Raw genomic sequence first — 144,179 nt, 5'->3', positions numbered from 1 at the left:
TGTGCTGTCTTATACTTACACATTAACAATACTAAAGTGTTAAGACAGTGAATAGACATTCCACGGGATGTATATTCACAATCTCTGCACTTCGTTACTCTGTGGTAGTTACAGCAGAGGAAGCGTAATCTCGCGAGATCTTGCTGTAAATGACAGGTTAGAACGAGCTCCTTATGTAGGAGTTACGGCACTTATAATGTGGTGACAGAGCCTCTTTAAATTTTTATTTACTTTGCCGCTATGGTAATATGTTGCAGCGAATAATAATGGCACCGATATCTCCATACCGGTGGAGGATACACAGCTAAGTGACCATCGGGGAGGTCGCTTGGGTGCACAGGTATTTCCCGTAAATATGAAACCTAATAAGATCTTGCTTCCCTTTCAGGACTCTTTTGAGGGTAAGTCTGCCACCGGCAGCGCCTTCGTGGATTCAGGGTCTTCTGCTAATATTATGTCTGTGGAATTTGCTATGTCTCTATCTATGCCATTGATTGATTTGCCTAAACCTGTCCCGGTAGAGGGTATCGACTCCACTCCACTTGCTAATGGTTATTTTACGCAGCATACCCCTGTTTTTGAACTCATTGTTGGCTCCATTCATTTGGAGCAGTGCTCTGTACTGGTGATGCAGGGATTATCGTCCAATTAGATTTTAGGCCTTCCCTGGTTGCAGATGCATAATCCCATGTTTAACTGGAATACTGGGGATCTTACCAAATGGGGTAATGAATGCATGACGTCCTGTTTTTCTGTTAATTTTATTTCTCTCCCTGAGGAGGTAAACACTCTACCTGAGTTTATTCAGGACTTCGCTGATGTTTTTTCTAAAAACCTCCCTAAGGGTAGGATTTTTAATCTCTCTTGTCCCGAACGTGAGGCCATGAGAGGATATATCCAGGAAAGCCTGGCCAAGGGTTACATTCGCCCCTCTACTTCTCCGGTAAGTGCTGGCTTCTTCTTCGTAGGGAAGAAAGATGGTGGTCTTAGGCCGTGCATCGATTACTGAAACTTGAATAAGGTCACTGTAAGGAACCAGTATCCCCTTCCTTTGATTCCTGATCTCTTCAATCAGGTTCAGGGGGCCCAATGGTTCTCTAAGTTTGATCTTCAGGGGGGGGCTTATAACCTTATCCGAATCAGAGAAGGGGATGAGTGGAAGACTGCATTTAACACGCCCGAAGGTCATTTCGAATACCTCGTCATGCCCTTTGGGTTGTGTAATGCTCCTGCGGTCTTCCAGAATTTCATAAATTAGATTTTAAGAGACTACCTGGGGGTATTTCTTGTAGTGTACCTTGATGACATACTTGTGTTTTCCAAGGACTGGTCCTCCCACATTGAGCATGTCAGGAAGGTGCTCCAGGCCCTTCGGGAAAACAAACTCTTTGCTAAATCCGAAAAATGTGTGTTTGGGGTGCAGGAGATAACATTTCTGGGTCAAATCCTCACTCCTAATGAATTCCGCATGGACCCTGCCAAGGTTCAGGCTGTGGCTGAATGCGTCCAACCTGCCTCCCTGAAGGCGTTACAGTGCTTCCTGGGGTTTGCTAATTATTACAGGAGATTTATTGCTAACTTCTCGGTCATCGCTAAGCCTCTTACGGATCTTACTCGCAAAGGTGCTGATCTCCTCCACTGGCCTCCGGAGGCGGTCCAGGCTTTTGAGATCCTTAAGAAGTGCTTTATCTCTGCCCAGGGGCGTAACTAGCAAAGACTGGGCCCCATAGCAAACTTTTGACTGGGGCCCCCCTCCCCTGGGTGTCACACAACCCCCCCTTGTAGATAGTGCCTTTTTTACAGCCCCCCCTGTAGATAACGCCATACAGCCCCCCTGTAGATAACGCCATACAGCCCCCCCTGTAGATAACGCCATACAGCCCCCCTGTAGATAACGCCATACAGCCCCCCTGTAGATAACGCCATACAGCCCCCCCATGTAGATAACGCCATACAGCCCCCTTTGAAGATATCTACAGAGGGGGACTGTATGGCGTTATCTACAGGGGGGACTGTATGGCGTTATCTACAAGGGGGTCTGTGTGGCGTTATCTACAGGGGGGACTGTGTGGCGTTCTCTACAGAGGGGGCTGTATGGCGCTAACGCCATACAGCCCCCCCTGCAGGGAATGCCATACAGCGCCCCCCTCCCTGCAGGGAATGCCATACAGCGCCCCCCCCTGCAGGGAACGCCATACAGCGCCCCCCCCCTGCAGGGAACGCCATACAGCGCCCCCCCTGCAGGGAACGCCATACAGCGTCCCCAACCCCCAAAAAAAATGCGACCTACAGTGTTGTTGTGTCCTACAAATAACATGCATCCCATATCCACAGGATAGTGGATACATTTGTGATCGCTGGCATTAATAGGGAGAACGGGGGACTGAAAGTCCCCCCAAGTTCTCCATGACTAACCTCTGACTTCCGGCGTCTGCGCAGCTCAATAAAAATGAAAGGAGCGCTGGTCACGCATGCGCACCAGCGCGACCGGCGCTCCATTCATTTCTACGGAGCTGCCGAGGTTTGTGATGGAGAACTTCGGGGGACTTTCAGTCCCCCGTTCTCCCTATCGCTGCCAGCGATCACACATGTATCCCCTATCCTGTGGATAGGGGATACATGTCTTTTGTTTAATGGCAGAGCGGAGAGATACCTCCCTGCTCTGCCGTAGTGTTCAGTGGCGTCCCACTGTAGCAGCCATAGCGGCAGCTAGCGGAGCCTGCGGCCATGGTGGGGGCCCGTGCCGGCGGGCGACACGGGCCCCCTCATGCCGCGGGCCCCGTAGCAGCTGCTACGGCTGCTACGGCAGTAGTTACGCCACTCTCTCTGCCCCAGTGTTGATTCAGCCTAACCAAATGGAGCCATTCATCGTGGAGGTTGACGCCTCCGAGGTGGGAGTGGGTGCTGTCTTGTCCCAGGGTACGAGGTCCCTCACCCATCTCCGTCCCTGTGCCTACTTCTCCAGGAAGTTCTCGCCCACTGAGAGTAACTATGACGTGGGCAACTGCGAACTCTTAGCCATTAAATGGGCATTTGAAGAGTGGCGCCACTTCTTGGAGGGGGCTAGGCACCAGACCACAAGAATTTGGTTTTCCTAGAATTTGCCCGGAGGCTAAACCCGAGACAAGCTCGATGGGCGTTGTTTTTTACTAGATTCAACTTTGTGGTCACCTATAGGGCTGGGTCTAAAAATATTAAAGCTGATGCACTGTCGCGTAGCTTCATGGCCAGCCCTCCTTCGGAGGAAGATCCTGCTTGTGTTTTGTCCCCAGGTATAATCATATCCTCTGTTGATTCTGACTTAGTCTCCGAAATTGCGGCTGATCAAGGTTCAGCTCCCGGGAACCTTCCTGAGGACAAGCTGTTTGTTCCCCTGCAATTCCGGCTAAGGATACTCAGGGAAAATCATGACTCTGCACTATCTGGCCACCCAGGCATCCTGGGTACCAAGCACCTCATTGTTAGAAACTATTGGTGGCCTGGGTTGCCTAAAGACGTTAAGGCCTACGTCGCAGCTTGTAAAATTTGTGCTAGGTCCAAGACTCCCAGGTCCCGAACAGCGGGCTTACTATGTTCTTTGCCCATTCCCCAGAGACCTTGGATCCATATCTCCATGGATTTTATCACCGATCTGCCTCCATCTCAAGGCAAGTCGGTGGTGTGGGTTGTAATAGACCGCTTCAGTAAGATGTGCCACTTTGTGCCCCTCAAGAAACTACCCAATGCCAAGACGTTAGCTACCTTGTTTTTTATCAAGCACATCCTGCGTCTCCATGGGGTTCCTGTCAATATTGTTTCTGACAGAGGGGTACAATTTGTTTCATTGTTTTGGAGAGCTTTCTGTAAAAAGTTGAAGATTGATCTGTTCTTCTCCTCGGCCTTCCATCCTGAAACCAATGGCCAAACTGAGAGGACTAATCAGTCTCTAGAACAATATTTAAGGTGTTTTATCTCTGACTGTTAATATGATTGGGTCTCCTTCATTCCCCTCGCCGTATTTTCCCAAAATAACCGGGTCAGTAACTCATCAGGGGTCTCCCCCTTTTTCTGTAATTTTGGGTTTAATCCACGGTTCTCCTCCGTTTCACCTGGTGGTTCCAACAATCCCGAGGTAGATGTAGTTCATCGGGAACTGTGCACAGTCTGGGCCCAGGTTCAGAAGAACCTAGAGGCGTCCCAGAGCATACAAAAGACTCAGGCAGATAGAAGACGTTCTGCTACCCCTTTGTTTGTGGTCAGGGATCTGGTGTGGCTATCTTCAAAAAATTTGCGTCTTAAAGTTCCGTCCAAAAAATTTGCTCCCTGGTATATAGGGCCGTACAAGGTCATTAAGGTCCTTAACCCTGTCTCCTTCCGGCTGGATTTACCCCCGTCTTTTCAAATACACGACGTGTTTCATGCCTCCCTCCTTAAACGCTGCTCCCTGTCCTTGGCTACCTCGAGGAAACCTCCAGTCCCTGTTCTCACCCCTGAAGGGGTAGAATTCTAGGTGGCCAAGATTGTGGATAGCAGGATGGTCCAAGGCTTCCTCCAGTACCTGGTCCATTGGAGAGGATACGGGCCTGAGGAGAGGACTTGGGTACCCGCCCGGGATGTTCACGCTGGGGTATTGCTCAGAAGGTTCCATTTTCGGTTCCCCAATAAGCCAGGTCCACCTAGGAAGGGTCCAGTGGCCCCTCATAAAAGGGAGGGTACTGTAAAGGATCTGCCAGACACAGCTTCTGTGACGATGCCCGTGGTTAATCAGTCTACATCTGCTGCTAGGTCTGATAGAGTGACTCGATCTGCTACCACTGAGGCTGGTAGGCTGAGGAGTGGGAGAACCTATCACAGCTTGGCCAGACGGAGCTAGCTCCCACCCTCGGTCTATTTATACCTTCATTTCCTGCTCTTCCTTTGCCTGTGATTCTGTCTGGTTTCCTGGCTCTGCTGCTCCTGCTAGTACTATTGACCTCTGCTTCAAATTGACCCTGGCTTTACTGACTACTCTCCTGCTCTGGGTTTGGTACCTTGTACACTCCTGGTTTGACTCGGCTCGTTCACTACTCTTGTTGCTCACGGTGTTGCCGTGGACATCTGCCCCATTTCCCTTTGCTTCTGTGTACCCTTGTCTGTTTGTCTGTCATGCACTTATTGAGCGTAGGGACCGTCGCCCAGTTGTACGCCGTCGCCTAGGATGGGCTGTGCAAGTAGGCAGGGACTGAGTGGCGGGTAGATTAGGGCTCACCTGTCTGTCTCCCTACCCCGACATTACAGACGGCCGCTGGGATGGGGGAGATACCGATGGTCCGTCGGCGCTACATAACACTTCTATTGTGGAGTACAAATTGACTATAGACCATAGTAGAATACCTCAATATAGTGAAATAACTTACAGCATAGATTACAAAACGTAGATTGGAAAGCATAGCTGTAAAGGATCTGCCAGACACAGCTTCTGTGTCGACACCCGTGGTTAATCAGTCTGCATCTGCTCCTAGGAATGTTAGAGTGACTCGATCTGCTACCACTCAGGCTGGTAGGCTGAGGAGTGGGTGAACCTATCACAGCCTGGCCAGACGGTCCTAGCTCCCGTCCTCGGTCTATGTATACCTTCATTTGCTTCTTGTCTTTGCCTGTGATTCTCTCTTGTTTCCTGGCTCTGCTGTTCCAGCTATTACTATTGACCTCAGCTTCATTTTGACCCTGGCTTTACTGACTACGCTCCTGCTCTGCGTTTGGTACCTCGTACACTCCTGGTTTGACTCACCTCGTTCATTACTCTTGTTGCTCACGGTGTTGCCGTGGGCAACTGCCCCATTTCCCTTAGCTTCTGTGTACCCTTGTCTGTTTGTCTCTCGTGCACGTATTGAGCGTAGGGACCGTCGCCCAGTTGTACGCCGTCGCCTAGGACCTCCTGACGAACGTAGCGAAACGCGCGTCGGGGTGTTTCCTTGGATCGGAGACTGTCATCCATCAGTATGTCTACCATAGGTAAAACGTCTTGACATTGCTTTGTCTTTATCATGATATATATTTTCTGCTGATCCTATGGTGCAATTTGTGAGACCATATTCTAGATACTTGGTCTCCTGCAGATACATCTACTTTATTATAGGTCGTTTTTACTGATGAATATATACTTTTTCATGTTTTGGAGGAGTCTCCTGTCCGAGGTTGTCTTTTAAAATATATGTTTTTTAACAATTATATGTATTGTGGGTAAATAGGGGGGTATTCCCGCAATGGGACAATAAAGATTAATATTTTTTGAAATTTGAAATACTTGTTGTTATTTCAGTCTGGACATTTTTTGGTCTTTTCTGATGCTTTTTCATGTCTTGACTAATTATTGAAAGCTTTGAATACAGTTTTTGTGGATATAACGTGCAAGAAGGCGGGTAGATTAAGGCTCACCTGTCTGTCTCCTTACCCTTTCAAATGGTCAAGACGTCAAGGAAGATCAAGATTTGAAACAAGTAAAGAGAATCATACGAAGACGTTCATTGAGGCTGAACTGTAGAAGAAGATCTCTTGGTCTTAGAAGATTTTGTCCTGCTGATAGGGTGCCAATCATCCACCTTTGGTAGAGGTGGTAGATCTGTACCATTGTCTATTGGCATCCAGGATGGAATGTCAATCGGTTCAAGTTGAACACGATCCCAGACTCTCTTCAGATCTGAGGGCGCCCGTATTGTGATCTGCTTATCATCCTTAAATATCATCAACCCGAAGGGGCATAACCAACGATAAGAGAGATTTTTAGCCTTTAACCCCTTCACGGACCAGGACCTGCTGGTACATCCTGGTGCAGGGGTGAAGTATGGAGTAGGCTCACACTCTAACACCCTGTATGACAGCTGACACCCTGGACTAACGGCCAGGAACAGCGGTCGCGTTGCTCCTGGCCATTTAACCACTTAGATGCGGATGTCAATAGCTACCGCAGCATCTAAGCCATTAAAAAGAGGGGACGGCCCCCTCTGACAGCCCTTCGCCACCCCCCCCCCCAATGCAATCATGGAGTGCGATGGTTGTCATGGCATTCGTAAAGTTTCCGTTTTTTTCACTGAAACAATAGCGTAGTCGACTAAAAAAAATGTAACTTTACGGAACGGAAACCAACTGAAACGGAAGCATTACCATTGAAATCAATGGTAATGCAAACGAAAGCTTTAGTTTCCGTTCGGCTTTCAGTTAATTGGTTCCTCTGACGGAATATTTACTATGGCACCAGGGCCACACCGTCCATGAAGCAAGATGAGATTCTCACCTCGGGCTGCTGCCACACCCTCCTGCACTATAATTGTACCTGCGTCTATAGGACGCATATACAATTATATGCTTAGGCGCTGAATGGCTAGGCACGTTCCATGCTCGCCATTCAGCACCTTTCAATGATGCAAGCGGCGTGATGATGTCATCGTGCCGCTTCCATCGTTAAAAAGCACTGATTGGTGGGGCAGAATGACTTGCCCTGCCAATCAGAGTGTTTCAAAAACGAAGCGGTGCGAAAACTTCATCGCGCTGCTTGCGTAGTTGAAAGGCGCAGAATGGCAGGGCAGAATGACTTGACCTGTCATTCAGCACCTTTTAACGATGCAAGCGGCATGATGATGTCATCGTGTCGCTTGCGTCGTTCAGCCCCAACAGACCTGCTCAGGTCTGCATTGCCACAGGACGGCGGTGGAATGGGATGAGGTGAGTATGTAAAGTTTTGTTTTTTCTCTTAAAAGCGTGAGTGGCATTATCTACAGGGGCGCTATATGTGGCGATAAAACTACAGGGGAACTATATGTGGGGCACTATCTACAGGGGGCACTATATGTGGCATACGATCTACAGGGGAGCTATATGTGGGGTACTATTTACAGGGAAGCTATATGTGGGACACTATTTTCAGGGGGGCTATATGTGGAGCACTATCTACAGGGCGGCTATATGTAGGGCACTAGCTATAGGGGGGCTATGTGGGGCAATATCTACATCTACAGGGGGCTATATGTGGGGCACTATGTACAGGGGGTTCTATGGGGGCCACTGTCTACAGAGGGGAATTATGTAGCGCACTATCTACAGGGGGCTCTATTGGGGGGCACTATCTACAGGGGCTCTATGAGAGCACTATCTACAGGGGGCACTATCTTCAGGGAGGACTGTGTGTGTGTCTGTGTGGGGGGGGGGACACAGTGTATGGTGCTATTATAATCAGGGACACAGTGAATAGGGCTTCTATAACCAGGGACACTGTGTATGGTTGTAATGATAGGGGTAGGGAAATGGACAAGTGAGCCCTAATCTACCCGCCACTCTGTCCCTGCCTACTTGCAACGACCCGCCCTAGGCGACGGGGTACAACTGGGCGGCGGTCCCTACGCTCAGTAAGTGCACGAGACAAACAGACAAGGGTACACAAAGCTAAGGGAAATGGGGCAGTTGCCCACGGCAACACCGTGAGCAACAAGAGAGGTGAACGAGCCGAGTCAAACCAGGAGTGTACGCGGTACCAAACGCAGAGCAGGAGAGCAGTCAGTAAGCCGGGGTCAATATGGAGCAGGATCAAATAGTCAGAAGCTGTAGCTGGGCCAGGAAACCACACGAGAAGAATCACAAGCAAAGGAGGAACAGGAAAGGCAGGTATAAATAGACAGAGGGCGGGAGCTAGCTGAGTCTGGCCAGGCTGCGATAGGCTCTCCCACTCCTAAGCCTGCCAGCCTGAGTGGTGGAAGCTGGAGTCAGTCTCAAAGACATAGACTCAGGTGCAGACTGATTACCTATGGGCGTTAACCCCGAAGCTGTGCCTGGCAGATCCTTTACAGTACCCCCCCTTTTATGAGGGGCCACCGGACCCTTTCTAAGTGGACCTGGTTTATTGGGGAAACGAAGGTGGAACCTCCTGACCAATACCCCAGCGTGAACATCCCGGGCGGGTACCCAAGTCCTCTCCTCAGGCCCGTATCCTCTCCAATGGACCAGGTACTGGAGGGAGCCTTGGACCATCTTGCTGTCCACAATCTTGGCCACCTCGAATTCCACCCCCTCAGGGGTGATAACGGGAACAGGAGGTTTCCTCGAGGTAGCCAAGGACGGGGAGCAGCGTTTAAGGAGGGAGGCATGAAACACGTCGTGTATTCGAAAAGATGGGGGCAACTCCAGTCGGAAGGAGACAGGATTGAGGACTTCAATGACCTTATACAGCCCAATAAACCGGGGAGCAAATTTCTTGGACGGGACCTTAAGGCGCAAGTTCCTAGACGATAACCACACCAGATCCCCAACCATAAACAAGGGGTTAGCAGAACGTCTTCTATCAGCCTGAGTTTTTTGTACGCTCTGGGACGCCTCTAGGTTCTTCTGAACCTGGGCCCAGACTGTGCACAGTTCCCGATGAATGACCTCTACCTCAGGATTGTTGGAACTACCAGGTGAAACGGAGGAGAACCGTGGATTAAACCCAAAATTACAGAAAAAGGGGGAGACCCCAGACGAGTTACTGACCCGGTTATTAAGGGAAAATTCGGTGAGGGGAATGAATGAGACCCAATCATATTGACAGTCAGAGATAAAACACCTTAAATATTGTTCTAGAGATTGATTAGTCCTCTCGGTTTGGCCATTAGTTTCAGGATGGAAGGCAGAGGAGAAGGACAGATCAATCTCCAACTTTTTACAGAAGGCTCTCCAAAACAATGAAACAAATTGTACCGCTCTGTCCGAAACAATATTGACAGGGACCCCATGGAGACGCAGGATGTGTTTGACAAACAAGGTAGCTAATGTCTTGGCATTGGGTAGTTTCTTGAGGGGCACAAAGTGGCACATCTTACTGAAGCGGTCTACTACAACCCACACCACCGACTTGCCTTGAGATGGAGGCAAATCGGTGATAAAATCCATGGAGATATGGGTCCAAGGTCCCTGGGGAATGGGCAAAGAACGTAGTAAGCCCGCTGGTCAGGACCTGGGAGTCTTGGACCTAGCACAAACCTCACAAGCTGCGACGTAGGCCTTAACGTCTTTAGGCAACCCAGGCCACCAATAGTTTCTAACAATGAGGTGTTTGGTACCCAGGATGCCTGGATGGCCAGATAGTGCAGAGTCATGATTTTCCCTAAGTACCCTTAGCCGGAATTGCAGGGGAACAAACAGCTTGTCCTCAGGAAGGTTCCCGGGAGCTGAACCTTGATCAGTCGCAATTTCTGAGACTAAATCAGAACCAATAGAAGAAATGATTATACCAGGAGGCAGAATACAAGCAGGATCTTCCTCCGAAGGGGGGCTGGCCATGAAGCTACGCGACATCGGCCTTAATATTTTTAGACCCAGCCCTATAGGTAACCAAAAAGTTGAATCTGGTAAAAAATAGCGCCCATCGAGCTTGTCTCGGGTTAAGCCTCCGGGCAGATTCTAGGAAAACCAGATTCTAGTGGTCGGTAAGGACCGTTACCTGGTGCCTAGCCCCCTCCAGGATGTGGCGCCACTCTTCAAATGCCCATTTAATGGCTAAGAGTTCGCGGTTGCCAATATCATAGTTACTCTCAGTGGGCGAAAACTTCATGGAGAAGTAGGCACAGGGACGGAGATGGGTGAGGGACCTGGTACCCTGGGACAAGACAGCCCCCACTCCCACCTCGGATGCGTCAACTTCTACGATAAATGGCTCCATTTGGTTGGGCTGAACCAGCACCGGGGCCGAGATAAAGCACTTCTTAAGGACCTCAAAAGCCTGGACAGCCTCAGGAGGCCAGTGGAGGAGATCAGCACCTTTTGCGAGTGAGGTCCGTAAGAGGCTTAGCGATGACCGAGAAGTTAGCAATAAATCTCCTGTAATAATTAGCGAACCCCAAGAAACACTGTAACGCCTTAAGGGAGGCAGGTTGGACCCATTCTGCCACAGCCTGGACCTTGGCGGGGTCCATGCGGAATTCATGAGGAGTGAGGATTTGACCCAAAAATGGTATCTCCTGTACCCCAAACACACATTTTTCGGTTTTCGCAAACAGTTTGTTTTCCCGAAGGACCTGGTGCACCTTCCTGACATGCTCAATGTGGGAGGACAAGTCCTTGGAAAACACCAGTATGTCATCAAGGTACACTACAAGAAATACCCCCAGGTAATCCATTAAAATCTCATTTATGAAATTCTGGAAGACCGCAGGAGCATTACACAACCCAAAGGGCATGACGAGGTATTCGAAATGACCTTCGGGCGTGTTAAACGCAGTCTTCCACTCATCCCCCTCTTTGATGCGGATAAGGTTATACGCCCCCCGTAGATCAAACTTAGAGAACCATTGGGCCCCCTGAACCTGATTAAAGAGATCAGGAATCAAAGGAAGGGGATTCTGGTTCCTTACAGTGGCCTTATTCAAGATACGGTAGTCAATGCATGGCCTAAGACCACCATCCTTCTTCCCTACGAAGAAGAAGAAGCCAGCACCTACCGGAGAAGTAGAGGGGCGAATGTAACCCTTGGCCAGGCATTCCTGGATATACTCTCTCATGGCTTCACGTTCGGGACAAGAAAGATTAAATATCCTACCCTTAGGGAGCTTAGCTCCTGGTACCAATTCGATAGCGCAATCGTATTCTCTATGAGGAGGTAACACTTCGGAGGCTTCCTTAGAGAAAACATCAGCGAAGTCCTGCACAAACTCAGGTAGCGTGTTCACCTCCTCAGGGGGAGAAATAGAATTAACAGCAAAACATGACGTCAAGCATTCATTACCCCATTTGGTAAGCTCCCCAGTATTCCAGTCAAACGTGGGATTATGCAACTGCAACCAGGGAAGGCCTAAAACCAAATCGGACGATAATCCCAGCATCAACAGTACAGAGCACTGCTCCAAATGCATGGAGCCAACAAGGAGTTAAAAAACAGGGGTATGCTGTGTAAAATAACCATTAGCAAGAGGAGTGGAGTCGATACCCACTACCGGGACAGGTTTAGGCAAATCAATCAAAGGCATAGCAAGAGACATAGCAAATTCCACAGACATGATATTAGCAGAGGACCCTGAATCCACGAAGGCACTGCCGGTAGCAGACCTACCACCAAAAGAGACCTGAAATCGAAGCAAGATCTTATTACGTTTCATATTTACGGGAAATACCTGTGCGCCCAAGTGACCTCCCCGATGATCACTTAGGCGCGGAAGTTCTCTGGCTGCATTCTTACGCTTAGGACAGTTGTTCACTTGATGCTTGTCATCCCCACAATAGAAGCAGAGACCATTCTTCCTGCGGAACTCTCTACGTTGTCAGGGGGACACGGAGGCCCCGAGTTGCATAGGTACCTCCGAGTCTTCCGTGGAAGAGGGAAGCAACGGGACCTCGGGAGGCATCATGGGGGAGTCAGAGGGGAAAACACAAAAACGTTCAAGTTGTCGTTCCCTGAGACGTCGGTCAAGTCGTACCGCTAAAGCCATAACCTGGTCTAGGGAGTCAGAAGAGGGATAGCTAACTAGCAGGTCTTTCAGGGCGTTCGACAGACCCAACCTAAACTGGCACCTTAAGGCAGGGTCATTCCACCGAGAAGCTACGCACCACTTCCTAAAGTCAGAACAATACTCCTCAACAGGTCTCTTACCCTGACGTAAGGTCACCAGCTGACTCTCGGCAAAGGCAGTCCTGTCAGTCTCGTCATAAATGAGTCAGAGAGCAGAAAAGAAACGATCAACGGAGGAAAGTTCAGGGGCGTCAGGAGCCAAGGAGAAGGCCCACTCTTGGGGCCCTTCCTGGAGCCGGGACATAATTATACCCACCCGCTGGCTCTCAGAACCTGAGGAGTGAGGCTTTAAGCGAAAGTAGAGCCTACAACTCTCCCGAAAGGAGAGAAAAGTCCTCCGGTCCCCTGAGAACCGGTCAGGCAACTTGAGGTGGGGTTCAAGAGGTGAGGTGAGGGACACTACCATTGTAGCGTCAGGCTGGTTAACCCTCTGAGCCAGGGCCTGGACCTGTAGGGAGAGACCCTGCATTTGCTGGGCCAGGGTCTCAAGGGGGTCCATAGTAGAGACAGGGACCAGGGTAGACTAGGTAATGGGCTTGTGATTATGTAATGATAGGGGTAGGGAAACGGACAAGTGAGCCCTAATCTACCCGCCACTCTGTCCCTGCCTACTTGCAACGACCCGCCCTAGGCGACGGGATACAAGTGGGCGGCGGTCCCTACGCTCAGTAAGTGCACGAGACAAACAGACAAGGGTACACAAAGCTAAGGGAAACGGGGCAGTTGCCCACGGCAACACCATGAGCAACAAGAGAGGTGAACGAGCCGAGTTAAACCAGGAGTGTACGAGGTACCAAACGCAGAGCAGGAGAGTAGTCAGTAAGCCGGGGTCAATATGGAGCAGGATCAAATAGTCAAAAGCTGTAGCTGGGCCAGGAAACCACACGAGAAGAATCACAAGCAAAGGAGGAACAGGAAAGGCAGGTATAAATAGACAGAGGGCGGGAGCTAGCTGAGTCTGGCCAGGCTGCGATAGGCTCTCCCACTCCTAAGCCTGCCAGCCTGAGTGGTGGAAGCTGGAGTCAGTCTCAGAGACATAGACTCAGGTGAAGACTGATTACCTATGGGCGTTAACCCCGAAGCTGTGCCTGGCAGATCCTTTACAATGGTGCTATTATAATTAGAGGTGCATTGTATGGCGCTATTATATTTAGGGGCGTAGTGTGTGACACCATAAGAATTTTATATTCGTTTATAGGTGCAGAAATGTTTGAAAAGTGAGAAGCTGAAGACATCTGAGCGGCAAACTGCAGAAATGGGCTGTGGCCAGGGGAAGTCATCCTAGATGTTTGGACCGGATGGATAAGAAAAGAGTAAAAGAACAACTGGAATCTGAGAAGACGTCACCGGTGAGTCACTTAATGTAAAAGTTTATTCTGCCTCTAATTGGGTTTGTAGTCACTGTATGATTAGCGAGATGATGGGTGGTATGATTTTTTTTGTAAAACAGCAACTCCCTTCATATCCTTACTATTGTTCGGGCCATGCTGTGAGCTGTAGTTTTACGCCGTACAAACCTATACGGCAGGAGTTGCACTAAATTGAGCTGTATTTGTGCTGCTGTTGCATTTATGTACTGATTGTCATGGTCACAGGGTATGTGGACCCACTAGGCCGCTCCGCCGTAGCGGAGAGGCAGCTGACCAGGTCTCAGTCTATACGAAAGTCTACAGCAGTTCGTAACACTTGGGTATCGGATATAGTCCAGACAGTGGCTGTGGCTTCAGCACGTATGGAGGTCAGTGCAGCAGGTTGCACCAGATGTGGCGGGCAGTACAAGACGTGGCAGAAGACACTGGACGTGGCAGAAGACACTGGACGTGGCAGAAGACATTGGACATGGCAGAAGACACTGGACGTGGCAAACTACAGCAGGTGCAGTAGTACACGACTCCAACACTAGTAGGCACAGGAACAAGGACACAGTATGGGATACAGGAACAGGCAACAGGGCACGGGTAACAACTGGAACGGGAAACACTAAGGGACCATTTGCAAGATAGACTTGGGATAAACTAACAATTCTCAGGCAAGGATCAGAAGGGTTGGTTCTTATAGACCAGGAAATCATGTGGGTTGATGATGATGACACTACAGGACACAGCGGACCGGAGTGAAAGTGAGCGCTGGCGTCTCCTAGGAAGGAGATGGGGACCAGCGCTCACAGATCCAGGGCTGCGGACATCGGTAGGTGAGTGAACCCGATGGCCCGCGGCCATGGATGCTACAGTATCCCCCCTCTTACGCCCCCTCTTCTTGGGCCAGAGGGAGAGATTAATTTCTTAATGAGAGCAGGAGCACTGAGGTTCTCCTCCAACTCCCAGGACCTATCCTCAGGACCAAACCCTGTCCAGTCCACCAAATAGAAAGTCCTTCCTCCTACCCTTTTGCAGTCCATAATCTCCCTCACCTCGAACACATTAGAAGAACCGCTGGGAGCAACTGTGGAGCTAGAAGTCTTGCTGTAGTGGTTCAGGACCACAGATTTCAGGAGGGACACATGAAAGGAGTTGGGGATTCTGAGGGTAGGAGGCAGCCGCAGCTTATAGGAGGCGGTGTTTATCTGTTGCAGAATTTCAAAAGGACCAAAGAACCTAGGAGCAAACTTGTATGAAGGCACCTTCAAACGAATGTTCCGAGAGGGCAGCCAGACTTTGGTACCCGGAAGATACTGAGGTGGCTCTCTTCTCTTTGTATCCGCTTTTTGCTTCATGCGATCGACTGCCAGCAAAATAGAGGACTGGGTCTGTTGCCAGATTTGCAGAAAGTCCCCAAATGCAGAGTCAACAGCGGGTACCTGAGATGTAGTAGACACTGGAAGAGCGACTCTAGGATGTTGACTGAACACAATGTAAAATGGAGTGGAAGTGGTGGACTCACTTGTGTGGTTGTTGTACGAGAACTCGGCCCATGGAAGAAGCTTTACCCAGTTATCCTGCTTCAGATGAAGTGGCGGAGGTAATTATCCATGATCTGGTTGATACTCTCGACTTGCCCATTGGACTGGGGGTGATAAGCTGAGGAAAAGTTCAATCTCACATCCAGGAGTTTACAGAGGGCTCTCCAGAACTTTGAGGTAAATTTAACCCCCCGATCGGACACAATGTGAAGATGTTGTAATGTCCGTGGCTGCGGACTCTCAGCTCCAATCCCCTCCTGACAGCCGCAGCCACTAGTCGGCAAGCGCTACCCCGAGACTCCTCCTCAGGAGATGCCAGCGCCCGCTTCAACTCACCTCAGCCGGATCTCGTAGGGTGCGCGCACACGTTCAAGCCCGCTCTTATAGGGGCAGCGCGTGTGCCGGACTTTTTATGAACTTTGAGCCGTGAGTACCCTGGACTATAAGAGGGTTCCAGCCCCATGCTTCTATGCCTGAGCGTTGTTGATGTTTCCTAGTTTGTCTTTGTGATGGACTCCTAGTGTGTTCCTGTGCCCAATTCCTGTTCCTTGCATTCCATACCATCCTGGTCGAGCACTGTGCTGTGCAAAAGTCGTGTCGTGCTGTACTCCACGTCTGACCTGCTTCACCTCGCCTGACGTTTACCTGCTGCCTAGTCCTAGCCGAGCCTGCCCTGCTGCAGTCTGAGCTGCTACAAGTACCTATATGAACTATAGACATTCACCTGCGCCCTGTTGGCCAGCTGCCTTACCGCCAAGGTGGTAAGGCCCAGTGGGTCCACAGACCCTTTGGGACAGATGTGCTGAATGAAGAGACCTGCCAGTCGGGGAGCAGAAGGTAGGCCAGTCAGCGGGATAAAATGTGCCATCTTAGAGAACCGGTCCACCACTACCTAGACAGTGTTGCATCCTGCTGAGGGAGGAAGGTCTGTGACAAAGTCCATCGTGTCACGGTTTGTGGGTTTGTGGACCCACTAGGCCGCACCGCCGTAGCAGGGTGGCAGCTGGCCAAACAAGAACCCCAGAAACACAAATTCCCGCACAAGGGTACCTGGATAGTCCAGACAGTAGCCGCAGCTCTGGCACGGATGGAGGTGGGTGCAGCAGGTAAAGCCAGACGTGGTGGATGACAGCAGGTGCCGCAGGTTGCGCCAGACGTGGCGAATCCCTCTGGACGAGGCAGATGACACAGGACGTGGCAAGGCAACAGCAGGTGAGTAGACACGACTCCAACTAGTAGGCACAGAAACAAGAACACAGCACAGGATACAGGAACAGGTAACAGGGCATGGGTAACAACTGGAACAGGAAACACTAAGGGACCATTTGCAAGAGAGACTTGGGAATACTAACAACGCTCAGGCAATGATCAAAAGGGCCGAGGCCTTCTTATAGACCAGGAAATCATGTGGTTGATAATGATGATTGTTTTACAGGTGCGCGCGCTGGCCCTTTAAGAGCGGACACGAGCGTGCGCGCGCACCCTACGGGACACAGCAGACCGGAGCGGAAGTGAGCGCTGGCATCTCCTAGGAAGGTGATGGGGACCAGCGCTCACGTATCCATGGCTGCGGGCGTAGCAAGGTGAGTAAACCCGATGGCCCGTGCCTATGGACGCTACAGTATCCCCCATTTTACGCCCCCTCCTCTTGGGCCCAGAGCGAGGAATTTCTTAATGAGAGCAGGAACACTGAGGTTCTCTTCCGGCTCCCAGGACCTCTCCTCAGGACCAAACCCTCTCCAGTCCACCAAATAGAAAGTCCTTCCTCCTACCCTCTTGCAGTCCAGGATCTCCCTCACCTCGAACACATCAGAAGAACCGCTGGGAGCAACTGTGGAACTAGAAGTCTTGCTGTAGCGGTTCAGGATCACAGGTTTCAGGAGGGACACATGAAAGGAGTTGGGGATTTTGAGGGTAGGAGGTAGCCGCAGCTTATAGGAGACAGGGTTTATTTGTTGCAGAATCTCGAAAGGACCAAGGAACCTGGGAGCAAACTTGTATGAAGGCACCTTCAAATGAATGTTCCGAAGGGATAGCCAGACTTTGGTACCCGGAAGATTCTGAGGCAGCTCTCTTCTCTTTGTATCTGCTTTTCACTTCATGCGATCGACTGCCAGCAAAATAGAGGACTGGGTCTGTTGCCAGATTTGCAGAAAGTCCCCAAATGCAGAGTCAGCAGCAGGTACCTGAGATGTAGTCGACACTGGAAGAGGGACTCTAGGATGTTGACTGTACACAATGTGAAATGGTGTGGAAGTGGTGGACTCACTTGTGTGGTTGTTGTACGAGAACTCGGCCCATGGAAGAAGCTGTTCCCAGTTATCGTGCTGTGAAGAGATGAAGTGGCAAAGATAATTCTCCATGATCTGGTTGATCCTCTCGACTTGCCCATTGGACTGGGGGTGATAAGCTGAAGAAAAGTCCAATCTCACATCCAGGAGTTTACAGAGGGCTCTCCAGAACTTTGAGCTAAACTGAACCCCCGGGTCGGACACAACGTGAAGAGGCAAGCCATGCAAGCGAAAGATGTGTATAATGAAGAGACTCACCAGTCGGGGAGCAGAAGGTAGGCCAGTCAGCGGGATAAAATGTGCCATCTTAGAGAACCGTTCCACCACCACCCAGATAGTGCAGCATCCCGTTGAGGGGGGAAGGTCTCTGACAAAGTCCATCGCAATGTGCTGCCAGGGGGTACAGGCAGAGGTTGAAGCAGGCCGGCAGGTTTGGAGTGAGTAACCTTGTTAGAAGCACACAGCGTGCAAGAGGAGACAAAGTCCAGATTATCTTTAGGTAGCGTGGCCACCAGAAGTGACGAGCAATCAGGTCTCGGGTTTTATGGACACCAGCGTGCCCAGCCAGTTTAGAACTGTGTCCCCAGTGGAGAATTATTCTCCTGTCTGCCAAACGAACAAAAGGCCTCCCCGGATGGATGTCTCTAACCTACAAAGGATTAGCAGTGACAATGCAGGACGGGTCTATGATAGTCTGAAGGGACTCCACCGTAACTTCCATCTCAAACTATCTGGACAGGCCGTCGGCCCTCACATTCTTGTCAGCGGGATGGTAGTGGAGCACAAATTGGAAACGGGTGAGGAACAGCGACCACCTGGCTTTACGGGGATTTATTCGTTGAGCGGACTGAAGGTAGGTAAGGTTCTTGTGGTCGGTGAAGATCAGGATTGGGTGAGCTGCGCCCTCCAGAAGATGTCTCCAATCCTCCAGAACCAATTTGATGGCCAGTAGCTCCCGATCTCCAATAGAGTAATTGCGCTCAGCAGAAGAAAAAAGACTCCAGTAGTAGCCACATACTACTGCCTTTCCTTTGGAGCTCCTCTGGAACAGAAGTGCACCTGCACCAACAGAGGAAGCGTCCACCTCCAATGAGAACTGCCGAGATACATCAGGATAATGGAGGATCGAAGCTGAAGTGAAGGCTTTTTTGAGGCTAATAAATGCGGACTCTGCCTCTGAAGTCCACACCTTGGCGTTCACACCCTTCTAGGTAAGGGTAGAGATGGGAGCTGTCAGAGATGAGAAGTTTGGAATAGACTCCAGGTAGAAATTGGCGAATCCTAGGAACCGCTGTATGGCCCTGAGGACGTGGCCACTCCAGGACAGCTCTCACTTTCTCTGCATCCATCTTGAGACCTTGATCCGAGATGATGTAGCCCAGGAAGGGCAGAGAACTCCTCTCAAAGACGCACTTCTCCAGCTTGGCGTATAAACGATTCTCCCTTAATCATAGTAGAATTTGACGGACATGCCTCCGATGAGTCGTCGGATCAGGGGAGAAAATCAAAATATCGAGATAAACTACAACGCAGACATAGAGAAGATCTCGGAAGATATCATTAACAAATTCCTGAAAAACTATGGGAGTGTTACACAGACCGAAAGGCATCACTAGGTATTCGTACTGCCCATCCCGGGTGTTAAATGCCGTCTTCCATTCGTCACCCCGGCAAATCCGGATTAGGTTATAAGCCCCCCGCAGGTTTAGCTTAGAGAAATTTTTGGCTCCTTGTATGCAATCAAACAGCTCGAATATAAGTGGCAACGGGTATTTGTTCTTGACCCTGATCTGGTTGAGACCACGGTAGTCAATGCAGGGTCGAAGAGATCCATCTCTCTTAACGAAGGGGAGGAAGATTTTCATATAAAACCCCTCTCCAAATTCTCCTTGATATAGGCTGACATGGATAAAGTCTCTGGCAAGGAGAGAGGATATACTCGTCCACGGGGAAGAGAAGCATTTGGAACCAGTTCAACGGGACAGTTATAATTCCAATATGGAGGCAACGTCTCAGCCTCCCGCTTGCAGAAGACATCCACAAAACTGGCATACTGAGATGGTAGATCGGAGAGTGACTGAGACAGAGGGGGCATAACAGGACTGTAATGACGGGGTAGGGAGACAGACAGGTGAGCCCTAATCTACCCGCCACTTATTCCCTGCCTACTTGCACGGCCCGTCCTAGGTGACGGCGTACAACTGGGCGACGGTCCCTACGCTCAATATGTGTACGACAGACAAACAGACAAGGGTACACAGAAGCTAAGGGAAATGGGGCAGTTGCCTACGGCAACACCGTGAGCAACAGGAGTAGTGAACGAGCCGAGTCAAACCAGGAGTGTACGAGGTACCAAACGCAGAGCAGGAGCGTAGTCAGTAAAGCCAGGGTCAAAATGAAGCAAGGTCAATAATAATAGCAGGAGCAGCAGAGCCAGGAAACAGGAAAGAATCACAGGCAAAGACAAGCAGGAAATGAAGGTATAAATAGGCCGAGGGCGGGAGCTAGAACCATCTGGCCAGGCTGTGATAGGTTCTCCCACTCCTGAGCCTACCAGCCTGAGTGGTAGCAGATCGAGTCACTCTATCAGACCTAGGAGCAGGTGCAGACTGATTAACCACAGGTGTCGACACAGAAGCTGTGTCTGGCAGATCCTTTACAAGGACGAACTTGTGACAGGCAATGGCTATGGCATCCGGAACCCCATTGAAGAATCTCTCCGGAACTCCAGTCAAGAACCGGGACGTGTAGGCAGACCCAGCAATATAAGATGAATAGCCTTAGGTAGTACACGGAAGGCGATCTGCTCCGATTGAAGAGCTCCGATCCGTAGTGTCAATGGCTCCGTGATGAACACAATCGGATCGGGCAATGGTAGACCATTCACAGAGGCAACAGCCAGGGGTCTCTCCAGAAGAACTGTGGGTAGATGTAAACAATCAACTAGATCCTGCTGGATGAAATTAGCAGCTGCTCCGAAGTCAAGATAGGCGAAGGAGGGATGTGACGTCTCTCCGGAGACGATGGCCACAGGAATCTATAATTTGGAAGAGGTTTTAACGTTTGGAGACGTCTCATCTAGAGTTGCCTTTCCAACCAACCCTGGGTACTGGAGTTTCCCGGTTTCTGTGGGCATTGGTGCGCAAAATGACCCGATGTGAGAAGACAGTCCTTGCCAGAAGGTCGCCACCAGTGCCTCATTGTTCCATGCCAGCTCGGCTGCTAGGGTACGGAAGGATTTTTCAGCAGTCTCCCGGAACTTTGCACTGCGCATGTGCCAAAATGTACATGTGCAGTGCAAAGGAATAGTAGGCTGCGGCCAGGCATATTTTCAGATTCTGCAGAATCTGAAAATATGCAGGCCGGCCGCTGCCAAGTGAGGTCGGTGCCGGGAGTGGACCAATCCAGTCACCTGACATTAGCTCAGGTGTCTCAGGTCAGGTGACTGGACTGGCCCAGTACTGTGCCGTCACCGACCCCAGCCAAAAGTGATCCTCCGCCGCATGACCACCTCCTCCTCCTGATGGTGAGTCGTGTCAGGCAGAGCGGAGAGTCGTAGCGGTAGGCTACCGCTCTCTGCTCTGTTTTCACTAAGTACAAGGGAAGAGGGGGCTGAGCGGCACTACTTACAAGGGAAGGGGGTGCTATCTACAAGGGGGGCTGTGTGGCGCTATCTACAAGGGGGAGCTGTGTGGCACTGTCTACAAGGGGGAGCTGTATGGAGCTATCTACAAGGGGGCTGTGTGGCGCTATCTAGAAAGAAGAGCTGTGTATGGCGCTATCTACAAGGGGGAGCTATGTGGCGCTATCTACAAAGGGGGCTGTGTGGCTATCTACAAGGGGAGCTGTGTGGCGCAATCTACAAGGGGGGCAGTGTGTGGTGTTATCTGCAGGGGACACGATTACTGATGGGGCACTTTTATTGTATTGAGCATTAAGGGATCATTATTACCTTCGGGATCACTGGATTACGAGTTTGTTTAGATGATGGGGTATACGTGTGGAGGATGCTGGAAAAGCGTGAAACCAACATGTCTGTATGTCAAATTCTGCAGAGACGAGTCGTGGCTGGAATAAGTCGTCACAGTGGTCTGGGCCAGATGGAGAAAAAAGGGAAAGTGAACGATTCTAATCAGAGAAAACATCACCTAAGTTAGCGGGGGAAAGCTACAAGCGGAGCTGTGACTGGTGAGTCACTTCTAGCACACTGCACAATGTATAGGCATTGATCTTGTAATGTGTCCGTAAAAATGTTGTTCTGTCCAGAAATTTCTGTGCAACTGAGCTAAAATTCCCGAAGTGGAGGTTGGCAACCCTGGTTCTGGTGCTGTATTTATGTACCGAGCTTTGCACAGGTACTGTATATATGTACTGAGCTTGGATCTGGTGCTGTATATATGTACTGGGCTTTGTTCTGGTACTGTATATATGTATTGAGCGTGGTTCTGGTGCTGTATATATGTATGAGCTTGGTTATGGAGCTGTAATTTTATAGGATACATTTATAATAACAAAATTGCAGGGCAGATGGAGTTGTTTTCAATTCATTGTGTATTTAATGGGAACCTGTCTGTAAATATTGTCAGGTCATGAATTACCGCATGGTGGCGGTTCAAGGAGTGAGAATTACCTGACAGGTTCCGATTAAATACACAATGAATTGAAAACAACTCCATCTGCCCTGCAATTGCATTCCTTTGTATGTTTTCTTTCAGATGCAGCAAAATCTATAAAATCAACTTTTAAAATGGTGCACTGCACACTATAGGCTAATTAAAGGGTTATGTGACGGTGCCGGTGCCGCTATCCTGAAGTGTCACATAGTCCTGCCTCCAAACCCATGTTTCCTGCTTGATTGACATCCCCCTGGCTGTTATACATCACTACCAGTCTCCTCTAACTTTCTCGGATGCGTCATTGCCTTGTACTCCTTGGGCACGCACCGTGCAGCGAGGTGTACACCGACCGGCTTCATCGTTGCACCGCGCTTGCCAGGGAAGTACAAGGCAACAGCGCATCTCCAAGAGTTGCAGGAAACTGCTAGTGATGTAGAACAGCCAGGGGAATGTCAATCAAGATCCGGGGGCGCTATTTCAATTTTCACCTCAGGCAGCAGAAAAGCTAGGATCGGCCATGTATGGCACAGAATACCCCTAGTTCACTATCACCTGGTGGAGACCCTGAGCATACCAACAGTGCCAGCCCATTCACATATCTGAACTATGTGGAACGGATTCCATGGTCACCCATTGATTTGAAGGAGTGGAGTGTAATTCTACATTACATTCATAAATGTATAGGTGCTGCAGCTTCCAGCAGGTCGGTGGAGGTTTACAGCAGCCAGACCCTGGTGATAATCTGATCACTGAAGGGGGTTGCCCTTGGTAGAAAATACTTTTTATATCACTCTCATATATATATATTTCTAGAACTGGAAATATGTGAGATAAAATAACAGGTAACTTTCTTTCTGTATTCCCATTGAAGACAGTAGTAGTTAGCATCTCCCCAACCTGAAATGGCTGACAACAGGCACAATACATATACATCAGACTGGGTCGCTTGTCCCTTTATCTCTGCTGTGAACTTTCGTGTTATAGCGCCATCTAGTGCCTAGGATAAAAACCGCGTATGAACAGATATCATGTTATCCATAAATACACATAATGAAAAATCTACAATGCTCCTATTAAACCTCGCTGTGAACACAACGAGCATGCGCATTAAGATTTTAAAAAAAAATCACAACCACAAATAAAAAAATTCAAACAGGCAACGGGATAAGGGTCCATCAATGCATCCTTAAAACATCGATTGGGCGGTGTGGAACAACTTGAAATAATGTCTTCCAGAAAAAGAGAAATAACCGTTTCTCGCCACAAAACGTAAGCGAGGCGTGACACGCATGATCCGCCTCATACTCCTCCCTCCGGGAGAGCGGGGTTTCCGGGATGGAGCCGGATGTTAGGGTTTGAATTTTTGAAGCAGTTTGAACACAGAAGGGGAGAGACAGAGAAAGCGGAGGAGATCAGGTCCCTGTGTGGGAGAGCGCTGCTCCGGGTACGTACTTCTGCCGCACCGAGTGCTGTCCATACTCCTCGTTATGTCACTGTAGATGGCTCGTCTTTAACTTGTTGACAATCATTTACAGCACCCTGACTTGTGTTTATATTCTATACAGGTGACCACAGCACCCTGACTTGTGTTTATATATTATACCGGTGACCACAGCACCCTGACTTGTGTTTATATTCTATACAGGTGACCACAGCACCCTGACTTGTGTTTATATACTATACAGGTGACCACAGCACCCTGACTTGTGTTTATATATTATACCGGTGACCACAGCACCCTGACTTGTGTTTATATTCTATACAGGTGACCACAGCACCCTGACTTGTGTTTATATACTATACCGGTGACCACAGCACCCTGACTTGTGTTTATATACTATACAGGTGACCACAGCACCCTGACTTGTGTTTATATATTATACAGGTGACCACAGCACCCTGACTTGTTTATATATTATACAGGTGACCACAGCACCCTGACTTGTGTTTATATACTATACCGGTGACCACAGCACCCTGACTTGTGTTTATATATTATACAGGTGACCACAGCACCCTGACTTGTGTTTATATATTATACCGGTGACCACAGCACCCTGACTTGTGTTTATATACTATACAGGTGACCACAGCACCCTGACTTGTGTTTATATTCTATACAGGTGACCACAGCACCCTGACTTGTGTTTATATACTATACAGGTGACCACAGCACCCTGACTTGTGTTTATATATTATACAGGTGACCACAGCACCCTGACTTGTTTATATATTATACAGGTGACCACAGCACCCTGACTTGTGTTTTATATACTATACCGGTGACCACAGCACCCTGACTTGTGTTTATATACTATACCGGTGACCACAGCACCCTGACTTGTGTTTATATACTATACAGGTGACCACAGCACCCTGACTTGTGTTTATATATTATACCGGTGACCACAGCACCCTGACTTGTGTTTATATACTATACCTGTGACCACAGCACCCTGACTTGTGTTTATATACTATACCGGTGACCACAGCACCCTGACTTGTGTTTATATATTATACAGGTGACCACAGCACCCTGACTTGTGTTTATATACTATACCGGTGACCACAGCACCCTGACTTGTGTTTATATACTATACCGGTGACCACAGCACCCTGACTTGTGTTTATATATTATACAGGTGACCACAGCACCCTGACTTGTGTTTATATACTATACCGGTGACCACAGCACCCTGACTTGTGTTTATATATTATACAGGTGACCACAGCACCCTGACTTGTGTTTATATACTATACCGGTGACCACAGCACCCTGACTTGTGTTTATATATTATACAGGTGACCACAGCACCCTGACTTGTGTTTATATACTATACCGGTGACCACAGCACCCTGACTTGTGTTTATATATTATACAGGTGACCACAGCACCCTGACTTGTGTTTATATACTATACAGGTGACCACAGCACCCTGACTTGTGTTTATATACTATACCGGTGACCACAGCACCCTGACTTGTGTTTATATATTATACAGGTGACCACAGCACCCTGACTTGTGTTTATATACTATACCGGTGACCACAGCACCCTGACTTGTGTTTATATACTATACAGGTGACCACAGCACCCTGACTTGTGTTTATATAGTATACAGGTGACCACAGCACCCTGACTTGTGTTTATATACTATACCGGTGACCACAGCACCCTGACTTGTGTTTTATATACTATACCGGTGACCACAGCACCCTGACTTGTGTTTTATATACTATACAGGTGACCACAGCACCCTGACTTGTGTTTATATATTATACCGGTGACCACAGCACCCTGACTTGTGTTTATATACTATACCGGTGACCACAGCACCCTGACTTGTGTTTATATACTATACCGGTGACCACAGCACCCTGACTTGTGTTTATATACTATACCGGTGACCACAGCACCCTGACTTGTGCTATTTGGTGTCACCAGCATACCACCCGTATTTACGTACCCTTTTTCTCTGCACTAATCGGGAGCCCCTTCTCTCTATCAGGATAGAGAGAAGGGGCAGCCCTTTCGGGCAGAGTTTCCGCAGCGTTTGAAAGTAAAAAAAATGTATACGTACCCTGGCCGTTGTCTTGGTGACGCGTCCCTCTTTTGACATCCAGTCCGACCTCTCTGGATGACGCGGCAGTCCATGTGACCGCTGCAGCCTGTGCTTGGCTTGTGATTGGCTGCAGCTGTCACTTGGACTGAATTGTCATCCTGGGAGGTCAGACTGGAGGAAGAAGCCGGGAGTTATCGGTAAGTCAGAACTTTTTTTTTTTTTTTACACGTTCACGTATATTGGGATCGGAAGTCACTGTCCAGGGTGCTGAACCAGTTTAACTCTTTCAGCACCCTGGACAGTGACTGTCTCCTGCCGGGTTCGGTCAAAACGAGTTCGGCCGAACCCGGTGAAGTTCGGTTCGCTCATCTCTAAGACACTCCGTTCGGATGTTTGTAAACAGAAAAGCACTTGTTGCTTTTCTGTTTACATTCAGTTTGACAGCTCTTGCGCGGATCACGCAGTTCGCACGGAAGTGCTTCCGTGCGACCTTCGTGGTTTTCACGCACCCATTGACTTCAATGGGTGCGTGATGCGTGAAAAACGCACGATTATAGAACATGTCGTGAGTTTTACGCAACGCACTCGCGCTGCGCAAAAATCACGCATTGTCTGCACTGCCCCATAGAGTAATATAGGCGCGTCGCACGCGCGTATATTACGCTCGTGTAAATGAGGCCTAAAACACGAACAGACACAAACATAACTTACCTGCTCCTGCCGCCGTTCCCTCCGCTCCTAGTCCTTGCTTCTGAACATATGTCCGGAAGCCGCGACCGGAAGTAGTCATCTTACTGTCCGGCCACAACTTCCGGTCCACATGAAAATGGCGCCGGATGTCGCTCAGCCGAAGACATTCCTTTTGGACTGTGTGGGAGCGGCGCATGCGCCGTTCCCACACAGACGGCGTACACTATAGTGAATGGAACTGCTCCCGTTCGCATTCTCTATGGGGATGTACGTGCCGTATTCCATCTCTGTAAAAGCAAATTTATATAAAAAAAAAAATTTGCGACACCTGTCCTTTAAAGAGGCTCTGTCACATCCAGGGAGGTGGGGCCAGATGTCAAGAGAGGCGCGTCACCAAGGACGCGTCACCAAGGCAACGGCCGGGAAGTTCTCGGTAAGTACGAACCTCTTTTTTTTTTTTAAACAGGTTACTCGATATGGTGATCGGAATTCACTGTCGAGGGTGCTGAAAGAGTTACTGCCGATCAGTTAACTCTTTCAGCACCCTGGACAGTGACTGACGTCGACTAGCCTCATCTCTATGATGGCGGCTGCGCGAAAATCACGCAGCCGCGCATCATACACTGATGACACACGGAGCTGTCAAGTGCCTTTTTGCGCACGCAAAACGCTGCGTTTTTTTGCGTGCGCAAAACGCACACGCTCGTGTAAATGAGGCCTTACTGTGTGATTACCACTGTATCTAATCCTCCTACACTGTGCATTCGCTCAAAAAATGGCGGCACACAGTGTAGGAGGTTTGAACATTCAACCCTCTCCTTTCTCCTGGCACTAGCATGTGTAGCACTAGCCAGGATAAAGGAGGGGGTATTGTTTGAGCACACTAGAGCGCGTGTGTCTTCTCCAATTTTGCAGCATAAAGCAATGAGGTTGCTTTACCACATGCCAATGCTGCAATTTTGGGAATTGCTCCCTCTAGTGACCAGCGCATGGAAATGTTATAAATTAGAATCGAATTTATAATATTTCCTGACTTGTGAAAAAATTAGACCAATGTGTAATGTATATACTGACTTTAACTAAAAAAATAAAATAAATTCTAGCGACACATTCCCTTTAACTCTTTCAGCACCCTGGATATTGACTATCCCCTGACGTGACCTAGCAACGCTCCCGCAATTACAGGTGCACACACGTAGCCACCCGTGATTACGGAAGTCCCATAGACCATAAGCATACGGGGAGGTACCCGTGTGCCAATAGAAGTTCATGGGCCCGTAATTATGAGCATTTTTACGTTCGTGTGCATCAGGCCTTAGCAAGGATCTCATGGTCCGCCTGCTTGTTTTCACATGGACGTACTGAAGTCATAAAATTCAAAGTACTGAGTGTATTTTAGAGTTTGCAGTATATGAAAATGTGTCCCCTTAGGACCTGTTCACACAGTTTTTTTTTTTTAAATGTGGAAAATGCGCAAAAAAAACATCCAAAAATGCCTCCCATTGACTTCAATGTGAGGTGGAGGCGTTTTTTTCCCGCAAGCGGTAAGAAACGCTCGCGGAAGAGAGAAGCAACCTGCCCTATCTCCAGGTGTTTACGCCTATGACCTTCCATTAACATAAATAGGAGGCAGAGAAGGCGTATTTCACAGAGTTTCTGCCCGTGGCGCTCAATGGGCGTGAGCGAAAAACGCAGCGAAAGTCGCGCAAACGGCGTGCAGGCAGATCAAAATCTGCCTCAAAATTCCAAATGGAATTTTGAGGCAGAATTCTCTGCCTGCAAAAAACTGTGTGAACTCAGCCTAACCACCTACAATAAATACTGAACGTTTAAAAAAAACATTCCACAATTTTTTGGGGAGTGATGGTGACGCATGAATCTGCTCTTTTAGCCCTTGTATTCAGTGTGTCACGATAAAGCTCAACAAGAGTATGAACAACCAGTGTCTCCTGTTTGCTACATTCACACGACCGTGAAAATAAATGGCCATTAAAAACGGATCAACTGTCAGTTTTTCATGGCCATTTTGCATATATGGAATGTAAACTCAAGCACTCCTTAGGTCAATATGCAGAAAATAGATTTAATTCAAATGAGGCACTATACAGAGATCAGTAACGTTTCGGCCACAATCCGGTCGAAATGTTACTTACGTGCTACTTTAGTGCATACATTGCTCTAAGGCCTCATTTACACGAGCGTAATATACGCGCGTGCTTTTCACGCGTGTCGTACGCACCTATATTACTCTATGGGGCAGTTTAGACGATGCGTGAATTTTGCGCAGCGTGAGTGCGTTGCGTAAAACTCACGACATGTTCTATAATAGTGCGTTTTTCACGCACCCATTGAAGTCAATGGGTGCGTGAAAGCAACGCATGGCACACGGACGCTACTGCGTTGCATGCGCGAAAATCACGCAAGAGCTGTTAAAAGGATGAATGTAAACAGAAAAGCACCACGTGCTTTTCTGTTTACAAACATCCAAACGGAGTGTCAAATTAGAGATGAGCGCACCGAACTTAACCGGGTTCGGCCGAACTCGTTTTGACCGAACCCGGCAAAAAATTTTCGGGTACGCGCCGTCAGGAGACAGTCACTGCCCACGGTGCTGAAAGACTTAAACTGTTTCAGCACCATGGACAGTGACTTTCGATCACAATATACATATACGTGTAAAAAAAAAACAGAAGTTCGGACTTACCGATAAGTCCCGGCTCCTTCCTCCAGTCCGACCTCCCGGGATGACAATTCAGGCCAAGTGACAGCTGCAGCCAATCACAGGCCAAGCACAGCCTGCAGCCAATCACAGGCTGCAGCGGTCTCATGGACTGCCGTGTCATCCTGGGAGGTGGGGCCGGATGACAAGAGAGCGACGCGTCACCAAGGCAACGGCCGGGAGACCGGACTGGAGGAAGCAGGCAGTTCATGGTAAGTTTGAACATCTTTTTTTATTCACAGGTTGGTGTATATTGTGATCGGAACTCACTGTCGAGGGTGCTGAAAGAGGTACTGCCGATCAGTTAGCTCTTTCAGCACCTTGGACAGTGACGGGCGTCGACTAGCCTCATCTCTATGATGGCGGCTGCGCGAAAATCGCGCAGCCGCGCATCATACACGGATGACACACGGAGCTGTCAAATGCCTTTTGCGCGCGCAAAACGCAGCGTATTTTGCGCGCGCAAAACGCACACGCTCGTGTAAATCAGGCCTAAGAGGGAGACTAAACATGTCTTACGTTTACTATGCTCAAATAACCACTGTTCTTCCAAAGTATATAGTGACTTTTGTGCATTCTACAATATATATTTAAATCATAGATTCGCTATCTATAGGACCACAAGTGGCCCACATATCTATCTTTTCATAATTTTTTTTCTTCCTCTGATTACATATTTTGCATGTGATTGTTATAGATATGATAAATGTTTTTCAGGTTCTCCTTACATGACCACTCTATATGTGATTAATAATTTTATGTTTACTTTAATGTGCATATTGTTTCTGCATTTATTTGCAGAGTTTGACAAAGGCCGAAATGTTACTGATCTCTGTATATTGCCTCATTCGAATTAAATCTATTTTCTGCATATTGACCTAAGGAGTGCTTGAGTTTATCTTCTAAATATAGATGGGGTGGGAACCCTCCTCATAGCACCCAGACAACCTGCAGAGTGCCACAGATTTGATCTTTAGGCTGGGTTCACACGACCTATTTTCAGGCGTAAACGAGGCGTATTATGCCTCGATTTACGCCTGAAAATAGGGCTACAATACGTCGGCAAACATCTGCCCATTCATTTGAATGGATTTGCCGACGTACTGTGCAGACGACCTGTAATTTACACGCTGTCAAACGGCGACGCGTAAATTGACTGCCTCGGCAAAGAAGTGCAGGACACTTCTTTGCAACGTAATTTGAGCCGTTCTTCATTGAACTCAATGAAGAGCAGCTCAAGATTTACGAGCGTCACAGACGCCTCACATTATACGAGGAGGAGCTTTTACGGCTGAAACGAGGCAGCTGTTTTCTCCTGAAAACAGTGTCATTTCAGCCGTAAAAGCCTCTCACCGTGTGCACATACCCTTACTTTGCATATATGGACAGTAACGCCAGGGGTTTCTCCAGTAGCTCCCCTACAAGGAGCTACAGCAGCGCTTTCTCAGGGGGGGGGGGTGCCATCTACGGCGCTATCTACAGGGGGGATCAGAGGGAGACACGAGTCACCGGCCAGAGATCTTGCGATGCTCCCCATAGCTTCCCCCACACGGTATAATGCCCCCATAGCTTCCCCCACACGGTATGATGCCCCCATAGCTTCCCCCACACGGTATGATGCCCCCACAGCTTCCCCCACGCGGTATGATGCCCCCACAGCTTCCCCCACGCGGTATGATGCCCCCCACAGCTTCCCCCACGCGGTATGATGCCCCCCACAGCTTCCCCCACGCGGTATGATGCCCCCACAGCTTCCCCCACGCGGTATGATGCCCCCACAGCTGCCCCCACGCGGTATGATGCCCCCACAGCTGCCCCCACGCGGTATGATGCCCCCACAGCTGCCCCCACAGCTGCCCCCACGCGGTATGATGCCCCCACGCGGTATGATGCCCCCACGCGGTATGATGCCCCCACGCGGTATGATGCCCCCACGCGGTATGATGCCCCCACAGCTGCCCCACACGGTATGATGCCCCCACGCGGTATGATGCCCCCACATCTGCCCCCACGCGGTATGATGCCCCCACAGCTGCCCGCACCCGCTATGATGCCCCCACACGGTATGATGCCGGTTTAGCTTCCCCCCCCGCACCCGGTATGATGCCCCTATAGCTGCCCGCACCCGCTATGATGCCCCTATAGCTGCCCGCACCCGCTATGATGCCCCTATAGCTGCCCGCACCCGCTATGATGCCCCTATAGCTGCCCGCACCCGCTATGATGCCCCTATAGCTGCCCGCTATGATGCCCCTATAGCTGCCCGCACCCGCTATGATGCCCCTATAGATGCCCGCACACGCTATGATACCCCTATAGATGCCCGCACACGCTATGATACCCCTATAGCTGCCCCCAACACGGTATGATACCCCTATAGCTGCCCCCAACACGGTATGATGCCCCCATAGTTGCCCCTCACTATAATGCCCTGCTGCTGCAGCTAATCACAAACTGCAATGGTCACATGGGAGAAAACGTCATGCAAGGAGGCCAGCTCTGCGAGGAGTGATGCTTCGGTATGGGAGACCTGGAGGAGGTGAGTTTGGTATTTTTTTCTACCCTCATCTGGTGTCTGCAGCAGCAAATCCGGGTTAAAATTTGCACCAAATAAAGCACGAATTGGTCCAGATTTTCAGGCGAAATTCCCTGTGGTAATTGGGTTGGTCTAAACAGCATCTTTCACACTCTCTAACATATACAGCGCTGAGTGCAGCACTGGTTTTCTGTTCCTGCTAGCCACCCGTGTTCCCCTGCAATCGGCCCCGTTCGTTTCAGTGACCTATAAGAGTAGAATATAAGTGGGCGGTCCCCTGCGCTCAGTGTCTATGACAGAGATTCAGCTGGGCAATGGCTGGTAAGTTGTCCAGCTTGTTTTATATGTTAGAGGACATCTTTAAAGGGATATGAGGGGGGTTCTGAGTTAGTAAAGGGGGTACCTCTGTTCAGGACTCATCTATTATTCCAATCAGAGTGCAGCTGGCCCTCCATAATATTACAGAGCAAAGCCATTGATTTAATTGTCATGTAACACTTCATTTCTTACGTGGCTGCCTGGAAATTGATATGCCTGTTTAAGTGTTGTACACAGCTGCACACGAGTTCCGCACGCGCACCCTCACACACACTACAGCTAATAATTGGCCAGTATACAGTGAATAAACTATTTATTTTATTTGTTAGGTAAAATCAGGAAAAACCTTTTCAAGGCAGGGAACTACATTATTAAAATGGTAAATATCTGCACATACAAGTCACCATATGCGGACAATAATATACATTTTTACTTATTTGTTTGCAGGAGTCTTAAAGTTGAGTCAATATGAGCGACTCCAGCCATTCATCCACAGTGAGCTTGCGTAAGTATACCTGGTTCATTGGTTAGCAAATATTTTCTTTTTGAAGTTTTACACAATCACTTATTTTGCCTTTTTACCCAAAGTTCTATGGGGTCCTTGACCTGGCATCTGTCGTCACTCTGTAGGTTGTTATGTATTGCAGTGTATTGCGGAAGCGATCTAACAATTCCATTTTCAAGTCTCCCAGTGGGACTAAAAAATAAAGTAAAAATAAATGTACCGTAATTAAGTTTTGGACAATATACAAAGAAAAAAATATGTAATGTTCAAAAAACACCCGTTTGGCTGTGTTGACATCAGCATTGCTTTCCGTCCGGGGAACCCCTCAACGGAAAGGCAAATGGAAATTTTAGTTTCCGTTTGCATCACCATTGATCTCAATGTGGTGACGGAACCTTTGCTAATGGTTGTCGTCTGTCACGGTTGTGTAAGGGTTCCATTTTGACGATCTCAATAGCGCAGTCAACGCTGATGTGAACTGGCCCTTTCCCATTTTTTAAATAAAACAATATAAACAGTAAACAGAAAAACAAAACCGTTTTGGATCTCCGAATCTGGTAGCGCAAAACAATTATTATTATTTTTTTACTAATTCGTAGAGCATAAAGAAAAATGTGGTATTTCCATAATCGTATTGACTCGCAGCACCACCCCCTCCCTTGTAGATAGCACCCCCCTTCCTTGAAGATCCCGCCTCTGTAGCTCCCCCTAGGAGCTGAATCCTCGGCCAGAGGTTGCCGATGCTTTGGCCGGGGATTCAGCTCCTAGTGGGTGCTACAGCGGTACGATCTACAAGGGGGGGGGTTGTGGTGCGATGTACAAGGGGGGTGGTGTGGTGCGATCTGCAAGGGGATGCTATCTACAGCGGGGCAGTATCTACAGGACGGTGTGGCTATGTACTAGGAGTACCTGCTTCCCCATGGACCTGCTGTTCCGTACTTATCATTTTGTTCAATAAAGAACAGCAGTTCCATGGGGAAGCAGAGACAGAACTGGGCGGACCAGGCAGTGATGAGGCGAGGGGAGCTTCCACTTGCCCCTTCCCCTTGCGCCACTAATCGATTCTGTTAAACAGAATCGTGAGAGTCCTGAGGACGAATTAATCGCATTGCCCTAGTGTATGATGCTGACGAATCAGCATCATCCACTTCTCTTCGTTACCACCCAGCTTCTGGCAGTTCACAGACACACAGCGTGTCCTCGCTCATCCGAAGTGATGAAGTTCCTGTGGGAGGAAGTGAGTGACGTCACAGTGTGATCTCGCGAGGACACGCTGTGTGTCTGTGCACTGCCAGAAGCTGGGTGGTAATGAAGAGAAGTGGATGATGCTGATTCGTCAGCATCATACACTTCTATTCACAACGCCCAGCTAGTAAAACTAGTAAAAACGTCCAGATGTACACACACAATACACGCCCACTTGGACATAACTTTAAACACGCCCAGTTGTACTTAAAGGGAATGTGTTGCCAGAAAAACATGTTTGTTTTTTTTTAATTAAACATTTAGTGTGTGGGTGATTAAACATTGTTCAAATTTATTTATTTTTTTTCACGAGTCAGGAAATATTATAAATTAATTCTAATTTATAATATTTCCCATTTCTGGTCACTAGATGGAGCTATTCCCAAAATTGCAGCATTGCAAAATTGGGTAAAAAGCCCTCGCTCTAGTGAGCTCTCAGCATCCCCCCCCCCTCCTTTATCCTAGCTAGTGCCGGGATAAACGAGGGGTTTGAACGGTGTAACCTCCTACACTGTGTGTCGCCATTTTTTGAGCTAACACACAGTGTAGTAGGTTTACATACAGTAGTAAACAAACACGAACATACATTGAAATATCTTACCTGCTCCTCCCGCCGCGGCTCCCTCCGGCCCGTCCGCTCCGTCTGCTGCCGCTGGTCCAAGTGCACAAGTCCGGAAGCCGCGACCGGAAGTAGTAATATTACTGCCGGTCGCGACTTCCGGTCCACAGGAAAATGGCGCCGGACGGCGCCAATTTCAAATTGGACTGTGTGGGAGCGGCGCATGCGCAGTTCCCACACAGACGCCGTACACACAAGTGAATGGGACGGGAGCTGTTCGCAGTCCCTATGGGACTGTGGCTGCCGTATTCCATGTCTGTATGTGTCGTTAATCGACACATACAGAAATGGAACAAAAAATGGCAGCCCCCATAGGGAAGAAAAAGTGTAAAAATAAGAAAAAGTAAAACACAAACACACAAATATAAACGTTTTTAATAAAGCACTAACATCTTTAACATATAAAAAAATAATTTGTGATGACACTGTTCCTTTAAGAAAGGCTCATTTGCATAAATATAAAAATGGTCATAACTTGACCAAAAATGCTCGTTTTTGAAAAAAAAAAACACGTTACTCTTATCTACATTGCAGCGCCGATCAGCTGCAATAGGAGATAGGGGTTTGAAAATCTGGTGACAGAGCCTCTTTAACCCTCCTTGGCCACTTTTGACCTTCCTGACAGAGCCTCATTAACCCCTTCAGGGCAAAGCTCATTTTGGCCTTCAGGACTAGCCCCATTTTTTTTCAAATCTGACATGTTTCAGTTTATGTGGTAATAACGTCGGAATGCTTTTACCTATCCAAGCGATTCTGGGATTGTTTTTCTCGTGACACATTGGACTTTGTTACTGGCAAAATGTTCTTGATTACATTCAATATTTAATTGTGAAAAACACCAAAATTTTGTGAAACATTGCAAAAATTTGCATTTTTCTAAATTTAAATGTATCTACTTGTAAAACAGGCAGTAATACCACACAAAGTTGTTGCTAATTAACATCCCCCATATGTCCATAGATTGGCATCGTTTTTTGAACAGCCTTTTATTTTTCTAGGACGTTACCAGGCTTAGAACTTTAGCAGCAATTTCTCACATTTCAAGAAAATTTCAAGTCTATTTTTACAGGGGCCAGTTCAGATATGAAGAGGCTTTGAGGGCCTTATATATTAGAAACCCCCAATAAGTAACCCCATTTTAAAAACGTCACCCCTCAAAATATTCAAAACAGCATTTAGAAAGTTTCTTAACCCTTTAGACGTTTCACAGGAATTAAACCAAAGTAGAGGTGAAGTTTACACATTTCATATTGTTTTTTTTGTTTTTTTTTTTGCAGAATTTCATTTTTAATAAAAAGATTTGTAACACAATGTTTTACCAGAGAAACACAACTCAATATTTATTGCCCAGGTTCTGCAGTTTTAGGAAATAGCCCATATGTGGCCCTAGTGTGATACTGGACTGAAGCACCGGCCTCAGAAGCAAAGGAGCACCTAGTGGATTTTGGGGCCTTCTTTTTATTAGAATATATTTTAGGCACCATGTCTGGTTTGAAGGGCTCTTGCCAGAACAGTGGAAATCCCCAAAACTGACTCAATTTTGGAAAGTACACCAATTGAGGAAATTATCTAGGGGTATAGTGAGCATTTTGACCCCACAGGTTCATTGCAGAAATTATTGTAAGTAGGCTGTGAAAATTAAAATCTAAATTTGTTCAAAAAAATCGAGGTTTAGTTAATTTTTTCCACAAGGACTAAAGGAGAAAAAGCAGCACAAAATTTGTAAAACAATTTCTCCCGAGTAAAACAATTCCCCATATGTGGTAATAAACGGCTGTTTGGACACACGGCAGGGCTTAGAAGGGAAAGAGCGCTATTTGGCTTTTGGAGCTCATTTTTAGCAGGAATGGTTTGCGGAGGCCATGTCACATTTGCAAAGCCCCAGAGGGACCAAAACAGTGAAAACACCCAAAAAGTGACTCCATTTAGGAAACTACACCCCCTTGAGGAATTCATCTAGGGGTGTTGTGAGCATTTTGGCCCCACAGGTGTTTCATAGAATTTATTAGAATTGGGCAGTGAAAATAAAAACAATCCTTTTTCTTCAATAAGATGTAGTTTTGACTCAAAATTTTTCATTTTCTCAACAAATAAAGTAAAAAAAAAAAAGAACCCCAACATTTGCAAAGCAATTTCTCCAGAGTACGGCAATACCCCATATGTGGTCATAAACTGCTTTTTGGGCACACGGCAGGGCTCAGAAGGGAAGGAGTGGCGTTTGGCGTGCAGATTTTGCTGGATTGTTTTCTGACCGCCTATGGGACCAAAACAATGTAAATCCCCCAGAAGTGACCCCATTTTGTAAACTGCACCCCTCAAGGTATTTACTTAGAGGTGTAGTGAGCATGTTAAGCCCGCAGGTGTTTTGCAGAAATTAGTGTGCAATTGATGTTGCAGAGTGAAAATGGTATTTTTTTTTTCCCATAGATATGCCAATATGTGGTGCCCGGCTTGTGTCACCATGAAAAGACAGCTCTCTAATTATTATGCTGTATTTCCCAGTTTTAGAATCACCCTACATGTGGTCCTAATCATTTGCCTGGACGTTCAAACAGGCTCAGGAGTGAAAGAGTACCATGTAAAATTGAAGCCTTGGCGATTTACAAAGTATTGGTTCACAATTGCATGTCTGATGTGAAATAACAAAAGAAACCCCTGAGAAGTGACCCCATTTTGGAAACGACATCCCTCAAAGCATTTATTAAGGGGTATAGTGAGCATTTTCACGCCACAGGTCTTTTCCATAAATGAATGTGCTACGGATGGTGCAAAGTAAAAATTTCCCTAGATCTGCCATTTCAGTGGCAAATATGTCATGCCCAGTTTGTGCCACTGGAGACACACATCCCAAAAGGGATGGCTAAAAGGGTTCTCCCGGGTATGGCGATGCCATATATGTGGAAGTAAACTGCTGTTTGGGCACGCTGTAGGGTACAGAGGGGAGGTAGCGCTATTTGGCTTTTGGAGCGTGAATTTTGCTTGGTAGTAGTTTTGTTTGAGTATTACTGGTGTTTCCGTTTATAATGTGGGGATACATGTAAGCTGGGCAGAGTACATCAGGGGCATAGTCAGGTGGTATAATAATGGGGTAAAAAAACAATAAAATAATCCATAGATGTGGGTTACGCTGTGAAGCAATCCTTTTTGCACAGGCCAGTGTCATACTGATATATGGTCCTTCCTTATCCCCCTTTTGGTCCACAATATGCACCCTTGAGGTTTGGGGAGTTTTGCTTGGAAAGTGTTGTCATGGTATAATACGGGCGCCCTCGCTTCCAGCAGATATGTTTGGGCCCCCCTTCCTTGTTCCATAATTTTAGGGCCTTGATAAATCGCCTCTGGCAGGCCCCCACAGATCATGTACTGATGACCTATCCGGTGGATAGGTCATCAGTTGTCAGAAGCTATAAAATATTTTTTTCATAGCCTTAGTGGTATGAGGGCTGTTGTTTTGCAGGACTAGCTATAGTTATTATTGGTACCATTTTGGGGTACGTTTGATCACTTCGTATCCTATTTTTTGGGAGACCAGGTGACCAAAAAACTACAATTCTGGTATAGTTTCTCAGCTTTTTTTTTTTTTATACAGCATTCACCATGCGTTTATAAATTACATGTTAACTTTATTATCAGTCCGATTTCGGCGATACCTAATTTATAGCACTTTTTTATGTTTTACAACTTTTGCACATTAAAACATTATTTTTACAAAATAATATTTTTTTCTGTGGCCAAGTTGTGAGAACCATAACGGTCTAATTTTTTCATCGACTGAGCTGTATGATGGCTTTTTTTTTTGCGTGACGAGCTATAATTTTTATATATACCATTTTTGGATACATGCGACTTTTTGATCACTTTTTATGTTATACACTACCGTTCAAAAGTTTAGGGTCACTTACAAATTTCCTTATTTTTGAAAGAAAAGCACAGTTTTTTTCAATGAAGATAACATTAAATTAATCAGAAATACACTCTATACATTGTTAATGTGCTAAATGACTATTCTAGCTGCAAACGTCTGGTTTTTAATGCAATATCTACATAGGTGTATAGAGGCCCATTTCCAGCAACCATCACTCCAGTGTTCTAATGGTACATTGTGTTTGCTAACTATGTTAGAAGGCTAATGGATGATTAGAAAACACTTGAAAACCCTTGTGCATTTATGTTAGCACCGCTGTAAACAGTTTTGCTGTTTAGAGGAGCTATAAAACTGACCTTCCTTTGAGCTAGTTGAGAATCTGGAGCATTACATTTGTGGGTTCGATTAAACTCTCAAAATGGCTAGAAAAAGAGAGCTTTCATGTGAAACTCGACAGTCTATTCTTGTTCTTAGAAGTGAAGGCTATTCCATGCGAGAAATTGCCAAGAAACGGAAGATTTCCTACAACGGTGTGTACTACTCCCTTCAGAGGACAGCACACACAGGCTCTAACCAGAGTAGAAAGAGAAGTGGGAGGTCCTCAACTGGCAGCTTCATTAAATAGTACCCGCAAAACGCCAGAGTCAACGTCTACAATGAGGAGGCGACTCCGGGATGCTGGCCTTCAGGGCAGGGTGGCAAAGAAAAAGCCATATCTGAGACTGGCTAATAAAAGGAAAAGATTAATATGGGCAAAAGCACACAGACATTGGACAGAGGAAGATTGGAAAAAAGTGTTATGGACAGACTAATCGAAGTTTGAGGTGTTTGGATCACACAGTAGAACATTTGTGAGACGCAGAGCAACTGAAAAGATGCTGGAAGAGTGCCTGACGCCATCTGTCAAGAGCATGGTGGAGGTAATGTGATGGTCTGGGGTTGCTTTGGTGCTGGTAAAGTGGGAGATTTGTACAAAGTAAAAGGGATTTTGAATAAGGAAGGCTATCACTCCATTTTGCAACGCCATGCCATACCCTGTGGACAGCGCTTGATTGGAGCCAATTTCATCCTACAACAGGACAGTGACCCAAAGCACACCTCCAAATTATGCAAGAACTATTTAGGGAAGAAGCAGGCAGCTGGTATTCTATCTGTAATGGAGTGGCCAGCGCAGTCACCAGATCTCAACCCCATAGAGCTGTTGTGGGAGCAGCTTGACCGTATGGTACGCAAGAAGTGCCCATCAAGCCAATCCAACTTGTGGGAGGGCCTTCTGGAAGCATGGGGTGAAATTTCTCCCGATTACCTCAGCAAATTAACAGCTAAAATGGCAAAGGTCTGCAATGCTGTAATTGCTGCAAATGGAGCATTCTTTGACGAAAGCAATCTTTGAAGCAGAAAATTATTATTTCAAATAAAAATCATTATTACTAACCTTGTCAATGTCTTGACTATATTTTCTAGTCCTTTGGCAACTCATTTGATAAATATAAGTGTGAGTTTTCATGGAAAACACAATTGTCTGGGTGAACCCAAAATTTTGAACGGTAGTGTATATTATTTCCGTTACTTATATAGCGCCAACATATTACGCAGCGCTGTACAGAGGTCCTCTTTTTTACTGTCCCCATTGGGGCTGACAATCTAAATTATACCAATATTTGTAGGTAAAAGAGACCAAAAAACAGAAATTCTGGTTATAGCCTTTTAAGTGTTTTTATTTTTTTATGCTGTTCACTGCGTGGAATAAATAACATAATATTTTTATAGCTTAGGTCGTGGCGATACCAAATAATTTTTTTTCAATAATAAGGGAAAAGGGCGATTTTGTATTTTATTTTCTTACTTGAAACTTCTGTTTTCAAGCTTTTTTTTAATTTTTTTTTACGCTTGCTTTTTTTTTTTCCCCCAAGTCCCACTAGGGGACTTGAAGGTCCAACTGTCTGATTAGTTTTTTTTTCTACTACATTTCACGACCTATGTAGTGTAATGTATTAGATCTGTCAGTCATTAACGGACAGCAAGCCAATTGGGATTCGCCTCCTGGCGGGGCCTAGTCGGTTTTCGTAATGTCAGAGCGGGAGTGCATTGTTAGGCCTCCTGTTGCACAGCAGCAGTCGGCAGCCCTGACTGCACCGCAGGGCTGCCAACCTGCTTGCAACCTCTAAGATGCAGCGTTCTCTCTCTTTCAATCGCTTCATCAAAGGGGCTCCGGTAACATACAGCTGACATCCACCACTGATGACGCCGGCGCCATCTTGTCGACGGCTATGAAAGCCTTTCAGGCTCCGCATCCGGACGGGGCCTGGAAGTCTTTCGTGCTAGGCAGACCGGGATGCCAGTATTAGGCCTCCGGTTGCCATTGCAGTCACAGGAGCCCCAACTATTTCATTGCTCGGGTGTCGATGAGCTGCAAACAACTTAAATGCAGCGATCGCTTTTGACCGCTGCATTTAAGGGGTTAGAGAGACTCTGTCACCACATTATAAGTGCCCTATCTCCTACATAAGGAGATGGGTGCTGTAATGTAGGTGACAGTAATGCTTTTTATTTAGAAAAAATCCACTTTGAGCGTATTTTTTTTTTTGCTTTATGCTAATGAGTTTCTTAATGCCCAAGTGGGCGTGTTTTACTTAAGACCAAGTGGGCGTTGTACAGAGGAGTGTATGACGCTGACCAATCAGCATCATACACTTCTCTCCATTCATTTACACTGCACTAGCGATCTAGTTATATTGTTATGTGCAGCTACATACAGAACAACACTAACATTACTGTAGTGTCCTGATAATGAATATACATCACTACAAGCCAGGACGTGATGTTTATTCAGAATCCTGACACTTCTGAATCTTTTCTGTGAGATTCCAGCAAGGCAAGCGTAATCTCGGGAGATTACGATGGAAACTGTCATTTCAAACGAGATTACGCTTGCCTTGCTGGAATCTCACAGAAAAGATTCAGAAGGGTCAGGATTCTGAATAAACATCACGTCCAGGCTGGTAGTGATGTATATTCATTATCAGGACACTGCAGTAATGTTAGTGTTTGTGTATGTAGCTGCACATAACGATATATATCGCTAGTGCAGTGTAAATGAATGGAGAGAAGTGTATGACACTGATTGGTCAGCATCATACACTCCTCCTTGGTCTAAAGTAAAACACGCCCACTTGGGCATTAAGAAACTCATTAGCATAAAGCTAAAAATTGCTCATAAAGTGGTTTCAAATAGTTTTTCTAAATAAAAAGCATTACAGTCACCTACATTATAGCGCCGATCTCCTTATGTAGGAGATAGGGAAATTATAATGTAGTGACAGAGCCTCTTTAATGGCGGGGATCTAAGCTAATTTTGGTCCCCGCCATTACAGCTGGATGTCAGCTGTAATACACTGCTGACATCCGGCGATGATGGCACCGACTCCGCTTCTGAGCCGAGTCGTATGGATGCATCAAAATTCGGGAAGCACTAGCTTTCCATGACGTATCCATACAACAAATGTTGGGAAAGGCTTAAACTCCGACCAGAGATGTGCGGAGCCCTAAAGCGACCCTCTGTTCCCAAGACAACATTTTAAATATGACTATGTATATGGAGAAATAATACCTGGTGCCCTCCCGTTGCCAACCTATGCCGTGGCTTCGCTGTTTTAGCATCCACTCTGTGCTGTCCTAAAATGGCCGCATCTCTATTTAGACTAAAAGTCCGAGACATTCACACTGTTCTCGGATTGGCCAGAGTTGCTCACGTGAGCAGTTCTGTCCATTCCGTGAATAGACGCAGTGTCTGAGACTCAGTGTGGGAAGCACTATCGCCATTTTGAGATGACAGCGGGGACCCTAAAACGGCAGATCCACTGCATAGGGGGGCAACTGGAGGGCACGAGGTAATATTACTCCATGTACCCCATCTTAGTTATAATTTTGTGCTGAGATGGATTTTTGAAGTTGTAAGCTTAGTGTTCATCATAGGAAAGATATCAGGGCTGTTATTGGACGACATGCAGGAGTATATAACACAAAATAATATTCTAAGTGATGACTACCATGGTTTTAGAATTTTCAGTCAAATCTCTTTGTTTTTGTATTTGGCTGGAAAGAGGGTTACCGTAAGTATGTTGCTGGGTGTTTTTGTATTATCTTTGTAAAACCTACTCCTAGTATATGCGGTACATTTTTACACCATAAAACCAACTCTTTATGATTTGTGTCCTAACAGCCTGCAAGCTATGTGGACGTGAAGATGACTGCATTGAAAAATACGGGGAAAAAAAAACCTACAAAGAACACAACTTCACTTTACATTATTGCTGTCTGGTGAGTATACAAGACATGATGATGTTTAAAGAGGACCTGTCACCAGGTTCTACAAAGTGAGTAAGTCGTCTTAACTAACAGTCGCGGTGTTTGTCCTGTACTGGTGTGTCCCCCCCCCCCCCCCCCCGTTGCTGAGCTATGGATCCCTCTTTATTTAGCAGCCAATGTGGAAATAACTTGCTGGCTAGTCAAGCGGCTATTAGGTAAGACTACTAACTCATTTTGTATGACCTATTGACAGGTCCTCTTTAAGCATACCTAACTGTCAGGTGACTTTCAGAATAAGCTGTCATATGTGTGTACATGAGAAATAACACTATGCCCATTATATGACTTGTTTTCTGTATTTTTTATTTTTTTTTACAAATGGAGAGAACTTGATGTGAATGATTTTTTTTCTTAGCTTCTTTCTAGCGGCATCTGGCAAAGGGGCAATGACGATGAGGGTGTATATGGATTCCTTGTCGATGACATTAAGAAAGAATTAAACAGAGCTAGGAAATTGGTAAGTTTAAAATTTTAATATATTTTAAGTCTAATTCCAGTTATATCTAAGCGAGAAACATGTCACAAGATGGTATTGGTGTGCTGTGACTCCCACCAATTGCTAGAGAGAAAGGTCTGCACTGCTTGTTGGCATGCTGTACTTATTGAGTTCTGTTAGTCTCTATCGGCTTCACTTGGGAACGGCGAAGATGTGGGAAAAGATGGCTAGAAGATTGATTGAGTGTTTAACCTGTTCGCGCACCACAACGTAATAGCACGTCGTGGTGCGGGTGTTATGTTTGGAGTGGGCTCATCCGCTGAACATGCGCTGTAGGCAGCGGGTGTCAGCTGTGTATTTCAGCTGACACCCGGGACTAACGGCCAGGAACAGCAATCGTGCTGTTTCTGGCCGTTCAACCCCTTAAATTCTGCAATCACGAGGGCACCCCCTCAGAAAGCTCATTGGCGCCTCCACAACTTTATCAGGGGTGCCGATGGTTGTCATGGCAGGCCATGAGCCTAATGAAGGCCCGCAGAACTGCCTTTCTTCATCTCCTGTTAAGCCCTGCCTCTGGCAAGACTTCACAGGAGCCTGTAGCAATGACCATATACTGCAATACATTAGTATTGTATTGCAGTGTATTGTACTAACAATCACAGGTTCAAGTCCCTAGGAGGACTAATTGAACGTGTAAAAAAATGTTTTAAAAAAAGTTTAGTAGTGTAAAAAAAAAATCCTCTGAAGTAATGTAAAAAAGAAACAAAATTGGTATCACAGCTCCATAGAAGTCCGAACTATTACAATATACCATTATTTAACCCACACGGTGAACACAATATAAATTAAACCGCCAGAAACACAGTTTTTTGGTTACTTCATCTCCCACAATTTTTTTTTATAAAAAGTGATCAAAAAGTCTTATGTAGCACAAAATGGTACCGATAAAAACAACCGCTCGCCCCACAAAAAAATAAGCCCTCATAATGCTCAATCAACAGAAAAATATAAAAGTTATGGCTCCCAGAATGTAGCGACAAAACAAATATTTAATTTTTAACAATTCGCTTCTTCCTTGTAAAAGTAGTAAAAGACAAAAAAAACAATTTGGTATCGCTGTAATCATATTGACCGGTAGAATAAAGTTAACATTCCATTTTTACCGTACGTTGAAAGTCGTAAAAACGATACGTTACTGCTTTTTTTCTTATTCCACCCCCACAAAGATATTTTTTCAGTTAACCACTACATTATATGGTACATTAAATTGTGCCGTGAAAAACTACAACTCGTCCCGCAAAAAAACAAGCCCTCATATGGCATTATCAACAGAGAAATAAAAAAAACTTATGACTTTTGTAAGGTGGGGAAGAAAAAATTAAAATGTAAATCCAGAAGATGTCTGTCCTGAAAGGTTTAAACTAGGGAATGGGGGGGGGGAGCAATTACTGTATAGGTATGGAGGACAACATAGCTAGTGAGCTGGGGCTGAGAAATTAACATGGGGGTGGAATAGAGGAATGGGCTAGAACAGTTAATAGGAATCAGAAGAAAAGTGTTACGGATAAATATATAAAGTGCATGTACAGTGAAGGAAATAAGTATTTGATCCCTTGCTGATTTTGTAAGTTAGCCCACTGTCAAAGACATGAACAGTCTAGAATTTTTAGGCTAGGTTAACTTTACCAGTGAGAGATAGATTATATAAAAAAAAAAAAAAACAGAAAATCACATTGTCAAAATTATATATATTTATTTGCATTGTGCACAGAGAAATAAGTATTTGATCCCTTTGCCAAACAAGACTTAATATTTGGTGGCAAAACCCTTGTTGGCAAGCACAGCAGTCAGACGTTTTTGGTAGTTGATGATGAGGTTTGCACACATGTTAGATGGAATTTTGGCCCACTCCTCTTTGCAGATCATCTGTAAATCATTAAGATTTCGAGGCTGTCGCTTGGCAACTCGGATTTTCAGCTCCCTCCATAAGTTTTCGATGGGATTAAGGTCTGGAGACTGGCTAGGCCACTCCATGACCTTAATGTGCTTCTTTTTGAGCCACTCTTTTGTTGCCTTGGCTGTATGTTTCGGGTCATTGTCGTGCTGGAAGACCCAGCCACGAGCCATTTTTAATGTCCTGGTGGAGGGAAGGACGTTGTCACTCAGGATTTGACGGTACATGGCTCCATCCATTCTCCCATTGATGCGGTGAAGTAGTCCTGTGCCCTTAGCAGAGAAACACCCCCAAAACATAATGTTTCCACCTCCATGCTTGACAGTGGGGACGGTGTTCTTTGGGTCATAGGCATTTCTCTTCCTCCAAACACAGCGAGTTGAGTTAATGCCAAAGAGCTCAATTTTAGTCTCATCTGACCACAGCACCTTCTCCCAATCACTCTCAGAATCATCCAGATGTTCATTTGCAAACTTCAGACGGGCCTGTACATGTGCCTTCTTGAGCAGGGTGACCTTGCGAGCACTGCAGGATTTTAATCCATTACGGTGTAATGTGTTACCAATGGTTTTCTTGGTGACTGTGGTCCCAGCTGCCTTGAGATCATTAACAAGTTCCCCCCGTGTAGTTTTCGGCTGAGCTCTCACCTTCCTCAGGATCAAGGATACCCCACGAGGTGAGATTTTGCATGGAGCCCCAGATCGATGTCGATTGACAGTCATTTTGTATGTCTTCCATTTTCTTACTATTGCACCAACAGTTGTCCCCTTCTCACCCAGCGTCTTACTTATGGTTTTGTAGCCCATTCCAGCCTTGTGCAGGTCTATGATCTTGTCCCTGACCTCCTTAGAAAGCTCTTTGGTCTTGCCCATGTTGTAGAGGTTAGAGTCAGACTGATTAATTGAGTCTGTGGACAGGAGTCTTTTATACAGGTGACCATTTAAGACAGCTGCCTTTAATGCAGGCACCAAGTTGATTTGGAGCGTGTAACTGGTCTGGAGGAGGCTGAACTCTTAATGGTTGGTAAGGGATCAAATACTTATTTCTCTGTGCACAATGCAAATAAATATATATAATTTTGACTATGTGATTTTCTGTTTTTTTTTAAATATATAATCTATCTCTCACTGGTAAAATTAACCTAGCCTAAAAATTCTAGACTGTTCATGACTTTGACAGTGGGCAAACTTACAAAATCCGCAAGGGATCAAATACTTATTTCCTTCACTGTATAACAATGCCAGAAGCCTCAATAACAAGATTGAGGAGTTAGAGTTGATAATGCTGGAGGAGAATAGTAACATAGTGGAGAGAAGTGAGAAATGGCTGGATGATCTATATGACTGGGCTGCTAATATTCAGGGTTACAGTCTGTTTAGGAATGATAGTACTAATAAGAAATCGTATGTGTAAAAAAAAAAAGTGACATTTATGTTTTTAGTCGTATAAAAAAAAAAAAAAGCCTTTTCTCGTTTTCCTCAAGTTAATTAAAAAAATAAAAAAAAGTTTACAAAATTAGTATCGCTGTGTCTGTAAAAGTCTGAACTATTACTATATAGTGGTGTTTAACGCGCACGGTGAACGCCGTAAAAAATAAAAATGTAAAAAGACAAAATTGGCTGATAAAAATGTTGTACGTACCAAAATATGGTACCAATAGAAACTACAACTCCTCCCGCAAAAAATAAGCCCACACGCCACTCTCTTGAAGGAAAAATAAAAAAGTTATGGCTCTTGGAAGGCGGGGAGTGAAAAACAAAATTTAAAAATCAGTGTCTCTGTCCTGAAGGGGTTAATGTTTATAAATGACCTTGTAGAGGGGTTACAGAGTATAATTTCAGTATTTGCAGATGATACTAAGCTCTGTAAAGTAATCTACACAGAGGAGGATAATGTAATACTACAAAGGGAATTTGGGAAGCTGGAGATTTGGGCACAGAAATGGCAAATGAAGTTTAATGTGGATAAATGTAAGGTTATGAACTTGGGCCGAGGAACCAGATTTTATATTTATGCTTTAAATGGTAAAACACTGGATAAAACTGCTAATGAAAAATATTTGTGGATATTGGTGGACAGTACATTTACATTCAGCAACCAGTACCAGGCAGCTGCTGCCAAGGCAAATAAAATCATGGGATGCATCAAAAGAGGCATAGATGATCGTGACAAGAACATAGTTTTGCCTCTACAAATCTCTAGTCAGACCACATATGGAATATTGTGTACAATTTTGGGCTCCTGTGTATAAGAAGGACATGGCTGAACTAGAACGGGTGCAAAGAAGGGCGACCAAGGTAATTAAGGGAATGGGCCGAGTGCAGTACCAAGAAAGGTTATCAAACTTGGGACTATTCAGTTTAGAAAAAAGACAGCTTAGGGGCGATCTAATTACAATATACAAATATATATTTGGACAGTACAGAGATCTTTCTAATGATCTGATTACACCTACGTAGGTCTCTTTACTAGGACAAGAGGGCATCCTCTACGTAAACGACGAAAAAGGTTTCACCATCCTCACAGACAGGATTCTCTACTGTGAGAGCAGTGAGACTATGGAACTCGCTGCCACAGGATGTTGTGATGGTTGATTCTTCTAACAGGTTATTAGTACTAGATTCTGGAGATGGGACGTTCATCCTGGGATTTATTCTGACTGCCATATTTAGAGTCGGGGAGGAATTTTCCCCCTAATGAGCCAATTGGCATCAACCTCATGGGGGTTTTGCCTTCCTCTGGATTAACATGGTAGGATTATAGGTTGGATTGATGGATCTGTGTCTTTTTTTTTTTTTTTTCCAACCTTATAAGCTATGTAACTATGTTCTAGAAATACATTAGTAAATGACTAGAACCTAAGAGGCTCGCTGATTGATTGAACTCCTCAGTCCCTACATACTAGTGTTCATGGGTCATAGATTACAACTTCTGACGTGTCTTTAGTTAATCATCACTTTCATTTTTTTACTATCGTCCTCCAGTTACTTAATGATAAATATTCTGCTCCCGCTTTTCAGAGATGCTGTGTTTGTAAAGGATTTGGAGCATCCATCGGCTGCGTCTTTCCTCGTTGTAAACGTGGTTATCATTTTCCTTGTGGGACAGAGAACCAGTGCATCTTCCAATTCATGGACACCTTCAGGTAATCTCTTGCTTCTTAAAGCGGTATTTCCATCTTAAACATTTATGGCATATACAGTGGATATGCCATAAATGTCTAATAGATGTGGATCTGGAACTCGCACATATATCGAGAACATGAGTCACCCGACCCCCAACTGCCCGGTGCAGTAGCCCCTGGCCGCAATTTCTAGGCAGATATGAGCGGAGAGAAGGCCAAGCAAGCGCTGATCGGCTGTTTCCTTAACGCCCATACAACAGAATGGGCAACAGCATGGCCCTATGCCCACTAGTCCCTGCCTGAAATCTGTTACCCGGCAGAGTTCGAGTTGGGTGACCCCTGTGCTCAATATAGGTGCGGGAGCTGAGGCCTGCGTCTATCAGACATTTATGACATATCCTTTAAATATGTTATAAGTGTCTAAGATAGAAATATCCCTTTAAATGTACACCCCTCCCCTCTAGTAACTTGAGATGTAAATTTAACTCTTAGCATAAAAACTGTAATCTGTGACAGCTGTTTTATTAATATTTTGTTATTAAAAAATAATCTTAGATTTTAAAAAAATGTCTAAATATTTTTTTTCATAAGGTGGTGGTTCAAGAATAAAGGGTTTCACCCATGAAAGGCATTTGACCTATTGATTGATGACCTATCCACTGTCTTATCGGTGGGGGTCTGACTGTTTGTGTCCCCACTGATCCTGAGAACTGTGATGATCATCAGTAAGCTCCAGTGTAGTGAATGCCATATATGTCTCCCTAATGCAGGGGTTCTCAAACTTGGCCAGGTAAATGGGCCGCACATAGAAAAAATGTGAAGTTGACGGGCCGCATTACTTTCAAATTTGATACAATACAAAATTCTTGTTAATCAATTAGTTATTTGAACTACTATAATAATACTTCATTACTATAATATTAACACTACATTACTATAATACTGTATTACTATAATGATACTACATTACTAGAACAATACATTACTATAATAATAGCGCTTGGTTTAAACGTCACGGAAATTTGCGACTTTACAGTTTACGTGTCGCTAAATGCAGTCTGGCTGCTCTGTTGGCAGCGTTTGGCGGACACAATCATATGAAGATTGGGCAGCCCTTTTCTAGCTCATCAATGTCTATATATGGACAGTGACGTAAGGGCCTTTCGTCATTCGCCGGTGCCCTCCTTCGTCCTGCTCTCTCCTTTCCTGAGGGAGCTGTGGTGCCCCGCAGGCCGCTTGTTTGAGACCTCTGCTCTATTGGGAAGGTACAAAAGAAAAACATCCAATAATGAAAAGTGAATACCATCTTAGGCCTAGTTCACACAGTTTGTTGACGTGGAAACTTCGCCAAAAAACCCTTACGAAATCGGCTCCCATTGATTTTCAATGGGAGGTGGAGGCGTTTTTTGCTCCAAGTGGAAAATAACGCTTGCAGGAAAAAAGCGACATGCTCTCTTTCCAAGCGTTTCCGTCTCTGACCACCCATTGATCTCAATGGGAGGCAGTGAAACTGTTTTTGCAGTGTTTTTTTTGCCTGCGGCGCTCAATGGCCGCGGCCCAAAAAAATGCAGCGGGAAAAAATACAGCAAAGAGTGCATGCAGGTCAAAATCTCCCAGCAAAAATCTTTCTGTGTACAGGGCTTTAGGGGAAAACTCCTTTACAACTCAAAATATGGCAGTCAGAAAAAAAATCCTGGGATGTAAAGCCCCGAAGAAAAAATAACCTGATGCAAATATCGTCATAGCATGTGTAGCTGTTATGAACCATTTGTCAAAAGATCTATCTATACTTAGTGATTCTCTACTTTGTAATAAATGCCCCCTCTCCAAATTGTCTCTTTACAGAGTAGATGGGGCTTTTCAGGGGTAGCGTGTAATATCTACCTGGAAATCTAGTCCAGGAAGTTCTCTCATGCTACAGGAACAGGCATTATTGGGTTCTAAACAACTTAAGGCTGCATGCGCACGTTGTGGAATTTGATGTGGAAATTCCGCAGGTAAAATCCTCTTACGGGGAGGGGTGTGGAGCTAGACGAGTTACCGAGAGGACGCTTCTCTTCTGAGCTCCTAATCTGACAAAAAAACAAAACGAAAATCGCAAGCCATCCTGCATCATCATAATCCTCATCGGCTATATCTGGATCTAACCACCAGCAGAGGCTGATTGTCACACTTTACGGCACTTTGGAGCCGTTTTGCGCAGCATTGAACCGGGTTTCTGTTTGCGGCCTACTGCAGCAACCGGAGCCGCGGCCTCGATTTTTAAACGCGCCGGCCGGTGTGTTTCAAGCCTCAGAATGAGAGGTAAGAGACAAGCCAGACAAATCCCTCCCCCCCACACACACAGAGGCTCCGCTTGCTGGACATACCATTTCCCTGGCTTACCTCCCTAAAGCCAATGGGATCAACCTGGGAGAAATGGCCCTTCAGCCTCTGTTACAGCCTGGTCCGCACATCCAGCAGACTGAAGCCCTAGAGTACCACAGAAATCCCTGGCACATGGATTAAAGCAACTGATCTCGAAATAGTGCATCTGCTAGCAAGCACTATAGAATACAAGCCAGCCAAATCACACATATAGGACTAAGGTACTGTGACTTATTCTCATGTAAAGCACCATAGACCCACTTTGTGCAAATGTAACTTCTTAAAGGAGAACACACACCGTTTCTTCACATAACCGTACTCCGTTCGGATACAGGGCACAGCTCTAATTTTTTAAGACTGCAAGTGGTCTACTATACACATTTTCTCAACCAACTGCAGGCTACTATAAGCCCTTCTTCCACTTCTAGTATAAGGGACATCGCTCCAGTTTCTTAAGACTGCCAGCGGCTTACTAGAAGAGCTGCTTCAACTACTAGATATTGAGGCATTACTCTAATTTCTCAAAACTGCCGGCAGGTCTACGCAGACTGCGATTATATTAATCTCCACTAACCACCCCCTCTACAAATCCCAAATGAGGAAATAATGTGAATGCCATAATAACCGATATAAACTCTCAACAAGTTATATAAAGAAACAGGACAAAATGGGTAAATCCTCCAAGAATTTGGGTGACGATCAGACCAAAGGCAGGAAGACACCAAAGAAAATTCAGGAATTCGGAGAATCACACCAGAAACTCCTTTGAACAGAGTCCTTGGGTTCCTTTAAACGAAAATCCCAAAACTGATATAATAAACGGAAATTTTTCTTCTTTCACATGGTCGGAAAGTGAGGATGATGAACCTACACAACAACACCCAACTGACCTTAAAAAATATATCCAAGCACTGCCCACAACGGAGTTCATCCGAAACATGTTAAACCCTTTTAATAACCAGGCTATTTGAAACCTTAATGACCAAGCTATTTTTAAAGTTTTTTTCCTAGAACTTTTTTTTTATTTTTGTGTCTACATAGCTGTATAAGGTCTTATTTTTTGCGGGACAAGTTGTATTTTTTAGTAGCACCATTTTGGGGTACATATAATTTATTGATTTTACTTTTTTTTTGAGGGGGAATAGAAAAAAACCTGAAATTTCGCCACTCTTTTTTTTTTTTTTTGCATCCTAAATCTACGCCGTTTACCGTGTGGTATAAATAACACTAACTTTATTCAGCGAGTTGTTACGATTGCAACGATACCAAACTTGTATTGATTTTGTATGTTTTACTACCTTTACACAGTAAAAACACATTTTTTTTTTTTCAAAATTATTTGCGTATGCATCAGAATAGAGCCCATTCGTGAGTAAACAAAGAGAACTCTATCTACAAAAGCTGCATATCGATGACCTCGAAAACAGGTCAAGGAGAAACAAGAATCGGGTATTACAGAAATTGTGACTGACCAAGAAATCCCTACCATTCTTAGCCAGATCTTCCATGAATTACTGGGGAAAGATGGAAAAAATGAAGTGGGAATTGAGAGAGCTCAGAGTTTTTCGACCGAAATCGGTCAGTCATGACAAACCCAGAGATATCTTATGTTGCCTGCAGAGCTTCAGAGTAAAGGAAGAAATACTCCAGAAAGCTCGGTACGCTAAAAAGATTGAATGTCAAGAAAACAAAGTGATAATCTACCAAGACCTGTCTAGACTGACACTAGAAATGAGACGTCAACTTCAACCTCTTACCAGAATACGAAGACAGAAGAATATCCTTTACAGATGGTTGTTTCCATTTGGACTAGCTTTTTCTTTTAACAGCAAACCCTTAACAATCAAAACTCCAGAAGATTTGGAATTTGTACTGAATAAATTAGATCTGAAACACTTGCAAATACGCAATTGGACAGATACAGAGGATCAACTCTGCATTCCATCCACTTCCGAGACCAGAACATTGGGAGACTACTACACCAAAGAAATCCAAAAATATTTCCCTTTGCTAGCAATTGGCAGCATACTCTTAGTTTAATTTGTAGGCATATAAGCTATATATGTCTATCTTTGTAACTTTTTCCAAGTTAAAATCCCCCACCAGGTTATTCGTCTCTGCTGCATTGGAGGTTAACACTAAACATATTAAAAAAAAAAATCTGGCTGAACTTAAAGAGGCTCTGTCACCAGTTTTTGCAACCCCTATCACCTATTCCAGCAGATCGGCGCTGCAATCTAGATAAGAGTAACGTTTTGTTTTTTTTTAAAACGAGCATTTTTGGCCAAGTTATGACCATTTTTATATTTATGCAAATGAGGCTTTCTAAAGTACAACTGGGCGTGTTTAAAGTAAAACTGGGCGTGTATTATGTGCGTACATCGTGGCGTTTTTACTTCTTTTACTAGCTGGGCGTTGTGAATGGGAGTGTATGATGCTGACGAATCAGAATCATCCACTTCTCATCGTTAACACCCAGCTTCTGGCAGTGCACAGACACACAGCGTGTTCTCGAGAGATCACGCTGTGACGTCCCTTCCTGCCCCAGGTCCTGCATTGTGTCGGACGAGCGAGGACACATCGGCACCAGAGGCTACAGTTGATTCTGCAGCAGCATCAGCGTTTGCAGGTAAGTAGCTACATCGACTTACCTGCAAACGCCGATGCTGCTGCAGAATCAAATGTAGCCTCTGGTGCCGATGTGTCCTCGCTCGTCCGACACGATGCAGGACCTGGGGCAGGAAGTGAGTGACGTCACAGCATGATCTCTCGAGAACACGCTGTGTGTCTGTGCACTGCTAGAAGCTGGGTGTTAACGATGAGAAGTGGATGATTCTGATTCGTCAGCATCATACACTCCCATTCACAACGCCCAGCTAGTAAAAGAAGTAAAAACGCCCCGATGTACGCACATAATACACGCCCAGTTTTACTTTAAACACGCCCAGTTGTACTTTAGAAAGCCTCATTTGCATAAATATAAAAATGGTCATAACTTGGCCAAAAATGCTCGTTTTAAAAAAAAACAAAACGTTACTCTTATCTAGATTGCAGCGCCGATCTGCTGCAATAGGAGATAGGGGTTGCAAAAACTGGTGACAGAGCCTCTTTAAACTGGCCTCCTATAATGTTAAGGGCATCAATATCCCACAAAAAAAAAATCCCAAATACTTCACTTTTTACAAAAAGAGAAACTGGATATCACATTTATCCAAGAAACCCATTTCACGAAAAGTTATACACCACTTACTAAAAATAAAATCTACACGAAATGGTATAATTCATCTTCACACTAGAAAAAAATCGAAAGGGGTCTCCATAATTATCAATAAGAATACTCCCTTTGTGTTTAAAGATATTGCCTCAGACACTGAAGGTAGATTCGGATTTGTTAAGGGTGTGGTTTATGATTAAATTATTTAGTCTTGCCAACCTGTATGACCCTAACCTATCACAAGATAAATTCATTACTCAAGCGTTACAAAAATTAGATAACTCCAAAGAAGGAGAGCTGATCATGGGTGGACACTTTAACACCCCGTTACAACCCTCTCTGGACACTACAAATAATGCTTCCACAATCCTCTATAAAAAATTAACTATAATTAAAAAACTGATTGCAGATGCACACTTGGTTGACTCCTGGAGATTTCGTCACCCATCCGTAAAAGATTACTCCTTCTATTCGGCAGTTTACAAAATATTCTAGAATTGATTATTTATCCCACACTCTTTAACCCCTTCCCGCTATGTGACGTTTATAGTCCATCACAGGAGATGTCCTGTTAACGCAAACTGACGGACTATTACGTCACAGCAGTAACAGGACACTGTGTCGGCAGACTCGTCTGCATACACCGTTTTAATGCAGTGATCGCTTAATGCTATCACTGCTTCAAGGCCAGGACCAGAGCTAGCCTCCGATCCGGCCGATTTAACCCCTTAGATGCAGCCCTCAAAACGGAGAGCTGCATCTATGGTGTTTACAAGCAGATTGGAACCCTGCAATGAAATCGCGGGGTTCCGATGACTGCTCCGCAAGATCGCAAGCCTAACAATGGCCTCCCATCTGCCAAGTACGGAAGCCTGCTAGGTCCCGCCCTGAGGCGGGGCCTAAAAGGCATCCGGCCGCAGTTTCAAGATGGCGCAGGCTCAGAAGTGGAGTCTGCGACATCAGCCATTGGTGTCAGCTGTATGTAACACCTGACACCGTGCTCTAACGGCAGGGAACGGAGCTAGCTCCAATCCCTGCCATTAACCCCTCAGATGCCGCGATCGCAGCATCTTAGTGGTTTCTAGTGATCGACATCGACACAATGTTATTGTGACGAATCCGATCGCTGCTATGGCAACCGGAGGCCTAATAATGGCCTCCTGGTCTGCCAAGTACGATAGACATTAGGCCCCGCCCACAGACGGGACCTAATAGGCTTGCTGTCAGTGAATGACTGACAGCTCTAATGCATTGCACTACATGGGTAGTGCAATGCATTAGAGTAAACATCAGAGGTGCCAGGACCTCAAGTCCCCTAGTGGGACAAAAAAAAAGTTTAATAAAAGTTTCAAGTTAATAAAAACAAACTCTGCCTTTTTCCCTATAATAAGCCTTTTATTATTGGGAAAAAAGTGAAAATGTTAAAAACAGTACAGTATATTTGCTATAACGGCCTATTTCCACTAAAGTCAGCAAAAAACCTGTGGGGTCAAAATGCTAACTATACCGCTAGGAAAATTCCCTGAGGGGTGTAGTTTCCTAAATGGGGTCACTTTTTGGGGGCTTCCACTGTTTTGGTCCCTCCAGGACGTTGCAAACACTACATGGCACCGAAAATCATTCCAGCAAAATCTGCGCTCCAAAATCCAAATGGCGCTGTTTCACTTCTGAGTCCTGGCGTGGGTCCAAACAGCAGTTTATTACCACATATGGAGTATTGCCGTAATCGGGAGAAATTGCTTTACAAACGTTGTGGTTCTTTGTCTCCTTTTATTCCTTGTAAAAATTCTAAGTTTTTTCAGAAAAATGGGGATTTTCAATTTTACAGACTATTTCCAATAAATTTAGCAAAAAACCTGTGGGGTTAAAATGCTAATTATACCCCTCGATAATTTCCCTGAGGTGTGTAGTTTCCAAAATGGGATCACTTTTGGGGGCTTTCCACTGTTTTGGCACCACAAGACCTCTTCAAACATGACATGGTGCCTAAAATATATTCTAAAAAAAGGAGGCCCCAAAATCCACTGGCTGCTCCTTTGCTTCGGAGGTCCATGTTTCAGTCTAAGAGGACACAATGGCCACGTGGGATATTTCTAAAAACTGTAGAATCGGGGTAATAAATATGGAGTTGCAATTCTTGGCTAAAACCTTCTGTTCTACAAAATGTTTTTATTAAAAATTAATTTTGGCAAAAATAATTGCAATTCGCAAATTTCACATCTATTTTGCTTTAATTCCTGTGAAACGCCTAAAGGGTTAAGAAACTTTTTGAATGCTGTTTTGAATACTTTGAGGTATGCATTTTTTTAAATGGTGTGATTTAGGGGACTTTCTAATATATAGGGCCCTCAAAGCCACTTCAAAACTGAACTGGCCCTGTAAAAATCGCCTTTTGACATTTTCTTGAAAATGTGAGAAATTGCTGCTAAAGTTCTAAGCCTTGTACTGTCCTAGAAAAATTAAAGGACGTTCAAAAAACGATGTCAATCTAAACGTAGACATATGGGGGATGTTAACTAGAGACTATTTTGTGTGGTATTACTATCTGTCTTACAAGCAAATACATTTAAATTAAGAAAAATGCTAATTTTTACAAATTTTCTCTAAATTTTGGTGTTTTTCACAAATAAATACTGAATATATCGACCAAAATTTTTTGCTAACATCAAGTACAATATGTCACGAGAAAACAATCTCAGAATCGCTTGGCTAGGTGAAGGCATTCCCAAGTTATTACCACATAAAGTAACACGTCAGATTTTAAAAAATCGGCTGTGTCCTGAAGGCCAAAACAGGCTGTGTCCTTAACCCCTTCCCGCTCCTGGACGTACTATTAGGTCATGGTAGCTGTATCGTTCGCGCTCCATGACCTAATAGTACGTCTCGGGAGTAACTGCCGTTTCGGCCGTCGTCCCGACATATACAGGAGCTGTGACAGCTGCCGTCTCGTACAGCAGCTGCCGCAGCTCCTACAGCAGGGACCGATCGATGTGTCCCCGCTGATTAACCCCTTAAAAACTGTTTTCAATAGAGATCTCGGCTTTTTAGGGGTTAAACTACCATCGCCGGCCTGCTACACGATAGCGGCCGGCGATGGTTACTATAGCAACCGGACGCCAAACAATGGCGTCCGGCTATACCATCGACGGAAGCCTAGTGGGTCCTGACCGACTATGCTTGCTGTCAGTGAGTAGCTGACAGCTCTGATACACTGCACTACGCATGTAATGCAGTGTATTAGAATAGCGATCAGGGCCTCCTGCCCTCAAGTCCCCAATTGGACAAAGTAATAAAAAAAGATGTGTCAAAATAAGAAAATAAAACTAATAAAACTAAAAATCACCCTTTTTCCCCTATCAGTCCTTTTATTATTAATAAAAATAGATAAATAAACAAACTATACATAATTGGTATCGCCGCGTCCGTAACGGCCTGAACTACAAAATTATTTCGTTATTTATCCCGCACGGTGAACTCCGTAAAAGAAAATAATAATAAACCATATCGCAATTGTTTGGTCACTTCACCTCCCAAAAAATGGAATAAAAAGAGATCAAAAAGTCGCATGTACCTAAAAATGGTAATGATTGAAACTACAGTTCGTTACGCAAAAAATAAGTCCTCGCACGGCTTTATTGATGGAAAAATAAAAAAGTTCTGGCTCTTAGAATAAAGTAACACAAAAAGTGAATGATTTTTTACAAAACTTATTTTATTGTGTGAACGCCGTAAGACATAAAAAAAAACCTATAAACATACGGTATCGCCATAATCGTATCGCCCCGCAGAATAAAGTGAATATGTCATTTATAGCGCACGGTGAACGCTGTAAATAAAATAGAATAAAAAAAACAATCGTAGAATTGATGTTTTTTAGTCGCCACGCCACCTAAAAATAGAATAAAACTGATCAAAAAGCCGCATGCACCCCAAGAAAACTACAATGAATTCCTCAAGGGGTCTAGTTTCCAAAATGGGGTCACTTTGGGGGAGTTTCCACTGTTTTGGCACCACAAGACCTCTTCAAACTGGACATGGTGCCTAATAAGAAGGAGGCCTCATAATCCTCTAGGTGGTCCTTTTGCTTCGGAGTCCGGGGCTTCAGTCCATTACCGCACTAGGGCCACATGTGGGATATTTATCAAAACTGCAGAATCTGGGCAATAAGTATTGAGTTGCGTTTCTCTGGTAAAACCTTTTGTGTTTTAGAAAAAATGGTATAAAGAGGATTTTCTGACAAAAATAAATATGTAAATTTCACCTCTACTTTGCTCTAAATTCCTGTGAAACACCTAAAGAGTTCATAAACTTTCTAAATGCTGTTGTGAATACTTTGAGGGGTCTAGTTTCTAAAATGGGGTGTTTGTTGGGGGTGTCTAATATATAGGCCCCTCAAAGCAACTTCAGAACTGAACTGGAACCTAAAAAATAAATAAAAATGAGGCAATACTTCGCTTCTCCTAATGATCATTGCCTACTCCAGGATGACCCTAGTTTTGACCGTTTGTATAAACGGAGACCCCTATTAGACCGTTTCAGTGCCCGGTTTTCCCAAGCATACACCCCCGAGAATTGTATTTCTATTGATGAGTCCTTGGTACATTTTAAAGGGAGGCTTCAATTCTACGAGTACCTGCCGGGTAAGAGGGCAAGGTATGGCGTGAAGATGTATAAGCTGTGTGAGAGTGCATCAGGGTATACCTGCAAATTTAGGATATATGAAGGGAAGGACACCAGGTAAAAGGGAAAGCCCCCAGAATGCCCCCCCCCCTTAATGGGAGTTAATGCAAAAATTGTGTGGGATTTGGTGCACCCACTGCTGGACCACGGTTACCACCTCTACCTGGATAATTTTTATACCAGCGTCCCACTCTTCAACTGCCTCGTTTCCAGAAGTATTGCGGCATGCGGCACTGCTAGAAGGAATCTGAGAGGCCTCCCTAAGACTCTGCTTGGGCAAACACTCAGAAGGGGTGAGAGCAGGGCACATTCTAGCAGCAACAAGAGATGTCCTTGTATTGACAACAGTACATTCCCACACCAGTACCCATGTACCTGTACGAGGTACCAGTACAGAGACCCCCAAACCAGACTGCACCCTGGATTACAGTAAGTACATGGGAGGGGTGGACTGGTCAGATCAAGCCCTACAGCGCCATGCGGTGTGGTATAAGAAGCTGGCCGTGCACATCATACAGATGTCATTGTACAATGTGTACGTGCTACGTCGATGTGCAGGCCAGACGGAAACTTTCCCGGAATTTCAAGAGATGGTTATCAAGAAACTAATTTTTAGGGACCAAGAAGGTAGGGCACCCAGTTACATAGTTACATAGTTTGTACGGTTGAAAAAAGACACGTCCATCAAGTTCAACCAAGTGATGGGAAAGGGGAAGTAAAAAAAATTCTACACATTGGAGCTAATATTTTTTTGTTCTAGGAAATGATCTAAGCCTTTTTTAAAGCCATCTACTGTCCCTGCTGTGACCGGCTCCTGCGGTGGCTATTCCATAAATTCACCGTTCTCACAGTAAAGAAGGCTTGTCGCCTCTGCAGGTTGAACCTTTGTTTTTCCAGACGGAGGGAGTGCCCCTTGTTTTTTGAGGGGGTTTTACATGGAACAGGATTTCACCATATTTTTTGTATGTGCCATTATTAGATTTATATAAGTTAATCATGTCCCCCCTTAGTCGTCTTTTCTCAAGGCTAAATAGGTTCAGATCTTTTAATTTTTCCTCATAACTTAGATTCTCCATGCCCCTTATTAGCTTCGTTGCTCTTCTTTTGTATTTTTTCCAACTCCAGGGCATCCTTTCTATGAACTGGACTGCATATACTAGATGAGGCCTCACTAATGCTTTGTAAAGTGGTAATATTACATCCCTGTCCCGCGAGTCCATGCCTCTTTTGATACACGACAAAAGTACTTCTGGAAGCGGGGCCACACGCATCGTACCAGGGCAACACTTTCCAGGAGAAGTTCCCCAAACTGGCAAGAAAGGAAAAAGTCAGAAGAGTTACAAAGTCTGCTATAAGAGGGGGATAAGGGAGGACACAATATATCAATGTGACACGTGTCTTGAAAAACTAAGGCTCCGTATGAAAGAGTGCTTCAAAATTTATCATACATCCCTTGATTTTTAATCTACCCCAGTTTTACTTACCCTAATGCCCTCCGCACATCTTATCCCCCTCATCTTTCCCTTCTGAGCCCTGCCGTGTGCCCAGGCTGCTGATAACAGCCACATTGAGGGTATTGCCGTACCCGGGAAAACCCACATTACAGTTTATGGGGTATATGTCTCCGGTCAAAATGCTCACTACACCTCTAGATGAATGCCTTAAGGGGTGTAGTTTTTTAAACGGGGTCACTTCTTGCGGGTTTCAACTGTACTGGTACCTCAGGGGCTTCTCCATACATGACTTAGCACCAGAAAATCCCCAGTAGGCCAAATCGTGGTCCTTTCCTTCTGAGCCCTCCCATGGGCCCAAAAGTCAGTTTATCACCACAAATTGGGCATTGCCGCACTCAGGACAAATTGGGCAACAAAATGGGGTATTTTATTTCTTGTGAAAATAAGAAATTTTCAGCCAAAACTACATATTATTGGAAAAAATTAATTTTGTTTGAATTCCCAGCCCAATTCAAATAAGTTATGTGAAAAAACTATGGGGTCAAAATGGTCACAACACCAATAAATGAATTCCTTGAGGTGTGTAGTTTCCAAAATGGGGTCACTTCTGGTGGGTTTCTATTGCTTTGATACCTCTGGGGCCCTGCAAATGCGACATGGCACCCGAAAACCAATCCAGCAAAATCTGCACTCCAAAGAACAAATTGCACTCCTTTCCTTCTGAGCCCTCCCATGGGCCCAAACGGCAGTTTATCACCACAAATGTGGTATTGCTGCACTCAGGAGAAATTGGGCAACAAAATGGAGTACTTTATTTCTTGTAAAAATAAGAAATTTTGAGCTAAAACTACATATTATTGGAAAAAATTTCTTTTTTAATTTTTTTTATTTCACATACCAATTCAAATACGTGCTGTGTAAAAACTGTGGGGTCAAAATGGTAACAACAACCATAAATTCCTTGAGGGGTGTAGTTTCCGAAATGGGGTCACTTTTGTCGGATTTCTACTGCTTTGGCACCTCAACACCTCTTCAAACCTGGCATGCTGCCTAAAATATATTCTAATAAAAAAAGAGGCCTCAAAATGCACTAGGTGCTTCTGTGGCTTGTGTTTTGTGGCTTGTGTTCTGAAGCGAGCGGAGGGAGCTGACGGACCGGAGGGAGCAGCAGCGGCGGAAGGAGCAGGTAAGTTATGATGTTGTAATACACGCCCTGAGGGGCAATTCTGTGACGTCACATACCGGTGAATGGCAACTTGGAGGTAACTAACCCACATGGATATTATGCATGAGACTTGGACGTAGCACATGATGAATGGACGGAAAGCTGGGAAGCTGCGCACTCCTGCACTCCTGCCCTCCTATTTGGAGTTAAGACTCCTTTGAGCTGGATACAAGGACACAAGGATATTTCATCTAAGTGTGAACCTTACTGGCAATACAAGCTGTCAAAACTGGGAAACTCATTGCTAGCACCGTATCCTGTTGTGGAGGATACGGCTCTTACTTGCCACTTCCTGCTTTTGCTTGTCCCAGGAGGGGATTCGGTCCTGTGGACTCTCGCATGTTGGAGTGTCGACACACCTGCTGCATGATTATCTTTCCCTGTGCTGGGAGGTTACAGAGGAACGGCACGGAGTGGACTGATCTTTATCTGCTGCCTGCAGTTACTTTACACTGGAGCTTTGAGGAGACACGAGAGCAGGTTTTGTTTTTCCTTTCCTTAAGTTATGTCTTTGTATGTTCGTGTTTTACTGTGTGTTTACTACTGTATGTAAGCCTACTACACTGTGTGTTAGCTCAAAAAATGGCGGCACACAGTGTAGAAGGTTTGAACATTCAATCCCCTCCTTTGTCCTGGCACTAGCCAGGATAAAGGAGGGGGGATTGTTTGATGACGCTAGAGCGAGTGTCTTCTCAAATTTTGCAGCATAAAGCAATGTGGTTGCTTTACCACATGCCAATGCTGCAATTTTGGGAATTGTTCCCTCTAGTGACCAGCACAGGGAAATATTATAAATTAGAATCTAATTTATAATATTTCCTGACTTTTAAAAAAAATTAGAACAATGTCTAACCATTTACATCCTAACTGTTTAACTAAAAAAAACAAAAAAAATAAAATTTCTAGCGACACATTCCTTTTAATTATGAAAGAAGGGAAGGACCCCTCTAATTGTAGTAACTATAAACCTATTTCCCTAATTAATACAGATATTAACCCCTTAGTGACCAGCCCATTTTAGACCCTAATGACAAAGCTATTTTATTCGTTTTTCTATAGTCGCATTCAAAGAGCTATAACTGTTTTATTTTTTCGTCTACATAGCTGTGAGGACTTGTTTTTTGCGGGATTAGTTGTACTTTTTAATAGCACCATTTTAGGCTACATATTATTTTTTTATTAACTTTTTTGGGGGGGATTATAAAAAAAAACCTGAAAAAAAATTGCAATTTCGCCATTGTTTTTTGCGTTTTTTTTTTTTTTACGGTGTTCACCTTGTGGTTTAAGTTACATATTAACTTTATTAATGGAGTCCTTACGGTCGCGGCGATACCATATATGTGTACTTTTATTTTTTACACTTTTACTAAATAAAACCAATTTATTTTTTTACTGTACTTTTTATTAATAATCTTTATTTCACATTGGTGACTTATTTTATTAGTCCCACTAGGGGACTTTACTGTGCGATCTTCCGATCGCTGCTATAATGCTTTGGTATACTTCGTATACCAGAGCATTATTGCCTGTCAGTGTAAATCTGACAGGCAATCTGTTAGGACGTGCCTCCGGCTCACTCCCTCTGTAAACAAAGTTAAATGCCGCGGTCGCTATTGACGGCGGCATTTAACGGGTTAAAGGGCCGTGATAGAAGTAAACTTCGATCGCGGGCGTTGGAGCAGGAGCTCAGCTATCATCACAGTTAAGCCCCGGCTCCAGCCTGCACGGGAGACCCGTGCAGGACTTGGACTAGGCCAACGTTAAAAGGCGTCGGCCTAGCCTAAGACCCCTTAGTGACGAACGTTAAAAGGCGTATTGGTGGTCACTAAGGGGTTAAGCTATACGCTAAGATCATCGCCAACAGACTCAACAAATATATGCCAAATTTGATGAATCTAGAACTGGTTGGCTTCATACTTGGCCGAGAAGCTAAGGATAATACAAACAGAATCTTGAACATAATCCAAATTGCGCAAACCTAAAACATTCCTCTGGCTCTATTAACAACTGATGCGAAAAAGAATTTGACAGGTTCCATTGGTTATTTCTCAGATTAACTTTACATTTTTTTTTGCCTGCCCTTACATTTTATGGAAAAAATAACACTTTACCACAGTCAAAATAAATGGTTGCCTCTCATCCCCATTTAATATTAGAAATGGCACAAGACTTGGGTGCCCACTATCCCCAACACTGTTTGTTATGACGATGGAGGTACTATCTCAGATGATAATGGAGGAAACTCCTATCATAGGCCTAAAATGTAATGACTTAGAACACAAGACTGCATCTTTTGCTGATGATATGTTGATCATCCTCTCGGACCCAAAAATTTCACTTAGAACTTTTACAGGTGTTTAAATCATGTGGGGAAATTTCTAATTTCAAGGTTAAAGAGGCTCTGTCACCAGATTATAAGCACCCTATCTCCTACATAATGTGATCGGCGCTGTAATGTAGATAACAGTGCTTTTTATTTCGAAAAGCGATCATTTTTGACAACTCTGAGCAATTTTAAATTTATGGTAATTCGTTTCTTAATGGACAACTGGGCGTGTTTTTACTTTTTACCAACTGGGCGTTGTACAGAGGAGTGTATGACGCTGACAAATCGGCGTCATACACTTCTCATTGTTCCGGCCGAGCTTCTTTCACTGCACAATCACACTGTAACAATTGGCTGGAACAATGTGAAGTGTATGACGCTGATTGGTCAGCAAGCATCATACTAGGGATGCACGATGCATCGAAACTTCGATACGGTTTCGATACTCTGCATCCCCAAACGGTTCGATACCGTTATTTCATGTATTTCGATACTTAGCTGTTCGGTCGCACAGCTCATTATTGTAACACATGAATGTATGAGAGCGAGGCTGCGGCTGTGTGATACAGTCATTGCCGCACTGCTGAGTCCTGATAAGTGCGCGCTGTCAGGATGATTCGATGCGGCCGGCGCTGCACTAATGAGCGGCGGCTCTGAAGACAGAACATGGCGGACGTACTACAAAACATCCCCATGTTCTGTCCTCAGTGCCTTAACCGCCGCTCATTAGTGCAGCGTTGGCCGCATCACCTCATGCTGACAGCGCACGCATTTCCTGTCAGAAGCGGGGCAATGACTTTTACACCGCCGCAGCCCCGCTGGTGGAGACCAGAGAAACCCCTTCTCTCTGCCGTTATTCCCGTGAATGCTGTGATCACAGCGGACTGCAGATTCAAGGGAAAATGAGAAGGGGGATGCCCCTTGGATTGCGTCACAGGGAATTCCTGTGAAGCGATTAAGGGACATACCATATATGGGCAGACAGCCCAGGGTTCATAACCCAGGGCTGTCCTACCATATTTCCTGTTAGGTCATACTTGGGTATGTCCTAACAACTGCCTTTGTACGATCAGTACACAGGCTAATGTACTGGCATATAGATATATGCCAGTACATTAAAGTTTAAAAACATAAAGTAATGTTAAATAAAAAAAATACACATACACCTTTTTTACAATAAACATTAAAATAAGTCTCAATGCCTAAAATATACACACATTCGGTATTGGCATGGCCGTAATAACCTGCACAACCATTTTTTTTTTGCATCATTTATGATGTGTACGCTGTAAAAAAATAAAATAAAAACTGCTTTATATCTCTTATTGTGGGGCACGAGGTGTGATGAATTTAACTTCCATGTGCCTCACATTAATAGTAATTAACCCCATCAGGTACCTTACACATTAACCCATTATGACGGAGAAACATGTTGGGGTTAATTACTATTAATGTGAGGCACGTGGAGGTTAAATTCATCATCACACCTCGCGCCTCACATCACAAAATGAAAGAACTTTTTTTTATTTTATTACTGATGGCAAAGTATTGAATTGGTATCGAAGTCCAAATTCTGGTATCGTGGCATCACTACATCATACACTTCTCTTCACAACGTCCAGTTGGTAAAAAGTAAAAACACGCCCAGTTGTCTATTAAGAAACTCATTAGCATAAATCTAAAATTGCTCATAACTTTGTCAAAAATGATAGTTTTTCAAAATAAAAACCACTGTTATCTACATTACAGCGCCGATCAGATTATGTAGGAGATATGTGTATAATGTGGTGACAGATCCTCTTTAACCTTACAAAATCTGATCTCTTAAATATAAATGTTGACTCTGAGTATATAACCTATAGGTATAACCTACTTATGAACCAAAATAAACCACTCACATAGTTTATATGATCTTAATTACAAACCCCTTATGCATAAAGTCGAATGAGATCTGGAAACGTAGAAATCGCTACCCATTTCCTGGTTCGGTGGAACTAACATTATAAAAATGATTATTCTCCCAAAAATACTGTATATCGTGCAAGTGCTCCCAATAATTATTCCTCAATCTTCTTTTTTTTTTTTTTTTTTTTTTACAAAAGCTAAACCGATAATATCCAAATTTATATGGCAGGGTAAAGGTCCTAGAATTAAATACGCTATACTAATAAAAAAATAAGAGCTGGGGGCATAGGCCTTGCAGATTTTGAAACTTATAGGAATTCAACAAATTTCTCCGATACTATTCTGAGACGGAAACACAGTATAACTTAAAATGCTGTGGGTCAATTTACATGCGGAAAAATTCTGCAACGTGTAGATTGGAAAATCCGCGTGGCAAATACGCTCGTAATTCTGGAGCAGTTACAACAAAGTGGATGACGTTTCTGCAAATCTCGGCCACACGCTGCAGAAAAAAAGAACACACAAAATTTGCGCGAATGGTTTTCTGCGATGCGGCTATCAAATCTGCAGCATGTCCGTTTATGCTGCAAATTCTGAGCGTGTTTGAGCCATGGACTTAAATTGGGAGCATACATTCTGCACTAAAATACGAAAGTTGAATTTGAATGCATTTTGTACACTGTTGAAGCAGTGGAAACACTGTAATAAAAATAACCATTAAGTATTCTGCAGGTGCACACATAGTTTAGTGTAATCAATGCTTCAAATTATAGATGCGGATAAAACCGCTGCAGAAAATCTACAATAATTTCCACAGCTACATTGGGTTTCTGCAACAAAGTGTTTTTGCTGCACTTATTTTCTGTTCATTTCTGTGATTGATTTACCTGCGTCTTTTTGGGATTTCGCTGCAGAGTTTCTGTTGCAGAAATTTTTTGCAGATTTTGCATGCGTTTTTAAAGCCAAAACCAGGAAGGAAACCTAAACAGAAGAAATATATAAAGAAAGGCTTTCTAGGTCTGATCTCCTGGATACAATTCTGGTTTTGGCTTACAAAATGCTGGCAAAATCTGCACAAATGTGCACTGTGAGAACCCTGACTGAGGCTTACTTTTAGCCGTTTTTTGGGCCGTAAACGCCCCGAAAAACGGCTGAAAAAAATGGAAGCTGAACGAATCCAAACATCTGCTCGTTGATTTCAATGGGATAAACGGCTCTTCGTTACGACAGGGCGTTTTTTTACGCCGCTGTTTGAAAAAAACGCCCCGTAAAAAGAAGTTCATGTCACTTCTTGGGCCCTGTTCACACGGAGTTTTTTGACGAGTTTTTTGGGGCAGAAACCGCGCCAAAAAACTCCTCAAAAACCGCCTGAAAATGCCTCCCATTGATTTGAATGGGAGGCAGACGAGTTTTTTTACCACGAGTAAAAAAAACTCATCGTGGTAAAAAGAAGCAACATGACCCATCTTGAGGCGGTTTCCGCCTCCAAAACCCCATTTCAATGAGTAAGAAAGAGGAAAAAAAAGCTCGACGAGTGTTTTGACGAGTTTTTGTCAAACCACTGTGCAAAAACCTATTGGAGCAGTTTTTGCAGGAGGAATTTTCCTCCTGCAAAAAACTCTGTGTGAACACAGCAGAGCTGTTTTTGGATCAGTTTTTAATTCGATAGAAAAACTTCTTCAAAAACGGTCGAAAAACGCTTTAAAAAAAGTTTGATGCTTAAATAACGGCTGAAAATCCATTCTCTTGAAAACATAATTTACAGCTGTTTTTCGTTTTGCTTGTGAACATACCTTAACCCCTTCCCGCTCCTGGACGTACTATTAGGTCATGGCAGCTGTATCGTTCGCGCTCCATGACGTAATAGTACGTCTCGGGAGTAACGGCCGTTTCGGCCATCCTCCTGACACATACAGGAGCGGTGTCAGCTGATGTCTCGTACAGCAGCTGTCACAGCTCCTACAGCAGGGACCTATCGCTGTGTCCCCGCTGATTAACCCCTTAAAAGCCGCGTTCTATAGAGATTGCGGCTTTTTAGGGGTTAAGCTGCCATCGCCGGCCTGCTACATGATAGCGGCCGGCGATGGTGACTATGGCAACCGGACACCAAACTATGGCGTCCGGCTATGCCATAGACGGAAGCCTAGTGTGTCATGACAAAGGCAGGACCCACTATGCTTGCTGTCAGTGAGTAGCTGACAGCTCTAATGCACTGCACTACGCAATTGCCTCCTGCCCTCAAGTCCCCTAGTGGGACAAAGTAATAAAGTAAAAAAGATGTGTAAAAATAAGAAAATAAAAGTTTTTAAAGTAAAAATCCCACTTTTTACCTTATCAGTCATTTATTATTAATAAAAACAGATAAATAAACTATACATAATTGGTATCGCCGCATCCGTAACGGCCTGAACTACAAAATTATTTCGTTATTTATTCCGCACGGTGAAAGCTGTAAAAGAAAATAATAATAAACCGTACCACAATCACAATTGTTTGGTCACTTCACCTCCCAAAAAATGGAATAAAAAGAGATCAAAAAGTCGCATGTACCTAAAAATGGTACTGATCGAAACTACAGTTCATTACGCAAAAAATAAGTCCTCGCACGGCTTTATTGATGGAAAAATAAAAACGTTATGGCTCTTAGAATAAGGTAACACAAAAAGTGAATGATTGTTTACAAAACGTATTTTATTGTGCAAACGCCATAAGACATAAAAAAAACTATAAACATCTGGTATTGCCGTAATCGTATCGCCCCGCAGAATAAAGTGAATATGTCATTTATAGCGCACGGTGAACGCTGTACAAAAAATAGAATAAAAAAACAATAGTAGAATTGCTGTTTTTTAGTCACCACGCCACCTAAAAATAGGATAAAAACTGATTAAAGAGCCGCATGCACCCCAAGAAAACTACAATGGATTCCTCAAGGGGTCTAGTTTCCAAATTGGGGTCACCTTTGGGGGGTTTCCAATGTTTTGGCACCACAAGACCTCTTCAAACTGGACATGGTGCCTAATAAAAAAGAGGCCTCAAAATCCACTAGGTGCGCCTTTGCTTCGGAGGCCGGTGCTTCAGTCCATTACCGCACTAGGGCCACATGAGGGATATTTCTAAAAACTGCAGAATCTGGGCAATACGTATTAAGTTGCGTTTCTCTGATAAATCCTTTTGTGTTATAAAAAAAAATGGTATAAAGAGGATTTTCTGACAAAAAAAAAATGTAAATGTCACCTCTACTTTGCTCTAAATTTCTGTGAAACACCTAAAGAGTTCATAAACTTTCTAAATGCTGTTGTGAATACTTTGAGGGGTCTAGTTTCTAAAATGGGGTGTTTGATAGGGGTTTCTAATATATAGGCCCCTCAAAGCAACTTAAGAACTGAACTGGAACCTAAAAAAATAAATAAATGAGGCAATACTTCGCTTCTTACATTATACGGATAATGAGCCGTGCCCACCCCGAGATGACCCCAGTTTTGACCGTTTGTATAAACGGAGATCCCTATTAGACCGTTTCAGTGCCCGGTTTTCCCAAGCATTCACCCCCGAGAAGTGTATTTCTGTTGAGGAGTCCCTGGTACATTTTAAAGGGAGGGTTCAATTCCGCAAGTACCTGCCGGGTAAGAGGGCAAGGTATGGCGTGAAGATGTATAAGCTGTGCGAGAGTGCATCAGGGTATACCTACAGATTTCGGATATATGAAGGAAAGGCCACCCCCAAACCAGACTGCATCCTGGACTACAATAGGTACATGGGAGGGATGGACTTGTCAGATCAAGTCCTGAAGCCTTACAGCGCCATGCGGTGTGGTATAAGAAGCTGGCCGTGCACATCATACAGATGGCTTTGTACAATGCGTACGTGCTACGTCGATGTGCAGGCCAGAGGGGAACTTTCCTGGGATTTCAAGAGGTCATTATCAAGAACCTAATCTTTAGGGACCAAGAAGGGGGGGCACCCAGTACTTCTGGAAGCGGGGCCACGCGCATCTTACCAGGGCGGCAACACTTTCCAGGAGAAGTTCCCCAAACTGGCAAGAAGGGAAAAAGTCAAAAGTGGTGCAAAGTCTGCTATAAGAGGGCGATAAGGGATGACACAATATATCAATGTGACACGTGTCCCGAATAACCAGAGCTCTGTATGAAAGAGTGTTTTAAAATTTATCATACATCCCTTGGTTTATAATTTACCCCAATTTTACTTACCCTGATGCACTCCGCACAGCTTATCCCCCCTCGTCTTTCCCCTCTGGGCCCTGCTGTGTGTCCAGGCAGCTGATAACAGCCACATGTAGGGTATTGCCATACCCGGGAGAACCCACATTACAGTTTATGGGGTGTAGGTCTCCGGTCAAAATGCTCACTACACCTCTAGATGAATGCCTTAATGGTGTCGTTTTGAAAACGGGGTCACTTCTTGCGGGTTTCAACTGTACTGGTACCTCAGGGGCTTCTGCATACATGACTTCGCACTAGAAAATCCCCAGTAGGCCAAATGGTGGTCCTTTCCTTCTGAGCCCTCCCATGGGCCCAAACGTCAGATTATCACCACAAATGGGGTATTGCGGCACTCAGAACAAATTGCGCAACAGAATGGGGTATTTTGTTTCTTGTGAAAATAAGAATTTTTGAGCTAAAACGACTTATTATTGGAAAAAATCTTTTTTTTTTAAATCCCAGCCCAATTCAAATAAGTTCTGTGAAGAAACTATTGGGTCTAAATGGTCACATTACCCATAAATGAATTCAGAAAAGGGAGAGAACCTCCAGCTCACCGGTGTGCGTCTCCTAGCAGCGTCAGTCGGATCCCCGCGACGGCCCGCAGGATCAAGATCATATATATACTCTTCACTTTTATTTTTGACAACTTGTCATTTTTTCTCATATTGATATTATTATCCATCAACAATTGGCTTTATTTATCTTTATTCTGTTTCTTCCTCACCAGAAAACGCATCTCATTTATATATATTATCATTGAACTACAATCACACTTACTATGACATGTCAATGCTTACCTTTCTGAACAGAATTACATACTATCACATGAATTCGAGTTAGTTTGATACGTATTCAATGGCATTATAAGACCGCACACTCTATTTTGACAACGAATTTATGGCATACTTCTTGTGATTTTAAACTTACAGTCCCTACTCTTGATATTAGGTTACTTTTCCCCTATAATAACATTATTATCATCAACTAATAGCCGGTTTTATCTAATTTGAATTAATGTTTCCTATATCAGTCTATGCATTCCATTTATTCATATATATTATTAGAACATACTCATACTCATTGAGTTACGTTAATGTTTAATTCCTTTTTTGTCAACAGCCTCTTATTTCATAATATGATTTTACGACAATATAACAATGTTATTTGCACATGTTTTCTTATAGTTATATATACAACTATCGTTTATTCATTTATAGGGGCTTTCTTGGCATGCAATTAGCAATATTTATCATTACACTGATTTGTGACAATGTGACATGCATCGACTGGTTACAAAACGCAACTCAGTATATTGAGTCATGTCATCGAACTCATTGAAGGTCTTTTCGTGAAGGTTCAATTCACATTTTTCATTCTTATATTATGATATTTTGTTATTTTCCTTTATAATATTACCACCATCAACTATCAGCTGGTTTTATCTGATTTAATTTGATGCTCCCTCCATTAGCAAATACAGTTCATTTATTTGCGTACATTATTAGACCATATTCACACCCATTGAGTTGCGTTAATGTGCATTTTCTCAATAGCTCTTTATCACTTGCGGTTTGTTCAACTACAGAGGTGCTCCTCTGTGTTACCAACAGGCTATCCTATGTACATTTGGGCTTATATTTTTGAGCCACACGCCATTCTTGATACTCTTACTATTTATCATAACCAACTTACCCAATATAATGTGCATCGGTCTCATAATGATAGATTTCTTGAACAACTATTAAGATAGGTTTTTTGAATTACCACAGACCATGAGTAGTCTATTATACTACATTATAAATACAGTACTATTGATCTTTTCTTCATTTCTTTTTTAATCCGTTTATATCTTCTCACACTTTTAATGTTTCGATTTGTCAACATGTTATGTTTGCTTTTCATGTATGCATAAGTACCAACAAGGCCGTGTGTCACAGTTTTTTCCGTATGCACTCATTTATGATAAACGGGCTCATTACCCACTATCATCCACGCTGTTGTTATACTTATACTCTTTATTTTCTATTTCAAATTGCACCAACAATGTATATATAATATACATATGCTGGTAAAGTTTTGTTTTACATCTATTCATACTATATTCATTAGCCACTCCTCAATTCACGGTATCTACCAATTACCAACATTTGCATATTGGCCTCACCAGCTGATTGATTAGCATACAAGGATATCTCAGACACACGGTCATTAACTCATTTGCCATGACTAAGAACGCAGACTGCGTTCGAAACGCGTAGGCTCAGGTTCAAGCCCTGACTACTTACACCTTGGGACTGCGTCTCCTTTCTGTTTTACTCTTTTTCTAAATAAACATGGGACTTCGTTTTCCCTTTTAATTCATTACCAGCGCTGGATCAATTCTTCTCTACAATTGCCATAAATGAATTCCTTGAGGGGTGTAATTTCCAAAATGGGGTCACTTCTGGTGGGTTTCCATTGCTTTGATACCTCTGGAGCTCTGCAAATGCGAAACGGCACCCGAAAACCAAACCTGCAAAATCTGCACTCTAAGGCCTCATGCACACTTCCGACACCTTTTTCACGGCCGCTTTTGACCCTGAAGAAAAAAACAGAAGTGTGCATGAGGCCTAAAGAACACACAGCGCTCCTTCCCTTCTGAGGCCTACCATGGGCCCAAACGGCAGTTTATCGTCACAAATGGGGTATTGCTGCACTCAGGAGAAATTGGGCAACAAAATGGGGTATTTAGTTCCCTGTGAAAATAAGAAATTTTGATAAAAAATTACATCTTATTGGAAAAAAGGACATTTTTTTTCATTTCACAGCCCAATTCAAATACGTGCTGTGAAAAAACTGTGCGTTCAAAATGGTAACAACAACCATAAATGAATTCCTTGAGGGGTGTAGTTTCCAAAATGGGGTCACTATTGGGGGATTCCTACTGTTTTGGCACCTCAACACCTTTTCAAACCTGGCATTCTGCCTAAAATATATTCTAATAAAAAAGAGGCCTCAAAATGCACTAGGTGCTTCTTTGCTTCTAGGGCTTGTGTTTTATTCCACGAGCGCAGTAGGGCCACATGTGGGACATTTCTAAAAACTGCAGAATCTGGACAATACATATTTAGTAGTGTTTCTCTGGTAAAACCTTCTGTGTTACAGAAAAAAAATTGAATAAAATTTAAATTCAGCAAGAAAAATGAAATTTGCAAATTTCCCCTCCACTTTGCTTTTATTCCTGTGAAATGCCTGAAGGGTTAAAAAACTTTCTAAATGCTGTTTTGAATACTTTGAGCGGTCTAGTTTTTAAAATGGGGTGTTGTATCAGGGTTTCTAATACATAGGCCCCTCAAAGCCACTTCAGAACTCAAGAGGTACCTTAAAAAAAAAAAAAGGCTTCTGACATTTTCTTAAAAATATGAGAAATTGCTGTTTATGTTCTAAGACTTGTAACGTCCAAGAAAAATAAAAGAATGTTCAAAAAACAATGCCAATCTAAAGTAGACATATGGGAAATGTGAACTAGTAACTATTTTGGGTGGTATAACCGTCTGTTTTACAAGCAGATACATTTAAATTCTGAAAAATGCACATTTTTGCAATTTTTCACCAATAAACTGAATATATCGACCAAATTTTACCACGAACATGAAGCCCAATGTGTCACAAGACAACAATCTCAGAATCGCTTGGATAGGTTTAAGCATTCCGACGTTATTACCACATAAAGTGAAATATGTTGACTTACCTGCAAACGCCGATGCTGCTGCAGAATCAACTGTAGCCTCTGTCGCCTGGTGCCGATGTGTCCTCGCTCGTCCGACACGATGCAGGACCTGGGGCAGGAAGTGACGTCACAGCGTGATCTCTCGAGAACACGCTGTGTGTCTGTGCACTGCCAGAAGCTGGGTGTTAACGAAGAGAAGTGGATGATGCTGATTCGTCGGCATCATACATTTCTATTCACAACGCCCAGCTAGTAAAACAAGTAAAAACGCCCAGATGTTACACACACAATACACGCCCACTTGTACATAACTTTAAACTCGCCCAGTTGTACTTAAGAAAGGCTCATTTGCATAAATATAAAAATGCTCATAACTTGGCCAAAAATGCTCGTTTTTGAAAAAAAAAACTAATAATCTACATTGCAGCGCCGATCTGCTGCAATACGAGATAGGGGTTGCAAAATCTGGTGACAGAGCCTATTTAAGGCCAAAACTAGGCTGCGTCCTTAAGGGGTTAAAGGGAACCGGTCATCAGCATTTCACCTATTGAACTTTACTTATCTCTCACTGGCCGCTGCTATCAAAAGTTCATTGCCGTTATCCACTCTCCTAAACTCCTCCTCCGACTGTAAATAACGGTCTGCAAACATTTTGTGCCTTTTATCGTAATAATCCGGTGTTCCTTTTGTGCGCACACACCAGAAGAGGACATCAATGCACAAGCGCAGGATTGTCTGTGCTGGGGGAAGGCATGGAGCTGTCAATCAAAAGTAAGGAGGCGGGGTAAACTCGGAAAGGCTTGAGGAATGAAGATATGACTCTCTTCTGCTCATTAGCATACGGTGTGGGAACTCTAAAAAGCTGAATACTAAAGCTACAGAACCGACTAAAGGTTGTATAGAAATGATTTTTCACCCGCTACCACCTGGTATTTCTGGTTTAATAAGTGAAATGCTGGTGACCGGTTCCCTTTATGGGTGGATTTTCAGGTGAAGTAGAGATACACCACATGGGGATCCACCCCTAAAGAGATTGCCTCCTAAAGGCAAACGCCTATTAAAAAAGAAGTCAGTCCTGCGGTCTACTGTTTCTAACACTCCGATCTGCTGTTATCTGATTCTCCCTTGTTAGCATCATTTTAGGCCCCAACAGATTGCCATTGCGCTCTGTCAAGAGATTTGACTCTGGAAATATTTTAGAACACAATCTTTGGTCTGTTGTAGGTCTTACTGCTGGGAGCATCGACCTGTGCAGATACCTCCCTCCACACAAAGTAACGAGTCTTCTCCCTGCACGATATGCCTAGAGAATGTTGACCGTGTTCCTTCTTACAACGTACTTCGGGCACCTTGTTGCAAGACATCCTGGTACCATAGAGACTGCCTACAGGTAATTTTTATTGTTCTTATCAAATTGTACCCTACTTCACGTGTTTTTTTGAAAATATATATATTTTTTAACCCTTTCCCGTCGCGAATATCCCTATTTACGTTGGGAAAGGGTTTTTAAAAATGGCGCCCGCTCGGAAGCCGAGCAGGCTCCATAGCTGCCAGGTCTCTGCTGTGTTGCACATCAGGGACCCAGCGGCAATGATTGCGATCAGCGAGATTTCTGATCGCACGCATTTAACCCCTCAGATGCCGTTGTCCGATGTGACCACCGGCATCTGAGGGTATTTTACTACCCCATTCACTTTGGCCGACTACCAGCTCCCGCGCAGGGAGATCGCGGGAGCCGGTGTACTCCTATAGCAGCTGGGAGCCTTGTCAACGCTCCCAGCCCTGCTATAGGAAGATTGCTATTGACATCTCAATAGCAATGCACTAATTTTGCCATAAACTGCAATATTGTGATATTGCAGTCTATGGCATAAGCGATCTAATGATCGCAGGTTCAAGCCCCCTAGAGGGGCTAAAAAAAAGTTTAAAAAATATATACAATTTCGAATCACCCCCTTTCCCTAGATCACATATAAAAATAAATTATTATTTCGTTATCCTTGCAGCCATAAAATGCCCGAACTATAAAAAGATTTTTCAAATACGCTGTACGCCGTATCGGGGAAAAAAAGCCAAAATTGGCTGAATCACTGTTTTGTTTTGTTTTTTGCCACTTCAACCCCCTGAAAAAATGTATTAAAAAGTGTTTGAAATGCCAGACATTCCCCCAAATGGTATTAATAAAAACAAACCTTTTTCCACATACAAAAAGACTCCTTACACAGCTCTGTACACAGAAATATGAGTTATGGGGGGGGGGGGGGGGGTGTCACAATATGGCGATGCAAACATTTTTTCGTTTCTTTCCAACTTTTTAAAAAAAATGTAAAGATACTAAAACATCACAAAAACTATGTAAATTTGGTATCCCTGTGATCGTACTGGCCCACAGAATAAAGGTAATGTCATTTTCACAGTACAGTGAATACCGTAAAAACCAAACCCATAAGAAAATGGTGAAACTGCTGTTTTTTTCCAATTCCACCAATTATAAAAATAAATTCCCGCTTCCCAGTATGTTACACATAATATTAAACCGTACCATCTGAAAGTACAATTTGTCCCGTAAAAATTAAGCCCTCCTATGACTTCAACGAAAAAAATAATAAAGTTATGACCTTTGGAAGGCAGGTAGGAAAAAACAAAAGCATTAAAGCGAAAATTAGTCTGGTCCTGAAAGGGTTAACTCCCCTTCCCCCATCGTCCTGTTTTTTTGTTTTGCCACACTCGCTGTCGCTGGACTTAATAAACGGAAGTATTTGGAAAGGCTACAGTTAGATTGGCAAGCTAAAAACTGCAAGCAATCTGCCAATTTTTCATCTTTATTCTTAAAAAAAAAAAAAAAAAAAAAGTTGGTGCTAGGAAGGATGAAGCTAATCTCCCTCACTCCATTCTTTATTATTTTTTTATTTCTTTTTTTGACACAGTATCAAGCTCTAAGTGCTGGACTATTTTTCTTCCGATGTACGGTATGCAATAATAGAGACTTGTTCCAGAAGGAGATGCTACGCATGGGAATCCATATTCCTGAAAGGTATGCTGTTTTACTTAGGGTTCCAGGATTTAGGCCTTTGTTTAGACCAGATTGTATGAACTCCAATAAAGTCTCAACAGAGATTTCATGATGACATCGGCATGACTGAATACACCATTTGTAGAGGGTTTGCTAGATCATACTAGAGTCCATGACTGAATCAGACGATCCCTGATTCTTTAACCCCTTCCCGCATTATCACGTACATGCACGTCGGGGAATGAGGCTGGTTAGCGCAATCCCACGTGCATGTACGTGATGCAGTTAAACTGTCACAGCGCCGCGGCGCGAGGTGACAGTTCAATGCAAACTGCTGTCCGAGACAGCTTAGAAACAGAGGTAGCCAACGGGACCAATGAAAGTGGCCCCCTGTCGGCGATCGCTGTGATAGGTCTGTCAGTACAGACAGACCAATCACAGTTAGTGTGACTTGTTTTTCTACAGTCTCCGTCTCTGAGCTCCTCTGTTGGTTTTGAGAGGAGATCAGAGACGGATCTAATTTTACTTGTGCATGAAATATACCCCCACAGCCTGATCAGTCACCCCCACAGCCTAATCAGTCACCCCCACAGCCTAATCAGTCACCCCCACAGCCTAATCAGTCACCCCCACAGCCTAATCAGTCACCCCCACAGCCTAATCAGTCACCCCCACAGCCTAATCAGTCACCCCCACAGCCTAATCAGTCACCCCCACAGCCTAATCAGTCACCCCCACAGCCTAATCAGTCACCCCCACAGCCTAATCAGTCACCCCCACAGCCTAATCAGTCACCCCCACAGCCTAATCAGTCACCCCCACAGCTGACCTGTCACCCCCACAGCTGACCTGTCACCCCCAGTGTTGACCTGTCGCCCCCAGTGCTGACCAGTCGCCCCCAGTGCTGACCAGTCGCCCCCAGTGCTGACCAGTCGCCCCCAGTGCTGACCAGTCGCCCCCAGTGCTGACCAGTCGCCCCCAGTGCTGACCAGTCGCCCCCTGTGCTCCATCAGCACCCAATCAGTATCGTCTGTTGCCTAGTGACAGGCATCACTGAATCAGTTCAGTCTTTTTGTACTAAAAAAAATACTAAAAAAAATATATATAAAAAAAATATAAAAAACAAAACAAAAAAAATACCTATAAAAAAAGTTTGTTAGTGAGCGACAGGGATAGTAAATTAGTTAGGGATAGTATCAGACTAGCTTGTTAGAGTGTACGTGGTGTAAGGTTAGGTAGTCAGGGCTAGTTAAAAATAATTTAGGGTAGGGCTAATTAGGGTTAGAGGTTCAGGGAGTTAAAAACTATTATAATGACAAAGCGGGTGTTCACTGCTGAAGAGGCGTACGCCTTATTCTGTGCAGAGTCTGACAGTGTAGATGAGGTGACATTTTTGATGTCGTCATCCTCAAGTGACACATCTAGTGATGAGCCCCCCCCCCCCCCCCCCCCCCGTAGACGTTCTAGGGCTAGTGCGCAAGCACAACCAAATTCAGATGCCCCTGCGTGGATTGCCCCTGATAATTATATGCCCCAGGTGCCTGAATTTACTGCCACCCCAGGCACCAACGTGGACACTACTGGATTCAGAGAGATAGATTTTTTTAAATTATATTTCTCTGATGAACTAATTTGTCTTATGGTACAGCAGACAAATATTTATGCGGCACAATTTATTGCCCGCAATCCCAACAGTTACTATGCCAGGCCCCAAAAATGGACCCCTACCAATGCAAATGAAATACTGAAATTTTGGGGCCTATTACTTTACATGGGCATTACAAAAAAGCCCTCTATTCGCTCCTATTGGAGCACTGATATGCTACACCATTCCCCACTTTACCGCCTCACCATGCCTAGGGCTTGTTTCGAGATCCTGCTACGGTTCCTGCAGTATAACAACAATGAGGAATGCCCAGCCACAAATGACCCCAGTTTTGACAGACTGTTCAAAATTAGACCTGTAGTGAACCACTATAATTCAAAATTTAAAGAGATTTACACCCCTCAAAAATGCATTGCAGTGGACGAATCATTGGTTCATTTCAAAGGCAGGCTACACTTCCGCCAGTACCTGCCCAACAAAAGGTCTAGGTATGGCGTGAAGCTGTATAAAGTGTGTGAAAGCGCGTCTGGATACACTTAAATTCAGAATCTATGAGGGAAAAGATTCTGCAATAGAGCCCCCGGACTGTCCCCCTGTCCTAGGAATAAGTGGGAAGATAGTATGGGATTTGCTGCACCCCATACTAGACCAGGGATACCATCTATATATTGATCATTTTTACAATAGTGTCCCCCTTTTGAAGTGCCTTGCTGTTAGAGGAACCGCAGCATGCGGCACAATCAGGAGAAACCAAAAGGGTCTCCCCAAGGACTTTGTAGATCATACAGTGCGCCGAGGGGAAAGCAGGGCTGTTTGCAGTGACAATTTGCTGCTGGTCAAATACAAGGACAAGCGTGATGTCCTTGTATTGACCACTCTCCATGCAGACCGATCCAGCCCTGTCCCAGTGCGAGGAACCACAGAGCACACCATCAAGCCTTTGTGTATCCAGGATTACAACCAGTTCATGGGAGGGGTGGATCTTTCGGACCAGGTTCTGCAACCCTACAATGCCCTCAGAAAAACAAGAACCTGGTATAAAAAATTGCCCGTATACCTGACACAAGTGGCACTATATAATTCCTTTGTTTTGTATAAAAGTGCAGGCCACAGGGGAACTTTTCTTGATTTTCAAGAAAAAATTATTAAAACTTTGATTTTTGGAGACCAGGAAGGGGAGAGCGGCAGTGGAAGCAGCAGTGCTTCTGGAATAGTGGGCTCAAGAATTGTTCATGGGCAGCATTTCCCTGGCGTATAAAAAACAAGATGTCATCATAGCCCTTCAGATGTTTTTATCTCGTGAACAAACTCCAGTTTGCCACATAGTTGGATACGTTTTCCTCCATTTTTTTAAAAATATATTGCCGTTCACTCCAGAACAGTTGATTTTTCCCACTATAATTTTTTATATATCAGACTAGAATGCTATTCACAACGGCATCAGAATGACACAAATGTGGGACAATTGCTTTGTTAGCAAGACATAGTCAAACAGGCAAATACATTTTTCAGGACATGCCTCCTTTATGAGAACATAGTGGTCAGCATGCTCACTACACTCCTGAATAGCTTAAGGTGTGTAGTTTTAAGAATGGGTCATTTCTTGGGGGTTTCTATCATTCTGTCAGTTCAAAGCCTCTCCAAATGTGCATTGGGGCCTAAAACATTTTCAAGCAAAATTGGTGCCCTAAAAGCCTCCGTGTACTCCCTTCCTTTTGGGCCCTGCCGTGTGTCCAGGCAACGCATTAGCGCCACAATGTGGGTATTTTTGAAAACAGGAGAAACAGGGTGATAGATTTTGTGGTGTGATTCTTCACTTTCATGTTTGCATTACAAAGAAATTGGTCTTCAAACTGATACTTTTATGAAAAAAGTGAATTTTATTTTTTTTCACCTGCTATGCATTAAATTTAGCAAAAAACTGTGGGCTCAAAATACTTACTATACCCCTAGATAAATACCTTAAGGGGTCTAGTTTTCTAAATGGGGTCGTTTATGGGGAGTTTCTATCGTTCTGACAGCTTAAAGCTTCTCCAAATGTACAGTGGGGCCTAAAACATTTTCAAGCAAAATATTAGTCCTGAAAGCCTCCGGGTGCTCCCTTCCTTTTGGGCCTTGCCATGTGTCCAGGCAACGCATTAGGGCCACAATGTGGGTATTTTTGAAAACAGGAGAAACAGGGTGATAGATTTTGTGGTGTGATTCTTCATTTTCATGTTCGCTTTACAAAGAAATCGGTCTTCAAACTGATACTTTTAGGAAAAAGTGAAATTTAATTTATTTTCACCTGCTATGCATTAAATTTAGCAAAAAAACTGTGGGGTCAAAATGATTACTATACCCCTAGATTAATACCTTATGGGGTCTAGTTTTCTAAATGGGGTCATTTGTAGGGGTTTCCATCATTCTGAGACCTATGAGCCTCTGAAAACCTGGCTTGGTGCAGGAAAACAAAATGTACTTCAAAACGTAAAAAATTATTATTCAATTTGTAAGTCCTCTAAATTGCAGAAAATTTATTTATTTTTTTTCAAAAGTGCTGCCAAAATAGAGTAAAGAGATGGTAATATATATTTAATTAAAAAAATTGTACTGTATGTATGTACATATGTGACATATTGCAGTTAAAAATAGGAAAAAATGTAAATTTTTACAACATTTCTTCAATTTTTCTATTTTTTAATTAATTTCCGCAAATCGTATCAGTCTACTTTTACCACTAAAATAAAGTACAACATGTGACGAAAAAACAATGTCAGAATTACTTGGATATTCAAAACGTTCGCAGAGTTATTCTCTGATAAAGTCAGACATACCAGATTTGAAAAATCTGGCTTGGTCATTAAGGTCCAAACTAGCTTGGTCATTAAGGGGTTAAAATGACTCTGTCAACAGCCATGCTGTCAATCTCTATCTGTATAAGCTGTTGAATAGAAGATGTTGCTGAGATATTCAATTTGGATCTCAGGGCAGTTCCCAGTAATGCCCTTTGGACATACTCTGTTGGGGAGCAAACCATACCCTTTTCGACCACAAGGGCGCAATTGATATTATTGAAGCCTGGTCCTGCAGCACCTTGTTGAGGACTTTTTGGATCAGTGGTACTAGTGGGTATTCATATGCAAGATTAAATTCCTATTTCACCAAAAAAAGCATTTAGTGCCCATGCCCCTGTTCTTCACTAGGGAACTAAATCTCTTCACCTGGACATTCAGATGGGTAGCCATGATGTCTATGTTGAGGCATTCCCTTTTTTTTTTTTTTTTACATTTATGTATTTTTATTTTTTTTAAAACTGCAAAAATATTGTGTGATTTGAATGCCACTCTCCTGGGATCGTCTTCACTCTACTTAGATGATTCGCTAGAAGATTGAGTCCCGTTAGTATGAACCACCACCACTATCTGGTTCACGTGATTCTCTGCCCAAGACCTAATTAGCTCGCTAATTCACCAAACTTTGGGACGTGTCGTGTCCGAGAGACCTCCTTATCTGATGCAATGAAACGCTCAGCGTCTCGATTAGATACAAGACTAAGGCCTTGAGATCCTGTAATCTGTCCTGAGGAAGGTATAGCAACAGTCGAGAGGTGTCAACATTGAACCCCAATAATCTCTTCCTCCTTTCTGGCTGTAGGTTGTACATCTCCTTGTTGAGAGTCCAGCCCAGGCCTTTCAGGACGCTGATCGTTCTCAACGTGTGGTTTTGCAGCAAGGATGCTGATCTCTCCACCAGAAGCCAATCATTGAGATAAGGGATAGTCCCTGTGGCTTCTATCCTTAAAACTTGGTCAAGACAAAGGGAACGTGAGCTATCCCAAGGGGAGGAGCACAGAACTGAAGATGTAAAATAGGCTGTCCTATGTGAACTGCGATCCTCAGAAATCTGTGTTCTCTACATATGACAATATAGAAATATGCATCGCTTAAATCTAATGTAGCCAGAAAGTCCCCAAAACATTTCGTTGACATATCTCAAATCGATGATGAGACACCAGTCGCCCGATTCTTTGGGTACTAGGAGTGCTTTTGAGTAAACCCCCTTTTCTGACACTTCTGAGGGTACTTGTTGTAACACCGGCTTGTCTATAAGAGAGAGAATTTATCTTTCTAAAATCTCTTGTCTTAGCCGAACTCTGGAACCTATAAATCGGTTCCGTGGAAGACTGAAAAATTCATACTGCTATCCTTAATGAAAAATTAGGACCCCCTAAATCATAGATTGCCAGTAAGGAAGATAGGCCAGTCCCCCCCCCCCCCCAACCCCCTATTGAATGTATTCTAGCCCCAGAAATCTAATCTGGGGCTGTGTGCCTTGACCCCTGATCTGTCTACCTTGACACTCTGACTGGCAGAAGGTCCTCCTCTATCTCAATCAGCAGGCCTTGCCTGTGTACATTCACACGAGCGTATCCGATTCACACACGTGAATAATGCGCATGAATCTGGTCCATGTGTTGCGTTATGCATCAGTGTGCTTTGCGAGTGGCATTTGTTATTCACGCACTCGCAAAGCACATGTTTTATATTTTTATTATTTTCAATGCCAAACAGCCCGTTTACTTTCTCTAGATGAGGCCATAGATCTTGCAGCACACCTAGCTTGCTGTGAAGAGGCATCACAATAAAAATTTGCTGCCAACAAGATGTGCCTCACACATGAGCGTGTTTGGTCCATGATATACGATCCGTATTTCGGCCGCATTTCCCGGACCGAACACACTGCAGGGAGCCGGGCTCCTAGCATCATATTTTTCTTTGACAATAGGAGTCCCTGCCTCGCTGCGGGACAACTGTCCCGTACTGTAATCATGTTTTCAGTACGGGACAGTAGTTCCGCGGGGAGGCAGGGACTCATAGCATCATAGACAACTGTGATACTAGGAGCCCGGCTCCCTGCAGTGTGTTCTGTCCGGGAAATGCGTCCGACATACATACTGTATATCACGGACTGAACACGCTCGTGTGTGATGCTCCTAAGAGTGTAGCCCGCATAAATATTCTCATCAGCCTGTAACAACCAGGAGCGCACAGACTTGGAGATTTCAGAGAATGCCACTGCCACTTTATTTTGAGCTGCTCCTCCTGAAAGCACAGTCCTCTCTCTAATCCATCGGACCGATCGCCTCTCCTGACGTGTCTATATTTAGTAAATACTCCTATTACCTATGGATTAACAATTCTAAAGCATCTTTTCTTAGAACTGTGACTTGTGCCATTCCTCTGTTGTTCCTCGATATTTATGAATACATTGACAGCTGGATGTTACCAGTTTTGGGTGTGTTCATTCAGAGATCACAGTGAGACTGTGTAGGGACATGTCCATTTGATAAGTGGAATAGTAAAACAGTTGTCAATTTATTCATATAATTCTAGGAGGAATGACACCGGAACGGCACAACGCAGCGCTCTAAGAAAAAATGTTCCGGAATTGTTGTTCTATGAAGAATACAAGTATTTACTAAAATAGACATGACCGGTTCTCTTTAGGCTAGAGCCATCATCACTCTTCTCTTAGATAATTTGGCAATGTCCATATCCACTTCAGGAGGCATTTCCCAATCATCTGCTTGTTCTCAGTCAAACGGGAACTTCAATTTTAAACCTTATCTGGTTATTGTCATTACACACCATGTGCACCTGGGCGTCCTCTTTTAATTTGAAGACCCTTTGTTTTCTAGCGGGTGCCTCAGTCCTCTCAGGCTCCGGGTCTTCTGAGAGCACTTTTTTTTTTTTTTTTTTTTTTTTTTTAATTAATTTGGATACTTTATCCAAATCGAACAAATATTTGGGTTTTGACTTGTCATCATCTGAAGATGAAGAAGGATCTAAGAGTCAGGTATTACTCCTCTGAATCAGTTTCCCTAATGGTACGCTTTGTCTCTCTTGGACGTGGCCATCTCCTTAATAGCTTCCTTGATGTCAGACATTCAGACTTGGACAAAAGTCTTCATCCATGAAAGCTTTCTTTCAGAACCGGATGGGTCCTGTATATGTTCTGCGTTCCTGCATAAGTTACATTATTTGTCATTTTTTTAAGGGGACTTCAGATGCTTGCGTTTACTGGAGCTTTTACATGCAGATCTCTCCACGGATGGCTCTTTGGAATCCATACTCGACATATTCCAATAAGTCTCTTTACACTAAGCAGCCTCAGCCTGCCAATGTAGCAAGTGCTCAGACTCTGATAGAGCACTTGATTTTGCGCACTTTAAGGACCGCCCATACACCTTCCGGCGTCTACATGTCCTCACAAAGTAGCGTAGGCAGGAGGAACGACTTCCGTTCTCCGTGCAAGCCGACTGCAATAGACAGTGCTACAGCTCCCCTTGCTGACCGCAGAGGTAAAAACACCCAAGTTAGAAAATGAGAAAAGAGGACAGTGAACAGCGTCTACTCTCCACCAGTCCTTATGCAGGTAGGACAGAAAAAACACGGGGGAAGTAGGGTTTGACTGGCTATTTAAACTGTTGTATTTAACACCTGGCCTAAGTTTGTTGCAAGGGGCAGAGTTTACCCGTGTGTGTTGTTGCTGGGCTCGAATGCATTTTTTATGTTTTACACCAGTGATGCCTAGGCCCTGGTATCTTTGTGGGGTGCAGTACCTTTTCCAGGTTAATGATCAGGCAAGAGTGCTCCTCCTTACACTAAGCAATCTGCCAGAACAGAGGAGCAATTGTTTGTGTGTATATCAAGCCCCTGATAGAGCGTGAACCTCGGTTATCAAAACTGTCTAATAGCAAACTGGCTTTGTTACCCATGAGAGCCAATCGCAGTGCAGCTATAATTTTTCCAGATCAGTTTATGAAATGAAAGGTATGCTCCTGATAGGTTGCTATGAATCAGGAGGAGAAAGGTCGGCCACCAGTGCTTTACTCGGTGTATGTTTGTAGTACAGTGAAACTGCCTGGTCTAGGAGCTTGAATAACCCCACAAGCAGATTACTGAGAAGACAAAGCATATGAAAGGTGTCCGGATTACAAACGTCTTGTGTGGTATTATATTTTATAGTAAATTGTTTTGCATATGTTTGCAAAGGTAATAATTTGTAACCATTTAAATTCCACTAACTAATGCTGGACCTGTTTTAACCCCTTAGTGACCAGCCCATTTTAGGCCCTAATGACCAAGCTATTTTATTCGTTTTTCTATAGTCGCATTCAAAGAGCTATAACGTTTTTATTTTTTCGTCTACATAGCTGTATGAGGACTTGTTTTTTGCGGGATTAGTTGTGCTTTTTAATGGCACCATTTTTGGGTACATATAATTTTTATATTAACTTTTATTAACCTTTTTGGGGGGGATTATAAAAAAAACCTGAAATTCCGCCATTGTTCTATGCGTTTTTAAATTGACGCCGTTCACTATGCGACGTAAATAACATGTTACCTTTATTCTATGGGTCGGTACGATTACGGCGATACCACATATGTAGAGGTTTTTTAATGTTTTACGACTTTTGCACAATAAAAACACTTTTGAACTAAAATTATTTGTTTCTGCATCGTCGCTTTCCAAGAGCCGTAATTTTTTTATTTTTCCATCAATGTAGTGATTTTTTTGGGCTTGTTTTTTGCGGGACGAGACGTACTTTTGATTGGTACTGTTTTGGGGTGCATGGGACTTATTGATTCATTTTTATTATGACTTTTTTGGGGGGCAATGGAAAAAAATTGCAATTTCGCCATGGTTTTTTGCGTTTTTTTTTTACGGTGTTCACTTTGCGGTTTAAATTACATATTAACTTTATTAATGGAGTCATTACGGTCGCGGCGATACCACATATGTCTACTTTTTTTTTTTTTTTACACTTTTACTAAATAAAACCAGTTTTTATGGAAAAAAATTGTTTTATTTATTTTTTTACTGTACTTTTTATTAATATTTATTTCACTTTGATGACTGATTTTATTAGTCCCACTAGGGGACTTTACTGTGCGATGTTCCGATCGCTGCTATAATTCTTTGGTATACTTCGTATACCAGAGCATTATTGCCTGTCAGTGTAAATCTGACAGGCAATCTGTTAGGACGTGCCTCCGGCGCGTCCTAACAGGAATATGTCCAGGGCAGACCTGGGGGCTTTTATCAGGCCCCCGGCTGCCATGACACCCCATCGGAGACCCGCGATTTCATTCGCGGGCCGCCGATGGGTGACAGAGGGAGCTCACTCCCTCTGTAAACAAAGTTAAATGCCGCGGTCGCTATTGACGGCGGCATTTAACGGGTTAAACGGCCGCGATCAAAGTAAACTTCGATCGCGGGCGTTGGAGCAGGAGCTCAGCTGTCATCAGACAGCAGAGCCCCGGCTCCTGCCTGCACGGGAGACCCGTGCAGGACTTAGACTAGGCTGACGTGAAAAGGCGTCAGCCTAGCCTAAAGCCCATTAGTGAATCACGTAAAAAGGCGTATTGGTGGTCACTAAGGGGTTAAAGAAGCTTGTGTATGTGTTACCAGACGTATTAACCCTTTAACGACCAGGTCCACTTTTTGCGATCATGACCAATCATTCATTTTTGTTTTTTCACAGTCCCATTCCAAGCGTCATAATGTTTACATTTTATCGTCGAGATTGCCGTATGATGGCTTACTTTTTGTGGAACGAGTTGTATTTTCCAAGTGCATATAATATATTGCTTAACTTTGTTTTTTTTTTATTTGGGATGGGGTAATTGAAAAAAAAAAAAAAAGGAAGCTATTCCAATATTGTTTTTCGCATGGTGACTCATCGGCACCCTTCAATTGTGCCGATTGAGTGACAGCGAGCCCCCCCCTCTGTCAAACACCTTAGATGCCGTGGTCACTAACTGTGACATCTAAGGGGTTAAGCTGCCGGAATTGGAGTTCATCAGTTGCGGAAGGAGCCAGGCTGTGTATAAGATCCGTGCTGCTGCTGCTAATCTCGTGGGTACAGTGACCGTACCCACGAGATCAGAGTGATGGATATATCCATCATGATGCGGGAGCTAGCACTCGCTTGTGACAGATATGTCGTTCGTTGTTAAGGGGGTTAATGGCAATTGACTTTTTTCTTTTTCCTAATCTATCTAGAGATGCATCATGGGAACTGGAAGAAAATGCTTTCCAGGAGCTTTTGGAGCGACATCAACACTGTGATGTTGAAAAGTGCCTTTGTCAGAATGGTCGGGATTATAATATTCCAGAAAGGTGAGTGTATTTGGGTACCTGGGACCCTTCAATTTGAGCAATGTATGAGAAAACTTAAGCATAACCACTTTACCTAGATAGTTTAAGATTAGGCATTTCTGAGACATTTATGTGTAAACCATTTCTGATGCGTCCTGGGTTTGCAGGCTTGTATAATCTTCCTATACATATGTAGCTGGAAATTGTTTTGTATTTGAATAGGTGCCATATTGTGTTCAAACTGCATTCAGATGCAAAGCCGAAAGAAGAGGTCATCACTAAAGATTTTACAAGCCCACAAACCCAGGACTCACTGGGCCTGCACTATCCCAAAATGAAACTTATTGTCTTACCCCAAAAGGTGTCCATAGTCTGGGAGGTGTATCATAATACATAGAAGCTGCAGAACATTGATATCAGCCGAATCAGTCAGTGAGCTTCTCCGACACCTTGGCTCCTGAGCGATCTCCTAAGCTCTGTTCGGATCAAGTCTAAGGCGTCCATAGTATTTAAAGCGACACTACGGTTTACAGTAAAAATTTGGCTGTACATGCTGAATGTAAATAAGTATACCTGGTTCCCTCCAGCTCAATGTTGCTGCCGCGGTTCGTCCCGTTTCCAGTTTCCTCTTCATACATGTAAAATGGCCGCCAGCTTATCAGACTGCCCTATGCATAGTATCGTCCGAGAAGTTGGTGGCTATTTAACACACCTGAAGAGGGACTGGAAATGGGACCGACACTGTCATTACCGTATTACAGACTAACTCCATAAAGTAAATAATTTGGAAAGTTATTCAACTTTTGATAAGTTTAATTCTAATTTGTAAACTTCAAAATGGTGTTCAAGGGTGAACATACGTTTTTAAGTGTGATGTGACATGTTGGTACTTAGAATTGCAATAACAATAGCGTTTTAGAAAATAGATACACTCCTGCCCTTGATCCTTTGGTATGGTCTCATTGGACCTAGAAGTGCGTTTTATCACGACTGTATTTTCAATTGACATTTTTTTATTTTTTCTAACAGTGAGTGGGAAATTATACGCTGCCAGTCCTGTGGATCCAGTGGTACACACATTGCGTGCTCCTCCGTTGAGCAGGTAAACCAGACATGGGAATGTGCAGAATGTCGGAGCATCAGCTTCTCTCCAGGTAACTGGGTGTCTTTGCTTTCATCAGTTTTTACCCTTTCTGTTTTAAAAGGCACCAGACAAACCATTATGAAGTAATTCTGCATTTTAAAAGCATTAGTTTCCTACAGTCACATGACGTTTTTCAAGCCAACTACAGGAGTGGATGGTAGAGAGAAGCATTTCCTTTATACTTTCCTTCCATTTGAATCCACTTGTTATTCCAGCCAATTAGTTCTTCTTTCTTTCAGTTACTATGGCGCTCATTGTGAAAAAGTATGTAGTAATGGAGATCTACCTATTCAACCGATGTATTGACTTTTACAACTCGACGTATTTGTTGCATACAAGTACATTTTCTCTACTGTAAGATGTTATTGACTATAGCTACTGTGGTCTGAAGTGTCAATTTAGTTTTCTGTCTTTGATTGCAGTAAAAAGATCACGCCCTGCATCTCTGAATTGGTCAGAAACCATTGATAATTCTGGGTTTCATGCTGAGCAGCCATCTCCAAAATGTAGAAGGCGATCAAAAAGATCAAGACAAGTTCTTTTAAAGTAAGTACCAAACACTGTGGCACTGAAAACCATGCTACTGTAATAATCCATGGACCTGAAGATATTGTGTGTGGAGGGGAAGGTAGAAATTGTTTACAGATTGTTTAACTGGCCCACTTCATTACAGGAGTTCAGCTCCGCTGTTAAAAATGTGCTGATAACAAGCTTGTTGATGGTTTCCAATGAAGAACAGCAGGCTGTAAAATAGGGCCATCGCAAAATAATTAATGAAAGGTTTCCACAACGTTATTAAACTTTTTTTTTTTTTTAGATTATAGCTGTATATGAAATGTGTTCATAGGTGAACATTAAGGGCTCATTCAGACAAGTGTAATACTCATCCGTGGGCTGTGCGTTGAAATCATACACCGCACACGGACCCATGCTATTCACACACGCGTTATTTTCACGCAGCATGTGTCCATTTCGTGAAACTCACTGCATGTCCTGTATTGGTGCATTTTCACGCACCCATTGAAGTCTACAGGTGTGTGAAAACCACGGACGACATCCTTGTGCTCTACGTGTTTCACGCATAAAATACATTGAAAAGCAGAGAAATAAATGTAAAAAAAGTGCTTGCACAGACATGAAAAACACATACCACACGCAAAGCACACTGATGGCAATATGCAACGGACACGGGCAAATGTAGGAAAAACGCTGCGTCTTTTTTATGCACGCAAAGCTGACACGCTCGTTTATATGTAGCCTAACTTCTTAGAATGACAACTGATTCAAATGTTGATAATTAAAGATGATACCCACCTCTGTAAGGCGCATCCACATCATTAGTGTACTTATATTTTCTGCAAAATTCCAAACATACCCCTAAAATTAATATTTGGATAGCTCCTATTTCTTTTGTAATGATGTAACAATATAACATTCCCATAGTGGCAGCTCTGGTTCCCTTATATTGTAGCGGAATATAATCATTGGCTTGTCAGAACTTGTGTGATCACCACTTTGTTCTTTTTTTTTTTTTTTGTCCAGGCAGGTACAAAAACATGTTTCTGTCATCCTGCAAGAGCTGAAGTCTCAGATAACTAGTTCCGTATTCACAATGAAAGTGCAAAGCAAGTACCTCTGGGACAGTTCCCTTATTTGTTTCCGCAAGAAAGGCTTTTCTCCATGCAGAACTCTGCAGATAACATTCACTGAAGATAATGGCAAATTAGCAGACGTATCTCTGCCCAGTTATTTTAAGCGGCTACTTGATGTCTTCCAGAGTTCCGACTTGTTTGAAGGATCTGACGGTAAAAATCTTTCGTTAAATATGAAAGGTAAGTCTAAGAGTTCACGTGAGGGAGATGTTTGTCATAAACTTTCAAGAAATAATCCTTTAGACACCAGTGAAAGTAGAAAGGTGGGCGAGGAGAGCCCCATATGTTTCTGGGAAGACAAATTAACCCGAGAGGGCTTCGGGTTCGGGTTGGAGGAGGATAATGTGGGGTAAGTGGGACGGCTGATCTATCAGGGGAGATTATAGGAGTACCACATTTTAAGGACATCTCTCAATAGGTTTTTTTCTATATTGTAAGATATTGAAATCGCTAGGTTTGGGCTCAAAATCGTATTTTTTTGTTTTTTCACTGCCGCGTTCTGAGTCCTAACTTTTTTTTTTTATTCTGTCTATATAGCCATATAAGGGCTTGTTTTTTGCAGGACAAATTGTATTTTTCAATTGCACCATTTTTGGGTGCATAGAATATATTGATTAACTTTTATTAACGTTATTTTAGGAAAGAATTGAAAATAAACCGCTATTCTAGTATTGATTTTCGCGTTATAAATTTACGCCGTTCACGAAAATACGGCATAAATAACATGTTACCTTTATTCTATGGGTCGGCACAATTACGGGGATACCAAATATGTAAAGGTTTTATGTTTTCCTACGTTTGCAAAATAAAAACTTTTTTTTATTTTTTAAATTACTTGTTTTTGCATCGCTGCATTCCAAGAGTCGTAACTTTTTTATTTTTCTGTCGATGTAGCTATATGTGGGCTTGTTTTTTGTGGGACAAGGTGTCGTATTTGGGGTACATGGGACTTATTGATTAACTTCATTTCTTTTTTTTTTTATGGGGGGAATGGTAGAAAAAAAAAGGGTATTGCAGTGGGACTAATAAAAAAGTCAAAAAAAAGTTTAATGAAGTGAAAAACCAAAACAGTGAAAAAAAAATTAAAAACCCACTTTTCCCCCTTACAAACTGCTTTATTATTAAAAAACTAAATAAAGTAAAAACTTTACACATATTTGGTATCGCCGCGTCCATAACGACCCCGACTATAAACTTGTTACATCATTTAACCCGCACGGTGAACGTCGTAGAAAATAAAATAAAAAAAAGCATGCAAAAATTGCTGCTTTCTGTGAATCCTGCCTTAAAAAAAAATGTGATCAAAAAGTTGCATCTACTCCAAAATTGTACTGATAAAAACTACAAGTCGTCCCGCAAAAAGTAAGCCCTCATACAATTCAATCGACGAAAAAAAAAAAGTTATGGCTCTTCAAATATAGAGACACAAAAACAAATAATTTTAAAAAAAATGTGTTTTCACTGTGTAAAAGTAGTAAAACATACAAAAACGATACAAATTTGGTATCGTTGCAATCGCAACAACCCACTGAATAAAGTTATTGCGTTATTTATACCACACGATAAACGTCGCAAATTTAGGATGCAAAAAAGTGTGGCGAAATTGCAGGGTTTCTTCTATTCCCCCCCCCCCCCAAAAAGTTAATGAATAAATTCTATGTACCCCAAAATGGTGCTATTAAAAATTACAACTTGTCCCGCAAAAAACAAGACCTTCTACCGCTATGTCGACGCAAAAATAAAAAGGCTATATCTCTTTGAATGAGACGATGGAAAAACGTAAAAAATGGCTTGGTCATTCTGGTCTGAAATAGGCGGGTTATTAAGGGGTTAAATATTTAAATCTATTAGCCTATGGCTCTGGCATGGCCTACTAGGCAGTTGCTGAAAACAGACCTGGGGGCCTTTGTTAAGCCCCCGGCTGCCATGGAAACTGATCGGTGCCCCGCAATATTGTTGCGGAGGTTCCGATGGGGTGACAGAGGGAGCTCCCTCCCTCTGTCAAACGCATTAGTTGCCGCTGTCGCTATTGACCGCAGCATTCAATGGGTTAAACTGCCGAAATCGGGAGAGCGCTTCGATTCCGGCAGTTGGGGCAGGAGCCAGGCTGTGTATAACAGCTATGCTCTTGCCGCTGATCTCGTGGGTACACTGGCAGTACCCTCCAAATCAGAGCGACTGATATATCTGTCGCTATGCAGGTACAAGCACCTGCTTGTGACTAATCTATCTGTTGTTAAGGGGTTAATATATTCCCTCACTGAGAGAGAAACAGACGCTGCCCATAGAAGTCTATGGCGGGGATAGCAAGAGCTGAGTGAGAAATTAACAGGCAGGTGTGCTGAAACTTCCTCCTGGTAAGAGTTGTCACCTCAGTGCTGGTTTCTTAGGTACGCTATCTAGTACGGTTGTACAATATTTTAGAGGTAAAAGAGCAGGAGTCTCCTCTTCTATATATATAGTTATATCGCTATCTGCAGCCTCATACACACACACTAACATTACTTCAGTGTCCTGATAATGAATATACATCACTACCAGCCTGGACGTAATGTTTATTCAGAATCCTGCCACTTCTGAATCTTTTCTGTGAGATTCTAGCAAGGCAAGCGTAATCTCGTTTGAAATGACAGGTTACATCGTAAGCTCGCAAGATTACGCTTGCCTTGCTGGAATCTCACATAGAATATTCAGAAGTGTCAGGATTCTGAATACACATCACGTCCTGGCTGGAGGTCATGTATATTCATTATCAGGACACTGCAGTAATGTTAGTGTTTGTGTATGAGGCTGCACATTGTGTATGACGCTGATTGGTCAGCGTCATACACTCCTCTGTACAACGCCCACTTGGTCTAAAGTAAAACACGCCCACTTGGGCATTAAGAACTCATTAGCATAAAGCTAAAAATTGCTCAAAGTGGTTTAAAATAGATTGTTTTTCGAAATAAAAAGCATTACTGTCAAGTACATTATAGCGCCGATCTCCTTATATAGGAGATAGGGCACTTATAATGTGGTGAGAGAGCCTCTTTAAGGAAATATAATAACTTGAGTATCCTATGTTGTAGCCTTCAACAAGACCTTTTTTTATGTGATCAATAATTATTTTTTGGTATAGATATCTTAATTTTGACATGACAAGCCAGTGTATATCAAAGTAACTCTTTTCTAGCTGACTGCAATTGAAACATTTTAACTGGTTCCCGACTACTATAAGGTCGGGGTCCTTAACCCCTTCCCGCACCTTGCATAACTGCAAGTCAAGGTGAGCAGTAACTTTGCACACCTTCACGTGCAGTTACGTCTGTACTTTGACGACAGTTAACCGCCAAGCGGCGCTACACCGCAGCGGGGGTTAACTGTGCAGGGTGTCTTCCCTGTTACCCATCAGTGGCCCGTCGCCGCTTATTTCAACAGTTAACCCCTTCGATGCGGCTGTCGATTGCAATCGTCGCATTTAAGGAGTTAAAGAGTCTCTGTCACCAGATTTTGCAACCCATATCTCCTATTGCAGCAGATCGGCGCTGCAATGTAGATAAGAGTAACGTTTTTTGTTTTTTTAAAGCAAGCATTTTTGGCCAAGTTATGACCATTTTTATATTTATGCAAATGAGGCTTTCTAAAGTACAACTGGGCGTGTATTGTGTGTAACATCTGGGCGTTTTTACTTCTTTTACTAGCTGGGCGTTGTGAATAGAAGTGTATGATGCTGACGAATCAGCATCATCAACTTCTCTTCGTTACCACCCAGCTTCTGGCAGTGCACAGACACACAGCGTGTTCTCGAGAGATCACGCTGTGACGTCACTTCCTGCCCCAGGTCCTGCATCGTGTCGGATGAGCGAGGACACATCGGCACCAGAGGCTACATTTGATTCTGCAGCAGCATCGGCGTTTGCAGGTAAGTCGATGTAGCTACTTACCTGCAAATGCTGATACTGCTGCAGAATCAACTGTAGCCTCTGGTGCCGATGTGGCCGACACGATGCAGGACCTGGGGCACTGCCAGAAGCTGGGTGGTAACGAAGGGAAGTGGATGATGCTGATTCGTCAGCATCATACACTTCTATTCACAACGCCCAGCTAGTAAAAGAAGTAAAAACGCCCAGATGTTACACACAATACACGCCCACTTGTACTTTAGAAAGCCTCATTTGCATAAATATAAAAATGGTCATAACTTGGCCAAAAATGCTCGTTTTTAAAAAAACAAAAACGTTACTCTTATCTACATTGCAGCGCCGATCTGCTGCAATAGGAGATAGGGGTTGCAAAATCTAGTGACAGAGCCTCTTTAAGCGCACATCAGCAGCCCCCACATGAAATCACGGGGGCTGGCGATGGCAACCGGACGCCAGACAATTGCTTCCGGGCTGCCATGTACAGAAGCCTATGAGGACCAGCCAGAGGCTGGTCCTCATAGACTTCCTCTCAAAGTGACTGTCATGTCACAATGACAGTTAGAATACATTACACGACGTAGGTAGTGTAATGTATTCCAGCAGCGTACAGAGCTGCAAGTCTAATAGTCCCCTAGTGGGACAAGTAAAAAAAAAGATAATAAAAATGTTTTATAACCGTTTAAAAATAAAAGTTATAAGTTACATAAACAAAAAATGTTTTCTTTCCTATAATAAATCTTTTATTATAGGAAAAAATGAACACGTTAAAGAACACTTATTTGCTATCGCTGCGTTCGTAACGAACCAAACTATAAAACTATAGTATTATTTTTCCCGCACGGTGAACACCCCAAAAAAAAAGTAAAAAACAATGCCAAAATCACAATTTTTTTTGATCACCACCCCTCCAAAAATATACAATAAAAAGTCGCAAAAAATAAGCCCTTACACAGCTTTTTTGACTGAAAAATAAAAAAGTTATGGCTCTCAGAATATGTGGACACAAAAAATAATTTATTTTATAAAAAAGTGATTTTATTGCGCAAATGCTGCAAAATGTAAAGAAAACTATATACATATGTTATCGCCGTAATCGTATCGACTTGAAGCATAAAGTAAAATGGTCATTTATAGCCCAGGGTGAACGCCGTAAAAAAAAAGAATAAAAAACATTGTCAGAATTTATGGTGTTTGGTCACCTTGCTTGCCAAAAAATGGAATAAAAAGTGATTTAAAAAAATCGCATGTACCCCAAAATGGTACCAATGAAAGCTACAGATTGTCCCGCAAAGAATAAGCCCTCACACGGCTCCGGTGGAGAAAAAATAAAGTTTTGGCTCTCAGAATATGGCGATTCAAAATGTGCAGTGTCCAAAAGCGGATAAGATCAGGCACCATTTATCAGTGCGACACTGGCCACAGATCTGCGGATTATTAATTGACCCCATTATTATACCCTCTTATGCCATGATGTACCCCTCACAGATTACATATACCCCCACATTATAAACTGAAATACCAGCAATACCCCAAACAGAACTACTACCAAGCTAAATCTGCGCTCCTAAAAGCCAAATGGCGCTCCCTCTCTTATGAGCACAGCGTGCCCAAACAGCAGTTTACGTCCGCAGATCTGGCATCGCCATACCCAGGAGAACCCGAAATGGCATATCCGTGCAATTTTCACTCTGCACCATCCGTTGCCTATAAACCCCTTCGTGCACCACGACTTAATAGCATGTGGTGGTGTGCGGGGGGGGATGTATAGAGCGGGCTCACGCGTTGAGCCCGTACCATATATGTTGCGGGTGTCAGCTGTGTATTACAGCTGACACCCGGGACTAACGGACAGGAACAGCAATCGCGCTGTTGCAGGAGCCTGTAAAAAGGACAATATATACTACAATACATTAGTATTGCAATTTATTGTTCCAGCGATCTAATGATCGCTGGTTCAAGTCCTCTAGGGGGTACTAATAAAATGTGTAAAAAAAAAAGTCAATATAGTTATTAGCGAAACAAATTAAATAAATATTTAAAGTCTGACAGAAAACCCTTTTCCCAATTTTTTTCACTAAGGCACTGTAAAAAATACACAAAATTGGTATCGCTGCGTCCGTAAAAGTCAGAACTATTTCAATATACTGTTATTTAACTCGCACGGTGAACGCCGTAAAAAATAAAGTATTTAAAACGCCAAAATCGCTGTTTTTTGATCACCTCCGCTCTTAAATAAAAAAAAATAAAAAAAGTTCATAAAAAGTGGTCAAAAAGTTCTACGTGCCAAAAATTGGTACCAATAAAAGCTACGGTAGGTCCCGCAAGAAATGAGTCCTCACACCGCTCTATTGACGGAAAAATATAAACGTTATGGCTCTTGGTGGGGAGTGGAAAACGAAAATAAAAAAGCAAAAAATGGATCAGTCCAGAAAGGGTTAATTAACCCCTTCCCGCTCCTGTACGTACTATTAGGTAATGGAGCGCGAACGCTATGGTTACCATGACCGAATAGTACGTCTCGGGAGTAACGGCCATTTCGGCCGTCCTCCCGACACATACAGGAGCGGTGACAGCTGATGTCTCGTACAGCAGCTACCACAGCTCCTACAGCAGGGACTGATCGCTGTGTCCCTGGTGATTAACCCCTGAAAAGCCGTGTTCAATAGCGATCACTGCTTTTTAGGGGTTAAGCTATAATCGCCAGCCTGCTATACTATAGTGGCTGGCGATGGTGACTATGGCAACCGGACACCAAACACTGGATGTGTAAAAATAAGAAAATAAAAGATTTAAAAGTAAAAATCCCCCCTTTTCCCTTATCAGTCCTTTATTATTAATAAAAATATATAAACAAACAAACTATACATCATTGGTATCGCCGCGTCCGTAACGGCCTGAACTACAAAATTATTTAGTTATTTATCCCGCGCGGTGAACGCCGTAAAAGAAAATAATAATAAACCGTACCAGAATCACAATTGTTTGGTTACTTCGCCTCCCAAAAAATGGAATAAAAAGAGATCAAAAAGTCGCATGTACCTAAAAATGGTACTGATCGAAACTACAGTTCATTACGCAAAAAATAAGTCCTCGCACGGCTTTATTGATGGAAAAATAAAAACGTTATGGCTCTTAGAATAAGGTAACACAAAAAGTGAATGATTTTTTACAAAACGTATTTTATTGTGCAAATGCCATAAGACATAAAAAAAAACCTATAAACATATGGTATCGCCGTAATCGTATCGCCCCGCAGAATAAAGTGAATGTCATATATAGCGCACGGTGAACGCTGTAAATAAAATCGAATAAAAAAACAATAGTAGAATTGCTGTTTTTTAGTCACCACGCCACCTAAAAATAGAATAAAAACTGATCAAAAAGCCACATGCACCCCAAGAAAACTACAATGAATTCCTCAAGGGTTCTAGTTTCCAAAATAGGGTCACTTTTGGGGGGTTTCCACTGTTTTGGCAACACAAGACCTCTTCAAACCGGACATGGTGCCTAATAAAAAAGAGGCCTCAAAATCCACTGGGTGCGCCTTTGCTTCTGAGGCCGGTGCTTCACCACACTAGGGCCACATGTGCGATATTTCTCAAAACTGCAGAATCTGGTCCATACGTATTAAGTTGCGTTTCTCTGATAAAACTTTTTGTGTTATAAAAAAAATTGTATAAAGAGTATTTTCTGACAAAAAAATAAAAGTAAATTTCACCTCTACTTTGCTCTAAATTTCTGTGAAACACCTAAAGGGTTCATAAACTTTCTAAATGCTGTTGTGAATACTTTGAGGGGTCTAGTTTCTAAAATGGGATAAGGGTTTCTAATATATAGGCCCCTCAAAGCAACTTCAGAACTGAACTGTAACCTAAAAAAAAAAAAAAAATTAGGCAATACTTCGCTTCTTACATTATACTGATAATGAGCCGTGCCCACCCCGAGATGACCCCAGTTTTGACCGTTTGTATAAACGGAGACCCCTATTAGACCGTTTCAGTGCCCGGTTTTCCCAAGCATACACCCCCGAGAAGTGTATTTCTATTGATGAGTCTTTGGTACATTTTAAAGGGAGGGTTCAATTCCGCCAGTACCTGCCGGGTTAGAGGGCAAGGTATGGTGTGAAGATGTATAAGCTGTGCGAGAGTGCATCAGAGTATACCTACAGGTTTAGGATATATGAAGGGAAGGACAGCAGTATTCAGCCACCAGAATGCCCCTCCCCCCCCCTTTACCGGGAGTTAATGCAAAAATTGTGTGGGATTTGGTGCACCCACTGCTGGACCAGGGTCACCACCTCTACCTGGATAATTTTTATACCAGCGTCCCACTCTTCAAGTGCCTCGCTCCCAGAAGTCATGCGGCACTGCTAGAAGAAATCTGAGAGGCCTCCCTAAGACTCTGCTTGGGCAAACAAGAAGGGGTGAGAGCAGGGAAAAATCAAGCAGCAACATATTGTCAAGTACAAGACAAGAGAGATGCCACACCAGTACTCATGTACCTGTACGAGGTACCAGTACAGAGACACCCAAACCAGACTGCATCCTGGACTACAATTGGTACATGGGAGGGGTGGACTTGTCAGATAAAGTCCTGAAGCCCTACAGCGCCATGCGGTGTGGTATAAGAAGCTGGCCGTGCACCTCATACCGATGGCTTTGTACAATGTGTACGTGCTACGTCGATGTGCAGGCCAGAGGGGAACTTTCCTGGAATTTCAAGAGGTGATTATCAAGAACCTAATCTTTAGGGACCAAGAAGTGGGGGGGCACCCAGTACTTCTGGAAGCGAGGCCACACACATCGTACCAGGGCAACACTTTCCAGGAGAAGTTCCCCAAACTGGCAAGAAGGGAAAAAGTCAAAAGAGGTGCAAAGTCTGCTATAAGAGGGGGTAAGGGAGGACACAATATATCAATGTAACGCGTGTCCCTAAAAACCAGAGCTCTGTATGAAAGTGTTTTAAAATGTATCATACATCCCTTGGTTTATAATTCACCCCAATTTTACTTACCCTGATGCACTCCGCACATCTTATCCCCCTCGTCTTTCCCCTCTGTGCCCTGCTGTGTGCCCAGGCTGCTGATAACAGCCACATGTAGGGTATTGCCGTACCCAGGAGAACCCACATTACAGTTCATGGGGTGTATGTCTCCGGTCAAAATGCTCACTACACCTTTAGATGAATGCCTTAAGGGTGTAGTTTTTAAAACGGGGTCACTTCTTGTGGGTTTCAACTGTACTGGTACCTCAGGGGCTTCTGCATACATGACTTCGCACCAGAAAATCCCCAGTAGGCCAAATGGTGGTCCTTTCCTTCTGAGCCCTCCCATGGGCCCAAACCGCAGATTATCACCACAAATGGGGTATTGAGGCATAAGAAATTTTCAGCCAAAACTACATATTATTGGAAAAAATTAATTTTGTTTTATTTCCCAGCCCAATTCAAATAAGTTCTGTGAAAAAACTATGGGGTCAAAATGGTCACAACACTCATAAATGAATTCCTTGAGGGGTGTAGTTTCCAAAATGGGTTCATTTCTGGTTGGTTTCCATTGCTTTGGTACCTCGGGGGCTCTGCAAATGCGACATGGCACCCGAAAACCAATCCAGCAAAATCTGGACTCCAAAGAACAAATAGCGCTCCTTTCCTTCTGAGCCCTCCCATGGGCCCAAACAGCAGTTTATCACCACAAATGGGGTATTGCCGCACTCAGGACAAATTGGGCAACAAAATGGAGTATTTTATTACTTGTGAAAATAAGAATTTATGAGCTAAAACTACATATTATTGGAAAAAATATATTTTTTTAAATTCCCAGCCCAATTCAAATATGTTCTGTGAAGAAACTATGGGGTCTAAATGGTCACATTACCCATAAATGAATTCCTTGAGGGGTGTAGTTTCCAAAATTTGGGTCACTATTGGGGGATTCCTACTGTTTTGGCACCTCAACACCTTTTCAAACCTGGCATGCTGCCTAAAATATATTCTAATAAAAAAGAGGCCTCAAAATGCACTAGGTGCTTTCTTGCTTCTAGGGCTTGTGTTTTATTCCACGAGCGCAGTAGAGCCACATGTGGGACATTTCTAAAAACTGCAGAATCTGGACAATACATATTTAGTAGTGTTTCTCTGGTAAAACCTTCTGTGTTACAGATTTTTTTTTTTATAAAATTGAAATTCAGCAAGAAAAATGAAATTTGCAAATTTTACCTCCACTTTGCTTTAATTCCTGTGAAATGCCTGAAGGGTTAAAAAACGTTCTAAATGCTGTTTTGAATACTTTGAGGGGTCTAGTTTTTAAAATGGGGTGTTTTATCAGGGTTTCTAATACATAGGCCCCTCAAAGCCACTTCAGAACTGAACAGGTACCTTAAAAAAAAGGCTTTTGAAAATTTTCTTAAAAATATGAGAAATTGCTGTTTATGTTCTAAGCCTTGTAATGTCCTAGAAAAATAAAAGAATGTTCAAAAAACAATGCCAATCTAAAGTAGACATATGGGAAATGTGAACTAGTAACTATTTTGGGTGGTATAACCGTCTGTTTTACAAGCAGATGCATTTAAATTCAGAAAAATGCTATTTTTTCAAAATTTTCTCAAAATTTTGCCATTTTTCACCAATAAACACTGAATATATCGACCAAATTTTACCACGAACATGAAGCCCAATGTGTCACGAGAAAACAATCTCAGAATCGCTTGGATAGGTTTAAGCATTCCGACGTTATTACCACATAAAGTGAAATATGTCAGATTTGAAAAATGGGCTCTGAGCCTTAAGGCCCAAACTAGGCTGCGTCCTTAATGGGGTTAATTTCTAATAAAAAAACATTTATGACCACATGTGGGGTACAGCCGTACTCGGGAGAAATTGCTTTGCAAATGTTGGTGTTCTCTTTCCTCCTTTATTCTTGGAAAATTAAGAAAGTCTTTAGAATTAGGCCGTGAAAATGAATATCAACATTATTCCCACTAAAGACTTTCTTAATTTTCCAAGAATAAAAGAGGAAAGAGAACACCAACATTTGTTAAGCAATTTCTCCCGAGTACGGCTGTACCCCACATGTGGTCATAAACTGCTGTTTGGACCCACAGCGGGGCTTAGAAGGGAAGGAGCGCTATTTGGCTTTTGGAGCGAAGATTCAGCTGGAATAGTTTTTGGGTGTCATGTCGCATTTGCAAAGCCCCTGAGTTACCAAAACAGTGGAAATACCCTAAAAGTGACTCCATTTGGGAAACTACACCACTTAAGGACTATCTAGGGGTATAGTGAGCATTTTGACCGCACAGGTCTTTTGCAGAATTGATTAGAATTAGGCCGTGAAAATGAATATCAACATTATTCCCACTAATCAATTCTGCAAAAGACCTGTGCGGTCAAAATGCTCATTATACCCCTAGATAGTCCTTAAGTGGTGTAGTCACTTTTAGGGAATTTCCACTGTTTTGGTAACTCAGGGGCTTTGCAAATGCGACATGACACCCAAAAACTATTCCAGCTGAATCTTCGCTCCAAAAGCCAAATAGCGCTCCTTCCCTTCTAAGCCCCGCTGTGGGTCCAAACAGCAGTTTATGACCACATATGGGGTATTGCCGTAATCGGGCGAAATTGCTTTATAAATGCTGGGGTGCTATTACTCCTTTATTCCTTGTAAAAATTAAAAATGTCTAAGTTTTTTCAGCAACAAAAGACTAATTCAAATACATTTAGCATAAAAACTGTTAGGTGAAAATGCTAACTATTCAGCTAGATAAATTCCTTGAGGGGTGTAAGTTTCCAAAATGGGATCGCTTTTGTTTTTTTTACAGTTTTGGCACCACAAGACCTCTTCAAACCTGACATGGTGCCTAAGATATATTCGAAAAAAAAGGAGGCCCCAAAATCTGAGGCCTGTGTTCAGTCCATTACCACACTATGGCCACATGTGGGATATTTCTAAAAACTGCACAATCTGGGCAATATATATTGAGTTGCATTTCTCGCGTAAAACCTTGTGGTACAGAAAGAACTGTATTACAAATGAATTTTTCCAAAAAGAGATGAAACTTTTAAATTTCACCTCTACTTTGCTCTAGATCCTGAGAAACACCTATGCGGTTAAAACACTTTCTGAATGCTGTTTTGGATACTTTGAGCGGTGCAGTTTTCGAAATGGGGTGATTTATGATATACTTTCTAGTATAGAAGGCCCTCAAAGCCGCTTCAGAACTGAACTGTTCCCTGAAAAAATGGGCTTTTGAAATTTTCTTGAAAATGTGAGAAATTGGTGCTTAAGTTCTAAGCCTTGTAACGTCCTGGAAAAATAAAAGAATGTAAAAAAAAACAATGCAAATATAAAGTAGACACATGGGATATGTGAAATAGTAACTATTTTGTGTGGTATTACTGTCTGTCTTACAAGCAGATACATTTAATTTTAGTAAAAATTCAATTTTTTGCAAGTTTTTCCAAATTTTGGTGTTTTTCACACACATTAAATTTATCGACGACATTTTTTTACTAACAAAGTACAATATGTCTCGAGAAAACAATCTCTGAATAAGTCTGATAGGTAAAAGCATTCCCAAGTTATTACTGCATAAGGTAACACACATGTCAGATTTGAAAAAATAAGTTTTGTCCTCAAGGCCTAAACAGGCTCAGTCCTGAAGGGGTTAAAACTTGCGCCATAGGGTATTTGCAGCGTGGGTTTTAACTGGCTGCCCGAGCGATCGGGCAACTGAATCTCCGGTCCCCAGCAGTCCGTGGCTGCCGGGGATCCTGAGGAGAAGATGGAAGCAGCTTTCGCTGAGCGCTGTGCATATGAATGGAGGCAAATCCGCTGTGTATATGTATATTGGTCCTGATGATCATGTGACTGGTCACATGATCGCCGGGTACCGTTAGTGGCAGGCTGCTGCTGGGTCTAACTAGACCCAGCACTGCCCTATTAGTGACAATAGACACTATGAGAGGGTTGATGTCCCGTGTAACTGTACAGCCCCAGTTACAGTGGAGTAAAATGGTGTAGAAGTCTCTTCTGACCTTTTTGAGGGACAGGCCATAATAAAAGTAAAATAAAGTGCAAAAAAATGAATAATAAATATACGTAAAATACCCTCCAAAAAAAACGTGTCCCCCGCCTTCTTTGTCGTGACGCTAGCCCTGACCCAATTACCCTAAAATAGACATGTAATATGTCAAAATTTACGGTAGACAATGACCATCACAAATAAAAGGTCTATTTTAGGGTACAACTAGATTATCAAAAAAAATTAGCTGACAATTAAAAAAATCATATCTTTTTTTTTTTTTGCTATAATTTTCAAACTTTAAAGTGTAGCTAAATGTTTGACAAACTTCTGACATGTCATGGAGACATATCAAAAGTTTGGATTGGTGGGGGTCCGAGCACTGAGACCCCCGCCAATCTCTAGAACGAAGAAGCTGAAGTGCTCGTATGAGCGCTCGGCTGCTTCGTGTGTGTTCGGCTTTTTCCGGAAATAAATATCAGTGTACGGACTCAATAGAGAGTTTATGAGCCCGTACATGATACATCGGTTTTCCGGAAAAAGCCGAGCAGAAACTAAGCAGCTGAGCGCTTACACGAGTGCTTCAGCTGCTGTGTTCTAGCGATTTGGTGGGGGTCTCCGTGCTCGGACCCCCATCAATCCAAACTTCTGACATGTCACTATGACATGTCAGAAGTTTGTCGAGCGTTTAGCTACACTTTAAGCCTAGAAATGATAAATTTGCAAAAAAGGGTGTGTATAAAAATGATTAAAAAAAAAAACCTGCATTGTCTACGACAAAAAAGATTGCAAAAATCCTGTCACTAGCCCAACAAATAAAGAAGTTATAGCCATTTAACTAACGCGTGCTAAAAATGCCTAAACGGTGTCTGGTTCCAAAGACTGAAAATAGCCCGATCCTGAACCGATTAACCCCTTCAAGACCGAGCTCATTTTGGCCTTCAGGACCAGCCCCATTTTTTTCAAATCTGACGTGTCACTTTATGTGGTAATAACTCTGGAATGCTTTTGCCTAACCAAGCGATTCTGATATTGTTTTCTCGTGACATATTGTACTTTATCTTAGTGGTAAAATTTGGTCAATAAATTGCTTATTTGTAAAAAACACCAAAATCCGAGAAAATTTGCAAAAATTATGATTTTTCTAATTTTAAATGTATCTGCTTGTAAAACAGATACTAATACCACACAAAATAGTTACTATTTCACATATTCCATATGTCTACTTTATATTTCGATCGTTTTTTGAAAATGTTTTATTTTTCTAGGACGTTACAAGGCTTAGTACTTTACCAGCAATTTCTCACATTTTCAAGACAATTTCAAAAGGCGATTTTTACAGGGACCAGTTCAGTTCTAAAGCGACTTTGAGGGCCTTATGTACTAGATAGACCCCATACATCACCCCATATTAAAAACTGCACCCCTCAAAGTATTCAAAACAGCATTCAGAAAGTTTCTTAACCCTTTAGGCGTTTCACAGGAATTAAAGCAATGTAGAGGGGAAATTGACAAATTTTATTTTTTACCAGAAGGTTTTACCAGAGAAACGCAACACAATATTTATTTCCCCAGATTCTGCAGTTTTTAGAAATATCCCACATGTGGCCCTAGTGTGATAATGGACTGAAATACCGGCCTCAGAAGCAAAGGAGCACCTAGTGGATTTTGTGGCCTCCTTTTTTTTTTTTTTTAGAATATATTTTAGGCACCGTGTCGGGTTTGAAGAGGTCTTATAGTGCCAAAACAGTGGAAATCCCCCAAAAGTGACACGGTTTTGGAAGCTGCACCCCTCAAGGAATTTATCTAGGGGTATAGTTAGCATCTTGACCCCACAGGTCGTCTTCTATATTTATTGGAGTTTGCCTGTGAAAGTGAAAACCTACTTTTTTTCTGAAAAAATATAAAAAAAAATATTTGCAAGGAATAAAGAATAAAATGCACCCCGAAACTTGTAAAGCTACTTCTCCCGATTACAGCAATACCCCATATGTGGTACTAAACTGCTGTTTGGACCCACGGCAGAGCTCAGAAGGGAAGGAGCGCCATTTGGATTTTGAAGCGCAGGTTTTGCTGGATTGGTTTTCAGTGCCATGTCGCGTTTGCAACGCCCTGGAGGGAGCAAAACGGTGGAAATCCCCCAAAAGTGACCCCATTTTTTAGACTACACCCCTCAAGGAATTTTTGTAGGGGTATAGTTAGCATTTTGACCCCACAGCTTTTTTGCTGAATTTAGTGGAATTAGGCCGTGAAAATTAAAATTAAATGTTTAATTTTTACAATGAATAAAGGAGAAAAATCACCCCAAAATTTGTAAAGCAATTGGTCCTGATTACAGCAATACGCCATATGTGGTAATAAACTGCTGTTTCGACCCACGGCAAGACTCAGAAGGGAAGGAACAATATTTGGCTTTTGGAGCTGAAATTTAGCTGGAATGGTTTTCGGGTGTCATGTCGCATTTGCAAAGCCCCTGAGGTACCAAAACAGTGGAAACCTCCCAAAAGTCCCTTTAGGGGACTGGAACGATCGATCATTAGGTCGCTGGTACAATACACTGCAGTACTAATGTATTGCAGTATAATATCATTTTTACAGCCATGAGCCCACTCCATATATAACCCCCCGCACCACGACATGCTATTAAGTCGTGGTGCGCGAAGGCGTTAATGCGCAGCGGATGGTGCAAAGTGAAAATTCAAATTTTACACTGATATGCCATTTTAATGCACAATATGTTGTGCCCAGTTTGTGCCACTGAAGACAAATACCTCATACAATGTTGAGCGGGTTCTCCCGGATATAAAATATCATATATGTGGACGTAAGCTGGTGTTTGGGCACGCTGTGGGGCTCAGAAGGGAGGGAGCGCCATTTGGCTTTTGGAGCGCAGAGTTTGCTTGGTAAATGTTCTTTTTGGAGTTTTGCTGGTATTTCAGTTTATGTTGTGGGGGTATGTGTAACTTGGGCAGAGTACATCAGAACATAATAAGAGGGTATAATAATTCGGTAAATAAATAATAATCCGCAGATATGTGGCCAGTGTCGCACTGATAAATGGCGCCCGATCTTATCAGCTTTTGGACACTGCACCATTTCTGTCGCTATATTCTGAGAGCCAGAACATTTTTTATTTTTTCTTCACCGGAGCCGTGCGAGGACTTATTTTGTTGCGGGACAATCTGTAGTTTTCATTGGTACCATTTTAGGGCACATGTGATTTTTTTATCACTTTTTATTAGATTTTTTTTGGCAAGCAAAGTGACAAAAAAAACAAATTCTGACAATGTTTTTTGTCTTTTTTTTTTTTACACTTTTCACCATGCGCTATAAATTACATTTTACTGTATTCTGCGGGTCGATACGATTACGGCGATAACAGATGTATAGAGTTTTTTTTATGTTTTGTGGCATGTGTGCAATAAAATCACTTTTCGATAAAATTATTTATTTTTTGTGTCACCATATTCTGAGAGCCATAACTTTTTTATATTTCAGTCAAAAAAGCTGTGTAAGGGCTTGTTTTTTGCGGGACGGGTTGTAGTTTTTATTGGTACTGTTTTAGGGTACATGCGACTTTTTGATCAATTTTTATTCTATATTTTTGGATGGTTGATGACCAAAAAAATAGTGACTCTGACATTGTGTTTTAATTATTTTTTTTGCGCTGTTCACCGTGCGGGAAAAATAATATTATAGTTTTATAGTTTGGGTCGTTGTGAACACGGTGATACCAAATATGTGTACTTTTTTTTAACATTTTTTTTTTTATTCCTATAATAAAAGACTTATAATAGTAGAAAAAGCATTTTTGGTTTTTGTAACTTTTATAACTTGTTTTTACACTTTTATAAAACATTTTTATTTATTTTTTACATGTTTTACTTGAAGACTGGCAGCACTGATCGCTGCTATAATACATTACACTACCTAGGTAGTGTAACGTATTATAACCTGTCAGTGTGACGCTGAGTCACACTGACAGGAAGCTTATGAGGACCTGCCTCCGGCTGGTTCTCATAGGCTGCTGTGCATGGCAGACCCGGGGGCCGTTGTATGGCCTCCGTTTCTGCCTTATAACCGACTTCAGCACCCGCAATCGGTCCCCTGGGAGAGTTTGTTGTAGCAACAAACTTTCCAGTTTGTTATAGTAACAAACTTTCCAGTTCGTTGCTACAACAAACTTTCCCTGCGATCACATGACCGGGACCTGAACCAATTAGGTCCCGGTCATGTCTCCGGGACCAGAGGCAGGGGTTAACAGCGCGATCCGGGTGTCAGCGCTACTCTGAGACACCCGGATCCCACTTTTAATACCCACCGTGAATGTCAGCAAATGCCGACGTGAATTTACTGTGGGCGGTCGGTCGGGAAGCGGTTAAATGACAACTTTTAGCATTTTGGGCTAACAATACATTTTACTCTAGATCTCCATAGATCGATAATTGAATTATCATATGTCATCCAATATGAAATAAAAAAAGAAGCACAAATATGATATGATGCCCAGCACCTCACCCCCTGTAGCTTGTACTTCCTTTTGCTGTTTCTACTTTTACAACACACTTTTTGCACCATGTTATTGTGTTCTAATAGTATTATCTACAGTAATTGCGCTTTTTAGCTTGCATATTGCATCGAATTTCAGTTCAATCACATTGAATGTCTTATTTATGCTATTTTTCTTCTTCCAAAGCACTAGATGATGACCTGTATTATGAAGCTGGCAGAATGGTGGCCGTCGCATTGGTTCATGGGGGGCCAGCACCAAGCTTTTTTTCACATACTCTCTTCTATTGCCTTATACATGATTCTCACCTTGTACAACCCACGTTAGAAGATGTGGCTGATCCCAATGTCTTGCAGGCAATATTGAAGGTAGGATCAGAAGTCAAACTGTTTTGTTTTGGAACAGGGACTTGCCACGTAATTACCCAATGCCAATTATTATGTTCAACTCTAGAAATATTTAGAAGTTTTGTAGTTCTAGACTTAATTTACTTCTGCTTCCTCCTACCAACTATATTATTGGTGAAATAATACTAAAACCAATAAATATGTTCAGTGTAAATGTACATGAACTTTCTAATATACTAAACGTACCATTTTAATGACACCGTGCCACTCTAAATAGAGGCATCCATAAGATGCTTGTGAGTAGTTAAAGGGGTTGTCCCAAGTTGATAAATGGAGCTATAAAGCTCCCCCATGTAAAAATAAGAAGAATTCTAATTACCTGTCCGTCGTCCAGCGATGTCGTTTTCATGATATCGTTGATTGAAGTTGCGGTCGGTCCCTCTTTGTATCCTGCTCGTTGCCTAGGTTCCCGGCCACCGCTGTTTACCTTTAGCGGTGGCCGCGCATGCGTAATGACATCCTCTGCGCCCTGAGCAGAGGATGTCATTTGCTCGTGAACGCGCATCTCGGCGCATGCGCAGAAGATGCAGTGGAAGGCACCCGTCGCAAGGAGAAGTCTGTGCTCCGCTAAAGGTAAGTGTGTGTGTGTGTGTCTGTGTATATATGGGTGTGTTTGTGTATATGTGTTTGTGTGTGTTTATGTGTGAGTATATATGGGTGTGTTTGTGTATATTTTTGTGTGTGTGTGTGTGTGTGTGTGTGTGTGTGTATATGTTTGTGTGTATATGTGTATATGTTTGTGTGTATATGTGTATGTTTGTGTATATATGGGTGTGTTTGTGCATATGTGTATATGTTTGTGTGTTTTTGTATACGTGTGTGTATATATGGGTGTGTTTGTGTATGTGTGTTTGTGTATGTGTGTTTGTGTATGTGTGTTTGTCTATATGTTTGTGTGTGTATATGTGTTTGTGTGTGTGGGTTTGTGCATATGTGTATATGTTTGTGTGTATATGTTTGTGTATTTTTGTATATGTATATTTGTGTGTTTGTGTACATGTGTTTGTGTATGGGTTTGTGTGTATATGTGTGTTTTTTGGAGTTTGTGTGTGTGTTTGTGTATATATGGGTGTGTTTGTGCATGTGTATATGTTTGTGTGTATATGTTTTTGTGTTTTTGTATATGTGTGTGTTTGTGTATATATGGGTGTTTGTGTATATGTGTGTTTGTGTATATATGTGTGTTTGTGTACATGTGTTTGTGTGTATATGTGTGTGTTTGTGTAATATATGGGTGTGTGTTTATATGTGTTTGTGTGTGGTTGTGTGTGTGTGTGTGTGTGTGGGTGAGTATAAGTATCGGTATTGTTCACATTGCTAACTTTTTTTTTTATGTTGTTGCAGATTTTGATCTACCAATTGGACTACGTCTTCGATTCGTTGGACTACTGCGTAGATCTACGGTTTTTGAAAATTTTAATAAAATGGTTAACGAGGGTTTTGTTGGGGATTTTTTATTTCAATAAAAAAAAATTGTCTCTGTTTTTTTTTCAAACTTTATTAGTGCCTAGATAATGGTAGTTGGCTGATTGACAGCGTCCATTATAAAGGCGGTACTTAGTGTAAGGCGGTGCAGAGGCTAGCACTAACCACCCATTATTACCCCGGTACCCACCACCACCAGGGGTGCCGGGAAGAGCTTGGTACGATCCAGTACCCGACCATCTGTTGTGATGGTCGGGTACTGGGGCGGCCGTAGGCTGGTATTATGAGGCTGAGAAGGGCCAAAAACAGTGGACCTTCCCACCCTTGTAATGCTAGGCTGCTGCTGCTGTGTTGTATCGGGCTGGTTATAAAAATGTGGGGGATCCCCACGTCGTTTTTTTTTTTAAATTTAACAATAGACGTTGGGCCCCCCACATTTTTAATAACCAGCCATATACAAGGCCGCAGCAGTCTGGCATTACACGGGTGGGAGGGGCCACTGGTTTAGTACATTCCCAGGCTAATAACACTGTGTTGTTTGTGGCTGGTTATGATAAATTGGGTGGAACCCCATGTCTTTTTAATAAAAATAATAAATAAATAATAAATAAAAAAATGACGTGGGGTCCCCCCCATTTTTATAACCAGCCAGATACAACACAGCAGCAGCAGCCTAGCATTACAAGGGTGGGAAGGTCCACTGGTTTTGGCCCTTCCCAGCCTCATAATACCAGCCTGCGGCCGCCCCGGAGCCCGACCATCACAACAGATGGTCGGGTACTGGATCGTACCCAGCTCTTCCCGGCACCCCTGGTGGTGGTGGGTACCGGGGTAATAATGGTGTTTAGTGTTAGCCTCTGTACCGGCTAACACTAAGCCTCCCCTTAGTAATGGATGTTGTCACTCAGACAGCGGCCATTACTAAAGTGATAGTAATAAAACTTTAAAATAAAACACAAAGATATAGATAAAATATTTTATTGAAATAAAGCACCCCCAACACAACCCTCATTGACGCTTTTTTTTTCAATCCATAAAATGGTTATCTAAGTAGTCCTCGAAACCGACGTAGTCCAAACACCAAACCTGTAAAAAATACAAAATATAAAAAAAAAAATGAAATAAAACATGTTGTAGGCTTATTTTCACTTTCATGTGTATATACCATGTATAGAGGCCTGCGGCAAAGTTGGCTTAGATACAGGGCGCCAGCAGACAGTATCATACATGGCCATACAGACATTTATACAAACAAACATACATGCAAACATACATGCCCATATACACATACAAACATGACAACATACATAAATACAAGCAAACATACATACATACATGCAAACATACATACATGCAAACATACATACAAGCAAACATACATACAAGCAAACATACATACAAGCAAACATACATACAAGCAAACATACATACAAGCAAACATACATACAAGCAAACATACATACAAGCAAACATACATACAAGCAAACATACATACAAGCAAACATACATACATGCAAACATACATACATGCAGACATACATACATGCAAACATACATACATATAAGCAAACAAACATACATATATGCAAACATACATACATACATGCAAACATACATACATGCATACATACATGCAAACATACATACATGCATACATACATGCAAACATACATGCAAACATACATGCACATATACACATACAAACATACAAGAAAACATACATACATGCAAACATACATAAATTGAAACATACATGCATACATACATGCAAACATACATGCACATATACACATACAAACATGACAACATACATACAAGCAAACCTACATAAATACAAGCAAACATACATACATACATACATACAAGCAAACATACATACAAGCAAACATACATACATGCAAACATACATGCACATATACACATACAAACATGACAACATACATACAAGAAAACATACATACAAGAAAACATACATACAAGCAAACATACATACATGCAAACATACATACATGCAAACATACATACAAGCAAACATACATACATACAAGCAAACATACATACAAGCAAACATACATACAAGCAAACATACATACAAGCAAACATACATACATGCACATATACACATACAAACATGACAACATACATATAAGAAAACATACATACAAGCAAACATACATGCAAACATACATGCAAACATACATAAATGCAAACATACATGATACATACATGAAAACATACATACATGCACATATACACATACATGCACATATACACATACAAACATGACAACATACATACAAGCAAACATACATGCAAACATACATACATGCAAGCATACATACAAGCAAACATACATACAAGCAAACATACATACATGCAAACATACATGCACATATACACATACATGCACATATACACATACAAACATGACAACATACATACAAGAAAACATACATACATACATACATACATACATGCACATATACACATACATGACAACATACATACAAAAATAAACTCACCTAAGACGTTCCCACGAAGAGCTGAACGGTCCCGTCACTTTTCTTCTCCCATTCACAATAACATAGCGGTGGGCGCAGATGACGTAATCACATGGGCTTGATATGATTACGTCATCTGCGCCACAACGCATTGTTACTATGAATGCGAGCGGCGCCAAGAAGAAGGATGATGGCAAGTGACGGGACCGTTCAGAGCGCCGTTAGAACGTCTTAGGTGAGTTTATTTTTTTAAATATATTTTTAGTTGTTCGCCGGGTGCTGATGCAGCACCGATGCGGCGGGTACAAACATTACATGTAGTGAATGTAGTGTAGTGTAGTTGACATTCACGGTAAGTTCGTCTCAATCGGGCTTACCATGCCCGCTTGAGACGAACATTCTCCCGATGTTGCTAGAACTACAGTATCTAGCAACATCGGGAGCGCGCACACTGCAGAGCGGAGCGGCTTGATTGACATCAAGCCGCTCACGCCCCTTTTTAGAAAAGATAACCAGCACTTGCTGAGTTATCAAGTGTAAAAAAAAGGCACTTAGGAAATGAATTTTTTAAATTTTTTAACAGCAAATCTTTTAAAATTCATTTCCTGCTTAGAATGTTTCAAAAAAAAAATTTGAGTCAACTTGGGACAACCCCTTTAAGATGCTGGTGCCACTTGAGACTAGCAGGGCTCTACTTCTCAAGTGCCGGCTGCATGTCCTTTTCATAGGGACTGAATAAGCCTTTAACTTCACCTTTAAACTGGTGTTTGGGAGTTGGTTTGCTTGTACCCAGTGTTTTTAACTAATAGGCATTTTATAAATGTCTATATGTAAAATGCCAATGTATCATGACAAAGGCACATTAATTTGCATATCCTTCTCCATTTTCCCAACTGGTCTCCTTGGTCATATGCCGCTTTTTTTTGGTAAGCCGTGTCATTCATAGTGATGAAATGTCTCTTGCTGCGGACAATATACCACTGTGGATAAAATGCCAGTGTGGCGGGTAACGATTAGCTGAATGACCAACGAGACTAGCAACAGGAGAATGGAGGAGATTTGGTACATTTATTTACTATACTGCTCCAAAACTTAAGGGAACACTTAAGCATCACAGTATTACCCCAGGTCAATTAAATTTCAGCGATATCAATCTGTCCAGTTTGGAAGCATAAGCGATTGTGATGAAATTGAAAGTGACAATAGGAGAGGCATCCGCAAGACAACCCCCAAAATAGAGAGTAATTGTGCAGCTGCCAGCCACAGACAATTCTTCTCTCCTTATCCTTCCTGACTGATTCTTCTCTAGTTTTGCATTTTACTAGTGTCCTTGTCACTACTGGTAGCATGAGGCAGTACCGGCAGCCAATTCAGTTTGCACTGGTAGTCCAATTTCTCCAGGATGGCACATCCATATGTGCTTTTACAAATGTCTCCCAGCACAGTTTAAGGAGCATAGAGCAGATACCAGGGCCATTGCACAAGGAGAGCCAGACAGGGTCGTAGAAGAGCATCAATCTATCAGCAGGATCAGTATCCTCTCTTTTGTTCAAGGTGGCACTGGAGTAGCACTTCCAGAACTCTACAAAATGACATACAGCAGGCTACTAGTGTTTATGTTTCTGACCAAACTGTCAGAAACAGACTCCATGAGGGCACGACGTCCTGTACTGGGACCTATGCTCGCAGCACAGAATTGTTCAGATCGATTGGCGTTCACCAGAGAACACCAAAATTGGCAGGTCCCCCATTAATACCCCGTTCTGGTAACGAATGAGAGCAAGTTCACACTGAGCAGGTGTGACAGATGTAAAAAAAAAAGTCTGGTGACGCAGTGGTGAATGTTATGCTGCCAGCAACATCGTCCAGCATGACCGGTTTCGCGGTGGGTCAGTGATTGTCTGTGGAGTTATATTCTTGGAGGGTCGCACAATCTGATACTGGGATGAAATCCTTTAGGAGCCATTGTCAGACCTCACGCTGGTGCAGGACAATGCCCGGCCTCATGTGACCCGAGTAGGCCGTTCATGGATGACTAAGGCATTTATGCCATTAACTTACCCTCACGCTCCCCAGTCCTGAATCCTATTGAGAACTTCTGGGACATTATGAATCGTTGCATCCGACGCGCCCAGTAGCGCCACAGACTTTCCTGACACTCACTGATTCCCTGTTCCCTGCCGTTTTATCAGGAGCATGCCCAGACGTTGTCGGGAGTGCATACCTGCACGTGGAAACTATACACACTACTGAATTACATTGCTAGTTGCTGAGATGAAATTCACGCAAATTGGATGTGCCTGTGATCTCCATATTTTACTGTGATTTTCAGGGTGATTTGGAACCATCCCCTCAATTGGTGGATGATTTTGGTTTCCATTGACTGTTAATACGTCGTTTTGTTCTCAACAAATTACACAATTTATATCAGTAAAGATTTTCAACTTGTATCTTTTGCTTCTCAAGATTCGATGTGTGATTTAAGGGTTCCCTTGACTTTTTTGAGCAGTGTATTTTAGACCCAGGGACGCCTTGATTTATATCTTGGGAAGCACCTTTAAAATCAGCCCTGAAATTTTGACTGCTCTTTGCACTGACCGCTCCTTGCACCATAGTAAAAATGATGGCTCAGACTACCGTTTTCTCCTGTTTCATGCACCCACAGTAGTAAACCTTTCTCCTAGACTTCAGTGTAGGGAATTTAATGGAGCAACTGGACTGACTCCATCAGTAAGGCCTCATTCGCACTGCCGTATCTGTCCACGGTCCGTGATTATGGCACGGACAGGCAGCGGAATGTCATCCGGACTGTGCACACACAAAATGTGCATTGATTTCAATGAGCCCGGACCGTGATTGCGGACTGTGTGACATGTCGTATTTATTTTGCGATCCAGGCTCCAGGCAATGCACAGACCGTGGAAACCACGGTCGTGCGCATTGACCCATAGGTCAGCATGTGTTTTATGCTATCCGCAGCAGGTCGTGTGCATGAGTCCTTACTGTTACCAAAGTCTGCCCGCCACTTCATTATTTGCCCATGAGAGCAAGGGAGGCATGGTGTATTTTAACTTTTTTTTCTCTATTGAGATCTCTTTCTGCATTACAATATCCGAACAGAGTGGATCTCTATAGCGTCAGATCGGCTCGGAGAGTTCATTAATATCTCATGTGAAGCAAAGAACCGTGCAATTGTAAATATCCAGGGTAAAGCTGTATGTTGTGATTAATTTTGACAAAAAAGCAACAGTAACCCGCCACAGCATGAAATATTGATGTTGTATTCATGTCTTGTATTCAATTGAAGCCGGTCACTCACACCTTTAGTATGAGCCTTGCGTTCTTGAATCCATCTGGTTAGTCTTTAGTTTGCACTGTATAATCTATCATTTACCTTCATACAGTTTATCATTCTGGAGGATAAATGTGTCTGTGAATAACCTGTTCTCTTTTCTATTGTCACAGATCCAGTCTTGTCAGAAGATTAGAGAGTTAAATGCCGTTATTGCTCAATATTTTAACTTCCTAGAGAATACTGGTACTTTGCGACTTGTGCAAACAGTTCGTGACAAAAGCGTCTTGGTGAAGAATATTCTGGCCTACCATGTCATTCACCGAGTGCAGGAACCTCTCCAAAGGTGAAGTTTATGTAAAAACAATAAAGGGATTAAGTTTCCCACACCCGAATGCTCCGTATACAATTGTGGAGTTTTTCATGCTTCACTTTCATGTCATTCTACTTGCCAGGGATCTGACGTCCGCAATATCTGTGTAGTAACCACTAAAATGTCTTATTGGTCACAGCATAACTACAATGAACTATCATGTCATGGGATAGTTCATGTAACACCCAGAGATTTTTCAGCTTGACAATATGATTGACGAATGCTGCCTAAAAATACTATTCTCATCCTCCAATTGATTTGACCAATTCAAGTTTATTTTGGTACTTGTTCTTAACTGTTTATAAGAAATGACATATGCAATTTACAATTTAAGGGATTGTTTGTGCTTTCAGGTTCAAAGAAGGCTTGAAGACACTTGGTGTTCTTGAGAAGATCCAGGCATACCCAACCGCCTTTTGGAGTATTCTGTGCATGAAGCCGGAGAAGCTAACCGCAAAAGTGCTGTCAGACACCTTCACCATCACGTATCACAGAAGCCTCCGGCATGTTCAGCACTGTAATGCCCTCAATCTTTGGGAAGAGTATTTAGTAGACACAGAAGGTAAGTTTTTTGGGTTATTAAGGTGTATCTAACAAGTGGCATAAAACAACCGGTAGCCAACTAGACCCTGGACTGTTCGAAGAGAAGATGCCAAATTATGCTGTGTTCACACTATGTTCAGCATATGAGCTGGAAAAATGTCAGAATGTATACGCTGGATGTATAGTCCCGAAAAAATTCAGCCGTTCTAACATACAGCTGCAAATATCTACCATTAACGCACATTGCAAAAAGTGTGTGTGTCTGTGTATATATTTATTACATACATACGTTCTGTGTCCCTTACCTTTTTTGGGGGAACGAGCCAGTATGCCTATGTAATATTCGACTTTTTCTTAAAATAAGATGGCTATGCCAGCGACTCTTATTTTTGGCATAGGTCCTGTCCATAGAAGTCCAGATACATTCATCATATGAGCTGGGACTGTTTTGAGAGGGGCTGTCTGTTCAAGGTTAGTCTTATGAGGCAAATTGGAGCAGCATATTCCAGCAAAATTCAACTGTAATATCAAACATCCGCCCAAACAATCTAAAAAACCCGACAAATTCTATAATAAATCGTGTGCTCTGTTTATTATGTGTACTTAATCTTCTGTGTTTTTATTTTTTTGCTTCTGTGCAGATGGTGCTACTGGCGTTTCATTGGAGGACATTTTGAGCTTTGCAACAGGCGTAGACTCCCTTCCACCAGCTGGTTTTGACCCTCCGCCAACCATTTTGTTCAACTATGATCATATATTTCCCTCCGCAATCAAAAAAACTCACAGCCTTGAGCTTCCTGGGAACTGTAGCTATGAGGAATTCAGAAAAAATATGGACCAAGCCATACGTGCTGAAGTGAATAAAGCATAGATGTCACCTATGTGTTGTCGGTGTGTGGAAGATGCTATGGCTTCCGTCTTGCTGCTCTTCGCTCTTAGGCCACTTGTCATTTAGATGGGAGTGGCACTGTGGCAGTTGATCCCGAAATTACTTACTTTTTGCTACAATACTATGAAAACGTGCAATTTCCTCTTTATATTTTCACCTGGTTATAAAAGGTTGTGTGGGTTCAGGTGCTCTTCAGGACAACCCTGCAGATTTGCTGTTCACTAACCTTTACTCAGAACCAGCATACGAAGTGGAAAGATGGTGTTACTTTGGTACTTTCTTCCATTATTTTTAAATGTTAAACAGATTTTTATCTTTTTATATACAAATTACTGAAATTGAAATCCTAGGAACGTTTTTAACATTGACAATAATGACCCAAATAATGATAGAATAGATTTAACGCTCATTTCAAGGGGTTGATTTAAGTGTAACCATTTTTATAATACAAGTTCTATTGTGCCACTTCCTTTTAGAATATTAAGTCTTATGTAATATTTCTTTTTAGGTTTTATTTTTTTATTGCAATTCTAAGGCCCTGTTCACATGGAGGTTTTTTTGACACTTTTTTTTTGTGCAGCGGAAAGCGTGGCAAAAAACTACCGGAATTGCCTCCCATTGTTTTCAATGGGAGGTGGAGGCATTTTTTCCCTGTGAGCAGAAAAAAAGACTTGCGGAGAAAAAGAAGCGACATGCCCCATCTTGTGGCGTTTTCCGACCCCCAATTCAAAAACCCCATTGAAATGAATGGGAGACGGAAAAAACGCTGATGCGTTTTTTTACGCGGTTTGTCATTAACTACTCGCGGTTTTTCCCTTTGCCTGTTGAAGATAGGTAAAAAAAGCGCAAGAAAAAAACAGAGTTGATTTTTCCAGGCAGAGATTTATGCCTGCAAAAAAACTGTGAACAAGGCCTAAAGCGAAATTTCACCACAACACAAACCTTATTTTGCTTTTATTTTTTAAGTGATATTTCTTAATAGTAGAGTAATGTGATAAGAACCTGATTATTGGAAATATTGATCTTTCACAGGTGCAGCATATGATCTAGCATCAGACGCTATAGTTTTCCGTACTAGTCTTACCATCAAAAATACCCAGACCGCGACAAAGTCAGTGGGGTATATTGGGTTTTGCTGGTATCCGTTTAAATAACATAGCTGTTATGGAAAAAAACATGGATCTGTTATAAATGGATGCTGCTGTTATCCGAGCCTTAGTTGTTCACTAGGTAGTAAAAAACAAAGTAGGGAATTTAATTCTCAAAGAAGTCTCAAAAGTTTCCACTGCTCTCGATTAATTAAAAAAAAGAAAGATGAAAGGGGCGTGGCCACCCTCGACCCATTGCATTCACTATATTTTATGTCAGAAGTTGGAGTAAATTTATAGCGGAAATCTACACCAGCTGCTGGCTGGTGTAGATTTCATTCCGTTTTTTTCCTTTTTTTTTTTTTTTTTTTATATAGTTGTGTGTGCCTCTTAATAAATTTGCCGCAGGCTCCTTTAGCTTGATTCTTATTACTGGCCAAGTCTTAATACATTTTCCCCATATATTATTTGTTGCGGTATACTTAAAGTAACAGTTAATGTAATTTTGGTTAGCGTAAATTTTCATCCATGGCTTAAAGTTCAGCCCGGCATCAATATAAAGGAGCTAGCAGCATTTGCCCACATCTATCATGGTAGGAGTCCAAACTAGTCCTGTAATATTGCAGTATTTACCAATACAGTGATGGCAAGTGACCATTATGTGAACAGCATGGGGAAAAAATTGTGTTTTAAAAATGTGCACTCAACTTTTTGACTGGTTGAAGCCTAACCTTCAGGTTGGCAACAGATGTGGGACTAAGCTACCAATCTAAAGGATTGGCTATGGTTTATATCTTTATGTGGCCTTTGTATTTTTGTTTCTCTTTCCTGTTTTGTGTTGCTTTGAACTTTTTTCATTGTCATATTTTCATTGAGCTGGTTACATATTACAGTACAGATGACTGTTTTCATTAGCTCAGTACTGTATTGTGGTCTGCAGTATGTTTGTCAAATATCAAGATAACCCTGTTTGTTTTTGTCTTACGACTTTTACATTCATTCCCATGGGCTGTTTAAAACCATTGTTTAAATTAAATAGTAATTCTTAGGCCTCATCCACACGACTATAATGTTTTTTACTGTCCGCAAATACGGATCCGTATTCATCCGCATATACAGCGCCCTGTCCGCCAATGCAGTCCATAGTGCATCCGTATTTACAGATCCGCAAAAAAAAAGAAAAAAGACGAGTCTTGGGTAATCCCCTGGGGTCGCATGGTAACGCTTCCGCAATTACGGACGGCTACAATCCACCTCCGTGGCCGTCTGGAATTGCGGAAGCGGCCAAAGACTTCTATGAGGAGTCCGTGCCGCAATTATGGACAAAAATAAGACCTGTTCTATATTTTGCGGGTCATTTCTACGGCACGGACACACATCCGTAAATATACTAAAAGGTGTCCATGACCAATAGAAATGAATGGATCCGTAATTACGGATGAAAACTACGGCCGTGTGCAGGGGCCTTACAAGTATACAAAAGAATAAGGAACATCTGGGTTGTTCTGTGTTTTTATTTCTTCGTTATATTCTATCTTGCCACAATCTAGGAGCTACTAATAATGAACTGCAAAGACTGTCATGCTGGGCTAACACAAACCGTATGCAGCATTTGTGTAACATAGTATGGGTAAAAAAAAGACACATGTCCATCAAGTTCAACCAAGGGATGGGAAAGGGAAGGTGAAAATTTCTACACATAGGAGCTAATATTTTTTTGTTCTAGGAAATTATCTAACCCTCTTTTAAAGCCATCTACTGTCCCTGCTGTGACCGGCTCCTGCGGTGACTATTCCATAGATTCACAGTTCTTACTGTAAAGAAGCCTTGTCGCCTCTGCAGGTTGAACCTTTTTTTCTCCAGACGGAGGGAGTGCCCCCTTGTTTTTTGAGGGGGTTTTACATGGAACAGGATTTCACCATATTTTTTGTATGTGCCATTAATATATTTATATAAGTTAATCATGTCCCCCCTTAGTCGTCTCTTCTCAAGGCTAAATAGGTTGAATTCTTTTAATCTTTCCTCATAACTTAGATTCTCCATGCCCCTTATTAGCTTCGTTGCTCTTTGTATTTTTTTCCGTCAAAAACCGTCCGAAAATGCCTCCCATTGATTTCAATGGGAGGCAGAGGCGCTTTTTTACCGCAAGCTGAAAAACCGCCTCGCGGTAAAAAGAAGCGACATGACCTACCTTTCAATCAGTGGGAGACGGGAACAAACGCCTCGAGTGTTTTGACGCGTTTTTGTCAAACCACTGTGCAAAAAAACGTCTGGAGCAGTTTTTGCAGGAGGAATTTTCCTTCTGTAAAAAACTCTGTGTGAACAAGGCCTAAGAACTCGCCAATAATTGCAGCAATGTGTTGTCTCCTTTCTATTCTAAAAATTCATTTGTTTCTTGCCCCCCCCCCCCTTCCATTTATTTTTTTTATCTGGTCTTCAGCAACCTCTGATGTAAAAGATGGCGCCAGAAGATTTTTGAGAAAATTGCAGCACTGTTTGCGATTTTAATCACCACTCGCCAATATTAGAAAGCGGTGAGAAAATTGGGCGTGTTCTCCAAGAAGACGTCGTTTTAGTCCAATTTATTAAGTAGAAAGATACGCCAGTCTTCGTAAATGAAGGTAAATGAGTTGAGTTACAAGAGGTTTTCAAAAAGAACGACATCCGTTCATTAGTATTTAACCCAGCCACAAAGTCTTAACTATTCAATAGAAAATGTTATTCAAACAGCTGGGTGAAGGTAGTATTCTTCTAGTTGCATTGGCTACCTTTGTCCTGGGGTTTCTCTTTATAATGTTTTCACACTTCGGGATTTTTCAAACTTGCATATGAAAATACGGATGCACAATATATATATGTTTTTCTTTTTTTTACTATTTGTTCTGTTAACATGCGTTTTTAAAATCCGCCGATTCACGTTAATAGGCAAAAAAAAACTGTACCAATTCAAATCCATTGGAATATGCTGTATATTGGAAAAAAACACAATTCGCATAAAAAAACTGAAATGGTAATAAATGTATTGGCACTGTTTTTACAATGGGAAAAAAACAACTGAATTTATGCGAATCAGAAAAATAGAAGTGTGAATGAGCCCTTATTGTTCTTTGTCTGTATTGCAGTGACCGCTCTAGGTTTGCATGCTTAGCAGGTTTTGTGTTAGAAAATACATCAGCATAAGCAGCGACTTCCTCCTTGTCTGTGATTTGAATAGGTGATCCGGCAGCTCTGACGTCTGATGACTAATTTCACATCTTCACCTCCTCGGAAGAAAATAAAGCCATGAAGATAAAAGCTGATTCCTCAGTCAGCAACCCTGCTAGGGCAGCGTAATGTTTTGAGTAAAAAAAAATGGGATCAGGAGAGTTGTAATCGATTTAATTGAAAAATTTGGTAGAGTGGAGATACTTATGCAGAGAATGGAGGTAGAGCCCAGATCACCTTTAGGACGCAGCCTGTTTTGGCCTTGTGGCACAGCCGATTTTTTTTCAAATCTGACGTGTCACTTTATGTGGTAATAACTTCTAAGGCTATGTTCACACGGAGTATTTTGGGGGAGGAATATCTGCCTCAAAATTCAGTTTGGAACTTTGAGGCAGATATTCCTCTCCCTGCACGCCGATTTTCGCGGCGATTATCGCGCTGTTTTTTGCCCGCGGCCATTGAACGCCGCGGGCATAAAACAGCGAGAAATACGCTTTCTCCTGCCTCCCATTGAAGTCAATGGGAGGTCAGAGGCGGAAGCGCCCAAAGATAGGGCATGTCGCTTTTTCCCGCGAGGCAGTTTTACTGCTCGCGGGAAAAAGACGCCGACGCCTCCCATTGAAATCAATGGGAGGCGTTCTCGGGCCGTTTTTGCAGAGTTTTGCGACGCGGTTTCCGCGTCAAAAAACTCGGCAAAATACCCCGTGTGAACATAGCCTAAATGCTTTTACCTATCCAAGAGATTCTGAGTTTTCTTGTGACCTATACTTTATGATAGTGCAAAAATTTGGTCAATAAATTAAATATTTTTTAGTGAAAAATACCAACATTTAGAGAAAATGTGCAAAGATTTGCATTTTTCTCAATTTAAATATATCTGCTTGTAAAACAGATAGTAATACCACAAAAAATAGTCACTAGTTAACATTTTCCATATGTCTACTTTGTTTGCATCGTTTTTTTGAACATCCTTTTGTTTTTCTAGGGCGTTACAAGGCTGAGAACTTTAGCAGCAATTTCTCACATTTTCAAGAAAATTTGAAAAGGTTATTTTTTACAGGTACCAGTTCAGTTCTGAAGTGGCTTTGAGGGCCTTATATATTAGAAAGTCCCCATAATTCACCCCATTTTAAAAACTGCACCCCTCAAAGTATTCAAAACCACATTCATAAAGTTTCTTAACCCTTTAGGTGTTTCACGGGAAATAAAGCAAAGTAGAGGGGAAATTTACAAATTGTTATTTTTTTTTTTTGCCGAAATTCATTTGTAATACATTTCTGTAACACAGAAAGTTTTACCAGAGAAACACAATCGATATTTATTGCCCAGATTCTGCAGTTTTTATAAATATTCCACATGTGGCCCTAGTGTCCTAATGGACCAAAACACCGGCCCCGGAAGCAAAAGAGCACCTACAGGATTTTGGGGTCTGCTTTTTTTTGGGGATTATATTTTAGGCACCATGTCAGGTTTGAAGAAGTCTTGTGGTTATAAAACGGTGGAAACTCCCCAATAGTGACCCCTTTTTGGAAACTACGAACTTATCCAGGGGTATCTTATCTAGTGGTATCCAAGGAACTATCTAGGGTTATAGCATTTTGACCCCACAGGTATTTTGCTATATTTATTGGAGTTGGTCTTCTGAAAAAACATAGTAATTTGTAATAATTACAAGGAATAAAGAAGAAAATGCACCCCAACATTTGTACAGCATCTTCTCCCGATTACGGCTGTACACCATGTGTGGTAATAAACTGCCATTTGGACCCACAGCAGGGCTCAGAAGGGAAGGAGCGCCATTTGGATTTTGGAGCGCCATTTGGATTTTGGAGCGCAGATTTTGCTGGATTGGTTTTCAGTGCCATGTCGCGTTTGCAACGCCCTGGAGGGACCAAAACCGTGGAAACACCCCAAAAGTGACCCCTCAAGGAATTTTTCTAGGGGTATAGTGAGCATTTATGCTACACAGGTTTTTTGCAGAATTTAGTGGAATTCGGCCGTGAAAATGAATGTCAACATTTTTGTCTGCTAAAATGTTGAATTTTTTCATTTTCACAAGGGATACAGGAGAAAAAGCCGCCCAAAATTTGTAATGCAATCTCTCCCAAGTATGACAATACCCCACATCTGGTAATAATTGTTTTTTATAATAGAAATTAATTAACCTTTGCAGGGCTGATCCTTTTTTGGTTTTCCATTTTAGTTATTCACTCCCCGCCTTCCAAACGCCATAACTGTTTTATTTTTCCATCAATAGAGCGGTGTGGTGGCTTATTTTTTTCGGGAAGAGTTGTTTCTATTGACACCATTTAAAGTACCATATAATGTACTGGGAAACCGAAAATAAATTATTTGCGGGGTGAAATTGGAAAAAAACTGTGATTCCTCCATTGCTTTTGGGTTTCATTTTTACCGCTTTCACCGTGCAGTAAAAACAACAACTTAACTTTATTCTGCGGGTCAATACGATTACGGTGATACCAAATGTATATAGTTTTGTTGTTTGTTTTTTTTACTACTTTTACATGCAAAAAATGTTAACAATAAAATTATTTTGTATCAACACATTCTGAGAGCCATAACTTTTACTTTTTGGTTGATTGAGCGTTGAGGGCTTATTATTGGCGAGACGAGCTGTAGTTTTTATTAGTACCATATTTTGGTACATACAACTTTTTGATCACTTTTTATTACATTTTATTTAGAGCTAAGGTGACCAAAAAACTGATTTTGGCGTTTTTAAAGTTTTTTCCTTACGTCGTTCATTATGCACTAAAATTACAGTTACGGCGATACCATATGTATATCGTTTTTTTTATGTTTTGCAGCGTTTGCACAATAAAATCCCGTGTTTATAAAATAATGAATTTTTTGTCACCAAATTCTGAGAGCCATAACTTTTTTATTTTTCAGTTTAAAAAGCTGTGTATGGGCTTGTTTTTTGTGGGACGGGTTGTAGTTTTTATTGCTACTATTTTGGGGTACATGCGACTTTTTGATCACTTTTTATTCTATATTTTGGGAGGGGTGGTGACCAAAAAACAGTGATTTTGGCATTGTTTTCAGTTTGTTTTTTGCGGCGTTCAATGTGCGGGAAAAATATAATTATAGTTTGGCTCGTTAGAAACGCGGTGACACCAAATTTGTGTACTGGTTTTTAACGGTTTCATTTTTTTCCTATAAGTGACTTATTATAGGAAAACTATATTTTATTTTTATACTTCATACTTAAAATTGTTAACTTTTTTTTTTTTTTTTTTTTTTTTTTACATTTTTTTTTTTTTACTTTTTACACTTTCTTTTTTTACCTGCAACTCTGATCGCTGCTAGAATACATTACACTACCTAGTAGTGTAATGTATTCCAACTGTCAGAGTGACGTCACAGTGACCCTGACAGTAAATCCATACATGGCGGACACGGAGGCCGTTGTCTGGCCTCCGGATGCCATCACCAGCATCCCCCACAATTGCATGGGGGCTGCTGATGTGCTACAAACCCCCTAAATGCGACGATCGCAATCCAGCGTCGCATTTAACGGGTTAATTGCCAAAATCCGCGGCGCTGAGCCGTCGATCGGCAGCCGTGAAGTGTCAGCTGTCGGGGACAGCTGACCTCCCAGTTCCCAATGCACACTGTCGCCGACCGTGTGCATAGGGGATGACACAGTGACTTCCTGTCACTATCAGGAGGCTGGTCCTGATAGGCTTCCGTACATGGCAGACACGGAGGCCATTACTTGGCCTCCGGTTGCCATGCTAGATATCTGCAAACCAACCAATTTCATTGTGAGGTCTGCCGATGTGCTAGAAGCTCCTAAAATACGGCGATTGCAATCGGTCGCCGCATTTAAGGGGTTAGTTGCCAAAATCAGCGGAAATGATCTGCTGATCGGCAACAGTGGAGTGTCAGCTGTTGGGGACAGCTGGACTCCCGGTTCCTGGTGCAGTAACTGTACATCCTCGTGCACTAAGACACTGGTCACTAGGACGTACAGTTGCGTCGTGGTGCGCCTGGGGGTTAACAAGTAGGAATAATGTTAACGTGTTTTGGGACTGAACTAGTTCCTTTTCTAGAAGGAAAAAAAAATAAACATGTAAAAGCAAACAATTCAAATTATTTTAATAACCAAGACAAAAAAAGCCAAACTATAATAAGTACCTTGATAGACAGACCCTTATTTCTGATATTTAAGGATTCTATCATGACTGGGTCTGTTCCACAAAACTTGTGCATAGTAAACGTGGCGCCAATATTCAAAAAGTGAGCCTGGGAACTATAGACCTGTACGTTTAACTTGCATTGTGGGTAAAATATTTGGGGGGTTTCCAAGATGCTATCCTGGAGTATATTAATGAAAATAAACTGTTAGCGCAGCATCAGCATGGGTTTATGAGGGGTCGGTCCTGTAAAACCAATCTGATCAGCTTCTATAAGGAGGTGAGTTCTAGACTGGACCTGGGTAAGGCTGTGGATGTGTATCTGCACTTGTCAAAGACGTTTGATACTGTGCTGCATAAAAGGTTGGTATATAAAATGAAAATGCTGGGACTGGGGGAAAATGTGCAATTGGGTCAACATCTGGCTCAGTGATAGAAATTACGGCCTGTAATTGTGGATCAAAATTCCGGCCGTGTGCATCGGGCTTATGAAATTTGTTTACGTATACATGAAAATTCATTAAAGGGGTTGTGCCATGAACGAAAGTGCACCTAAAAGTACTCTTTATTTGAATCTAAAACTTTTTCCCATTGGAAGTATTTAAAAATTATGTATGCCGGGGGCGGAGCTTGCCTTCATGATGGACGTGTAATCCCGGCGCTGCGCATTACACTAACTGATTCTTCAGGACATCGCCTTAATTTCTCGCTACCATGGTGAAAACTGGAAGGGATAAGCCTAAAGATCATCAAGGTACGCCCAGATCACATAAGCAGACATCCGAAATGGATAAATTCTTTGGGAAGAAGCTGCCTCCTTCGGAGGGCAGATCCAAGATGGCGCCCACGCCCTCACATTGTGAACAACAGCCTGAAGAATCGGTTAACTCCTATGCTCCTTCTGATTCGGCTGGAGACGCTGACTACAGATATCCAGGGCTTACTTAAAAAAGACGTAACTGCAAGCCCTTATGCCAGTCATGAAAGACTTATCTGATATCAAAACTGATATGCATCACATTGGTCATAGAGTAATGGTGCTAGAAGAAACCCAAATCTCATCTTCCAAATATGTCGCTTCTATGCATAAGGAGTTTTCTGCTCATCAAATGCACTTAAACCATTTATACCTGCATCTGGAAAATCGCAGTAGGAGAAATATCCGGTCACGGGGAATCCCTTAGTCGACCATGATGCCTTACCGGTTGCTGTGGCTGTCATCTTTAGCTCGTCATTGGGGGCCGTGCAAGCTGCATCTATCACCGTGGAAAGGGTGCATCGAGCCCTTCGACCTTAATCTGCTGCAGGTGAGCCGCCACGAGATATCATTTGCGGGACTCTTAGCTATGTTCACACGGTGTCTATTTTACGAGCAGCAAGAGATACTTAGGAGGTTCTATATGATGAGACTAAGATCTTGCTCTTTCAAGACCTAGCGGCGAGCACTTTGGCCAAACGCCATATTCTAAAACCAGTCACAGATGCTTTAAGTTACCTGTTCGATGGCATTATCCCTTGGGACTTGCTACTATGAAAGACGGCCAACAAATCACCATTTGTACACCTGGGGATCTGGGTAATGCCTGGAGCAAGCTAGGGATAGATATGGATATCCCTTCTTGGATGTCGGTTTCGTTGGATTTACTATCACCACCTCTACAAGACCTTTGGCATTCTACATCCAAGACCAAGTCTCCGATAGGCAAAAAATTGCTCAAGCTGAGGACACTTGATTGGTATCTCCTGGTATCCTTGATTTGGTTTCTTTACAGGTTTGCCCTTTGTATAGTGGTTGAAACGTGCAAATGTTGGGGGCACATCACTCAAGTCAAGTTTAGATCATGTAAATCTAACTATGTAGGTTGGAAGATTGTCTGCAGATGTTTTGTGATGACTACTGTATGAATATTTCCACTAGTCATAATGGTTAACCTTAGGGCTCATTTACATGAGTGTATCCGATTCACGCGTGTGTATCCCGTCCGTGTGTACTGCGTTTTGCATCAGTGTGCTTTGCGAGGGGAAGCGTTATTCGCGCACTCGCAAAGCACATCTATTTTTTTTTTCAACTTATGGGTAAATCACGTGTTTTCACGCGCCCATTTACTTCAATGGGCGCGTAGGTGCATGACAACGCACCAATATAGGACATGCAGTGAGTTTCACGCAGCGCACTTTCACTGCGTGAAAAATCACGCATGTGTGAAGGACCCCATTAAAACCAATGGGTCCATGCGCTGTGCGTTTTAACACACAGCATGCGGACGTGATTCACGCTCATGTGAATGGGGCCTTACCCAGTTGCGTTACTCTCCTCTCCCACACCATCCTATCTCTTTCTTGTGGATAAGACAGTGCATTATATTGTTGACTACATCTTGAGCTTTAATATCACACTGCATGTTATATGCAAGCACCTCTCCCTTTCAGCTTGCATATAACGGAGGAGATTCGTATACAGTTTAGTTCTCAAGAGTCATGAAGGACGTAGACTAGTTGGCACGTTCAGGACGCAGCCCCATTTTTCAAATCTGACGTGTCCCTTTATGTGGTAATAACTTTGGAATGCTTTTACCTATCCAAGCGATTTCTGAGTGTTTTCTCGTGACACCTTGGACTTTAAATTAGTGGTAAAATTTGGTCGATATGTTCAGTATTTAATTGTGAAAAACACCAAAATGTAGCGAAAAATTGCAAAAACAAGGCTTAGAACTTTAGCAGCAATTTCTCACATTTTCAAGAAAATGTCAAGTCTATTTTTACAAGGACCAGTTCAGTTCTGAAGTGGCTTTGAGAGGTCCATACAATAACAACCCCGATCAGTCACCCTATTTTAAAAACTGCACCCTTCAAAGTATTCAAACCCGCATTAAGAAAGTTTCTTAACCCTTTGCTGTCATTTTTGTGAAACGCCATTTTTTTATTTTTTTTTTGCAGAGATTCATTTTTAATCCTGTTTTTTTTCTCTAACACAGAAGGTTTTACCAGACAAAGGCAACTCAATATTTATTGCCCAGATTCTGCAGTTTTTATAAATATCCCACATGTGGCCCTAGTGTGGTGATGTACTAAAGCACAGGCCTCAGAAGCAAAGGAGCACCTAGTGGATTTTGGGGACTCCTTTTTTTATTAGATTATATTTTAGTCACCATATCAGCTTTGAAGCGGTCTTTGATACCAAAACAAAGGAAACATCCCAAAAAAAGACCCTTTTGGAAACTACACCCCTTGAGGAATTAATCTAGGGGTGTAGTATGCATTTTGACCACACAGGTGTATCATAGATTTTATTAAAATGTGGATGTGAAAATGAAAAATTTTAATTTTTTCCAATAAGATGTCGTTTTAGCTAAAAAAAAAAATCAACCCAAGCAATAAAATAAAAAAAAGCCCCCCAACATTTGTAAAACTTCTCCAGAGTACGGAAATACCCCATATGTGTTCCTAAAATGCTGTTTTGGCTCACGACGGAGCTCAGACGGGAAGGAGCACCATTTGGCTTTTGAGCACAGATTTTACTGGAATATTTTATAAGCGCCATGTTGTGTCTGCAGAGCCCCTGAGGTACCAGTACAGTGGAAACCCCCAAGAAGTGACACCATTTTGGAAACTGCACCCTCAAGGAATTTATCTAGGGATGTAGTGAGCATTTTGACTGCAGAGTTTTCCAAAATTTGATGCAAAGAATGAAGTACACATTTTTCCCAATTATGCCATTTCAGTGCCCAGCTTGTATTATTGGAGATACTTCCACCATAAATTGTTACGCAGGTTCTCCCGAGTACGGCAATACCCCACATGTGGCCATTATCTGCTGCCTGGGCACATGGCAGGGCTCAGAAGGGAAGGAGCACCAGTTAGCTTTTGGAGCTTAGATTTTGCTGGAATGGTTTTTCGTATAAAAATTTGTATAAAATTTATACTGAAAAGTTTATATAACTTTGTATAAATATGGATAAAGTTGGAAATCTGGATAGTTTGGATAAAGTTTGGATGAAAGTCACTGGTCAGCCACAGGAATACAGGACTAAAATATGTGCAGCTGTGTTGAGCTGGTCTTTCCGGGTATGGCCTAGGCACACACCAGGGTTAAGAAGAAATTTTATTAGAAAGTTTGGATAAAATTTTGGGGAGAAAGTCCTGGTTTAAAAATTAGTCATGGCAACGTCTGCAGGATTGATATATGTTCAGCTAGCCTTGCCCGGTACGGCTTGAGCACACAGCAGTGCTAAGAAGGGAAAGAGTGGCATGTGCCATAATATTACTGTGGCTGTGCGAAGTACATCAAGGTAAATATAAAAGGCGGTTCAACAATCAGATCAGAATTTCAGAGACATATGGTATATTGTAAAACACTCCTTCATACACAGTCCTGGCTTCTCGGGGCACGTGTTGCACTGATAGATGGTATCTTTTCTTATGCCCTTCCTGATCTCCAAATATAATGGACTTTTTTTTTACCACCCCTTGGAATTCCAGGAAAGTTCCCCGCTGGCCTGAAGATCTGAATAGCACGTAAGCATTATAAAATGCGGTTTTCATGATGTGCACGGCCAGCTTCTTGTACCACACCCTTGATTTCCGCATGGCATTGTATGGCTGCAGCACTTGATCTGAGAGATCAACCCCTCCCATGTATTTATTGTAGTCAAGAATGCAATTGGGTTTGAGGGTCTATGTACTGGTACCTCGTACAGGGACGGGGGTGCTGCCATGCCCATGTATTGTCAATATATGGACATCCCTCTTGTCCTTATACTTGACACATAATAGATTGTCACTGCATTATGCCCTACTCTCACCTCTTCTGAGTTTTTTCCCGAGCAGCGACATAGGGAGGCTTCTCTGGTTCTTGCGAACTGTGCCGCATGCCACTGTACTTCTGGAAGCGAGGCTCTTGAAAAGTAGTACGCTGGTATAGTAATTATCCAGGTAGAGGTGGTAGCCCTTGTCCAGCAGTGGATGCACCAGATCCCGCACTATCTTGCCGTTAACTCCCATGAAGGGGGGGTATTCTGGGGGATGAATAGTAGTGTCCTTCGCTTCATATATTTTAAATTTGTAGGTGTACCTTGATGTACTTTAGCACATCTTGTACATCTTCACACCATACCTTGCCCTCTTATTTGGCAGGTACTGGCCGAACCGAAGCCTCCCTTTAAAATTAAATAGGGACTCGTCAACAGTAATGCACTTTTTGGGGGTGTATACCTGGGCAAATTTGGCACTGAAATGGTCTAATAGGGGTCTAATTTTAAGTAGGCGGTCAAAGCTGGGGTCACCTTGGGGTGGGCACTGTGCATTATCGCAGTAATGCAAAAATCAGAATTCTCTCAAAACGAGTCCTGGCCATCGCCATGCAGTACCATGGGGGTGTGGTACAGTATATCTGTGCTCCAGTATGTTCTTATGGCTTTTTCAGAAGCCCCATACTGAGCACAATACCCCAGAACTTCCACATTTCCATGGTGTCTACAGGGATCCACCTGTTGGGCTTGGCATAACTAATAGAGGCATTCTGGGCGATAAACTGTTGGGCATATAGGTTAGTTTGGGTCACCATTAGGTCAATGCATTCGTCAGTGAAATAAACGTTAAAAACTTCTATTTCCTGTAACCCTGCCGTTTCAAATTGAATCCCTGGGGTGCCGCTAAACTCAGGGACCTGGGGCTTGTAGTTCTCGGGGATTGGGGTCCACATGGGGTCACTACTCTCAGGAGCTGGTGAAGATGACCAGGGGCGACTTCTTGGCAGTTTCTCATCTTCACTTAATGAGGAAGAGGAGAGATGGAAGAGGGCTTCTTGGTCACTCCTGGACTCGCTGTCCGAAGCAATAATGGCATATGCCTCCTCAACCGTAAATACTCTACGGGCCATTATGCTCTTTATCAGATAGGTATGTTGTGCAAAAACCTACCTAACTAAACTCCTATATTTTATTTTTTTTGAGCTTTTATCTTTACATTTTTTTAGTTTTTTTCTTTTGTTATTAAAAAAAAAGTGCTCGGAAAAAACCTAGAGCAAGGCTTGCATTAGGCAATCGGTTATGGTGATGTGACTGATCCGCCTGGGGACCCAAAAGGCGAGTTTGCGTCACTAGCAAGATTTTTTTTATAACAAACGAAAAAAAGTGCTAGAGAAAGGCTTGTATTAGGCGATCAGTGACAACTAAGTCACTGATCAGAACACAGGACAGCAATACTCGTCCCATGGGTTTACAAGTAAAGTAAAAGAAAAAAACCTGTAGCAGGGGTTATGAACAGTGATCAGCAACTTATTCAGTTACTGATCAACAGCAGCAACAAAAATCACAGTAAAGTGAAAGTAATCACTAGGATGGTGATCAGGGGGTAGAGAATGGGGGTAGTGGTAGATAGATATAGTACTGTATATATGCAACAGCTCTTGACACAACTGGTCTCAACAACTGCAATGAGGGATACAGGGCGGGATCATAATGAAAATGGCCTCCAGTGTAATATGATTGGTCTGTCACGACTGACAGACCAATCATAGCAATCGCCGACTAGGGACCAGTCTGATTGGTCCCTCGGTGATGTATAGTGATTGGTTGCTGTCCATGACAACAGCAAATGACTTGTCTCCACTCCCCCCGAGGCCCGATGGCCCCTTCAAAATGGTGACCGTCAGTAATGACTGACCTGTCGCGATGATTGCCGCTAAGGGACCGCTGCGATGGGTCCCTCAGCATTGAGCAGTGATAGTCTGCTGTCCAGGACAGCAGCTATCACTGCTCTAAACCTGTGTCTGGAGACACAGGTGCCTGTTAACCACATGACTTAATAGTCCGTCAATTTGCGTTAACAGCACAACGCCTGTGACGGACTATGACGTCACATAGCGGGAAGGGGTTAACTTTGATTTCATTTATTGTGCTTTTTGTTATTGTGTGTTTTATCGTATATTATGTTTTCTCTCTCAGGTGGTGGGGTTTTTTTTTTGTTGCTAGCTTCCTTGCTGTTACGATGCTCTTAACTATGAACTCCCATGGGTAGATTGAAAATTTGCTCCTTCAATGTAAAGGGGTTGAATTCCCCCCAAAAGAGGTCTTGAATGTTTAACTCTCTAAATCTTAATACTCCTGACTGTTGCAAGAAACTCCTTTCCGTCCTACACATCTTCCCACTCATTCTAAACCGCAATATTCCCAATGGTTCCACAGTACTAACTCCTCTAAGTTGAGGAGTCTATTGCCATCCATAAAGACCTACCTTTTAAGGTAGATGCTTCTTTGTTAGACCCCATGGGACGTTATGTATTCTTGAAAGGTTACCTCTCCAATATGAAGTTTACAATAGCGGCCGTATATGTGCTTAACCCCTTAATGACCGGGCCATTTTGCACGTTAATGACCAAGGATTATTTTTTGTTTTTTCATGGTCTCATTCCAAGAGTCGTAACTGTTTTTGTATTCCGTCTATATAGCCGTATAAGGGCTTGTTTTTTGCGGGACGAGTTGTATTTTGTAATTGTACCATTTTTAGATGCTTATAATATATCGATTAACTTTTATTAACTTTATTTTAGGAGAGAATTGAAAATAAGCAGCTATTCCAGCATTGATTTTCACGTTACAAATTTACGCCGTTTACTATGCAGCGTAAATAACATATTCACTTTATTCTATGGGTCGGCACGATTACGGGGATACCAAATATGTAAGGGTTTTATGTTTTCCTACGTTTGCACAATAAAAAGCCTTTTAGAAAAAAATTACTTGTTTTTGCATCGCCGCATTCCAAGAGCCGTAACGTTTTTATTTTTCCATCGATGTGGTCTTATGTGGGCTTGATTTTTTGTGGGCCAATGTGTAGTTGTCATTAGTACTATTTTGGGGTACATAGGACTTATAGATAATTTTTTATGGGGGGAATGGGAGAAAAGAAAATTTTGACGTTGTTTTTTGCATTTTTTTTGGACGCCGTTCATCCGGCGGTTTAATTAATGTGTTCATTTTATTGTTCAAGTCGTTACGATCGCGGGGATACCATATATGTGTGTGTGATTTGTTTTGACACTTTTACTAAATAAAACCACTTTTTGGGCAAAAAAAGTCATTTTATTTGATTTTCACTGTAATTATTATTATTTATTTTTTTACCAACTTTATGATTGACATTTTTTTTTTTAGTCCCACCAGGGGACTTCACTATGCGATGTGCCGATCGCATATATAATGCTTTGGTATACTTGGTATACCAAAGCATTATTGCCTGTCAGTGTAAAACTGACAGGCAATCTGTTAGGTCATGCCTCCGGCATCGCCTAACAGGCAGATGCTGAAGGCAGACCTGGGGGTCTTTGTTAGACCCCCCGCTGCCATGGAAACCCGACGGCGACCCGCGATTTGTTTGCGGGGGCGTCGATGGGGTGACAGAGGGAGCTCCCTCCCTCTGTCAAACACATTAGATGCCGCTGTCACTATTGACAGCGGCATTTAATGGGTTAAACTGCCGGAATCTGAGCGCGCTTCGATTCCGGCAGTTGCAGCAGGAGCCAGGCTGTGTATAACAGCCGTGCTCCTGCCGCTGATCGCGTGGGTACAGTCTCAGTACCCGCGCCATCACAGGACGGATATATCCGTCCTCCTGCGCGAACTAGCAGCTGCAGAGGACGGATATATCCGTCCTTCGGCGTTAAGAGGTTAATGTTGGACAAGTAACATGATTGCGTAAAACTCTCATCTCCCTTAAAACATTTAGCGAAGGGCACCTTGTTTTCGGAGGGGACCTTTTAATGTTTTGATGGCTCTCCCTTTAGACTCCACTTCTATTTCTGAGGGTATGTGCACACGGCAGCGTCCGTTACGGCTGAAATTACGGAGCTGTTTTCAGGAGAAAACCGCTCTGTAATTTCAGACGTAATTGCTCGTCCTCGCATTTTGCGAGGCATCATTGACGGACGTAATTTAGAGCTGTTCTTCATTGAATTCAATGAAAAACGGCTCAAATTACGTCCAAAGAAGTGTCCTGCACTTCTTTGACGAGGCAGTCATTTTACGCGTCGTCGTTTGACAGCTGTCAAACGACGACGCGTAAATTACAGGTCGTCGGCACAGTACGTCGGCAAACCCATTCAAATGAATGGGCAGATGTTTGCCGACGTATTGGAGCCGTATTTTCAGGCATAATACGCCTCGTTTACGCCTCAAAATAGGTCTTGTGAACCCAGCCTAACTCTGTGTCTACCTCTGCTATGCGTCAACTTAAGATCCTTCTGTCGCAACTGGGGATTGTAGATGCATTGGCGAGTTAAGAATCCCTCAGTAAAAGATTATACTTACTATTCCCCCTCCTCATGGAACTTACCATAGGATTGACTACCTATTTATCCCCATATTCCTCATTCAATTACGAATTCACGCTGACATAGGAAGTATCACGGTCTCGGACCATGCCCCAATCTCTCTTACCCTAGAGTTGTATCATATGCCCCGAAGGGAATGGACCTGGAGATTGAATGATACAATTATTGCACAAAAAGAGCACAGTCATGCTCTCGCACTGAAATTGGAGGAATTCTTTCGATTTAATGATACTCCACAAATCTCTATGCCCGTTCTCTGGGAGACTCAAAAAGCTTACATGAGGGGGGGAACATATTGCCTTGTCTTCTTGCGTTAAAAAACAAAGGAATGCACAAATTATTGATTTGCTTCAGAGAATATCTCGATAAATTTTGCATATACATCCTAGCTCGGTTGAGGACTATCCTGCGATCTGTTCCTTAAGACGGGAACTTAATGATCATTTGAATGTTAAAGCGGCTAAGGTTTTTTAGCAGCCCGTAGCCAAATATACCTTCATGGAGATAAAGGATCTAAACTGATGACCCGGTTGATTAAACAAAAACGATCTAAAACATTTATAGAGGCTATTAAGAATGAACGAGGGGTCAGAGTGACCTCTACACCACTTATAGCGAAAGCTTTCCAATCCTTTTATTCCTCTGTATACAATTTGGGTGACTCGGTGGGAGGACCTGTGTTTCCTCATGAGAAGCGTGAGAAAATTGATAGATTCTTAGAATCTATTTCGGTGCCTGGTCTCTCAGAGTTGGTCTGTGCATCACTAGAGAGGAGGTGGAGAAGGTATTGAATTTGATTCCATCGGGGAAGAGCCGGGTCCTGATTGCCTTCCTATTTCGTTTTACAAAAAATGTATTACGCAATTGATACCGAAGTTTACAGAGGTCTGTAATGCCTTACTTGAGGGATCTCCTTTCCCTAAACAATCATTGGAAGCTTTTATAACTATTCTGTAAAGGATCTGCCAGACACAGCTTCTGTGTCAACGCCCATAGGTAATCAGTCTGCACCTGCTTCTATGTCTGTGAGACTGACTCCATCTTCCACCACTCAGGATGGCAGGCTTAGGAGTGGGAGAGCCTATCACAGCCTGGCCAGACGGAGCTAGCTCCCGCCCTCTGTCTATTTATACCTGCCTTTCCTGTTCCTCCTTTGCTTGTGATTCTTCTCTGCTGGTTTCCTGGCCCTGCTGCAGCTTCTTGAACTACTGACCCTCTGCTTGTTATTGACCTTGGCTTTACTGACCACTCTTCTGCTCTGCGTTTTGTACCTCGCTCATCTCCTGGTTTGACTCGCTCGTTCACCTCGCTTGTTGCTCACGGTGTTCCCGTGGGCAACTTCCCCATTTCCCCGGCTTCTTTGTACCCTTGTCTGTTTGTCTGTCGTGCACCTATTGAGCGTAGGGACCGTCGCCCAGTTGTACCCCGTCGCCTAGGGTGGGTCATTGCAAGTAGGCAGGGACTGAGTGGCGGGTAGATTAGGGCTCACCTGTCTTTCTCCCTACCCCATCAGTACATATTCTTCCTAAGGAGGGGAAAGATCCGGAATGTTGTGGGAATTATAGACCTATCTCACTCTTGAACTGTGATTTGAAGTGGTGGGCAAAAATTTTGTCTCTTCGCATTCAACCCCTGTTGCCTCAAATAGTGAATAAAGAACAAGTGAGATTTGTAAAAGGACAGGAGGGTAGGCATAATGTTAGAGTCTTGCACGCTATTTATCAAGTGCGGCGTCAGGGGGGCACTCTATGGTCCTTCTCGGCACAGATGCGGAGAAAGCTTTTGATAGGGTCTGTTGGGAGTACATTAGAGCTACCCTACTTAAATTTAACTTTCCTCCTATATTTATCACTGCGTGCTTCTCCATCCGCTAGAATTCAAGTAAACTGCTCTATGTCTGGATCTTTTTCTATAGCAAATGGGACTTGCCAAGGTTGCCCTTTATCCCCATCCTTGTTTTGTATGGTGATGGAGACGCTTCTTACAAAACTTCGACAGACTGAAGACGTTGAAGGTTTGTGAATGGGGAGTCATACTCACGAATTGGCAGCCTTTGCTGATGATTTGTTGTTGATGGTCACGAATCCTCTAACAGCCTTTCCGTTGATACTAGATGTCTTTAATACCTTTTTAGAGAGATTTCTCATTTTAAAATAAACTATGATAAGTCAGAGGCTCTAGGGGTTAATTTGCATGTTGCTCAACTTTCAGCTCTGAAAGCTATTTCTGCTTTTAGGTGTCCTCTAATTGCTATTAAATATCTGGGGGTTATGATTTCCACTAATACGACCCAACTTTTTTCACTTAATTTTAAGCCCCTTATTTCAAAAACCCATAAATTCCTCTCCCAACTAAAAATCCCTTATGTCTCCTGGATAGGGCGAAAGAATTTACTTGCTACCTATGTGCTCCCACAGATCCTATACACAATGCAGAGCCTTCCCATTGAGCTTCCCTCTAGTGTTTTCAATAGCTTTAAAAGTCTCTTCATTAACTTCTTATGGAATGGGAAACATTCCAGATTGGCTTATAGACTCCTTAAATTAAAAAAGATGCAAGGAGGTATGGCGTTACCTGACTTGAAGACATATTATAAAGCAATCTAATTGCTCCGCTGGTCACAACTAGCCAATACATCTTTAGAGGCTATTCATTTGGACATGGAAAGAGCACTCCTCTCAGAGGATTTATCTCACTTGCTGTGGGTGAAATTACCGTTACCTCCAAAGAAGGTCTTAATTAGTGATCTGACTCGAGGGATGCTTAAAGAGGCACTGTCACCAGATTATAAGTGCCCTATCTCCTACATAATCTGATCGGCGCTGTAATGTAGATAACAGTGGTTTTTATTTGGAAAAACTCATTTTTGACCAAGTTATAGATTTATGCTAATTAGTTTCTTAATAGACAACTGGGCATTGTGAAGAGGAGTGTATGACGCTGAACAATTAGCGTCATACATTTCTCATTGTTCCAGCCCAGCTTCTTTCACTGCACAACCACGCTGGGCTGGAACAATGAGAAGTGTATGACGCTGATTGGTCAGCGTCCTACACTTCTTTTCACAATGCCCAGTTGGTATAAAGTAAAAACACGCACAGTTGGCACATAAATAAATCGTAATAAATTTGTCGCATCTTACTCCAACTTTCTTTTATTTTAAGCAAAACCAGTCCTCGCACAGCGTCTAGGTAACCCAAAAGGTAAGAAACCACTACAAACTACTAGTGACTCTCTTCATTGCACCACTGTGCTAACATAATAGAACAGCCTGGAACTTCTTAACCCCTTAGTGACCAGCCCATTTTAGGCCCTAATGACCAAGCTATTTTATTCGTTTTTCTATAGTCGCATGCAAAGAGCTATAACTTTTTTATTTTTTCGTCTACATAGCTGTATGAGGACTTGTTTTTTGCGGGATTAGTTGTACTTTTTAATAGCACCATTTTTGGGTACATATAATTTTTTAATTAACTTTTTTGGGGGATTCTAAAAAAAAAAACTAATTCCACCATTGTTCTATGCGTTTTTAAATTGACGCCGTTCACTATGCGGCATAAATAACATGTTACCTTTATTCTATGGGTCGGTACGATTACGGCGATACCACATATTTAGAGGGTTTTTTATGTTTTACGACTTTTGCACAATAAAAACACTTTTGAACTAAAATTATTTGTTTTTGCATCGTTGCTTTCCAAGAGCCGTAACTTTTTTTATTTTTCCATCAATGTAGTGATTTTTTGGGCTTGTTTTTTGCGGTACGAGACGAAAGTTTTGATTGGTACTGTTTTGGGGTGCATGGGACTTATTGATTCATTTTTATTATGACTTTTTTGGGGGGCGATGGAAAAAAATTGCAATTTCGCCATTGTTTTTTGCGTTTTATTTTACGGTGTTCACGTTGCGGTTTAAATTAAATATTAACTTTATTAATTGAGTCATTACGGTCGCGGCGATACCACATATGTGTACTTTTTATTTATTTTTTACACTTTTACTAAATAAAACACTTTTTATGGAAAAAAATACTGTCATTTTTATTATTAATCTTTATTTCACATTTATTACTTAGTTTATTAGTCCCACTAGGGGACTTTTCTGTGCGATCTGGAGATCGCAGCTATAATGCTTTGGTATACTTCGTATACCAGAGCATTATTGCCTGTCAGTGTAAATCTGACAGGCAATCTATTAGGACGTGCCTCCTGCGCGTCCTAATAGGCATATGTCCAGGGCAGACCTGGGGGCTTTTATCAAGTCCCCGGCTGCCATGACACCCCATCGGAGACCCGCAATTGCATTTGCGGGCCGCCGATGGGTGACAGAGGGAGCTCACTCCCTCTGTAAACAAGTTAAATGCCGCGGTCGCTATTGGCGGCGTTTAACAGGTTAAACGGCTGCGATCAAAGTAAACTTCGATCGCAGGTGTTGGAGCAGGAGCCCAGCTGTCACCAGACAGCAGAGCCCCGGCTCCAGCCTGCACGGGACACCCGTGCAGGACTTAGACTAGACCAATGTGAAAAGGTGTACTGGTGGTCACTAAGGGGTTAAGGACACTTTATGTGGTAATAACTTTGGAATGCTTTTATTTTTTCAAGAGATTCTGAGATTGTTTTCTCATGACACATTGTACTTTGTTAGTGGTAAAATTTGCTCGATACATTCAGTGTTTATTGTGAAAAGCACCAAAATTTTGAGAGAATTTGCCAAACTTAGCATTTTTCCACATTTAAATGTATCTGCTTGTGAGACAAATAGTAATACCACACTAAATAGTTACTAGTTAAAAATTAACATATGCCTACTTTTATGTTGGCATCGTTTTTTTTAAAGTCCTTTTATTTTTCTAGGACGTTGCAAGGCTTATAACTTTAGCAGCAATTTCTTATATTTTTAAGAAAATCTTTTTTTAGGGACCAGTTCAGATCTGAAGTGGCTTTGACAGCCCTATATATATTATAAACCCCTTCTGAATTGCCCCATTTTAATAACTGCACCCCTCAAAGTATTCAAAACAGCATTTCGAAGGTTTCTTAAACCTGGCGGTGAAATTTACAAATTTCATGTTTTGTTTTTTTTTGCAAAAATTTATTTTAATACATTTTTAATTAAAAAAATTCTGTAACAAAGTATTACCAAAGAAATGCAACTCAATATTTATTGCCTAGTTTCTGCAGTTTTAAGAAATATTACACATGTGGTCCCAATGTGGTAATGGACTGAAGCACAGGTCTCAGAACAAAGGAGCACGTAGTGGATTTTGGTGCCTCCTTTTATTTTTATTTTGTTTTTTAGAATATATTTTAGGCACAATGTCAGGGTTGACTAAGGCCTCATGCACACGACCGTAGCCATGTGCATGGCCGTGATTTCCAGGGCGGCCGGCCACGGAGTGACAGCCGCGAGCCGCCCGCAAATCGCGGGCCGTGCACATGGCCACGGGCATTATTTTCAATGAGTCCGGACCGCAGAATACAGCTGTAATAAGACATGCCGGTTCTTTCTGCGGTGCGGGCTCCTGGGCCATGCACAGACCGTGAAAACCACGGTTGTGTGCATGGCCCCATAGGAATGAATGGGGCCGCAATTCTCCTGTGGATTTTTTGGGGGAATTGCGGCTGCAAAAGCACGTTTGTGTGCATGAGACCGAAGTCTTATGGTGCCAAAACAGTGCAAACACCCCCAAAAAGACACCATTTGGCAAACTCCACCCATCAAGGAAGTTATCGAGGGGTGTAGTGAGCATTTTGACCCCACAGGTTTTTTAAGAATTAGGCCGTGAAGATTAAAATCCAATTTTTTTTCCAATAAAACGTAGAAATTTTCAATTTTTACAAGGAATAAAGGAGAAAAATCACCCCAACATTTCAAAAGCAATTTCTCCCGATTTTGGCAATACTCCATATGTGGTAATAAACTGCTATTGGGAAATGGCAGACCTCAGAAGGGAAGGAGCGCCATTTAGCTTTTGGAGTTCAAGTTTTGCTGGATTGGTCTTTGTGTGCCATGTCACATTTGCAAAGCCCCTGAAGGACAAAAACAGTGTCAACCCCCCCCCCAAAGTGATGCTTTTGGGAAATTACACCCCTCAAGGAATTTATCTAGGAGTATATTGAACATTTTGACCCAACAGGTTTTTGCTGAATTTATTGGAGTTAGGGCGTGAGAATGAAAATCTAAACTTTTTTCTAACAAAATGTAGTTTTAACTCGTATTTTTCCCATTTTCACAATAGATAAAGGAGAAACAGCACCCCAACATTTGTAAAGCAATGCCCCATATGTGCATATGTGGTAATAAACTACTGTTTGGACACAGGGCAGGGCTTAGAAAGGAAGGAGCACCATTTGTCTTTTAGAACTCAAATTTTGCTGGAATGGTTTGTGGCACCATGTTTTATTTCTAGAGCCCCTGAGGGACCAAAACAATGGAAACCCCAAAAAAGTGACCCATGTGGCAAATTACACCCCTCAAGGAATTTATTGAAGGGTAGAGTGAGCATTATGACTCTACAGGTTTTTTTTTTTGCTGATTTTTCCACTAAAATGTTGCATTTTTTCACAAGGAATAAAGGAGAAAAAGCACCCCAACACTTAAAAAGCAATTTCTCCTGAGTAAGGCAATACCCAGACTTTGCTTGATTGGTATCTGGGTGCCATGTCACATTTGCATAGGCCCTGAGGGGCAACCCCTTAAAAGTGACTCCATTTTGGAAATTTCACCCCTCAGGACATTAATCTAGGGGTGTAGTGGGCGTTTTGACCCCACAGGTGTTTCATAGATTATATTAGAAATAGACAGTGAAAATTTTTTTTTTTCAAAAATGTCGTTTTAGCTCCCAATTTTTTTATTTTCACAAGGGTTAATATAAAAAAACACCATGTGTCTTTTTTCAACCGTACTAACTATGTAACTCTCTTGTCTCACGGTGAAATTAAATGAATGCTTTACTAAGAAAGAAAAGTTACAATCATGAGAGAAAGATAGAGAAGTAAGCAATAAGAAAGACAGGGCCATGGAGGTCCTCTCAAGAGCTTAGACATAAGACCTAAAGGTTCAATTTTAGATTAACCTTTAAAAGGTCTTTACTGGCTAAGTGCCATCAAGGAACCACATTACAAATTAGTGGCCACACAAGAACTGCATAGTTATAACACATCATTCTATGTACCATCTTTATGTTGTCTGAATATCATGTCTGTCTCCAGTAAACTTAGCAGTCTTATATCAGAACAGCTTTGAATGAGGAGGCCAACAGTCTGATATCCAGAGAATACTGCTTTAGAAAAAAACTTAGTAGGTAAGATTATATAAAATACATTTCAGAGGCAAAGTATACTTAGCCAGATTATACATATGTGTAGCATAAGCATATAATAATGGCAATTGATTGTTAGCAAAAGCTATACTGATTATTTTTCTTTATCAGGTGGTACCCCTGATAAAACAGTAGGTGCAGGTGGTCCCACACAATCTTCCCGGCTGTGGTCAGGTTGGAGGGACAGTATGGGGGCTCATTGTGATTGACCCCCCCTCATAAATAAATAAAAAGTGTGCATGTAGCCCGACTCTGCTTCACACAATTTATAAATTTTTATGCCATACCTAGCACGCTTGTTGGGCAAATACTGACTAAATTTCACTTTCTCTTTAAAATGCACCCCGGACTCATGAATGACAATTTGTTGTCTAGAGGTATATGAGGTGAAACATTTTTGGGTCAAAAAAGAAATAAGGGGTCTAATTTTGGCGGGCACTAGGAATTATCGTTATAATAAACAAATTTTCAGATTTCACTCCATAGGTTTATGTTGCATAAAACGTTTACGGGACGGATTGGCTCGGAATCAAAGTCTGAGTCTCACCACCACACTTTTGTGCAGCAGGAGCACTTGAGGTACAAATAGCCACAAATTTGTGATTGTTTAACCTAGTCTTTGTCACACGTCATTTCCCCTCTATATACCAATTTACATGGACACCATAATGCAGAGATAACCCAATTTGAGTCACAAATTAAGAAGTGTTTAATCTTGTGTACTTGATATGTATTCAGATGCCTAAATGTCCACCCTTTACACATTAGAGAGCAATTTATGCATCCCAAGCATGGAAAACACCCCATTTTTTATGGTTTGAGGAAAGTGTCTAATTTTTGGAGCACCCAACACATCAGTTTAAATCAGTTTTTCCTTCACATTGAGATGTTGCCTGTATGACATCAGGGGGCAAATTCTGAAGTTCACAATATTTTTGTGCCCATCCCTTACAATAGGTCAATTTTACCTAATCCTAACCAAAATCCTAACCAAATCCATTACCAAAAAATGGGAGATCAGACAGCACTCCAAAAGTAAAAGTGATCCTTTTATTCCCACATGCGACTTTTAGCTCAGTGTGAGCGTTTCTCAAGCATTACAACAGTGCATCACATTAGTCAACATATATGTACGTGCATCAATTACACACATCATTAATATAAATTCTCTTGTACAAAGGGAAAAATTCATAAACCCAACCAGTTAGTCATATTAGGGTATGTAGAAAAAAAGATATACAAAATTACATATATAAGAAGTCAAACAGTGTAATAAATATAAAGTGCAAAGTTAAACTCATAACAACGATGCATTCAGGTGTTTGTTAGAAGCAATTAGTTATACATACTGTATTAAAAGGGTTTCACAACATGCAGATGGGCTGTTGGTGCCCCCCTTGCTTCGCTGCACATGTCGGCACAGTTTAACATGTGAATAGCTCATCTATGCACTCATTGACCTGTGACCGTCAGGCGCCTATGAATATATCAGGCGCCATGTTTGTAATAGGATGGAGCACTGTGTCTACCTCCGATCAGGTAACCTGATGGAGCCAATCAAATGGCTGTGGGTGGAAACACATATTAACCATCTCACTAGTGGTGCATAATACATCATTCTGACATGTTATGTTGTTAATATATATAAAAATATTATTGGTCCACATAGATATAGATATGAGTCACATAGAGCACATCTATTCTATATAACTTTTTGTTTTATCCAAGGTTGTGCTTACATTATTATCTTTGTCTACAATTCTTCTCAACCAGGTCATTTGACAGTATGGTAAGGATAATTTTTCTGGGATGATAGCTATCATTCCTTAATAGTGTATTTCTGTCTATACTTTTCTTATACAGTTCTGTTTGTAAGGTATTCTCTGATATTCTAACCTTTATATCCAAGAACTTTATGGTATCTTTTGAACGTACCAGTGTAAAATTTAATACCCTGATCCAATAAGTCCAAGAATATGTGGAACTCCTCTAGTTGGGTCTATGTATCTCCACCCCCTCAACACATTAACGTACATCTCAACATCCGCAACAAAAATTTTGGGTATGTTGGTGCCACATTTAAACCCATGACCCATGCCAAAAATACATCATTAAACCAAAAATAATTGAAGTGAGTATTCGTTCTAGAAGGGTAAGTATCAATTCTTCACCCGTCACAGAAAAATGTGAACCTGAAACCGCAAGTTTAGGAGTTTGCTTCCACTCATGATCAATAGATGTGTATAGACATACTATATCAAATGTGGCTAAAATGGCCCAAGTAAGTATTTGCACTTCACATATTTCATTAGA

The 144,179-nt window shown here is 42.7% G+C and overlaps 1 protein-coding gene across 1 annotated transcript; it reads left to right on the top strand.

The window, feature by feature from the left end:
* Nucleotides 1-23,559: 23,559 nt before the first annotated feature.
* Nucleotides 23,560-118,908, top strand: G2E3 (G2/M-phase specific E3 ubiquitin protein ligase). Its single transcript, XM_075844936.1, has 15 exons — nucleotides 23,560-23,737; nucleotides 32,567-32,624; nucleotides 42,576-42,673; nucleotides 43,077-43,178; nucleotides 48,132-48,256; nucleotides 74,566-74,731; nucleotides 76,269-76,375; nucleotides 87,012-87,128; nucleotides 88,137-88,261; nucleotides 88,674-88,797; nucleotides 89,794-90,083; nucleotides 107,522-107,703; nucleotides 115,134-115,306; nucleotides 115,687-115,895; nucleotides 116,518-118,908. Exons 2-15 carry the CDS (start codon nucleotides 32,588-32,590, stop codon nucleotides 116,745-116,747), a joined length of 2,085 nt encoding a protein of 694 aa, XP_075701051.1. The 5' UTR covers nucleotides 23,560-23,737; nucleotides 32,567-32,587; the 3' UTR covers nucleotides 116,748-118,908.
* The last annotated feature ends 25,271 nt before the right edge of the window (nucleotides 118,909-144,179 follow it).

This window comes from Rhinoderma darwinii, chromosome 12 (assembly GCF_050947455.1).
Source record: "Rhinoderma darwinii isolate aRhiDar2 chromosome 12, aRhiDar2.hap1, whole genome shotgun sequence".
NCBI classification, from domain to species: domain Eukaryota; kingdom Metazoa; phylum Chordata; class Amphibia; order Anura; family Rhinodermatidae; genus Rhinoderma; species Rhinoderma darwinii.
Note: the sequence above shows the minus strand (reverse complement) of the source record. Positions and strands in the feature narration are given on the sequence as shown.

What these genes read in the sequence shown, in the direction of transcription:
- G2E3 (XM_075844936.1), top strand. Translation starts at nt 32,588, where the DNA reads ATGAGCGACTCCAGCCATTCATCCACAGTGAGCTTGC. An exon ending in GGAATCCATATTCCTGAAAG is followed by an intron (nt 76,376 to 87,011) that starts GTATGCTGTTTT and finishes TAATCTATCTAG; the next exon opens with AGATGCATCATGGGAACTGG. An exon ending in GATTATAATATTCCAGAAAG is followed by an intron (nt 87,129 to 88,136) that starts GTGAGTGTATTT and finishes TTTTTCTAACAG; the next exon opens with TGAGTGGGAAATTATACGCT.